Source organism: Amyelois transitella, chromosome 9, assembly GCF_032362555.1.
Source record: "Amyelois transitella isolate CPQ chromosome 9, ilAmyTran1.1, whole genome shotgun sequence".
Taxonomy (NCBI): domain Eukaryota; kingdom Metazoa; phylum Arthropoda; class Insecta; order Lepidoptera; family Pyralidae; genus Amyelois; species Amyelois transitella.
Window position 1 is genome coordinate 3,499,806 of NC_083512.1, and position 102,804 is coordinate 3,602,609.

General features: G+C 34.9%; 5 protein-coding genes across 9 annotated transcripts; 2 read left to right on the top strand and 3 right to left on the bottom strand.

Moving 5' to 3' along the window:
- Nucleotides 1-390: 390 nt before the first annotated feature.
- On the bottom strand, nt 391-6,256 carry LOC106134741 (origin recognition complex subunit 2). The gene is made up of 8 exons (XM_013334866.2): nt 6,038-6,256; nt 5,768-5,941; nt 4,924-5,124; nt 4,037-4,125; nt 3,596-3,754; nt 2,489-3,023; nt 1,605-1,838; nt 391-727 (listed from the first exon to the last, which is right to left on the bottom strand). The coding sequence occupies exons 1-8, from the start codon at nt 6,081-6,083 to the stop codon at nt 528-530; spliced, it is 1,638 nt and encodes a 545-aa protein (XP_013190320.2). The 5' UTR covers nt 6,084-6,256; the 3' UTR covers nt 391-527.
- A 1,067-nt stretch (nt 6,257-7,323) lies between these two features.
- LOC106134743 (protein roadkill) lies at nt 7,324-58,476 on the bottom strand. Of its 5 annotated transcripts, XM_060945850.1 has the most exons (9): nt 58,322-58,476; nt 45,363-45,396; nt 34,042-34,077; nt 26,304-26,472; nt 20,149-20,486; nt 16,225-16,466; nt 13,785-13,963; nt 11,236-11,378; nt 7,324-10,297 (listed from the first exon to the last, which is right to left on the bottom strand). In XM_060945850.1, the coding sequence occupies exons 4-9, from the start codon at nt 26,376-26,378 to the stop codon at nt 10,144-10,146; spliced, it is 1,131 nt and encodes a 376-aa protein (XP_060801833.1). In that variant the 5' UTR covers nt 26,379-26,472; nt 34,042-34,077; nt 45,363-45,396; nt 58,322-58,476; the 3' UTR covers nt 7,324-10,143. The 5 variants fall into 5 exon arrangements, with proteins under 5 accessions (XP_060801833.1, XP_013190326.1, XP_013190323.1 ...); XM_013334872.2 differs by lacking the exon at nt 34,042-34,077; XM_013334869.2 differs by lacking the exons at nt 45,363-45,396; nt 58,322-58,476 and adding an exon at nt 41,864-42,098.
- Nucleotides 58,477-59,206: 730 nt separating this feature from the next.
- Nucleotides 59,207-61,807, top strand: LOC106134740 (huntingtin-interacting protein K). Its single transcript, XM_013334865.2, has 3 exons — nt 59,207-59,541; nt 60,410-60,517; nt 60,942-61,807. The coding sequence occupies exons 1-3, from the start codon at nt 59,383-59,385 to the stop codon at nt 61,035-61,037; spliced, it is 363 nt and encodes a 120-aa protein (XP_013190319.1). The 5' UTR covers nt 59,207-59,382; the 3' UTR covers nt 61,038-61,807.
- On the bottom strand, nt 61,467-74,281 carry LOC106134739 (uncharacterized). The gene is made up of 7 exons (XM_013334863.2): nt 74,085-74,281; nt 65,070-65,180; nt 64,635-64,749; nt 63,993-64,115; nt 63,118-63,210; nt 62,670-62,739; nt 61,467-62,229 (listed from the first exon to the last, which is right to left on the bottom strand). Exons 1-7 carry the CDS (start codon nt 74,167-74,169, stop codon nt 62,131-62,133), a joined length of 696 nt encoding a protein of 231 aa, XP_013190317.1. The 5' UTR covers nt 74,170-74,281; the 3' UTR covers nt 61,467-62,130.
- A 22,389-nt stretch (nt 74,282-96,670) lies between these two features.
- LOC106134636 (bombyxin A-2 homolog) lies at nt 96,671-99,556 on the top strand. The gene is made up of 3 exons (XM_060945952.1): nt 96,671-96,740; nt 98,476-98,644; nt 99,161-99,556. The coding sequence occupies exons 1-3, from the start codon at nt 96,711-96,713 to the stop codon at nt 99,352-99,354; spliced, it is 393 nt and encodes a 130-aa protein (XP_060801935.1). The 5' UTR covers nt 96,671-96,710; the 3' UTR covers nt 99,355-99,556.
- The last annotated feature ends 3,248 nt before the right edge of the window (nt 99,557-102,804 follow it).

Genomic DNA, 102,804 nt, shown 5'->3' on the forward strand with positions numbered 1-102,804 from the left:
CACCGATCTCATGCAGAGATCTGCTATTACATCGTAATCTCACTAATGATAACTCATGACATTAAACATCAATGTTTATAACGAATTCCAAAGGGCGTATAAAATAATCCGATTTATTAGATCAAATGTTTGACGTCTGATGAGTTCAGAGAGTATTTTTCTACAATCTTTTTAAAACTAAATGAGCAATTTATGCACTTAAAATATCAATGAAATGTTTGGTTGATGCGTAATGGTGAACGTGCCAGATATGTTGAGAAGAATTTTAGTTAATAATTTTATTATATTATGTAAGTCATTAAGTTTAAGTAATTTACAACTTGGCCTGTTGATATATATTATATAATCCTATTAAGACTTTATTTCTGGGATTGTAAAATAAAAGCTAAATATAATTTTTAGTTTTATTTCTGTTGAACCTCAAAATAAACACGACACAAACCTCATAGATTGTTGTATATTGGCTTTCAATTAAAAAACGGTATTGATCATCGGAAAATAATTTAACAACTTCACAACAATGGCCATCAGCTATTTTGTTGTTCCAAAAATTGTTGTAACAGAGTATTATCTATGGGTATAATCAGATTTTCACTGCCGTCGTAAGTGCGCTTCATTTTGACTAGCTTGTGGTCCAGGAACTCTGTAAGTTGAGCTCGAAGTGCCAAGTCTGATGACACGAGGAACTGCTCTCGGCATTTGGAGTAAAGATCCTTGAAAGGTAGCCCTGAAATAAAAGGATATTATAGGTAGTAAAAGGAGTACAGTTCGTATTTTTAGGTATCTAAGAAAAGGTCAAGTAACAACATACATAGTCAAGCTTCTTTTTCAGAGTGATAGACTTTCCTGCTTTCATTCAAGCTCTCGATTCGATATGACCAATCTAACTAAGTATTCTCTTTTCAATTCCTGCCACTATCTTCCTCTAATTAACAGTCCCTTATCTCATGGTTCTGTATCCTGTCATTCAATGTCACAAGGATCACTCTGCTTATTATCCGTCTCAGAATGACTGTCTAATTTATTTTAACCCTTAACTATTTTAAATGAGACCATAGTATCGTAGCGGTTACGAGTTTCTCAAGAAACCCTAACTTCCCGGCGTGGACATATGGGCGGCCCTTACGCTCATTCTTTTCTTGTTCATACCCAACTTTCACTTCCACACATTAATGTTGCTACCAACAAACCTTGCATGCGCCACCAGATGACTCTTTTTGGACAACTATAGTCATCCTGGCAACTAATGATACAGATCTATTTGGCAGAATGTGGATGTTTCCAATACCTAAAGTTTTTCAAACACAAGCTGTTGCCCGCGACTTCGTTCACCGTAAAAGTTAACTGACAATATTTCATGCCCTCTTTTAACCCCTTCCCCTTTTCGTTCTTCCTCCGGGTCAAGTCTTTGTACCAAAGGGTTAATATAAAATTTAAAAAATGAGTGGTTTCGAAAACAAGAATAGTGTTTAAAGCTTAATCCGATAAGATATGATCTGTTTGTTAAATTAGAATTAGAGAAATAGGCGAATAACTTTCCAACCACTTGTCATACTAAAAAAGTGTATGCAAAGCGTTAGGTAAGAATACAAAAGAAATTTTACCTTGATAATGGGCTTGCTTCTGATTCTCTAGCTGATAATTTATGATGATGTTGAATATCCCTTTAGCATTGGTCGTCAGCGACTGGAACACGCTGCGCAATGATGACAGCTGTAGGGCTCCGCTTCTATGCGACATGAGAGAGTTTTCATATGAAGTCTCTTCGTTGTAAGGCAAAAAGGTAGTCACGTCCCACCAGGTAAATTTGAATTTACTCAGTTTTGAATGGTCCCATACTGAAAGGAAATTTTTAATAGTGGGCTTAGCTTACGGCCAATAAATATGAGACTATTATTGTGCCGTGTGGTTCCCGGCACATTAATAGAATAAGAACCTCCGGCCTAGGGCTAGGCCATCGGTTACCCGTGGATGTCGTAAAAAGCGGCTAAGAGAATGGCTAATAAACTTGGTATTCTTCTTGTACGCAATGAGCTAGCAACCTGTCACTATTTGAATTTTAATTCCATCACTTAACCATACAGCCGAACGTGGCCTTTCAGTATTTTCAAGACGATTGGCACTATCTACCCCGCAAGGGATACAGACGTGATTATACGTACGTATGCTGGGAAAACAAAGTAAAATGCCTGTAACATACACAACATTTAGATTATCATTCATGTGAAACTGGTGAGATGAATATGTAGTTAAATTTAAATCAACACAACTAATTGTCCGTGGCTTTTTGAAGACATACATAGATGTTGTCACATGGAAGACAACTAATGTAAGCATCTTTTAACAACACAACACCTCGGTTTTTATATAAGTACAGTCGGGGTCAAAGAAATATGATAGCTTTATGCTTTTGGTTGATATGGAGAGTCAGTCATATAATATCTGAAAATGTACAAATGGCCTAAGTCTATAACTAGGTACTACTTACGTAAAGGCGCGTTGATATGATCAATAGTGGCAATCGTATGCACATTACTGATCTGTGAAATGCTGGATATAATATTTTGTGCCTTAGCATTCCGTAACATAGCACCATCAATGTTGTGTATAATCAAAAATAATTCAGTTTCATTCTCTTTAAGTTGAGTCTCGATCAAATTAACAATATCTCCAATATTGGAGGGTACTCGAGTATTTTCTAACAGATCAATGATTATAGTTTCTAGAATATTCTTTATAGTGAGACTCGGGAAAAATCCATTGACAACTATACAAGGACAGTCTTGTAATTTTTGCATTTGAAATTGATGAAGTATTGAGCGCTTAGAGCCAATTCCATATAGAATTATATTGAAGTTTTCACTCAAAATGTAAAGCCATCGATCGAAGAGGTCTTCATATGATTGGTTTAGTTCAAGGATTTTTTGCTTATGTTCTGCAGAAATTTTTGTTTCCTCTTCATTCAAATCATCTGTTAGATTGAGGTTCTTTATCCTGGCTAGTGTGTGATCAGATGTTGTTATCTGAAAAATTAAATAACCAAGAATTGTTAGTTTTTGAGTTAAGTCCTTAAAAACATACAAAAATACTATGAAAAATACCAATCTTTCCTCTTTATTTCAGATAGAGAATTTAATTGTTTTTTTTATTTCTGTATTTGTAACTAATAAACTTAAAATATTTAAAATAAATATGAGATTTTGAGACAAAATCGTTCATCTTCTACTTTATACTGAAAATTACCACGGGGGTGTACCTCAGCGCAAAGTCAATAAATTACTACTTCATTAGTGTGTGGATCTATTAATGTAGGGTTACGATCACTCTACTTAGATGATGATTGCGAGCAAACACAAGTTTATATATTCAGATGTCGATTAATTACGCGGCTCACTAGTTACAAAACGACGATATGTGTATTCTACGCGGTACAGGAGACGACTGGAGTGGACGGGAACTCGCTACCAGTCGCTCTACAATTTTGTCTGTCAGCCCAATACTATCACTATACCAGGAATAATACAATGACTAATGTTTTAAAATATATATTAGTTATAAGGTATAAATATATTTAACAAATAACTAATATTTTCACCTTTTTACTTGAATGCATCATGAAGTAGTTATCTGGAGTGACAAAATACTCTGAATCCTTAGTCTTCGCTCTGCCGCCTCTAGTTTTAACCACTTGTTTTTTGACTGACTCTTGAGGCTCTTCCTCCTCTGAAACACTTTGTTCCGACGCATTGGAATCCTGGAAAATTATATGTAATATTTATAAGTGCGGTACTATGCTGTCGAATCGAAAAGAAACTTGCTTATAATAAATATTTATTTAATAAAACAAGCTTTAATTATTGACGGACGAGAAAGTACAGCCGAAATAACATAGGAAGATGGAATTTTAACATATCTTAACAGGAAATGAAGGGAGCACTAACAGATGATATGTAAGAGTTTAATAATATTTGTTTTTTTTTTTCAGAATTTTAGAAATGTTGTAGGGTGTTTGTTTTGTCTTTTTGGGAGACCGTACCTCATGATCACTTTCATCCGGCACAAAATCACTGCTGCTCCCAGAAAAATCACTTTCGCTGCTCTCACTTTCAACCTCTCGAATTATTCCTGAAAAATTAAAGCATCTTATTGCACATTCAACTGATTTTAAACTTTAGCGTTGTATTAAACTATTTATAATCATTGATCATAGATTATTTTTATATAATTCAAAGCATCTGAGATAAAATAAAGGTATGTTACGTGCACATTGAATACCTGTATTATTTTTAAATTCTTTGATTTCCTAAAAGGTCTAGTATACTCTTTTTGACTCAGTCCAAACTAAATAATCAAATGTGAGTGATATTTCATTATTGGGTGTTTTCAATATTTGTAAGATTGTCTGCATGCATCTTCAAATATTGTAATTTTTGATGAATTGTATAAGTCTTTTCCCTCCACAATCTACAGATATAAATTTAGTCCTCTTTCCTTTCAATTGTATTCTAAGGTTTTTAGAACTAATTTTTGACTGATGAAATCTTAATATTATCAAGATGTGGATAGATTTGGCAAAGTTCCAAAATGTCCCAGGACAATACTTCATCTATTGTAGTTTTCTTATATATTTAATACATGTGGTTCCTGGAACCAATAGAACGAGGAATAAGACCACTGCATCTCTTTCTCATTGATTTTGTAAAAGGCGAGTGAAGGATAGGCTTATAAACTTGGTAACCTGTCACTATTTGGATCCTAACTTTATTATTAAGCCAACAGCTGAATGTGGCCTATCAGTCTTTTCAAGAGTGTTGTCTCTGTTTACCCCGAAAGGAAAATAGATGTAATAATATGTTTGTATGTTAAACTTGTAATTTTTAAACTTAAATCTTGTTATTTCTATTTCAATGGAATAGAACTTACTCTTTTTCATGATATCCTTTACAATCTTTGGAGTAGCTTCGCTCACTTTCAGCAAATTACGTTTTGGAGTCTTCAATGGAGAATCTACCTTTGGTGAGTTACTTATGGCAGACTTTACTTTATTATGTAAATCGTGTTTTGTGTGACGAGACTTAAATTTAAACATGTCTTGGCCTTCCACATCATCATTGCTGAATAATGCTGAAAATAAATAAGTTAAAAAAGTGGGTTTTACTTTTGGGTGAAGATTCAAACAAAAGATTATATAAATAAAAAATTAAAAAACTCCAACACCAATTTAAGTTCCCTTTAAGTAAGAAATAATTAAAGAAACTTAATCTTAAGGTACCTTAGCATGTACAAAGTGATAATTTTTTGGATTGTTTTTAATTCTCTTTCAGTGAACTCACATTTATACACACAGAAACACACAGACACACTTATAACACATCTCTTTTTGTACCAAGGGGCTATGCTAAGAATACTCTCTAAACTAAATCATCAATTTTCTCATATTCTCTGTCACATAGAAATGGCGAAGGAAGACCGAATGCAGAAAATTTACTCGAGTAAAGCATTTATTTAAGTATATTCACCACGTTTGGTCTTCACCACATTCAAGTCCCATAATTTAAATGGCTCAGCTAATTTTGATCAAATATGTCTAATGCTCACACGTAAATCACCTTTAAATGTAATAAATTGCCACAGACAGACAGCCACACAGATTGGTCAAACTTATAACACTTCTTTTTTACCGTCGGGGGTTAATAATTGAATTGATGGCCTTTACTTTATCTGCGGTGAAACTGTGGCGGGCCTCTAATCGTAAATAAAAACTAACCTGTAGGTTTTTGTAAATCCTGCTCTTCGTCGAAACTCTCATCTTCGGAACTTTCTTCTGCTGCTGGAAGCTTACGTTTCGTAGGCGATACTTCAAGAAAATCTCCGTACTTTTTGGGTTTGCTTCTGTTTCTAATGCCTCGTCTAGACGGTGATTCGGTATCATCAGGTTTAACTATGACAAAAGTATAGATTATTATTTACTACGTAATATACACAGGCAACTTCGATATAATTTTAGTAATTTAGTATTTAAATGAAATTTGCCTACCTTCTTTGGTATCGGCGGGAAAACGAAGCCGAAAGCCACTAGCCATGGCACGAATTTTACACGCTATCTATAAAAAGTTATTATTAAATACTGAATTGATTTATAGAAATTCTTCGAATCTGCAATTTACGCCCCTTTATTTCTTTATCTCTTCATTCAATCACAGGATTCAATTGTAAATTTAATTCAACTCAAAACAAAACAACTTTCTTGACATTTGATAATTTGACATTTATTTCATTTTGACAGTGAGTGACGTTGCAGTTTTTTTAGGCTTTCCAAATATTTCTTATGGTCATGAATACAAGTTACTTACGTACCTATGATTTTCCTGTAAATATTTTGTTTTGTTATTTCTTTATTTTATTAATTAGCTGTAGCCTGTGACTTCGTTTACCGTAAAAGGTCATTGGCAAATCTTCATCCCTTCTTTAAATCTTTTCTATTTCGCAATATAAAGTAGCCAATGTTCTTCATCAGGGTCAACTCTATCAATCAACACAAAAATATCGGTTTAGATATTTAGTGTATCAGACAGAATTACTTTCGCATTTATATATAAGGGTTATACCACAAATTTCACTAATACATTACTACCATACTAAGTAAAATCTAGTATGGTACCCTGGTAAAACAACGAAAGCTTCCACACATCAATTACCCGTACTTACTTACACACACTTCTTGGGAAGGGCCCAGGCTCGACCCCACCACTATGACGTCATATAATTCCATTAGATTCGCAAATATCTGGCTTCCATGACCTATTAAACAAGAAACCTAATCGTAGAGACCATGGTAGGCACACTGCCCGGAATTCTAGGTAATTTCACAAAGTTAAGCCTCATCTTGCTTCTATGAAAAGTACTTTGAACCCATATTGATACTCGTAGTAGTATTGATGCATGGTTGCAGTAGATGAAGATGAGAACACAATAGCCACCGATCTTCAACTAATAACGCGCAGTGGGGAACACAACTATGATATGTTAAGGCATTATGCATGTAAATTAACTTTAGCCACCGATTTTCAACTAATAACGCGCAGTGGGGAACACAACTATGATATGTTAAGGCATTATGCATGTAAATTAACTTCCTTGTATTTCTACCCCACCAACTTCTTTGTCCAAAACAATTTAAAGAATACATGACTTTTAGGTATAATCATCGTTTCGCATAAAGTTTTCTTATAAAAAGTTATGCGAAACGATGATTATGCCGAAAAAGTTATTTTTAGGCATCTATTAAAAGGAAATATAAAGAAAAGAAATTACTTTACATCATTTCATTTATTTGCTCAACTTACTGACAATTTTGAAAATCACAGTTATTTTGACAATTGTTTTGTAACTATATTACACAAAACAGTTGTCTGCTATGTAAATGGGAAGTGGGTATAAAATGGTATTAAATATTATATTATTATTATTGGCCACAGTACATTTATTCAATATAGTGGGTATTTTTACAAACCCTTTATAAGAACAGTACTTCATCATTCGCATCAATTGAAGAAAAATCAAATAGATCAATAGAAATCAATAAGTAAAAACATAAAATAAAGAAGTGAAAAATAATAAATCTAATGAAATAAAATTAAATGATAGATGTACTTCACCAAAACAATTTTACTCATGACTTTAATCTATTCAGTTTAGGTGGAAGCAACATAAATTGACAAACATCGAATGCTTTGTCTAAACTATAAAGATGAATGTCATCAGTCTAATTAAGATGGTGAAGTGGTTAAATTTAGAATTAAATATGATTTCCAAGTGAGCAATAATGAAGAGCGACTTATACGTCTTTGTGACGTCACACGCAATAATATACAATCGATGAAGCAAACTAACGACAACAATATATTTAAATTTCAAATTATTCAGGTTATCTACATATGAAAACAAAACAAAAGCACGTGTGTTTTTAAACCTATGGAAATTTGAAGGAAAAAATCACAATATGCCATTGGAATAACATCCTACAGGGCTCTTAGTCTTATAATGTTTGAGGTCGTAACATAAAGTTTGCAGTCATACAAAAATTTGTTGGTATTCAGACCCCAAACATTACAAAGTCTATATGCTCGGATACCATACAAAGTTGAATGGCGTCATATGTGATACCACTTATGAATTATTACTTACTTAGAAATATTTTAATGGTGGGATCGTAGCTCATCTATATACAATACCAACAATTTCATTTTACTTATTACAATCACTCGAGTCACCTACAACTTCTAAATATGACATGCTTTGGACACACTGTTAACATTTTGAAAAATCGGCATCGCGGTTTAACTTTTTTCCGTTTTCATTTTGTGAAGCATACATTCTGCGATTCTGTTATTAATTTGGATAAAATAATTATTGTCAACAGTGTTTCCGAAACCGTGCCACAATACTTTACACAGATTTATTGCATTCGCTTACCGTAACTACTTCGAAATGTTCAAAAGTGCTACCTTTATAAACTTCTAATAAGTAACCGATCAATTTCTATGGAACGTGAAACACCAAGATTATTTCAATGAAAATTTTGCACGAGGCATACATAGACTTCAAATAATTACAATTTCTTTATACATTACATTGTATGGCATTATAATTTACGAGTTACGCCATTACTTTAGCCAATAAGTGACAATCATACAATTTAATGACACGGTTATCATGTCGCACATGAGCTTTTTAATACATAGTAATAATTTACAATAACATAACTTGCAAGAGATGTTTACAGAAACGACATACATAAAATTATTCAAAGCCTACATTCGAACTACATCAACGCGCAAAAAGCGTCCATAACTCTTCAATAACACTATTTAAAAGCGGCACACTAAACCGCAAGAGAAATTAAAAAAACATTAGGATCGAATATCGTGTTGAGATCAATCATAGTAAACGAAAGGGTGGATCTTCGCGACCCACAAATAAAATAAGCCATCCACCGGCCACTCTCACTCCGAATCTCACTGTATATGGTACACTGTGTAAATTCTAACAATAATATTACAGTTTGCAGCCTTGTCGTACAATAAAAATAACGGGTGATACAAATGACGATCCGGGGGGATTTGGTCAAACTACCGTATCCATAGATACAGATTATCCGCGCTTTATTTACAAACCGGTGGATTTCTACAAATGTGTTTTTGTCATTGAGCGGTTTCATTAGGTATTGACTAGGCATGTTTACAGTCATATCTGTACAAAATCATCTAGAAAAAAAATCAATTAAACTTTTGCAACAAAAGACAACCCGAGGTTTTAATACAACTGTAAGATTAGCCTTCTAAGTTTGTACAATTCATTCCTTATCCCTTCAACCGGATCGGATTCATCGGACAAAAATATTTGTTAGGTACTCTATACACGAGTTCGCGTTATAACATAGCACCGTAACAAGTCACTTGTAACTGTTTAAACGCATCCAAGCCTACCAATCTCATATAAGATAGGCCGTCTGATATGTCAAAAAAATGTCAAGTATTCAAGTTACGGTGGTCAAAATATTTTGTCCGATTCGTTATTTGGGCCTACACGAACCGAGCGCCGTACAGTGGAAGTTCACATGTACGGCGGTTCGATACAAAACGTGCACGTTGAAAATTTTCGGGATGATTGTTCACATTTTGTTACTTCAGAAACTCCAAAACGCGAATAATCATTGTCAGGCTTATCTTGAATTGACAAAAGAAACTAGTGGTAAAACTTTCAAATAAGTTACAGCTGTTCGGGATAACAATCAGCTCTGATACACAAAAGAAACTGGTGATAACAAAAAATATTTCACAGTTGGCGAAGGTTGTTACTGACAAATCACTTGTATCCATATTGGGTGCCATACATCATTCTGGCATAATCACAGTCTGGCATAACTTTTTTGGCATAAAAAAAAAATTATAACAAATGTAAAACACTGATTATACAAAAAGTAATGTTATGCTTGCCAATGATTATTGCAAAATCATAGTTTCAAACGACAATTATGCCAAAAACCATTATGCGGCTGGATGATTTTGTCCCCAAACTTATATGCAACTTACGTTTCAAAGCGAACATGTTGTATGTCTCTCGTGGGGTAGCCCCGGCCGCCTAGGCCTGCTTGGCGCGCTTGCGCGGCGGCCCGATGGGCGGGATCTGCTGCTGCTGCGTGGCGAGTGCGCGGAAAGCTTCGGCTATGAGGTGGGGGTGCGACTGGATCATGTTCTTCCAGCCCGCCGTGTCCATCACGTCGGTCGCGTGACTCCTGTTCATCGAGCGGATTGTTGAGATACGGGGGATGAAGAGGGGGAAATGTGTGGGAAAAAAAATTATGATAAGGGACGGGAGAAATCGGTGGAAATTGACTTTCTGTGCCTACTCCATATACAAAGTGGGGCAAGGAAGCAAAGTACCTATATACAAAATTCTTTTAAAGAGTAGTGGTAAACCAATGAGAAAGGTATAGACGTACAAGAAAAATTTTAGTCTTAGGAAGTTGAAATTCTGTATCTTATGTTCCTTGACGAATTTAAAAGACTTCTATGTTTGTTTCCGTAGATAGAAACGGCAAAAATGAAGAGTGTTCGAGCGTACAAATTTGTCACATTTAAACTTTATATGTAAGAAAATTCAAATTTTCTTACATATAAAGTTTAAATATACTATCAATAGTAGTAGTTAAATATACTATCAGTAATAGCATATATATACTGTCAATAGTATTAAGTACAGATTAAAAGACTTCAATGTGCAAGCCTCATTTTAGTACAAACAAATAAAAAAAGCGAGAGAAACGACGCACCCAGTCCATACTAATATTATGAAAAGAAAAGATTGTTTTGTTTGTAATTAATAACCTCATACACTATTGGACCAAAGTATCTTGATCAAATTAAGGACGTCTCGGTAAAGGGTCAAGTCAAAAGTACCCGAAACCGCCGAGCTTAAATAAAGAGAGTTATGAATGTGGATGAAGCGAAGGAAGTATGCAGAGATAAGTATGAAGGAAGTATCGTGGCAAGTGGAAAGAGGTAGTCTCTGCCTACCCCTCCGGGAAAGAGGCGTGATTTTATGTATGTATGTATGTATATACTATTGGACCAATGACTAAATTTGGCACAGATATAGAACATTCTTTTTTTTTTAAACTTTTTTTTCTTAAATTCCCACGGGATGGGAGCTATGAAGAAATACGATACTAACGTGTTAATAAAATCGATGGTCTGCGCCTTGAGCTGGTCGGCGCTGTGTAGGTCGGCCAGTATCAGCGTGTCGGCCGCCGTCTCCACCGAGAGGCTGAGGCAGAGCGCCTCCTCGCACATCACTTTTAATCTGTCCAGCGCGTACTGAAATACAAAAATATTTACATTAATTAAATTCCTTACGACTAGGGTCAGTTCAAAGGTACCCGAAATCAATGGACCTGTGTGAAAAATTATGATGAAATGAAATATATAACGATCGTGTCGAGGAAAGATTTAAGTCTCTGCGTTTCACTCTGGGAAGTCCCCTTTGCGAGCAATACTCATACAAATATTTTTTTCTGAACCTTGGAACACATAGTGTTTTCCTTGGTCTACTACGGTTGACTTTTCGTACCCCTGGTTCACGTTCCGCTACATTGATATTAACCAATAATGAAAAATAACTTAAAATTTTATCAACTTTCATTTCTATACAAAAATGGAGCATGGGAAATTAATTTCCCAGTATACCTACTTATTATACCTACTTTATTATATTTAAAATTCAATTCCTTAATTTTATTACACAAATACGGAATCATATATTGTATTATCATGGTAATTGGTCATAAATGAAGGCCGGTTATGATATCATAACCAATAAAACTATTTCGAAATTCATAACATTTAATCGACATCATTGTGACCCAAATAAAAGGGCCATGGTAAATAGTCCAATTAAATAACACTTTGTTCATTAATATCATACATAAAAGCTACTGAATTCAGACAAAACCAAAATAGAATGAAGAATAATATAAACATTGCGCGGTACATGACTAATTGACTGACTTATCTGACTAATTGACTGACTTATCATAGCAAAGCCCAAACCACTGCTATTGAAATTTTGCATGTACATTCCTTATATGGGATGCACTTAGGTACTGTGGGATTTCTTGAAATTCCCGCGAGAACGGAAACTAACAGGATTTTTTAGTTTTACGAGGGAGTCGAGGACATACTCTAGTTTCTAATATAATTCAAGTTTGGTTCCTTAGATAAAGGGCACTAATCACAGTTCTAGTATTTTGAGCTAGTGATACTCGTATTATATTATTAAGTTACTAGTTTCTGTTCGCGTGTATATTATAGCTTTTACGTTATTCTATTGTTTTAACATAACATAACTATAAAATGTGCTTGGGCCCATAGGGACCCGGTCATTTGGGAGGCGTTCATGGGGCCGAAGCCATATTATTATTATGTAGCTTTTTGCGGGAACATTCTTCCACATTTATTATTATAACGCTTACAAGTACACAATAGATGCAGAATGTATCTGTGCAAGTCTCAAGCGAAGGTTAATCTATATTGTGTTACAGTTTTCCTCCAAGTATCAAGTATTTATTACATTGTGCAAGAACGCGGCTAGTTCATTAGAGCGACGATCTACAAACACAGTTAAGTACAGTAGGTCATCGAATTGTTAATTTTAATCATATTTATCGAGTCCTTAATTAATTTAGAACAAAACTAGGCAAACGCATGTTTAAATAAAAAAAAATATATATTAAACTGATGGTAATTGCGGTTGCTCGCGTTTGATATATGTGTGTATGCCTGACCAAGTTCTAATCCCATTCCTGTAAATTCTTAAAAAAAATCCAGCATGTATATTGTATATATTGATAAATTTATATGCACCTAAGCAAGGAGGCAGTAATTTAAGATTTGTGAAGAAGCATCAGCGAGCTCACGTTTCACAAAAATATTGCAATAATCAAACATAACATTTGTATTCACATAAGTACTTCTAGGTCATATAAAAAATACTTCTTTATCTGAAGTTACTTCCTTTTATTTTTACAAAACCTTGGAATTTTTAAACGCAATAAACAAATATCAATCAAATATTTATCTAATCATCCACAGCTGATAAGAGAAATACATGATTGAACAAAATTTTAATGTAGCTTCCTGTTTAAGAATAGGCATATATGTCTCGGTATACATGTTATCTTTTCTCATGGATTTCTTATGAGCCGACAGAGGAATAGACACTACAATGAGCACAAAGTAACGATGAAATTCTGAAGAAGCATATTTGAGTAGCGAAAGGACAACATCGGTACTACAAGAGATATTCTTTGTTTGTTGTTATTTTTCGTTGTGACGGATTCTGTCAAATTCAGATCAGAATGAAATACGTTATGGCTCAGGTGGACCTATATACTGCTCTCGAATTAGGCGGTCAGTTCATAGTGCTATTAATTATTTTAACCGCAACATCCCAGCCCCCCGCAGCATGGCACGCGCGACTTAACTATCGCTGTTTCGCTTTTTATTATGACGTGAACTGGGACAGCGATAGTGTCTCTGTTGCGATTTAGATATCATATGTCAATTTTTGTATAATGTTTTCGGTCAGCTAATCACGTATCATTTTATGATATTTCAGCGTAGATAAAAAAAAGGATTCAGATGATCGATGACGGGCAAGTGTGAGTATGGACAGGTTTGACAAAAAAGCTGTGTGAAATAGGTGTATAAAAATAAGAGGTTCACCTTATCAGCGGCTGCTAATAAGTCGTCCGCCATTTTATCGAGGTTTGGCGCCCGCCCCGTGTATATGAACCGCAGCATTTCTCTTAACACTTCGTGGTCCACATCTGTGATGTCTACTCTATTTCTTTTCCTCTCTTCCATCTCGTGTTCAAACATGGCCGCAAATACAGGACTCCGCGCTGGAATAATAAGAAAAAAATATATATTAAAAATAGAATTATAAACAAAATTTAATATCAAGGACATCTTCGCACAAAGAGACGTGAGTTGGTCTCAAAATTTATGTCAACCAGTAGTATCTAATATAAACTAGTTATATACATAATACTATTACTACATAGTTGCAATACAGGATGCTTTAAAGATGGAAACATTATTTATAGTATCATAAAATATGATCATATTATCATTCTAATCAATGTCATCTCTGGTGTTACAAAGCATATATACTTGGATGTTTATCTATATAAGTATTTATTATAAAATATAGTATCGTTGACTTAGTATCTACTAAGTTACGTACTAACTTCGAGGCTAAGTATTTAATTTATTATCGAGGTATTTATTTAATTTATTATCTTAAATAAATTAGTTTATATTATTGCTATATTTTACTTCTCTACTCATTACGGAATAAGCTGCACGTTCTACCCGTATATTTTGTATGTGTTTATAAACTTATAAACTAATAACTTATGAAATAATTTTGATTTATTTTTAAACCTGTTCACTTTTGCTTCAAAATAATGCTGACAGAATCTTTGTCGTTCATCAGATAATAAATATTGTAAGATACGTAATAGATAGTGTTTGATAAAATGAAGCATTTAATTTTCAATAAATTGTTCATAATCGTAACTAGTTAAACCAGAACACGTATAATAAGGTAACGCCTCTCAGTTATTCAGCATAAACACATTGTTAGCATTTATAGGTCGAGAACAAAACGTTTATTACAAGGCTTAATATTATTGTTAACAATAAAATGGGCCGCGTATAACGATATCAACAATTATTCATTATATGTATATGCTACTCATAAAATATTAATTTGCCTGCAACGGTATTAACTTTATACCTACTGGGTGTAATTTTATATTAAAAGAAGCCTTTGTCCGCGCATTGGTGAATGAGCACTAATTTTATATTTACACTAGCTTCTGCGCGGGGCTTTGCTCCCATAAAAAAGTAGCCTATATTTTTCCTAAAGATCTATTCTATCTGTATACCAAACTTCATCAAATCGGTTCAGTAGTTTTGAGTTTATTCGTTACAAAAATACAAATTTCTTGTTTACTACTGGCTAGCCCGGAGTCTGAAGCGTTGCCATTACAAATGTACCTGAGAATAAACTCAGTTGATAAAGATTTTACAAATAAAACCATTATTAACTATTACATTTGTCTTGTAAAGACAAATTGATAGTGTTGTTTTCTACTGCAGATGTAATTGTTTCTGTCACTAGCATGAAATTATACAATAGCTGTTGCTTTGGCGTTAAGCCAACTTTATTTATGTCGTTACCTATGTAACTATCAACTACCTGTTAAGAATAAGGAACGGATAATCGGATGCACATTGTTTTTTTGTAAGAATTTATTGAAAAATATAGGTGCAGCTTCAAACAAGGAGAATAAACCGTCCGTACCTAATGGGATAATTTTATAAATCATTTTTTGTTTGCTGCCATTGTTTCTTAATGGCAGGATCGGACTTACTGACTTACAGCTGAAATTTTTTTAAAATTAAAAACAGGTTCATTGAAAAGCCTTTTTCAAAGTTAATTTTACTAAGGCCCACATATCCGTTTTTAAACTCAACCCCCGTAGTTCCGCACGCAACGACACCGTTTTTATCGCGCAAAATACTATCTGCTGTTTCGCTTCTTATTATGACTCTAATAGGGACAGCGATAGTTTTCCGCGCGTTAAAAACGGAGTAGCGCATGTCATCTCACGCTACGGGGCAGCACTATAGTCTATTCGCTCTGATAATGTCGCATTTGACAGGCGGCGCCTTTAGAAGAAGCAAATAGACTATTTATACCTGTACAACACTGGAAGATGTCTCTGTTTGATAATCTTATAGAGATGGCGTCATATTACAACAAATATAATTTGCGAGTCTTCACGCTGTTACGCTAATAAAATTGGGAGACCAGAGTGCATGGATGGATGGCCCGAAGAGTATTAAAGGTATCATACTGCGTAAGGAAGCGTGCACCTTAGAATAATTCGTTAAATATAAAATTTGCCAGTATAAAATAACTTTCTATGGCAGTTTGTAAATACGCCTATCCTGATCTTATAAAACGAATCTCTTGATTTACCATAGACTAGGTACATTGAAACATTTCACCCATGCGCGAAACAAACCATTACTTAAACACAGCAATCCGATTATCTGTTCACAAAGCGTCAATAGAAATTGAAATATCTACCTGCTAATATAGCTTTATGCGCCTGGAATTCCCTGCCTCCGACTGCTAACGTTACGTCCGAAAACCTTTCGTTGTCGAATAGGGCTCCTAAGTCGTCGGAGAGCCGGCACTCTGGTACTTTGAACTGCATTACATTACTCTGCCCACTAATATTGATGCTATCCGCAACCACCGACACTTCGCAGAATATCGTTAATTTGTCTTCAGGCAGGAGGCCGTTCGCTTCGTCTAATAGGAAATCTCTGGAAAGGAGAGGAGTTTTAATGAGTATTTTTGTATGTTAGGTCGACGAATGTTGATAGATTCCCTGTCTGTAAAAATTGATTTCTTCATATGCTATTGAGTCATTGGACAGGGAACCTGTTGAAGTTGAAGGCGGACTTGTCCTTTTATAAGTACAATAAAAAGAAAAGAAAGATTCGTTCGCGTTATTTAAAAAATAATTAAAAAGTAGTTCGCATTATATCAACCGTTACACGCAAACCGACAAGTTCGCATTCAACTTTATCTAAGTTCGTGATTATAAAAAATGACATGGCTTTATTTGATAATAAAAATACCAGTAAGTCTATCAGAATCATTGTAGTGTATTGTCATACTAAAAAATATTATGTATAACCAACCATTCTGAATTTATTTTAGCGAAATCATCTCTAAATTACACGAATTTGCCGTGTGGTTCTCGGCACTTAAGAATCCCATAGGTATCTTTCTCACTCCTATCTCATACATGTTGTAAAAAGGGTTAAGGGAAAGGCTAATAAACTTGGGATTGTTCTTATAGACGATGGGCTAGCAGCCTGTCCACTATTTGAATCTCAATTCCATCATTAAGCCATACAGCTGAACGTGGCCTTTCACCGCAAGGAAATAAACGTGATTGTTTGTATGTATTACACGAGCCTTTGCCAGAGCAGTCAGGGACCACACCATTATCCTCTCGGCACGTCCCATGAGACAGGTAGTGATAAGGTACTATTAATATTTCATGAGCGTCATAATAAAGCAAGTTTTTTAAATATATCTCATAAGACATCAAAGGCCAGACGGAATGGAAATCAGGCGAATTTTTACACTATTATAAAATGCGAAAATCGGTGATTATATGATGAAACGATCTTTTTTCTGCCTTCACAGTTTTGTTGTTTATGAAATCAGCTATTTCAAGTTCAACAAGACAACTGTGGATGTATTGAAAATAGCGTCAAAGGGAACAAAAAATATGAATTATTCCGACATCGCACCCCAAACATCACGTTACGGGGGATTGCGATTGTGACACCCTCTCGACGTCCCCTAATGACGTCATCAGTGATGAAAGCACAGGGCTTATTGTTCTGTAATTTCCTATTCATTTATAATCGCTCATACATTTGAAAGGCTTAAGTATAGTTAAATATTCAAGAAAATTTAAACGCACAGTCCTCAAATTTATTTCGCATATTGCCTAGTTATATCTATCAATGCAGTAAGAGATTATTCCTTAAATTCTTGCGGGAACGAAATTAACAGAATTGTTTGTTTTAAACGTCAATTTTCAAACTAAATTTTCAATATTTCGTGTATGAATTACATAAGTTCGCTAGCTACGAGGTGGGAAAAAATGGTCCATACTAAACACAATGTTCACACACGATATCAGTGACTCCTTGGATGTTTTCATAGTTCAGTTTGAGATAAGCAAGTTTACAATTAATAAGTGATCATATCATTCTAAATTCGCATCACGCATTTGCCTTTTTAATTTAGTTAGCTCATCCTGACTAGTTAAACAAAATATTACTTGTAGATGTAGTCTAAATTGCATTCAAACGAGAATGCATTGACATATATATTGCAAGTCATTCAGTCGGCACATTATTTTAAGTTATGGTGCTTATGAAAATGAAAAAAATGAAAAATGTTTTATTCAGTACAAAAAATACAGAGTTTTCTACAACAGTTGCACTGACCGTCACACTAGGATTCCCTGTGTCGTGGCGACCAGTGTCTTCCCCTTAAATTTATTAAACAATTTTAATTTGTGTTTTTTGTGGATGAGAGCGTACGTTAAATAGTAATTGTAAAGTATTCTTACATATAATTGTAATAAATAAGCGGCATGACTCGACTCACGTGTTGCTTTACTTTGTAGATGTTATTACAAATAGTCGTTTCAATTAAATGAAAATGTAAAGTATTGTGAAGGTGTATGAACGTTTTGATTTCCAAAAATATTCTGTCGTTTGTTTTTGTTTATTTGTTTTTCCAGCGCTTAAGTGCCAATGGAAGTACGCGATGGGATGCGTCCATCAGCACAGTATAATTCATACGGTAATAAAATCTTTAATTTTGATATAAAATTTACTATCTATAGAAATTAAAGTTTTACAAATATCTTATTTTCCAATATCCTACCCACACAGCGGAAAGATAACTATCAGTATATTGTTATTTTTGAACGTAACTTTGTACAAAGGTATTTTAATATTTTTAATGTTCAATTCAGTTGGTAGGTTATTTGATAACTCAAAGCTAATTCAAGTGATAAATTACGTTGGTTCATATTGTTGATTAAGAAGACTCTCTCGTCATAGCGCATTAATTTATTTATTCTCACAAAGTCGTATTTCAGCTGACTGGGATGTCAGTAACTTACTTGTTTAGGAATTACGATATTTTATTTTAATTTCTATTATTTTTCGAATAAAGGCACCGACAACCTTGCTTCTAATATATTTTGCCACCGAAATAAAACACGGAACTACTAACACACCACGAGGTCGTTATCCGAGGTGACTATTAGAACAAGTTTCTGATCGAAGAAAAGTATTTTCGCGTCATTAAAACGAGGTGAAAGGGGAAGATTGATTTCTATCCATTCAAATGAGACATTTAAATTTAACTTTTATATTAATCCCACGAAATCTAGAGATTTAACTTCTATTAACATAGGAAAGGTACTTTGTAAGTCGCTCATCTTAATTTACTTTACTTTCTTTATTTACTGATATATTTTACAAATTTATAGGTAGAGTTAAATAACTTTAATTATTATATGAAGGTTAAATTATACTCAAAATAAGGAAGTCACCATGAATGTTTCGTTATTGATTTGATAAGATAAGGACTGAAACTTAGACCGATAGCGAAATTAGTTATTATTACATGGGACAAAACTCTAGAAAAGATTAATTAAAACAAGAGTAAAAGCATGGTATGTAGCATTCAACGATTGAAGTGGTCAACGATTGAAGTATTAACAAAACAGTAAGATCAAATATTTATAGTTTTATTAATGATAAATTCAGGGAGTAATAATATCAGGTAAAGTCGAAAATTCAACAATACTTATAGTACTACAAAATGTTAATATCGTTATATCTTTATTCCCTCGGAAGAAATTCAGTGGACACGCACCAATATTAAACTATATTTCCCTCAAACAGGGGTTGTCCCTTTGAAATGTGGGTTCATTGAATGTGGGTGAATAAGGCCGAAAGTTATAACATTGTGTTAACGATACAGCTTATGACACAAAATCCCTGTGCACTACACGACATTAACAATTTTACTACATAATAAAGTGCATGATATAAAGCGAACTGGCAAACTCCATCCAGGCGTATTTACAAGTAACTGTTTATAGGAATCTACAGAACAGTTAGTAATATAAACGCTAACCATATTAAGCTATCAATAAGGTTATAGATACGTAGCAGTTGGGTGTTAAAAACAAAATGAAGACTGAACATATTTGGTTTTAACGTCCAATTTTATATTATCGCCATTGCGAATTTTATATTCGTGCCATTTATGTCGCAGTTTTATTAAAGTATTATTCCTTATTCAGTTGAACTATTGAGACAATAAAATTATAGTCGTCAATTGAAATGTAAGTTAATATTGAGTATGTAGTTTTGCAAGACATTTCTGAACACTCACCTTCTAATGAACTTTTTGAAACCCCAATCCTTTCCTTGTACGAATCTGTACGCCCGCTGTGACTCCATCGCCTTCGTTTCTTCTCTTTTCGCGTTCAATATTGAAAATTTGAACTTCGCTCTGACTTCTGATTTATTACACGACACTAATAATAGATATAATGATAAATAGTCTTTGCTCTCTTCATCGAGTCCTTTAGGATTAACACGAAGACACCATTTTAACTTATCACTAGCACCGGCTGAGAAAGTCGATGATTTTAACACTTCACCCATCTCTTCTCTACAAAAACTAAAATTGTTTATTGTCCACATGTAACTGAATTTCACCACCTTGACCTGTAACAATGGAAAAAAATAGTAAGTAAAATAAACATTTACGCATTTATGAAATCCAGATGAGAGGATAAAAAACATTCAACATAAAATTAAATACGAAGTAAATACGTACACATATCGCTGGAAATACGCAGTTTCCCGACAAACTGGGACGCAATCGACCCAATATCTATTTTTATAACAATGATATTTGCTCCATGGATCCATTTGCACTTAGATCATAATGTCAAAGGGCGTCTATAAATACATACTTTGCGTAGGTTTCTTTAATCTAGGAAATGTAAAAAAGTCTACTAAGCTTTATTACATTTTTCTTTTACTTCATTACTGCTATGCTCTTAAAAGGGAAATAAATTCGCAGTTAATCTTTTGAAGGGTCAGGTCAAAAGTACCCGAAACCGCCGAGCTTGCATGAAGAGAGTTATGAATGTGGATGAAGCGAAGGAAATATGCAGTGATCGTGGCAAGTGGAAAGAGGTAGTCTCTGCCTACCCCTCCGGGAAAGAGGCGTGATTTTATGTATGTATGTATGTAAACTTTTGAATCTAATGCGCACATAAAATACCTAACGCTACTTTCACAGAGGGCTAGGCTATCTTTCGTCTCCACATTCATTAACTTTCTTGACATTAAAACAAATTGAACAGTCGTTAGTTAGGCAATGGGAGCCATGGCCAAAGCATAAATAATAGAAAGGCATAAATGTGTCGAATGTGAGCTTTCGCAAGGTGTCCTCGGCGGCTTGCACGACTCCCAAAAACAATAAATCTTCCAAACGGATCCGAAACTATTCGGGATACGGCCCTTTGTTCATATGTATATGTGTAATTGCAGCGTTGCAGACGCTATGCCCAAAACATATAGTTTACAGAAGGCAGTCAAACAAATTTACCTTTTTATACAAGATCCACTTGTTCTTTTTATTGCAACTTTGCAACAAATCCTCCATGTAAGATGTTTTCGTCTTGTTAAATTGATTTCAGTTTAATCCTGTGGGATTTTAATTTTCAATTCGGAATCTAGTAAATTTAATTTGTTTGATCGAAAATGTGAAAACCATATCACAATCGTAAAATAATAAGGCACAACTTCCTGTTAAGACTTCCTGCCATATTTATATTGATTCATCTCAAGATTATTACTTCGACTAATTACCATGAACTTACTACGATATAACCGTTTATACTTGTTATTAACATATATTCTACACGTTCCTTAATTTATAAGCTAGGGAAACAAACGGTCGCATTGGGCACGCGTTAACGACTTATTTATGGCAAATAAAAATTTTGTAAACAGCCTTTGTAATTCAAGGTTAAAATGCCTTCTATTCTGTATAGTAATTTTTATGACGCCATTATACATGCAAATACTTTGATTCATGACATGACAATTAGTAATCGTTTAATTCTCTAGAGCATTGTTAATAAAAATCAACTGTTTCAAATACATAGTATTTCTGGAAAAATTATGACATGAGAAGACGATTATCTAAAATCATTTTTTTTTAATTTTTGTTTTCATGTTACAGGGAGATGCGCAGTGTGAATATGAAGGTAAAGAGTATTTAAAATTTTGCGACTTTACTGTTCAAAAAATATTTTAATACTTTTTAATGGTATCCTATCCATAGACATTATATCCTATACATTATCCTTTAACGACTTCCTGGTCGGGAAAATATAAAGTCAAAGTATTTAATTTGTTCACAAGGCACTTGTTGCGAGTATCATTTTATGCACGAATATTAAGAAGAGTCCTGACTCAATTAATATGTGATGTGACCTTTTTGAAATAAGAAATGTCTGTCTCGAAATATTTTAACAAACAAGCCCAGGCTTTGTTGCTTAGTTAGTCACAATCATATTTTAGTTGCAGACTTCTTTAATGTGAGCTTAGTTAAAATGTGTGCTCAAAAGATGGGTATGAAGAAAGTGAATCGAGATTATTAATGAAAATGCTTTAATATTTTACTATACATATGCTTTAATATTTTACGATACATACATACTTTTTGTAATAGTTATGTCAGTCAGTCTATATCCCTTGCGGGGTAGACAGAGACAACTGCCATGAATAGTCTGAAAGGACACGCTCAGCTGTATAGCTTTATGATGGAATTCAATTTCAAATAGTGACAGCTTGTTAGCCCATCGCCTTCATGAAGAATTCCAAGGTTATAAACCCATCCCTTAGTCGTGTTTTAAGACAACTATGGGAGAGATATTTTTGTTAGTGCGATTAAAGTGAAATTCGTGGACTTAAAAAGGGCATCTTTTCTGTAAAGGGAACAATGCTAACTAAAATAATAATGCATTGAGTTGAGCCGGGCATTTGAAACCTTCGCAAAATTTATTAAACAATAGATGTATTTACAGTACGATATTATTCCTGGAACTCTTTGAAACTGTATCAATTGCGAACTTTTTAAACTTATTAAGTTTAATCAAAATTTTTGGGCCAAAGCTAATGAAGCAATTTATTGAAGGACCATTATTCATATTTCATCAGCCTTAACTATATGATGCTCACTCATAAAAGTCAACAAAATATATGTGATAAAACTCATTTCAAACTCGATTTGCTAAATCGACAGATTTTGGAACAGCCTACACGAAATAAAAGTAAATCTTTAGGACCTGAATAGATTCAATTGTGTAAAAAACTTTAAGCTTTACCCTCCTTTTTTTTTCATTTCGTGAAATTTGATTATCCGGTTCGTCCCCATCAATGGAGAGATATTTTTTTATACAAATTAAGAACAGGCAAGAGCATCGACAGTCTCTTGATAGTATTATATCTCAGGTTACCATCAATCTTGGGGGGCCACTGTCCAAGGTGGACGCTTGGACCCGCCGAAGGTCAGGAGTAGCGTCGGCGTCGCGGGCGCAGCCTGGGCGCTGGTCGTTGCCCCCGACCGTTGCTTGGCTTGCGGTGCTGGGGTCTTCGCCCGGTCGCCGACCCACTCCAAGGCCGCCCGCATCATCCCCGGTTCGCGGACTCAGATAACGACCATTCGCAGATTCCGACGCGTCCTAACATCCATATACGGATACCAGTCGAGATTTATAGCTAGAACTTGGCCGTGGAACGATATCGCTTGATAGTCGTTAGGTTAATAATTTCATTGGGATACAATTATGAGACGGAAATTTTCAATTACATTGTATGAACAAACAAGATGTTGTAATCAAGACTGTATTCAATTTACGCAGGAATATGAGCGTTGGTATCGTTATCAAAATATCAACAGTGATAAATAGCTTTTATCCAAGGCTGTGCAAATTTTGACATTTAATCTAGACATATCACTAGCAGCATGCATTTATTTTACATGAAGATGAAGACTTGCTTTTATTCGTAGCTGCAGCATTGAATTGTTATATCCAGTTTTTCCAGTTGCAATAATAACGAAAAATTTCTTAGTGCTCTAACTTTTACCTGTCTCAAAAGTTAAGATCGCTTCGTTATTTTAAGCTCCAACATTCTTTCCTTCATTCAGGACTCCACTCACTATTAACAACTAGTATTAATTGTTAACTTACAAGAACATGCCTATCAAAGCATTAATTGAACGCGATAACACGCAAGTTTATTGTTGACGCGTTTCTAAGTAATGAAGAGCTGTTATCGGCGCACGTGTGAAAGAGGGGAGAGGGGGAGGGGGTCCACCACACACGTGCCTACACCGGAGGTTGCATTTCAGGGTTACGAGGCACCGCCCGTTGTTATTGCATTTCTGAAGTTGGAAATGCGTAGTTGGAAATTGTCACACATTTAAATGCTTAACATTCTTTTCCGCCTCATCTAGCTCTTGTGAAAATTCAGTTGTGGAGCCACTTACAAGGAATCATTTGAGGAAATAAACGATATTTATTATTATTATAATCGAAGGAAGTATGCAGAGATCGTGGCAAGCGGAAAGAGGTAGGTAGTCTCTGCCTACCCTTTATGTTTGTATTATTATAATCATCCATAGCGTTGAACTCTTCCTACACAGATGGTGGTCGACTTTATTAAAATACAACTGATAACATAGAACACACAAACATAAATGTCTGAAAATGATTTTGCCACAAAATTTTCCACAAAAGTTCAAAGAATTTTAGTGGATTCACACGTAACGGTGCATGCAAGATCATCAGCTCCCCGTGATACTTGAGCAAAGGCCTTAATAAGTGAGTATACGTGCCGTAACGACGCTGAGTTACCGTTACTGTTCGCAAACTAAATAGATTTTCGGCAAAAAGTATCAAAAAAGGTAATACCGGGTCGCCGGCTAAGTCGTCCAACGGTCGCTCCAATTGTTCTGACCGGTGACCACGGGCCGACCATCGGGAAAATAACGTTATCGACACGATTAACGCTACTTTCCTGTCAATCTTGTATATAATAATACCACAACTATGACGGATGTGTATTTCTCAAATCATATTATTGAGTGTAAAAGTTACAAGATAAGTAAGCGAACGTGCGCGATATGGAGTGACAATCACGAAACTATATTTTCTTTTCCATCTAGGTATCAATCGGTTGCTTAAAAACTCATTGATCACGTCGGGACTAATAGAAGATATAATTGCACGCACGCCGATTAGAATTCAATAAACAAGTATGTATTGTACCTACATGGTCGTTTGTATCTTATAGCATCGCTAGATGACCGCATAGCTGGCTTCGAGTTTCCACGTGACGGACGAGTATTCGCTATATCACAAATTAGTTAGCGCTTAGATAAATAGTTCCGATACAAATACAAACCACAATTTAATTTCAACACGCAGAATTACCCATTCTAAATGAAGCGTTTTATTCTGCCTTAAGCTTAACTAATTTTATTGTTATCTTGTTCCAAATCTAGGGTCTGTGTAGACTTTGAAGTTTTCCAACAACAGCTACTATTCTGTGCTCTCGGATCTCGAGTATTTTGTATCTCCGTCCGTCAGTCCAGCCGCACTGGTAAACTCGACCATCCGACGCTAATGTATGTAGCATGTGCCTATTTGCTCACACGTCTACGAACACTTCCTTGTTCATTCGTTTATTATGCTAACAAAGTGGGCTAGCTGTTCAAGTTCGCCGATAACAGTCTTATCGCCCGTAGTTTTACATCAGATGATTCGTTTTTACGACATTCGGCCGTGGAACGCAACTTTACGACTACTCTCGCCCACTGGTCCAATGGGAATATGTTTAGCAAACGTCTTCGTTAAAATAGATGATTTGGATGAAACAAAGAATCAGAATACTAGAGGAGAAATAAAGTAGGCTTTTCGGAAGCGGGAAATAAAACTAAATGAACAGAAAACACATTTGGCCTAAGATAATTGGCGTAAAAAATAACAAAGATTTTTGGAAATGTTCACGAGTGCAAGGCCTCTAGAACAGTTACTAAAGAATATTGTCAAATGTATCAGACTATGATAAATATAGCGAATTCTTAGCTTGCGACTTTTAAATTTCGTACAACGCGGCTCCCTGCTATCCCCGCCGGCGGCGTTCGAGAAAACATTGATAACCAGTGGCGATATAACATTTGAGAGTGACAAGATTCAATTTCAACTATAATTCGGTGACAAAATACCGTCATTAGGTAAGAAGCTATTGGTTACAGAGACCTGTGCAAAGCACCAGTTAGTTCTCCGAGACGGTATTGTCCCCGTCGTCCAGCGGGCTGGGCACGCGACTCACCATCCCGACGCCCTCGGTATGACAACCAATGACAATGTAACATTTAAGCGTGACAAGACCTCGCCGTCAACTAGTGGAATAAGGCGACAGGTAGCGCCACTAGGTAAGCAGCCATTGCTAACAGACCTGTGTAAAGCACCAGTTCTCGGCGACGGGCGTGTTCCCGTCGTGCAGCGGGCTGGGCACGCGGCTCACCGCCATCCCGCCGGCGCCGTTGGAGGACACGCGCGCCGACTGAGGAGCGGGCGCGCCGCCGCCCGACCCCCCACTGCCGCACTCGCTGCCCGACCCGAGCCTGCAAATGTAGAAAAAGATGAGATAAATATCAGGACTAATCAACATTGGGATGATATTAATGCTATGATGATATTGCTTGATGATTTAATTCGTCATACAATAGCCAACGATCCCGAGCTCCTAAACATAACAGCTCCGGGGTGCAATTAGAACACTCAAAAATGGAAAAGGAGAGCGTGACAATTTTTATCAATTGATATTATAGGGTATATATAATTCAAATTCAAATTTTTATTCAATTTGTAAAACATCGTGAAGAATATGTAGTACTTATACATTAACATACATATCGCGCGTCATCCGTTAGGGATAAAGAGAGATAACAGTCTGAAATGGACAGAGAGACCACTGTGCTATCCTATGCTAGGCTATTTGATAAAATTATTGGTAAAATTAACATAAAATAGCATGCAATCACCTAATGAAGAACCATGGCAAACCATGAACTTTGTATGTATGATTCATTTATACATGGCTTATACACGAAACCTATTAAGTGTTACGAGTTTGAGCTTTTGCACGTGTAATTATTTCGAATGAAGCAATCTCTTAAGATATATTTGAGACAAATTCATATCTATTACTACGGTTATGATCTAAAGTTTCATTCTATTCATATTATTTATAGAGCGCGGAAACATTTTTTGCACACAACTAGAACGTGCATATAACGTAACAAGTTAATGACAAACGAACAAGCGAGTGACCTACTGGCCGAAAGGCAACACTTTGTAACTTCTCATGGAATTGAATGCAAGGCGAAAATGTAGCAACGTCGTAATACGCCAATCAACGATCGCAGTTTCGCTTCCCAAATCTGGGACGCGAACACAATACCTACATACTAACACATTTACTAACGCAGAGTACGTGCGCACCGAACGGATCATGAACAATGATTGCTGAGGCGAAGAGTTGCGAAGAGGCATCATTTGGATTTTGGGTTTCGGTGCCGCCAAAATGACGAGAGTATAATGTGGGACATGTACAATGCGAGATATGGCTGTCCTGCGAGACTTTCACGAGCTGATGTTCGATTACCAAATACGCGTTAGAATCTGTGTCAGTTTCATCACCGCACTGCATCCGCTCACGGCGAGCGTGCGGTCGCTTTGTGTGAAGGTACTGCGAAGGGTATCGCACGCCTGTTGTGCGGTTTGTACTGGACACCGATTTAATGCGTATCCTGTAATCCTATATGAAGAAGCCAACCAAATTTTATGCACAAAAAGTGCCGGATGCGAAAAGAAAGTTGAAAGCTCGAAGTGAAAACGAATAATAACGATGCTTCGGATTATAAGAACCCAGTGAAATAATACTTTTTTTTAGTAACGATGCAGTGATTAGATTGAAACTTTAGGTATCGCTTTACAAAACTTGGTAGTTATAGTAACAGAAAAACGGGTTCATTCTTAAGCCGTTATAATAACAGTAGCTAATAATTATTGTACTTATTAAAATCAGTCATATAAAATTTCTTGAGATATTGTTAAAATAACACAAACATACATACATAGAGTCACGTTTATATCCCTTACGGGCTAGACAGACCCAACTGTCTTGAAAATACTTGATTGACCACGCTCAGCTATTTGGCTTGATGATAGAATAGAGATTAAAATAGTGACAGGTTGCTAGCCCATCGCTTATCGTTAAAATAACTAAACTAAATATTTCATCTGCGCCGTTAAAACAGCTTATCGCTTTGTAGCAACGGGATCTTAGCTACTAGCAAACATCATTATTGTGGTAAACATGTCATATTTTATGAACAGAATGTACTCGTATATCGATAAAAATAAATGGCCTTAGCCTGCCCTACAATTTCTCTCATTACTCCAGTTTTATCAAGAACGCGTTAATTTATAACAAATGAATAAATGTCCAAGATAATAACAAACTTCTTCCTCTAGACTAGACTCTGGCGAATTGCCATTGAGTGTACTCTACCTATATAACGTCTTCTTGACCAGGGTACGCATAGAACATATAAACTATAGTCTTAGTATCACAAGTGAACACTCCTTAACGATAATTCAATTGTGATCAATTAATCTTTGTGAGCTTCAAACAATATATTATAAACCCATATAAAATTATGTCAAACCAAAAGTGTCACAACACTAAATAAAAGTAGGCTAAATGAATTAATCGGTGCGACCCAGAAACCGACAGTGACCAGAGAAGCGACATTGCAGCGATGGCACTTTGAATAAAGTGTTAAATAGAATATGTAAGAAGAATATTCTTCAAACAGACATGCATGCGGACACACAATTTGACAGCTTTCTGTTGATTGACTACGCTACAACTTTTACATTTTTGACAAGAGAAAGCAAATGATTGATCTCAAATAGGTAGAAAATTATTATGATCTATGCAACTGTTGGCTAAAGTGGAAATAGTATAGTGCAGTGCATTGCAGAACTCAACTAACAAGATAAGTTATCATGATGATTTTATTTATTCAAGTTGTATTTAAAATTATGTTCTCTCTATTCAGTGGTCGATAATATTCAGGAAACCAATAACTTTCATATCTGGGCAACTTTATTAAGGTTTCGTTGAGTCGAGTGCAGATAAGATATTGCTCGTCCGAGGTCAATCAACAATTTGCCACAGTGGTAAATGGAGCGGCCCGACCTACATTCTATCTGTAAAACGCTCCTATGATGATTAACAATAGATGACTCAAACTAATAACCAACACCACGCACCTTTTAACAGAAATATATAAAAAATATTTTATGGTAAAGTTTCAGCAACAGATGTCATGAATACGCGAGACGAAACTAATAGGATGGAATGGGTAGAAAATGGTTATAGGATTGCCACTTGCGGCGGACCACCCAGGCGTAAGACCACCGTTGATGATAAAAAAACTACCACCATTGTAAACGATAGCGTTCTTGCGGGTGACTCGTTAGTTTAACTGTCCACAAATGTGTGACCAAATCATGAAATCAAAATGAAACTGATGCGATATCAAACAACGGGATAATCGTTAGTTATGTTGGAATGAAAATTGCACTGTAAATATTTTAATTTGAAATTTTAACCGTAAACGATTATTATAAATAACATGTGATTATATGTCATCGAAGCAATTGATTTTGCTTGATTTTAGAATGAATCGCTAGAGTTTAACTTGCGTTAGTTCGATCTTCTTGAAACAAATTTCGTTAATTTTAACCGCTAACTGTCTGTGCTCATGGAAAAGTCAACAACCCGTGAAAGCTTGAGCAATCTACGTTATACATATCAACGGTCTCCCGTGGTCTTATTATAGATGTCATTCGACCTGCTCGCATCCTCTCTATATTTAAAATCATCTCAGCGTCACCACATCGTCGGAATCGGGACATTATTTATAAGGAATTCGTACCTAAGTGTTGCTATTTTATTCCCAATATTTAGCAAATAGCATCTAATTATACACATATTGAACGTTATAGGCAAAATGTAAATAAAATTTTATTACTTAAATACAACTTTTGAAAATTTCCGTAACAGTCATGTCATCAACGAGCAAATTGCGACACACGATTAAAAACAATAATTTGTTATGGCATGTACTTATCTAATTTATTCAAATTTCAGTTTGATTGAATAATAATTTGAATTCCATTAATAAGCGATACGATAAGTATGCCTTAAATGTATTTTCAATTCATAATAACAACGACAATAACAAAACAGAAATGGCTGACAATAGACTATGCGAAGCCATAAATTTGCAATCAATAAAAATGGTAGACACTATAAGACAATGGAATCAGAATAAGGACGTGTGGATGTGAAACAATGAGGTGTCCTGACGGGTATGCGAGTCTAATTTTTTGAATCGGTGCAGTGAGGTTCGATGCATCGCGCCAAGGGGGGGAGTTACCAAGTGAGCATTGCCCTCTTAACTGCGAGTGCATGGGATGAGTCAGACGCCTGAGGACGAACCGACATTATAGGGTCCTCGACTGGGCTGAGCTGAAGGACGCACTGTTCACCTCGGCTATGTTGCCCTTCGATATCGGTCGGCTATTACATGACAACACAAATAAGACACTTAAAACGATTGAAATAAAACGTTGATGCACATTTGAACGATTTCGTTCCAAAACAAAATACTAAATATGATAAGATATTTACACAGAACTTTTGAATGTATACAATTCGTGTTCGTGCCCACAAAACCTGCGCCATAATTATCAACTTGTATTGAGTAACTTGAGTAATACGAAAATAAGTAGGACCAAAGATACTGTTTTAGCTTGAAATGGCAATTAGGTACATACTGAAGAGCATTAAGGACAGCGTAGAGTTAAAAGTACAATGCCACTGAAGAAGTTAAAGTGGCTGCGAGGTCGTATTCGTATCGTCTTCACATCCATTATGAACTGGTAAATGACGGCCGCGGACATTTTAATAATAGACGTACAAGTACATACTGTATCATATCCGTTGACCCAGTACTCTGTACAAAGGCGAGGTTAGTTCTCAACTACTGCACTGTTAGATGTTCCACATAGGCTTCATGTCACAGAATAGCGAAGTACCAACCAAAACTTTGGATGGTTAATAGACTGCAAAGGGCCTCGCGTTGAGGTTAACTAAATTTTGAGGTCACGGTTGAAATATTAACGATTTTGAATGTAGCACTGAAAATGTTTACTGTATTTCATAGCCAGAAACCAAACAATGAAACATTTGTAAATTACACATTTACAACTATCACAAATTTCGAAAAGATATTTTTCATGTAAAACTAAAAAGTCACGAGTAAATGAGAATGATAATGTATCTTAATAACATAACTATACAGCTTATTCAACAAGTAGTTAAAATCATCTCAAAGAAGATCGATTCCGTACGTGCACTTGAGGTCCATTATCCTAATACTTCTACTGAGTGGTCAATACATAAACATAAATGTCATTGGAACACCTAGTAGATAATAACATGACGGAGCTGAATACAAGCTTACTATACTACAATAAGCTTACTAGTTTATTAACATGTTAACACTTACAATGCAACAAACGATGCAGTTCTATTAGTACCTGAGGCTATGATTTATTACTTTGTCTTTATGAATGAATACGTGAATTTAAAACGAAAAATTAATGACATTAAAGAAAGTTGTTTAAATATTAGTATATTATTCTGCTTTAATTTTCAGAGTGGTAAAATACGACCCGTTATTTTTAAAAGACTTATAGAATTTCACCATATCTTTGATGAATTGAATAGGCGTTATGCGGTGTCAAGTTTTTAGAATTGATATGAAAGTGAGTCAGGTATTAATTCTAAACAGACTGCATTCTAGCCTAGAGCAGAACAATCAAGAATACTACATAATGAAATGAGAGTAAGAGTTGCGGCTAATAATGATTTTGCAAATATTGATGTATTCTGTCGACTCATTATGTAGTATTTTTGTGAATTTAAAGAAACTTAATAAATTAAAAGCGTAATTGTAATAATACATGTTATTTAAATAGATGGCAACCGCGCATATTATAGGTGTGTGATGTATGTGACGTCTGGAATAATCAAACACACGACATGTTCAAGGCTGTAACAGCCGTCATCGTTTCATAGTTCGCTGTTATGTATAACAATAACATCTCAATGTCAAAGTCAGAAATTGCAAAATTGAATTATATAAGTTCTTACTTCCCTTATAAAAGTTATAAATCACCTTCAAAATTAATAACTATCAAGTAGCTATTGAAAAAATACGGAATATAACGACAATATTTTAGTGGCATACGTTGACGGTTTGTATGATATATATAGTACGATAAAATTGATCTGCAAAAAACATCAATGCTGTTCTTCAAAGTGATAAGAAATAAGACATGTTTAAGATTATAAATAAAATACTTAATGCATGTAGTGGTGACATTTACTGTACTCAATATTTCCAACCATTACGTAAGTAAAAGTGTGACAAATCTACAATAGCAACAAAAAAGGGATGTAGGTGGTTGTAATAAAGACGCTCATCATTGCGCAATAACAAACAAACGTGAGCAAAATAAACGTTTACTGTATATTATTGACAAGAAGACATGTAGTACCGATGATGGTATTGGCAGCAAACACGCTAAACGTGCTAAAGACCGTAAGTATAAGTAATACTACCTAAATACACATTAGCATTATATAGAGTTACATAAATAAACAGCGCGCACTACGGCAAACGCGGAACCAAGCGCCACCTCTATTCGTCCGAGATGCTCGGGGACACGCAAGGTGACCGCGAAACGCGACTCATATATGATGTTATAGCTGTGGCTCGCGAATAACCTTCATTTACAATATATGATACTATTAGTACAGATGTCGAAATTAAAGAAGATAAAACAATATTGTCGGCTACACACAACACGTATATTGTTTCACTAATTTGCGTTCTACCAGCAAGTGTAATTTAAATTGTCTGACAAAATAATCATAAGAACAAATTAGCGACTTATTTATCACCATCGTTTCAGTCTCAGGAAATAACATCATATTACACCTTGAGTACAGTTACAAGGAAATAATATTTACCTAATGTTAAGCAAATTCTAATGAAGGATATTATATATTTTTAAGTCAGGAAATAATAATCCAAGTAAAAACATTAATGATGTAAATGTCGATCAATTGTGATATTAATATTAATAAATTGTTATCGCTATGGCATTGAAAGATAAATATTCAATGATAATCGTAAATGCAAAAAATGTGATTTACTGAAGTATTGTAATATGAGCATAGAAATTTTGATGACATCTCATCCCAGATTTAAAAACTGAGCCCTCAGCTTTATATAGACGAGCTAAATAAACATTTATTGAATAACTACAAATACCCATTGTAAATTGTATAACAACGAGGAAATCTAAAAAACAAGCAGACAAACATTCGAATGATAAAGTGTTAAGTCAGTGACGACTTTGGAAAAACAGGTATTCAAAATTGAAATTATGTACATATATGTAATTTTTTGAAGAAAATGTGCAAACTTCCTCTTTTAGAGAAAGTCCAGGATGACGGGGTTCGTCTGTGAACATACCAAGACGTAAACAAACCCAAACGATTTTATTAATAATCTCCAATAAGGAAATCCAAATCGTAGGTCAGGATCGTCAAACTTTACTACATACAAAGTTATTTTATATTAACGTCATCACTCAATGCCCTTCCTTCATTTCCTGGTAGGTTTGTGATATTGCAGATCTTGGCGCAAATTTCGTTGGATTTGCGATAGTTGTTCTCTCGTTTCAACCTGCAGTGTTGAGGTCGATAAAACGAGATGGTAATATAAAACGCGTCTAACCTCTACTGTCGCTTGGTAGAACGTTTGGCCTCGCGAGGAATCGAGCGATGGATCGACAGACGGAATAATGTGAGACTACGTCGTTACGTCACGACCTTCATAGGCCGGAGAGGTGTGACGTACTCACGCACGCCTACCTGTTAGCACGTGGCCTAATAAACTGAATATTTAATTATGCCACTAACATTCCCATAAATTTTCTGCAAAATTAATATAAAAGATAAATAACAAAGGGTTACGTACTTTAACCAAGAAGCCCGCGTGGTTTGCTGATTATACCTAGAAAGGAAATGAAATCGTTGATAATTATATCAAATAAATTAAAAGACTCAGTAAACGATAGGAAGGTCTATTAGGATCAAGGCTTGCAGCACAAAAGATTATCATGGGCAACGCGGAGCGAGGATAAGCAACAAGGCGGAAGCAAACGAGCGAGGCCGAGGACGGACGACCAATTCACAAACTGAACATATTAACAGCGGCTGAAGCAGAAACCGTACGCGAGTATTGTTTGTTCTACGTTACTTGATTGTGTACAGGACAGCAAAGGTTTGGTTACTATTTTGTGATAAATTTTTGCTTTGTTGCTTGCGATACATAACAATGTTTAGTTTAGAGCTTTGAGGTTTAGTACCCCAATACCTACACTAAACCACCGAGAAAACATAAACTGTTACAGAAATCTAATCTTTTACATACGTCGTAAGATTGAGATCAAAGCGAACTAGATTGTGGTTCACGTGCAAACAAACGCAGAATCAGCTGTGGGTGAGATTATTTTGAAATTATAACAACGGCACTTTACATGTTTAAAATACAAAGAGCGACGCGAGCATGAGTTTACACGACATGCTTATGCAATATTCCGCGACTCATACGTGACGAAGTGATGGTGAAGCGACAGGGCGAGCGTAAGGAACCGAAACCGACTCAGTCATACTCAAACTTAACACGCAACGATCATTTGGCAACAGGGCTATTGGAATGGAAAGCAAAAGACATCACCGGCTATGTAACGTCGCGCGGAGACGTTAATCTAACTAGGACAAATTGATTTATAACTCAAACAAGAAACTGTGCCACCTCGGCCCTAGTGCACCGTTCTACATTATTTTGCCATGAATATGCAAACAGAATCAAGTTAATGCAAATGCACAATTGTGACTTATATACGGTACTGTTGTAGTTCAATAAAAACACGTGTTTCCTTATTTTCAATTTATAAACATTACTTCTTGTTAGAAGTGATATATTTTAATGATATTCTTGGTATTGAAAAAGGCCGACATCACTTGGCCTCAAATTGTCCTACGTATTACTAGATGACTAAAATGATTGGCAAGACCTTGACTTCGGCCTAATATAAATTGTGTGACCCCACTTCCTGGAATAGTTGCGAGGGTCGTCTCTTCAGTTTCAATTAGACTCAATTTTGCCTAGTAATGATATGGCCTTTGAAAATCAATTAGAATGAATAGAGATCTACACCCAAGGTTTTTCAGCGAACTGAATCCCTGATTACTTTTAAAGATACGACCATTTATCGGGATGGCATAAAAACATTAAATGACCTGATTCATAATGTTAAACAGCGAAAACTAAATAAAATTTGTCGTTATGTCAGTGAATTGCGGCCGTATTAAACTATTTAGTTTGGTAGCCCTGACCCATCATGGATTGATGTGGGTGTAGTTTGGTGTGCACGAGAGTCGCGTGTACTGGTGTGCGTGTGTCAAACTTGAGCTGGTGTAGCAGTCAGCTCAGCAGGCAACGCATCGAGAACGCGACCCGGTTCAACGCTCGAGAAAGCATCGACAAAACTCGGTTGAGGCCGCGCACACAACCAGGCGGACGTACACTTTCAGTCTTCGTATGCGAACTATGTGTAAGTATTAAGAAACAACAATAGAAAAAAAACGATACAAAACAAAGCTGCGAAAACGCACTATCGAATTATAAGATTTCGAAGCAAAGATATTAGGTAAATGTGAGTTACGGTAATTCCGTGTGTCTTGCATAGTTAACGCAGAACCAAAGCTTTTATTGATTGTAATAATGGAACAAGTTACTGTATTAGAGTGTTTTATTTGTAAAATGCTGAATTAAGATAGAATTTGAATTGATTATTTGTAACAAATTTATTCAAATAGATAAGTAAGTATTATTAAAATTCTTTCGTTATTCATTCCACCCATTAGTTGTATATTGCTCTCATGGCTAATGTTCAATATGAGATCTACAGCTTTGGACTGTTTTAAATAATTTTGTTCAGTTACGTTGTAAACCTTGAATTTGACGCCCCCGTTCTACTTTCCTACATCTTAACAACGCGTAAATCACATCTTTCAGGGATTCCTCAATTTTAGTTATGCTACGCTGTAAAATTATTAATTATTAAAATAGTATTTTTAAGTATGAAATTTATAATTCCGAATGTTATTTTGTATTGATATAATTAATTATAAATGGTGTAGACTTGATAAAATGCTTTTTACTTTCTTCATTGCCAACCTTTATCGAATCACATAAAATGCAAATTATTATATAATATTATCATGATCTGTACCTGAAGAATAATCATCATTTCATCCATATAATTTACAGTTTTAATTTTTTATTATTGATTTACAATATTAAAAAATGTTGCTATACTATTGCTATGTAAATTAGAATTCTTACTAAAATTTACAAAGCAATAGTATAGCAACAAAGAATACGCTCCCGCGCACGTTTGCAGCCTCTTATAAGTCTGTTTCGGGTCAAGCCGCTTCGTAAGGAGCACAAGGTAAAAGATGGTGCATTGAAAATGGCCTTAAGCCCAATAGCGATCCGCGTTGCTTCCTATTGGCGTCGAGGTGACAACGCCGGTGGAGGAGCGAAGGTGACGTTGCAAAGGTCGATCACCACATTACTAGATCTTGAGAATTAACAATAATTTTGATGATGATGAAGAGTCAGAAAATACTTTAGAAACTATTTAAGAGAATACTAATGTGATTGATTTCGGAGATGAAAATGATAAATTTAAAGGCGTTTAAAATAATTTGTCAAGTTTGCCTTAAAGGCGGTGTAATGTTTGGTCTCGGAACCAACCATTCTTGAGAATAGATGAACTGGTACTTGTTCTTCTTTATTTTTAAACTACATAACTCAAAACAACCGATTTTTAAGAGACAATAAAGAAACCCTTGAAAGTAACTTTTGAATGCGAAAGATTCGACCTCAAACGCGGACAACTTTTCTTTCATTCGAAGGTGGGGACAGCCATTCTAATACTAGCTTAATACTTTATAGAACTTAGAAATATTATATATATAGTTAAATAATGGTTAAAAATATTAACACAATATTTTATAGTTTATGCGTGTACATTTAGTTGATTGTAACAAAACTTTAACGGGAATATAAATGATGAGTTCACTGTCGTAGTACCTAGCGGTATTAGTCAAAAACCAGCAGCGTTTAAGATTATCAGGCTGAAACCGGCGTTGTCAATATTATCTCTTTGTTTTGTCATTATATACGCACGAAACTAAACAAAAAAACTCTCTGCATATTATAATGTACAGTGTAGCAAGGTGCCGAATTTGCACTTAGCAATTTGAACGAAACCAAACAAGGTGAAAACCGGTGACCCCAAATCATTTAAACAAAAGTAAGGAAGGTGATACAAATACTCGAGTTTACGGGTCAACCGAGACAGGGGCTGCCACCAGTGTGGGAGGGAGAGGGGTGCGAAGGGCGAAGGGACCGTACGGGGGAGGACCCTGACACAGATCTGAACTCATCAGTGTAGCGGTGTGGAGGCCTCGAGATTCGGCAGTTATATTATCATCGATTCATCGCCATACCTTGTAACGCGCAAAATGGGTCAACGCGCTCCACAAAGCGAAGTACTTGCGATGTCCCCGTTCCAAATTGCTCCCTCGACAAATTAGTTCTTAACGCGTACCATACTTTTAAATTGGCTAAAGATAATACTATCAACAGCATGATTTGCAAGTGGCGCAAAAAGAATTCGCTACCACACGCCGATACCAACACGCCAAATGGAACTAGGTTCTCTGTGGTCTAGTAAGCATTTAGTCAACCTTGTAAATTTATAACCTAGTTATTTTTATTTACTTCATCTGACTGTAATGAGTCTTCTTTATATAGGTAGCGCAAGCAGATTGGAAAAGATAAATGGAGAAGAAAAGTGACCTGGTCACGTCACAGTTTTACGGGCCACTTTCAGTATTGCAATAACAGTTGGCTATCAGTTGACCAATGTTGTTATGACTACTGGAGCTGTCTTACTCCATCGGAAATCATTGCTTGTCTTAGAAATTAAAATAATTGGAACAGAGAAATGCTGTATTACATTTGTGAATCATTGAAACTGCAACTGCGCTCATTGTGAAATCGTTTCCTCTCAGCAGCATTGAAAGAAGGACATGGGCGTGCATTTAGTTAACGGATAGGATAAATTAAAGTAGTAGTCTAGTAAGTAGTATTACAAATAAAAATATTACATAAGATACTTAAATAAAACTAATAGGGGAACGACTCCTTGACCTTATTTTTCTCAAAGTGACAATGGAACATATATAAACGAAAGGCTTTAAGAAGAGCCATGACATTTCATAAATACGTCTTACATTGGAACGTGGCTAGTGGCGTTAGCGAAAAGAAAAATCAGTCATTTAAAGGCGTATGCTGGTGAAACTTTAATCGAGATCATCACACAAAAGAGAAGGCGCATCGAGCCGAAGAAACTGCACAACATCGCACTTTCTATCACCAAAGAGGCGATAATCGAACATTACTTTTTAATGTAGTTATGTATATACGTACCTACTTATATATCTTTATTGAAATTAACCGATTGTTTTTCCTGTATTATATGTTTTTGATATTCTAGTTATGTACTTACTGATGACCAAAAATCTTAAATTACCAAACCAATTTAAACTAACTACTAAATAACTGTACCTAACAAAAACAAGCAGTAACCTTGGCCTTGTGAAATGTACAGAGCGATAATAAAACGGAAATATTGTAATTCATAATGAACGAATCTGAACCAACTGTTATTACGTAACTCATCTCAGGCTCTCTCAAACGTATGACGATTTTGTTATACGTCAAGTTACAATGCAATAAAAAAGGCGCATTAATTGTGGGTATTAGAATCTGGATGATGGCCAGAGCAAAACAAACGCGATAATCTTTACAAAGTCTAAACTGTTACAATTTACGTTTCATTATTTAAACGCAGCACCATTTCGTTTCGGGTAACGGACAGTTCTGTTTTAACTGGGCGTTATCGTAACCAAAATACGACGTCGGTGCCGCCAAAACCCACTTTAGTTATCGCATTCCGCTGTCAGCAAACAGGAGCACGGCACTGAGAGCCAGGGCTGTAGCTGATCGTGTAAGTGCTGCGTCTTCGACATAGTCCCAGATCAAACCTTTATTTACAAAGTGGTGTTCTTAAACATTTTGTTAATTTTTATCGATGATATAGCTTTAAAACATTCCTGCTGAACTTCAATTGGATAAATAATCAAATGTTTGTATACAAACTGGCAGCCCTGTTAAGATCAGGCCGGCACGGCGCCCGGCCGCAATCTTTCGCTTAGTGAACGCTCACCGGCCCTCGACTAAATTGATACATTCTTGCGAAATAACCTCGCCCAACTTATTTCAAATACATTCGAAACAAATAGACACATAATTAAGGCTTGTTTAAGTAACTTTGATGATATGAGATGTTCCACAGATGATTTTTTTTTAAAGCTCGCAACACACATGCTCAAGTAAACGAGGGTTCTGCCGAAGATGGATATTTATGTAAGGAACAAAAAATTTTTGGTCTCATCGTTTTCGGTCAAATCAAAGAGAGAAATGGTTTAGGCAGAAGTTACAATAATAATTGATTGTTTAGTGACTAGATACATACATACATACATATGATCACGTCTATATCCCTAGCGGCGTAGACAGAGCCACCAGTCTTGAAAAGACTAATAGGCCACGCTCAGCTGTTTGGGTTAGTGATAGAATTGAGATTCAAATAGTGACAGGTTGCTAGGTTGTGACTAAATTTAAATACTAAATCGATTCGGTGAAGATAGTAGAAGTTCTGTACAATGGAAAAATGGCTGGCAAACACACGTGGTAATTCGAACGGAGGCGTGGTGGAAGCTATTAATTTTCTTCGGTTAGTTTCAGTTAAATCACCAGCGAAACCAAATCAATTAATATTGAAAAGCTTAACGTTTTCACAATTACTGTAATTAGTTTAAGAATACTTTCAGTAATTACGTAGGCACCTAGTTTACTTAAATTTTTAATTAAAGAATGCTTCTTAAAAAATTTCAGCAGGAAAAGAAAGACAATATTTAGTGCAAACAAAATGCAGGAAATTGCAATATGCTTGAAGTTTGTCTTAATAACGTTTTCTCAATCAAGTTGAGGGTGATTCAGTATGCTTTTCACATCTTAAATGACTACCTTAAGTAAATTACAATAAATATATGTATCCCCATTTCGAGGTGAAAACTATAAGTAAGAAAATATAGAGGGTCGTGAGACGGAGGTGTCTTGCTCTTCCGTACATTCTCCGAGGAGGTTGTCGACCCCTGCAAGGCGCATCGCAGCAAATCCTTATTTCTACCCACATAGATATATACCCTTGTATATGCGCTTAAGACGGTCCTTGCTTGAGGGGAGAAGTGAATGTGCCAACTGCTTGTGAATTACGAGAAACAGATATTCCTATTTACGTTCATATCTTTGACTCAGTACAGTTAATTTTGGTATAATAGTAACATGATGTATGTATTAATGCAAGGTAATATAAAATCCATAAGTCAATTAATCTATTTATCAATCAATACATCCAAATTTTAATCAGACGATGAAAAGAATTCTGTAACATCTAAGTTACCATATGTCCATTTAACAATACTCATACCATTATTTCTTTCTTGAACTCGGGATATGGGATACAAAATTATAAACGTATACTCAATATAGATGTGAATTTTAAAGTAACTGCCATAAAAAGAAGTCAAGGAAAAAAAGGATTCATTGGGACCTCAAAGCTTTTCGGTTTTAGAATATTTGCTTTGCTACCTGCTTAGAGAGCGGAATGGGTCGTTGTCCATTTTATTTACAGCGTTGTTAGCAAAATTGTATTTCGTAAATGGGAAATATTATTACGAAAAACTAAAAAAGGATAACCGATTTTTAGCTTTAATTAAAAGATCGAGTTGGAAGCGATTGTAAACATTAATGTAAATGATAAAATGCTGTATTCAACACAAAATATTAACACGATGTTAGTTGAGAAACCATATAGCTGTTACATACAGATAAATGTGAAGATGATAAAGAGTATACATCGATAAGATGCAATGAACGCACAACACCTAAATTCTTAAGCTGTTAAGATTTCATTTCAAATTTTAACCAAGGGTCTCAGGTAGAGAGACCCAAAATGACAACAAATATAAAAGCAAATGTAGGGTGCGATTTGTTTGGGGTAAGCATAACGAACGAGGGTGCGAGCTGAGAGAGGAAACATGGAAACAACATTTGGTATATTTAGGGGATAATCGTATGCTATGGAGAACATACCGTTATGTAGGTGTTTAGATATAGTATTAAAGATTGCAGCATTGACTAAATGCAATAGTTACGAAAAATCATTAGGTAGTTTGTTATTACGATTGTAGTAAAAGCGACTCGATTTCTAAGTTGCTCCCTCTACTGCCTGCCGTTTAACGTTCAGCTTACACAACAAGGAAAGTTAAATGCGTGCGGGGCAAGCAACTTTCGCCCATTGTAACAGCAACGAAATCAACACACCATGATAAAGACACAAATATTAGATCATTTAACTGAATTACGAGCAGTAAATCCCTCAAAACCAAATTAAATGGTTATTTAACTGATATAAAATTACCTGGCCTTAAGTGTTCTAAATCAAATAACAACCCAACCGACGGAAAGTCCTTCGATGAACATGATAAAATAAACTAGTTCCGTGTTGACTCCAACTACCAAAATAGCTCACCTGGCTAAGGCCATTATTCGTTCGTATAATCCAATTTTCCAAAACAGTTGCACTAGGAACACACAAGTCACAAAAAAATCGAATTATAAAGTTATAATGTCCACTAAACAACACCGGTTTGGGAAAGTGTATCACGTTTGACAGTTTCACTTCACCGCATGGCTGATAAGTTTCATGGAGAGTCGCGACAGACGTCCGTTACGCTCGACGTTTGACGGGCGACTGACTGGAGTGGTGTAGTGAAGTATCGGTTGGGGGGTCGAATCGTAGTTGGTGCGATTGCGAGCACTCCTCTCGTGGCGGAGAGCGGTGCCGAGGCGCGGGGTCAGCGAGGGCGGAGCGCCCGACTACCGGCGCCCGCAGGACAGCTGCGCGGACCCTTTCTCTCCTGTCTCCATTGTAGTGAAAGCTTCAGCTTGCCACCGTTTTAATATATGTATATTTAACATAAAAATACAAAAGCTACGCTTCACATAACAAATTCGAATTAGACTTTTGAATAAGCGATGCTCTTATTTATCTCCACAATCTTCCTTGTTCAATTTGGTGATAGCCCAAATATTATATTTATAAATAATAATAAATGAAAAGTTTAAAAAAATGTTATAATCACTGATATCTACCAAAAAGTATACCTAAGTACGATTTGTTTCAGAAAATTAATTAATTGTAATGTAGTCAAGTCATGAGAGTTAGTAATCTAAAATATTCAGGTTCAGTGCTCGAGGGAGAAGTTGTTGCCCCTGTGCAAAGCCTTGGAGCGACCCTGTACGAAGCTCCTGCTGCTATAAAAACGTGTAACGGATTGCAAACTTTACACAAAAGCTGTCTGAATTTGTATTCTTGAATTCCATAGGTCACTTTGGTCTACTTTATGTCGTAGAAAGTATTATTGATATAACTACAATAATAGATGACAATAGTTCGATGGCAATTAGACAAAATAAAACAGCAGTTTTACTGCTACAAAGACCCGTCAACTTGAAAAAATAAAAACTGAGGTTGGTCTTCTAAAAACAATTTTCGTTTTCGATTACCTATCCTTGTCACAAGACTGGAACTGATATAGTGGTTCGCAATTGAGATTGTACTATTTTAAACTTTAAGAAGGTAATTAAAATAAAGTTACTCCTCGACAACAACAGCAAATAAAAAGTATCCATCCACTTATGTGACAACACAAATATTTTTTCAATTTCAAACCTCAACTAGAGCGGTGTCGTATTTATCAAACAAAAACATCATACAAATGCAACAACTGCATGATTCAGCGGGAGCAGTAACCACACTGCACACATTGTCGTTCGTTACAGCAATAACGCGACCATTGGCTGACACCGCATCGGAATGACTCGAGGGTACATCAAAGTCATCCAGTCTTTCCCCCAATGACGTCTCGCGCACCCGTCGACCTTGGCTCGCCTCCTCAGGGTTAACCTCCCAAGGGGAAAAGGGCACTTTGGCCTCGGATTCCACAAACACAACAGCCCATCTTACCTGAGCAGTGTTCCTTTGTTCGAAATATTATATTATGTATTTGATTTCGAACAAATGAATCATGTGCCCAATTTATTTTCTGAATTGTCAAATTTACGAAGAAAGTTTAGTAAATAAGGGAAATAGATAAATTATTGCCCCTGGCAAATGTAGACAACAAATTTAAATTTACAAATTGACCACTTGGATTGGATAAACTATATTCAACCGGCAAAATTATAAATTTGCACAAAAAGTTCTACTGAAATATTCAAATCACATTCAAGGTATTTGTTAAGGCAATAAAATAAAAATCATTTATACATTCTGCTGTATCATAAAACATTGTAATACATAATGTAATTATAGATCAAACGTCAGCATCACAGGTTTCGGAAAAAAATCCTCCCTAAAAAGCAAAGAAGGAACTAATAAACATGACTCATGAGTGTATGCACGTATAATTTTTTTAGAAACTGCAGCAAGTGCCACAGATCCGCTCGCGCACTTTCCTCGATTAACTTTCTCATTTACAATGCGAGTTCGGGTTGACCTTTCCTTTCTATAGCGCTCACTTGGAAAAGGGTCAATTGACAATTCAAATTCATGCTATATGGTATGTTTGTCTCGTACATAATATTAATACAGAATTGAGAACCAAATGAGGTTATAACAACAGACGAATCAAGGCGTACTTTTTTCAAAAGACACCTAAAGAATCATTCATAGTTCTTTCATGACTATTTGACTGTCTCCTAAAGAAATTTATTTCTTTCGTTCTTGTATTAAAGGATAGAGAATAAGCATAAGAAATAAAATTTCATCAAAAGCTCACACTAGCTAGGATTATTTCGATACCTCTATATAATAAACATTGAAATCAATGTACGTGAAAAACGAAGAAGATATCACTGTCTATCTATTTGGATTTCGACTGCTCTATCTGGAAAAGTATTTTTTTACTGTAATTAAAATCCATAAGACGACCTGCCCTTAAAAATACCTTTGAAATATTAGATAAATAGAAACCATGATTAAATTAAATGGGCGTTATTTCATACGTTTATCTTGTATAGCACTTGCTTGTTTATTTAGATAGTGACGATGGTGAATTTATTACGCCATTAATTCTTAGCAAACCTAGCTATTGTACCAACATTACTCTTGGTGTACGAAGTGAGAAAGCTCGCTATCTCAGCTGGTGAAAACCCTACAGCGACATCGCCGTTTTCACAGATAGCAACATGGCAAGCGTAAAAGCGAGAAACTTATTACTAAACACAACTAGAAATCCAATTATAATTTTCTAACATCTTTCACAACCAGCCTATGGAAATCTGTAAGATTTTCTTAAACTAGCCAATATTTTCTATTCCATTTTTTTTCTTCTTCTACGCGGATTTGAGACGAAACAGTGAAAGTGCATCTGAGCTATTGCGCCTGCACATCGCAATCAGAGCATTTTTCAGTCGTGAGGAGAGAGGGAGAAACGTAAGAAAGCGCCAGTGAACAGGCGAAGGTATAGTAAAATTTGAAAGCGCTACACAACACAATAGCGCGTTGTCGAAATTGGAAAGTTGAGTGGCGCGCGTCCATTGCATAACAGCTCTTACGGGTTGCGGCGTGACGCTGACGAAAGGTACAAAATGACGTCACCGGCACGAAAGTGCATCGGCCGGCGCCCCTCCCGGCGCCTGTTGCACGTGCAGCAGTGCAACCACTGCGCTTCCTGTACCGGAGGACTTTCTATTGGGAAACCGTCGCGCTCAGCACTCGACTCTCCTATTGGGAAACTCGACTCTCACGCAGTAAGCCAGTCGGCACGAAACGAGATGCATTTGATTGAGCAATGACGCAGCCGCAGTCAACCCTACGCTGCGCTTACACAACTCGCAAGATGTTCCGATGTCGATTTGGTGTATCTGATGGCCGGTGCCTACCTGTATTAAGTAGCCGTGGCGTGGGAATATTGAATATTGAGACTTTTTACTGTATAATGTAATTGGAGGCATGAAATACTTACACTTTTGTAATGCTCGCCAAACTTTGGTAGAACTCTGGAACAAGAAAACAAATAAATTTCATTAAAAAAAAAAACGAAGAATATAAACATGAGAGGATCTTTTTAAGATTAATGGTTATTTGCGATTACAAACAAAACACTTGATATCAATAATATTAAAATAAATGTTATTGTGCTCATTCAGAGTTTGAAATCAATATAAGCCACCTTGACACTATTTGCTTTTACAGACCAACGGATGCGTGTGTCAGTTTTAAATGTGTTACAATGATAAAAATACAGGGAAATGGATTATTTGATAATACATTTATGAAGTTAACGTTAATTAATAATCTCGTTAATAGTACTAGGTGATGTTTGAGGTCATGAATCGTTAGTCAATGTAACTAGACTCGTTATTGCAATGACCGTATTATAACAATATACTTCATAGCCCAGCATTTACCATACAAATGTCACGCTGATTGACCAATAAGTGAGAGAGTTAAAAAATTGAGGTCTCAACGCGGGACGCTCCTCAAAGGAGTTCATGGTTGAATGGAATATGTTCAGTATTTAAATAAATTAAAATATTTCAAATGTAACCTTTATAACCGTTAACACAAGGTTAAAAATACCATGGCTCGACCGTAGAAGTTCCTAATTGCAAGATTGAGAACGCTTACCGAATAACTGACGATTTAATCTTTACCAACTCATTTATACGGTTCAATTTTGGTTACAATCTACGACATTCAAGATGTAGGTTGAGAGAATGCAAATATCTATATGGACCCGTATATCACAAAAATTCATTTACTAATTAATATAATAACGGACGTAATCGTAATTTTCAACAATTAAATATTTGGATAACCCAAGAAAATTTATGAGTCACTTATTTTCAGTACGAAACTAAAATGATAAATGTTGCGTAATAAATAGGTATGAAATTTATTTATTAAAGAAGCATCACTAATTTGAAATCACAAAACTTTTCTTATTGTTATTTACATAATCACGACAACAAATGAAGTGAAAACTATAGCTCTTACAGAATAACGTTATATAATCGTAATGAAATGGATGTTTTGCTGTAGTACATACATCATATGACATTACCGCATAAATTACCTATATGAAATTTCTTATTGAATCAATAAGTAATAACAGATTATTAGGAAAACAGTGGTCAAAATAATGAAACTACTTTTAAAAAATATACTTTTATATTTCACATAAGATGATATGACACTGATTCCTACAAAAATAAATTCAACTATATTTTAAGGATATTAGGTAACAACTCATTAAATTTATAACGCTAACATATAGAAATATAATTCACAAAATTTTAGAACGTTATTAGTCTGAATTTTTCTCCTCCTCCCAATTTCTTTAGATACCTACCTACTGACTTTTACATCATTATATTTTTCTTTGGCTGTTAAACTTTCGCACCGGTTTCTAATAATTCGTTTTTTGGTGAAATGAAAACCATATCAGGCCATCAACAATCTTGAGGTACCTAGCTGTGACTGAGAAATGAGCAAGATCGGACTTCTTCAAGATTTCGATCACACACGCGTCAATTTCGAATGCGTATCGCATTTAATGACGCTTGGCGATTTGTTTTACTCAGTCAAGATGGATATGCCTGTATAAATAAATATCCTGAACATTGGAAACCTGTAAAACTAGCCGTTTGCGAGTTATGAATAATCTAACATCTGACTAAGCCACATTCTCGTACAAAGTACTGGCTGCTAAATTGCAAGAGATCTCGACGAGAAATACGTTCACCGTCCTAGATGCTCGGTACTTTCGTTTTGAAATCGGCGCGTACAATTGGCCGTATCGAGTCAGAAGCGAACTGGCTGCAGCCGAAGAGTGGCGGAACGCATTCCAGTTCACCATTTCTAAACAGAACCACCCACTCCCATTTCAGCGGCCAATGCGGTTGGTGCATGCAGCTATTGAAACGTTTTCGTAATAACATTTATAGGTGGTGACTTGGTCAAACAAACCGTGGTAACATCTTTTTCGTCCCAGATGTGAAATATATCACCAAAAAACATAATGGCCAGCGTTAAGTAAATTTATGGCACTAAAAAGTTAGCATTGGTATCACAGTCTCAGAGCAGCACAGTTGACGTCAGACTCAAAGCATGATAATATTTTGGCTAAACACCTCGCTTTATAGAAAAAAACCCATTTTCATGAGCTTTATTGCGTCACCACTCACCTTGGAAAATAGTAGCAATTAAACAAAGAAATATCTAATATAATTTAAATTTTAAATTATTCTTCTCAAATGCGAAATTATTTAGATATTTATCGATAATAAAAGTACATTGATACAAGAGCCTACTAGGAAGGACATTATAATCATCTTCTAATATTATTTGTGTTCAGTAAATAAAAAAAATTTAAAAATCATTAATTTATTGAGACTTAAAATAATGACGTATACGAGGAAATGATAAGCAATTAATTAAACGCGTTGCACAAACGAAAACAGAGCTCTAAACGAGATTTCAGATAAAGCAACCATCGCTTTTTGCTGTGAAATTTAGAGATCGGAACTTTTTACTGAAGTTTCTAGCCAAACAGTAACAGACTTAGGTAACTGAAACAAAAAAATAGTAACAGCAGTGAACTCTTCAATAAAAAAGTTCAACGGAGATGCATTGGGCAAAATTTCACCAGATACTTTAGAGAGTTTCGTGTGAAATCGACGAGCAAGAAATCAAGAGCAAGAGCTTAAGCTTTCAAATGTATCGAAATTTCAATCAGGGTTTTTAACCGCTTTTCATTTTATGAATTGTAACTAATACTTTACAACTGCAAAATATACACTTAATATAACAACACAATATTATTAAATGTGATTTTAATAAGTCAAACTAAATTAGGAAGAAACATACTCGTAGGATACTTACGCCTGATGTTAAATACTACTACTAACTAAACCGTGACTTTGCTATCAAACGATAATGAGTGTTAGGAAAAACCAAATAAATAATACCTAATACTATAACCAATGAAAAGTTAAACTGTAGAAAATTGTCTTTTGAAAACTGTTTTAGAGACTATGAGACAAATGAAGAGAGCTACCTTTAAACACTGAGGTGAAACTAAAAGGCTTAAAAAAGGTCATTTTGATCATTTTACGGTTCATAAATTTTTTCTACGGCGATACTCGAAGATCTATTTCTTTAATATCTCAAAAACTATAGTAGTTCTCACTTCTTTGTTGAATTTTTATTGTATTAATACGAGATCTACGAAGGCAGAGAGAAGAGAAGAGAAAATGCTAGTTGGTTATACCGACAACTATCTCGGTCTAGTTTCTAATTATAAATGCGAATGTTAGCATAATATCTTTAACTAATACGGAAGACTATCTCTCCATTAAAGGCAATATCTCTAAACGAGCCTGAGAATAGGCCGCTTTCCAATAACTATTTAGGTTTCAAACCGACTGCAATATCGTACACGAAACATCAAGAATTTTGCAATGTGTATTACAGACCCCACTGCATGGTGAGTGTGACATAATTTCACTAGATCTGAGTTGCTGGCATCAAAAGAACGCTGGTTTTGAAATATACATACGGGCGCAAAGTTTATAAACATACAAATGTTTAAAATGCAATTAGAAATTAAAAATTAGAAACGAGACAGGCCACGGGGCAGGTACGCTTTTTCATGCTGTACTGAACATTTTTTTCTAAAATACAAGATGTACCGTAATATCCACATTATTTATTTTTTCTGACATATTGCACTATTCTATATTTTTATTTTATTTTAATTTATTCTTTTGATAAAAAAAATACTGTGAGTAGAAACACTTCTTTGCTCTTATAATTTGTGCGACTTCTTTAACCAAATAATTAGAAGTGTAACAAGATGTTCCTCGTTTTCCTGAAATGCCATCGGATAGAAAATGTTCGAGTTTTCCAATCTCATGTGCCGTATGTAACCACTCGTAGTATGTCAGGAGTCGAGCTAGGTATTTCACAAGTTTCTCTGCACGCCCACCATTTACTACCACTAGGTACACGCTCCCATTAGATTAGTTACGATATCATTTTTATTTCAACTTAACAATGAATGAGATATGAAAATTTTAAATTAAAATGATAAAGGGCATCAGATTCTAATGCAAACAGATGTTAATGCACTTATTTTATGTAGTCACGAATGTTTTAACCTCCTTTTGAACGGAGGTCTTTGGTTCCAGATGTATAAATATTATTTTGTGTACAAATATTATTACTATGTAGTACTTTTCTGTGTTAATTCGTCATATTGTTATTATGTATCTGTAAATGTATGTATTTTTGTGAATATTTCTGTCACCGTTTTCATTGTATCTACACTCCAGAGTTTGCTGGAAGAGATGTGTTAAGCAATAAGCAGAACCTATGTACTTACAAAGGTTTCTCAAGTTAATATCCCTTTATGTTTTCTTTGGTTTTTTAAATTGTAGGTATTTTCATTTACGTAAAAAATTTTTTTTACAGTATTGTAGAGTTTCACTGTTACCATTTTTTTTTTCCAAATTAATTACATTCAAATCGCAGTTAACAAAGTGGCATTCCATTTATGCAGCCGTCGTGCGCCAGATTTCATAAGCGATCTCTTTACTCCCTGATCTAGGTTAGGTGGCCGGCATCGGATCGTCAGCGGTAGCGTATTGAGCGCGTCCGATGTTAACCTACATACATCCGTGGCACACTTACAGTACCCAGATGGGGTCGAGAGCACCCGTAATTCGTGACCCAGCCCCCTCCCTTCCGAATCAAAATAAAGAAAAGCAGAATATACACTGCAAAGCGCTTGAAACGAGTTGGATAAGCAATATTTTAAAAAAATACAGTATTCTTTGGTGGTCAAAACACTAATGGTTTATGCGCTTTCTTTTTTTAAACCTAACAAGCAATTTTGAACGAAACCTTTTCTCATGCAAATAAACAATAGCGCTTGCATACACGCCAACCAAAGGAGTAATTTAAAGGAGTAGTGTGGCAATCGAGAATCTATTAACAGAGTAAGAATTTAAGTTGTAATAATATGTATTACGACGGAGATGTGCCATCTTAATAATTACAACCAAACTATATCGATGTCCTTAAGCGATACTATTTAGGAAATAGTTGTTTTACTATGAATACTTCTTGTCATCGTAACGAATAAAATAATAGATAATATAATTATAATTATCATCACATCCCGTTTACATGAGCATAAATTATAATGCACTACTGCACATGCGCAATGTCGCTGCAAAGCCGATTCTAATTATCAGGAACGTCCATCTGTAATAGAATTAATTTGTGCTGCCGACCTCAGTTTTCGTATCTAGGCCCGTTGCCGTCAAACTTTGTTAGATAAGTGTAGTTAGCTTTCAGAGGGAAAGAGAGTTATAATCAAATAACTACAATCTGTATCCATTTGGTTGCTTTCAAATATTCAATTAGTTTAGTTGGTAGATACAATTTGACACATCCAGCAAAATAAGCTAATGCATATAATAATGTAATATGAATGTATGTTGTAGTAAGTACAAAAAAGTTAAAATTTAAGAAAAATAAACATAAATAGAACAAGGATTTATAAGAGCTCAACTGCCATCCTTGCTAAAAATTTCAACAGAATTTCAAAGGCTCCAGCAATAAAATACAGCTGCGAAAGGATGCCTTTGTCGGTTCCACAGACAATGCTACCCGTAGTTCGGTCCTCAAAGGGTCAAGCTAGGAGGTTCAACACAAGTGCCATATGCAGTGCTGCGCTAGGGTCGACGCCCGGCCCGTGTCGCTAGCTAACACTACCACTAATCGATAACCTGATTTGCACACCACTTGTCATGATTCATTTATTCTACAACCGAATTAAAAACTTAAATTACTATTCCTATCTCGACTCATTTTCATGGCACCTGGTGTTATTGACACCACGATCAGTCCTAACGGGTTAATAGCGTTGCGTAATATAGTAAAAAAGGATTAACTGTAACTTTACACAGATGTGAATGCAGACGTTACTCATTGTAGATGGTGAAGCCCTATCTTTACGGTCAGTGACCATTCGGTTTTTTGGGACGAAACAACTTTTAAACCCTGACAATATTTCGGTTAAAGGAACTGAAAGTAAGTAAGTTAATAATTTATTGTTCACTAAAGAAGTACATTACAAATGGTGTAGTAGTAGTACAGTAAAAAGGTGGGCTCATCCCTAAGTGGGATCTCTTCTAGCCAACCTGAAAATAAGGGGATCGCATACAAAATTGAGGCAAGGGTGAACAACGGTTTAGTAGTTGACTTACTAGGCACGTCCGTGGAGAAAACAAAGGTTCAAGAGAAGATAATGTTGCAGCAGCAGTAAACTTTGAACGAGCGATAGAAATAACTGGGTTCCCCACTACATCAATAGTATGCGAACAAATAAAAAAAAATTGTGGAAGAAAGTAAATCTTAGTTAAATTACATTAGTTTATACATTTACATTGTTTATGTTTATCGACAAGAAGTATAGACAACACAAATTCTATAGATAGAAACCGTAGATTCGGCCTAGCCTGTGGATGACAGCCGGAACTCATTGAAAGTGGTGGGTATTATCACTTGCCTAGAAAGTGCTCTCAATGTTCATTGCATAATGTTCGCAGATCTTGTATACTCCAAAGCAGCAATGCTATAATATACGAGATTATAAATAACGCTTGCACCCAAAATTTTCTAAATAACCATTGTTCCGTTTCAGACGAAGGAAAAACATCTTTCTTTTTGTGCGATTGGCACATTTATTAGTGTGAAAACAATTATTCTCGGGAAACGCTACCTTTCCTTGCATTGATATCTCGAAACGATATGCCAAAAAAAATGCAAATGCCAAAGATATTGATTACTTTAAACAAATAAAAATGTGCATCATTCAACAATTATTTTACATACAGTAGAGTTGGTCTTTTTCACAAGATGCGCCAAGAAAATTTCCACGCGTGCCTGAATAGATTCTTCGTCGATAGTTAATTTGAGGGTTATTTACTGCAAATGCTCCAATTACAGCTCTGTTAGTAATCTGACGGGACAATGCAGCCCAGGCGACTGGCGTGCAAAGGGTCGACGCCCTCGGGAGTGACCCGGCCTGTCCCGATGTTCGAGCAATTGCAATCGGTGCAATCACATGTCACTTTTGGAATGTTTCAACGAAACATTTGAATACACGAACAATCTTCTTTCTTTCTGCGTGGATTATTCAGGTTCATTTTGGGGGGGAGGGTTAAGATATGTGTGCTCCATTGGAATGGCTCTTTTAGAATTACATATAAACATACATACAACAGTATTGAAAGACTGAAAAGTCACACCCAGCTGTATGTTAATTGATGAATTCAAATAGAACTACATAGATAGTTTTTCAAGACTGTGACAAAGTTTGTGCACTTTGTCACAGTCTTGAAGTTTGTTAATATCTGTGATATATACAGAGTGGAATTTAGATTGGTGCTGAATCACTGAATAGCATCATTGAAAGACTACATTTCCATGCGTTTGTGTAGAGGCACATCATTTACATGTGTGATATTCTAAAACTAAGAACAACAAAAGAAAGTACGTATATGTTATAAAAATATACAAAGATAGGATAAAGGGAGGAACCTTAATATTAAATCGCAGGAACAAAGGAGTGTTCAGTTCAACTCACTTAACACACATACAATCATTAATACATACGACTATATTCCTTGTTGGGTAGACAGAGCTGACTGTTTTAAAAAAGATTACCATTATTTTGATGACAAGGATTAAAGGCATTATAAATATTAGGTGAAAATATCTAATATGTTTTCTACATAAATACAATAGAGGAGAAATAATAAGATACGCCCTTAAAGCACTCTTTTGTCTCCTGGTTTTAGTCCCGGTTTCATCCTCGCCACTCTGAGGAGCCCGGGGTATGTCTTTTGACCATGGATCCAGGATGCATTGGGTGAGTCAAGTCGTGCTAAAAGCACTGACCACAATAAACCTTATTTCCTAACATCACGTATCATCATGCATATCCAACATATTTCATTGTAACTCAAAAGTGTCAACGTATCATCATTTTGTGGCCGAATCAATATTCTTGACCTGAATTCTAGTTAGGTAATGCAGTAATAGAATTATGTATTGTGTGGTAATTAATGAATTACTGACAATGACTGACAAACATTACTAACGAAGCAAGGCATTGGCATGGCATCCATGTCATTCAATTTTTGATCACTTTTTGGAATTTTTGTTTTATGATTTAAGTGCGACTATTCTGTTAGACATTAATACATTATCAGCAAACATAAACAGCATGTTGCCAATAAGTATAAAAAAAATTCTACCTGCTTTTGGGTATTTTGATCTTTGAAGTTAAAAAAGGAAATATTTGCGCGTTCTGGTTCGTAATATTTTATACCTAAAAGACCATGTTGTATTAACCTGTGCGAAATCCAAATAACATTTCCTAGGTAGGTACCTATATAAAGTTTTCCGCGTTGATATCAATTGAACGCGAGTATTAGATACTAGAACGAAGTACCAAACTAGATCGAGGTAAAATGATGACAAATATGATAACAGAATGATAACAAATTTATCAGAGTATGCGAAACCGTTCGTTGTCCAAGTTACTATGTTCAAATATGAGCTAAATCATCCAGTTAACTCTAAATATCTGACTCATAATGGGATCATGTTAATAGAACAAACCGCTGAATAACAAGATAAAGTTAAATTTTAAATCTACAATTTACAAAAAAAACTACTTTATTTAAAAAAATGTATTTCTAAGTTGGACATATTAGATTGATTTATATTATTATTATCAAATTGAAGCGTTTACAAAAAAATATTGACTCTTCTAAGTATAAAAATATGTCAATTGCCATTGCCAATCAGAAATTGGCTTAGATTTTATAGAATTCCTAAACCAAAAGGGCATAAGTAACTAAGAAGTGTGCAGGGACTGTGGCAATTGTAATTGTAATTATGTTGTCTCTGCCTATTATGTTATTATATGATATACTTTTATTTTTGTTGAATTTTTTTCTATTATGGCGTTCATTGAATAAGTACTTTTTACTTTAAACAAAGGGACATCAGCAGAACACGGGCTCTGAAGAATAGTTGCTGAGAATAAAACCGGGAACACTGAGAAATTTTAAAAAGAATGAAAGGAATTATTTAAATTAAGTTTTAGGTGGAATATTTTTGTGATGGTAGAGTAGCTAAGCAAAACTCGATAGGTTTTCAACTAATGAAATGTATAAGGTCATACCAATCCTACGTCTATTATACTCTAACATACAGTCAGCTAGCTATTAGTTCGTCATTTAGGTCAATAAAGTATATGCGACATCCTTGCTCACTGAATATCGTATTCAGGGCGGAGTCATCGCTGGGCGGAGCTGACCTAGAAACTGAAAAGATTTTCATTTATCATGCGCCCTTACCGTGAAAATTAAAGGACCTAACAGATACAATATTTTTGCATTTATCCTTTAATGCGCCACATTAACATTTCTTACCTTTGATTTATATCTATATTATTAACCGGTCGTTAAAATCAGAATCAGCATTCGTTTGTCTTTATGTGATTGTAATTTTATGGAAGAGTGGAATCTTCTGACTAAAGCTTTAAGAAAACTCCAATCGTGTCCCCAATATCTCTCTCATCTCTGCGTGTCTGGTTGCACCCTTCACAGAAGTGTTTCGTGGCCCGGGGTCCGCCTTTTCTCTCTCCACTTGGTCCGGTTCTCGGCGTCCACGGATTTCAGTCCATTGGCTCGCATATTATCTTTCATATCGTGTCCTCAATTATGAGCTTTAATTTATCAAATATTTGTATTTACTTGTACGTTCGTCTAGCCTAGACCTTGCCCTTCCAACGATTCCATTTAACCTTTTCTTGTATCTTTCGGGGATACAGTGGCGAAAGATCAGGTCAAGAGAACCCTACACCGACAAGCTTCTATATGGATTAAGCTAAAGAACCATTCAGGGCTCATGGCAAGTGGTAAGATGTAATCTCTGCCTACGCTTCCGGGGAAGAGGCATGATTTTATGTTTTTTCTCATAACTATAAAGTCAAAACTAAGTGAAGGGACAGCGGGACAGAAAGCTTTAGTTTGTTTGAATGCAAAGAAAAGATGAGTGGCCCACGTCTAAGTTACAAGTCTAGACCAAACATTCTTGTATTTATGTCGGAAAATATGTAGGTATGTTGTCCTAAAATGGCAGTGGACTGCGTAGGTGCTACAGTTGACTTTATTTAACGCTACCCAAACTTAATTCATTAACCAAGCACTGCTCGCTTAGGTCATCTCTGTACCCTCGATTTTTGTAAAGGCCTTCATTTCAGGCGAAACTTATTCAAGGACTGCCAGATCCCGGAAATATCCTTGTAAACAGGAGAGCAGCCCTTATTTCTATGAGCACAAGGTCGAATTCGCTTACGGTAGGCACATATATCAAACAATCAATCCAAGGATTCGGTTCAAGGTTAAATAGAAGGTCGACATAAAAATGTTTTGATATTGAAAATCAGGTTAACTTTAGTGAGTGCATACAATGCGAGTGTAGTGGGGGCATCGCTAAGGTGCCGGAGTAAAAGCGTGATGCGCATTGAGATACAGGTTCAAAACCTACTTTTGCCATGTACCAATTACTATTTTAATACTAAATGTATATTAATTTGGGTTCTAACCTATGCTAGTGCCGTGTGGTACCCGGCACCAATACAAAAAAGAATAGGACCACTACTTTTCTTTCTCATGGATGTCGTAAAAGGCGACTAAAGGATAGGCTTACAAACTTGGGATTCTTTTCTAGGCGATGGGCTAGCAACCTTTCACTCTTTGAATCTCAATTCTATCATTAAGCCAAATAGCTGAACATGGCCATTCAGTCTTTTCAAGACTGTTGGCTCTGTCTACCCCGCAAGGGATATAGACGTGACCATATGTATGTATGTCTAACCTATGCTCTTATAATGAGGGAAAACATGAGGAAACCTGTACATTCAAGCAACTGAATGTTTAACCATGATTCAATATATGTTAAGTTCCTATACAAAGTTTCTATGGTTTAAATAACTTTGTGTAAAAACCTGAGTCACCCAATTCAGGATCATGGTCAAAGGCACACCCTGAGCTCTTCTTCAGAGGTGAGGATTTAACCGCGACTAACGCCACGGACTGTTGTACACATAAACTTGCTGGACATAAGCCTCTGAATGCTACTTATAGCTAATAAAAACGATAGGAATCCAAAATTAAAATTCAAATATTTATTCATAATTATAGGGTATTTATGAAATCACTTAATATTTTTCGGTTTCAAAACATTGGTTGACGTTGAATAAATAACTCAAAACTAAGCTTACTGCCGCTTCTAAGGGTCAATGCAGAATGAGTGGTAAGAAACTGCACTGCAGCATATTCTTCAATAACATCAACTTAATACTTATTCAAACTTAGAATGGAAATGAGAATGCAAGAGTACATTGTTATGATGCATACATATAGTCACCTATTTATGCCTCGTGGGGTAGACAAGGCCAACAATCTTGAAAAGACTGACAAGCCATGTTCGGCTGTTTGGCTTAATGATAGCATAGAGATTCAATACCGACAGGTTGCTATCCCATCGCCTAAGACATTGTTATGATTGGTTTATATGAAATTAAAAAAAAATAATCTCTTTCGGCACTCACTCCTACTAACATAAAATCACACCTCATCATGGCGGGGTAGGTAGCGACTACATGTTTCCACTAGTCACGATCCCTGCACACTTATTTCTCTTCATCCACATTCATACTCTAAACAGATATGTATACATCATACATAATTTGAAGGCATAGAGTTTTTCATATAAAATCAGTGATTACTAAATACCCAATCTAAAAGTAAAAACTAGTTCATACCGGTAAAAAATTATTTATAATCAAGTTTAGTAAATTTAAACTAGAAACAGAAAAGATCTGATGATAATGGAGAAATTAAAAAAAGGCATTATCCTAAGGTTAAAGTCATAGTGTAACTCGCAATGCCTGAAATTATATTTATAAGGAATGTGCTATATGGTTCCTGGTAGATAGATAGAATACCCTTTATTGCACTAAAATTATAAGAATAAATTTTGTGAAGGTAATGTACAAAACGCACTTTAGATACTTAGAGGTGGTACTTTAAAATAAGACCATTTCATATCTTTCTTGTGAATGTTATAAAAGGACTCATGTAGCCAATTGTTCATGCTTATCCATTTAGCCGAGTTAAACAGAGTAAAAAATAATAGCTGCTTCTCTACTATGTAAATTTTAAAAGTTAATAAGGGACAGTTAATGCTTGTCAATCATGTGATTCTTATTTAGGCAATGGACTAGCAACCTGTCACACTTATCTCTAAATCTCACTTATATCACTAAACCTTGCAGCTAATTATAGGCTTCTTATCTTCGACTATTGGCTCTACCTACCCCGTAAGGGATAAAGATGTGATATGTATGTATGAATGTCATTTTCAATAAAATAGTAAGGGGTCTATGAACCTCATACTTTTGAGAGGCTTGCCTGAGTGTATGGATTCATTAAATAAGCCTGTAGAAGTTCAAAATAGTGCACTATTACATTAGTCGTCAAATAAGATGAATTGAATACTACCTACTCATTGAGCAAGAGCACATTATATTATTAATACCGCCCGTCAGAGAGGTCATGTCTGTTGAAGTTTGAAGTGTATTGTACTACTGGCTATGAATTTCCTTGACGTCATACAAGGAAATACGTGTGAAATGAAAACATTGTTAAAATACATGCACATTGTCGCTTATGCCAATCAGTTGACAAAAGGTACTAAAAATTTCACGTCAAGGGCGAAAAATATAAATGTTCATCAATCTGATCTGATGTAAAGGCATATTAAACTCACCGAGTAGTGATCTTCGTGGCTAACCACAATTTTACTGCACACTATTCATATTAAAATATTAATCTAAATATCAACTACATTTAGTAATAATTCCAATTATAAAAAATAAAAACAAAAGGAGAAACAGCGCACCCACACTTTTCTAACCAAACCAAAGACACCATACCAAAGATAAAAAAACATTTTTTTTTATTAATTTCAACTATAGACAATTTCTTGTACTTTTTTAGTAGGTAGATGTTTAAAAATATTAGGTACGAAAAGGTCCATGCATTTAATGTGCTACCACTCTTAAACTCTTAGAAGACACTTGCAGCGGCCATCGACTTTATCCGACGCCGGTCTGACTGACTCGGACGGACTGTACTTTTTATTTCTTCCTAAATTATCCTCTATTATATTATTTTCGCTAGCGTGAAAAGTAACATAAGGTAATCTTTTTAAATCAATGACTATTCTCTGTACGCCAAAATTGAATGAAGATTAATTATTTTCGCTAGCGTGAAAAGTAACATAAGGTAATCTTTTTAAATCAGTGACTATTCTCTGTATGCCAAAATTGAATGAAGATTAGTTAGTGATGGTGCCGTGAAAAGCAGATGCATCAACACTAGTTTAATCTAAAAGTATTGATACCTTACAAGGAAAATGCAGAAATGTCATTTTCTGAGTATGGGGACAGATTAAGCCGTTACATTCAAATATTAGCCATTTCCGTGGTTATTACTAGGGTTCTTTGGGCAGCATTGGTGCAACACGGGCTTTTCTGAGTCGGAAGCCTAAGCTTAAACGCCCTTAATTTATAAAAATGTTTAGAATCTGTTTGTCAGTGTCATTAATGTGTTCAGAATTATTTACAATTTTGTTGTCTATGACATTGACAAGACAATGCATGCATTGACTTTGACAGCTACAAAAAGAAAAAAGGTGCAAAATTTGGGATGATGCTCTTTTGATTTGGAATCCTGGAATCTTACTTTGGTTCTTGTAGTTCTCTGAATAATACGTGTAAATCAATGTTTAATACAGAACTCTACTAAAACAATAAACCGTTTATAACGATGGCTGATGAAGAAATCAACGGAGACACAGACGACATTCAGCATGATAAAGATAAGACTCAAAAGAAGACTGCGAAACATGATAGTGGAGTAGCAGATTTAGAAAAAGTCACTGATTATGCTGAGGAAAAGGAGATTTCTTCTCAGGACATATCTGGGGTAAGATATTAGGAATATTGTAACTACGTTCATTCATAACCTCAAAATTTAGGGTAAATGCAAGCATTAGGTAGGTACCTACCTATGTACTGTGCGATACCTATGTACTATGCGATTTATACTGGTGTTTACTTGGTGTAGTGTTATTTGGTGTGTACCTCCATACCCGTTCCTTTCGCGCCCCACTGGGCTTCTATTGCTGCTACCCGCGACGTTACACGTTCAGTCTCTAAACAATATAAATTACATGTTGTTATTTTTCGTCCATGGATGTTGAAGACTTTTATTATTATCCGGTCCATTTGGCTTGCGTTTTTTTATCTACCTTCAGGGCAATACTACTGATAATTTTAACTACTGATAAATAATGAAGTCATAACCATAAACCTGTCAAATTCATTTTGAGTTCAAAGATGGTTTCTAATATTGCTTTGTCTGGCACTCATAAGTATAAACACTTGGTTTCATGAACATAAGTTCTCCTGTAACATAAGTTCTCCTGTGTTTTAGATTATCAGACATAAGGTAAAACACAGGAGAACAGGTGTCACATTGCGGGGCCCAAGGGTATTTTGCCAGTGGGTGAGGTCTTCCAAAGGTTTATAAAAGTTATTCTTCTTTCTAAGAAATTACTTGATGTTATTTTTGTAAAACATATGTTTATTTTTTTATTTGATCCAAATATTTCATTCTTGTTTATCCTCTTCTTTCTATTATTATTGTAAATATTTTTATCTCTCTAACCTATAACTTTTATTTATTTAAATTGTATGTAAATAGTACATGTTAAAAAGGAATCTCATAATAAAGTTTTTTTTAAATTGTTTATTTCTGTTTGAATAACAACTTTACATATTTTGTATTTCAGGCTCTCTCCTTAATTGGTGACAGAAGAAACAAAGAAGCGGCAGAGCGTTTGGAAAAAGAAAAGGAATTACAAAAAGTATCAGTCAAAAAGGATGACATAGAATTAATAGTAAGTGCTGTTCTTACACATTTATCACGTTTTTATCCCTTTTGAGGAAGACAGAGCCAACAGTTATGAAACAACCGAAATGATCTCACCATACTTATTTTGCTTTATCCACATTAATCATCAATCTTTTCATAAAACTCCATTGGTTTGTGGTACTCTTGACCTGACTTATGCTTGTTGTTTATAAAACATTAACTTTTGCGCAGGGCATTGCTTCCGTGGGAAATTGCAGACAAAAATAGCCTATATTATTACCAAAGGCATATTCTATATCTGTGCCAAATTTCGTGAAAATAAGTTCTGTAGCTTTTGAGTTTATTACAAACATAAAAAATACTAAATTAAAAACTTTTCTCATTAATATTAGTATGGATAATCTTCAATTGTTTTAGTTTTTGTTTACCACTGACTCTTATATTTCCAGGTGAAAGAAATGGAAATCTCCAGAACGTTAGCGGAGAGAACATTAAGAGAACACAGAGGCGATGTTGTGGCTGCTCTGACCACTTTAACCAATTGAACTATTTAACAAAATGTTACACTGTAAAAAAAATGCAATAGACTTTTCTATGCCATAATGTTGTTTTCGATGAACTAATTTTAAAGGACATATTAAGGAACAGTTATTTGTACTGTGTGTCAGTACAATAAGACCAATCTCTTTTTGTTGATGTTGTAGGAAGCGACTAAAAAATAAAAAGCCCTAACTTGCATCAAAGGAATTACAAAGATGAGGAGGTTCCAGCAGGCAGTAGACTCAAAGTTTTGCTTAACAATCGTAATGTGCCAGCAACATAGCTCCAGTGTCAATTCATAGAAAATGTATGTACCATTATAATCTTTACAATCCAGATGAAACATGTTCTGGTCGGTCACATCACAGCTCTGATGTGTGGGGACAGACCCGTTGGTGTGAGGTGTTCTACATGTAAAAAATGACAACAGAGAATTCATTGAAAGTCGTAAGATTTACTTAAAGGCTCGATTTATGACATCACAGTTATTTCAATTGGAAATTCTATTTTCAATAGCTACACATAAATGTATATATACACGGAAAATTAAAATAGCCTACTTAATGTAAATTTGTAACACATTTGTGTTTTTAACATACTCGAGTCAATACTATAAATTAAGACCTTAATTGTGACCTTAATGTGCAGTCGGAATTTCACCACACTTATTTGAAACATCATAATCGAAGAATATCATTATGATTTGTACAAAAATACTTTATGTATTCAATATTTTCACATTACATTTATATTATTCTAAACTTTCTAATTTACTTACTACAAAATTTTAACTCACAAAAATATTTTGTATCCTTATTGTCTAATACTGTATAATTAAAGGCAAGTTGAATTGGTCCAGCCATTTAAGAGATCAGGGGCTCACGAATACTCCCTTTGTAACTTTGTGGTGATCGCAAGAGAGGGGAAGATAAGACATGCCATATAAATGTTCCTGAATAAGGGAGCAGTATTATTCACCACAATTTTTTTACACTTACTAATGTGCGCACCCCGGTCTCCTCCCTCTCGAGAGAGGTAAGGATGTAACCGTGATTAATGCCGGGAGGGAGAATTATGTCAGTTTATTAATATTAATTGTTATATATGTAACGCTGGATTCTCTCTACTTGTCGGTTGTAGAGTTTCGTCTTTGACTTCTTCTGTATAAGGCGGTGGCGGCACACTGCAATCGTGCACCTGAAAGTATATTTTCCTTTTATTTTTTGACGACTAAAAAAAATTTATTTCACCTGAGGCGTCCGCGTGAAAATTGTTGGCAGTGTTATTTTGACAAATGTTAACGATGTTTTATCTTAACTTCTTGCGTGAAAGAGAAACAAACACATAATTTTGAACTTTCTTAAACTATGAGTATGAAGTATGATTTAATATGTTCACACATTATTGAGCAGGTGTACCCTGATGTGCGGAGTTCGATTCGATTGAATTAAACGTAGGTAAATATTTCTAGAAAATATACAAAGTCTCATAAGAATCAAGATGAAAATGATTAATAATGATCCCAGAATGGATGATTTTTATTCATTTTCATCATTTCGGTGTTCAAGTATTTAATTTCTATTCTATTTTTACGGGTATTTTGATAAATATACTGATAAATGAAAAATAATACGTACAAAACCATCATTCAGGTATGATATGGCTGGATATGTGGACGAATCCGTCGTCGCCGGTGTTCTCGAATATCTGCAAAAATATAATACTATATAAACTGACTACTCTATGTAGTAAGTGGGTACATGGATCTATAAGAGATCAGATTTAATTTCCTTTGAATTTAAAGATGTTTCTAAACTCGACACACAGAATAGCCATTAACAGAGAAACAAATCCATTCAATAAGGATGTCAGATATTTTTTCACATATCAATGTTCTTCGATGGGTATGCCTTTTAAAGTGTCCAAACGTTAATCTGATATTGGTACTAGGAGGTTCGCATTGATTTGGCCAAATGATAGTTTTTATTTTCGTATTCAAAACTGAACTCACAAAATTGACAATATATTAAAACATAACTGTTATAACATAATTAAAATAGCTATAATAAAACAATGAATCTGTACCTCGGTGGAGCATTCCGGAGCCTCTCATCGACGTAAAGTTGTAAACTCCCTATGGAAAGCCGGCTGTCATAGTTTGCTCCGCGGCCCATTGGTCTGTAAGTAATACAACTATTAAGATACTCTAACAAGAACAATAAAAGTGTGCAGGTCATTAAACATTGCCATAAATTAGCAGGAGAGCGACGAAACTTTCTATAATTAAAATGTTTAGTTTCACGTTATTTAGCATACAAATCAGCATAAATTAAGACAATAGAAATGTCATGACAATAGAAATGATTGTATCGTCGTCTTGGCATGGCACGTAATTTTTTTGCAGTTTTGTTTCTGACAAATAAATCTCAGAATTGAATCGAAATATAAATTTATAACTAAATAGGTTATTTAAATATATAAGGGACCAATAACAGATTGAGTTAGCCGCGAAGTAAGTTCGAGACTTGTGTTATGATATACTAATTCAACGATAGGTACCTACTTATCTTATACGATAAATATCCAAGACCCAGGCCAATTAGAGAAAGTTCGTTTCTAATCAAGTTCGTTCTGGCCAGAACTTGGCCAGAACTCCGGTGTCAATAAAAAGGGAAATTATGTATTTCTCATTTCTGTAATCTTATATTATTCCGAATTGTGTCCGAATGGTTTAACATAATGATCATCAAATACGGGTAATTTATCATGGGTTATGCAATAAAACAACATATTTTTTGTTAAAAGTTAGCTAACGCAAATTTCTCAATATAGGATCTATTATATATACTAGTGCCAAAATAAACTGGAAATAAATATGCTGTCGATAAATACTTAATGGTTATGTTGTTTAAAAAAGGCAAAAGATTTTGTGAATCTGGTGTTTTTTAGTTATAACACACCTTATATCGGTCGTAGCGCATAACTTGAAGAGCAAAACAAATGTTGCTATAATTCCTAAAATTAATGCTGTCCCCATGATAGCTTGCGTCGTGGTCACCAAGAGAATTTGGTCTAAGGAGTCTCTGAAACAAAATAATGTTATTTTATATGTACAATATCCATGCCATTTCTAAATAAGTAAGATCTTGTGGATGTTAAAGAAACGGAATTTAAGACAAAATTGCTAAAAAGTGTATTTTTAAAGTCTAAGCATAGAATTTGAAATAATATTAAATTGAGAAACGCCATATTTTACTTGATAAGAATTAAACAGCGATGCCTTGCAAAGTACGTATTTCTGTGCAGTTGTAAAGCTATCAAATAAATTTCAGGATTCGTCCTCGTAAAATTTTCTCGTCTTATATTTTATATAAATATAAATCACTACATAGTATAAAATAAAGTCGCTATTTTAGTCTGTTTGTCTGTATGCTTAAATTTTTAAAATTACGCAACGGATTTTGATGCGGTTTTTTGTAACAGGTAGAGTGATTCAAAAGGAAGGTTTTTATGTATAATAACATTTATAATTTTGCACCCGTGCGAAGCCGGGGCTGGTCGCTAGTAATATATATAAATAAAAAAATAAAAGAGATAATTACCGACAAATCCAGTTGCCAGCGGGGTCTGTGCAGGGTTGGCAGATTCCGTACCAACAGTGCAGGCTCGTGTTGCCATTGTGGCTGCAGCACGGGCCGAAACACTTCTCGCCCAGCCCTGGAATTATACATGTGAGGTCTTGTTTAGTTCCAAATATTAACAAAACTGTAATCATTAAGTACGGTTGGCAAATAATGCACACGTTTGTAAATCTCTGAATGTTGTCAAGAATAGTAACTAAGAAATATTGTTGCATTATACTATTTATAAATAGTACAAGTATTAGTCACTCGGTGTCCACGGATCATTGTAACATGATTTGAAATGTCCGTGATAAAATAACGGTACGTTATATCTGTAATATTTATAAACTTACCGATAGCAGGACTAGGCTTATGTTGCTGTTTTATGCTCTATGATCGAAAGGCTTTATTTACCTGGGCATTTGACACAGGAATTCTGAAAGCGGTTAGGCAGGAATCCATCAGCGCAGTAACACTTGCTGTTTAGGCACACGTACTCTTCTCCCACGCATTTTGGGCTACACTCTGAAATACATACGACAAGTAATATAAATGAGGCAGCACCGAAGTTAGATTTGTGATAGGGGAAGCTAAGTCACTATCTAGGGTGTATTTGATCCACACTAATAATAAAAAGAAAAGATTTTTATATATGTTTGTAACGAATAAACTTAAAAACTACTGTTTTTCACGAAATTTGGCAGATATGTATATGTAGGTACATATAGAATAAATCTTCGGGTGTATAGACGTAGACATTTTTATGGAATTAATGTTACACCATAATAAAAATATAATTTTCTATTATATATAAAAACAAACTTTTGCCATAAGAACTGGGTTTGCCCACCCTAGAATCATGTTTTCTACTGGGACAATGCTATTTGAAATTGTACCACATTATACGTAGGTATAAGTTTAAACATTGGTGTCGCGGAGAAATCGCATTAGAAGGGTCATCAATATCTAACCATTTTACATCAAGAAGCTTCTTGATGAAAAGTGGTTGATGATGAAACCCGACCTAAAGCTAATTCTAGAAAGATAAAGCAATGGAAGCAAATGATTTCTTCTTCTTTTCACGCGTAGAGAAATACGCAGTTTGATTTTATTTTGATTTTATTTCAACCTTCGTAGTTCGGAGCTGTTAGGAGTTAATTACATGTGTAAGTTAATGTTTACAAAGGATTTAATATTCTCTTGAATAGGTACATACATGAAGTTAAAATTTCAAATTAGCGTTTTTCCCGCGTTTATTAGCAATCCTACACGAAATACTCTTTATGCAGTAAATTTTTTATCTATATCTATACTTATAATAAATCTGTAGAGAGGTCAATTCTGTACATGGAATATATTTTCAAAATAACTGTCAGGGGGTGATTAGTGATCGATACTGATGCCAAAAATGCAATCAGTAAAATTTTTGTCTGTCTGTCTGTCTGTCTGTATGTTCTTTATAGAAACAAAAACTACTTGACGGATTTAAACGAAACTTGGTACAGTTATTCTTCATACTCCTGAGCAGGTTATAGTATACTTTTCATTACGCTACAATCACTAGGAGCAGAGCAGTGAAAGGAAATGTTGGGAAAACGGGAGAAGTTACTTGATTTTTTAAGCTTCCGTCGCGTGTGCAGCCTTAATGGTTAAAGATAAAGCGAAACCATGTATAACGGAAATATTCTACATAAAATTATTATAAAAATATCCCAAGACAGCATAAGTCTATCTTTTATGGTTGACTCACAATAACACGTCTAATTCCTAATAGCTTAGCAGTTCGGAGATTTCTGATTATATTTCTTTACTCTGATGTTTATAATACCAATAACACTCACACTCATTCATAATTCTTAAAAGTTAATATAAGTACCTATTCAATAAAAAAAGAATCATCGAAATCGGTATAGAAACACCAAACTTATACATGAAATGCAATACGCTAGCAAGCAATCGCGCGTAAATACTGAATCATGCTATAAGGATTATTTTTGCGTAACGGTTACCGCGCTCGACGCGGCTAGCGGCGGCAGGGTAGAAAAGGGGCGGGAGGCGAGCGCAAGCTTCATGACCAAGGCAGCCAGGGGGAGACTTCACGCAGTTCTCTCCTCCAGCCTCCCCCTGAGGACGAAGCTCTGGATCTACCAAACGTACGTCAGATCCCGCCTCACGTACGCGGCCCCGGCGTGGTACGCATTTTGCTCTAAGACCAAAAGGAGAAGACTCAGAGCCCAAGAGAACCAAAGTCTCAGAGCAGTCGTTGGAGCCCCGCGCTACGTGAGGAACTCGACGATCCTCAGGGACCTGAAGTGGGAGAACCTAGATATTCGAGAGGGCGGGCGCGTCATCACACAGCCACCTGCGCGGCATCTCGCCGCTCCACGCCCGCCCTCCGGGCCGTCGGGTGAAACTCTCCCCTCGCTGCCTTGCGGCAGACGTCGTCGACCAGTGACAACGCCGCCGCCGATGGGAACTCCCAGTGTATGAAGTCGTGAAGACCCAGGCCGTCACGGCCGCCCCATCGACCTGCCTACAGTCGTAGGCAGCGATGATGCCATTGAAGAGGGCCAAAAGCCCTCACCAATCTACTCCGACTTCCCTAAGGGAGTGTAGGGACGCAATGTAAGTGTGACTGTTATGTGTCAGCGATTTTGTATGAGAGCGACGAATGAATGGCGTGTGGTCAGTTACTGCGCACTGGTCCTCACGCGTATACGTATTGTTTAGTTATTGAAAATTAATTCATTAATAAAAGTTAAATTTAATTATATAGAACAATTTATTATTGAAGATCAGTGGCGGTGCTCCCAGTAGATTAGGACCCTCACACTATAACAAAATAGGCACTCAAGAATATTTTAAATTAAACAAATTATTTAATTTTTACATATTTAGTAGGAGCCTATAATTGGTGACCCCGATTTTCCTAGTGTTTCATTTTAAAAAAAATAGTGTGAGAGTTCTTAAGTGTCTACTGGAATAGATATAAGTGCATAGTGTTATTTGCGATAAATAGAGACATTAGTGATTAACAGTTGACAATTTAGTGAAGAGTTTTGGACTAATTAATAATGAACAAGGACTTAAGTGCTGGACCCCCGCTACAAGGATCGTCAAAAATGGCACAAGGTACGTCTAATACGGATTTAGCTGCTATCGCTCTTCAAGCCCGATTACCGGATTTTTGGGCTGAAATGCCACGTTTATGGTTCGCGCAGATTGAGAGTATCCTTTTGCCTCAAAAGCAAAGTGATGGAGCCAATTTTGATGTAGTGGTAGCAAAGTTGAATCGAGATGCATTGCAACAAGTTAGTGATATTGTGTTGTCGCCACCTGAAACTAATAAATTTAAGGCCATTAAAGAACGTTTATTACAAGTTTATGAAGAAAGTGCGGAACGTCAATTTCAAAAGTTAGTTGGCGAGATGGAATTGGGAATGCAAAAACCTTCTCAATTATTGCGGCGTATGCGTGAATTAGGACAAAAAGCGCAAGTTTCCGACCATACATTGCATAATTTATGGATTGCTCGTCTGCCATCATCCGTGAGAGCTGTACTCACAGTAAGTCAGGATCAAACATTGGATAATTTAGCGAAGATTGCTGACAAAATAATGGAAAGTGTACGCAGTTCTGATATCGCAGAAATCAACAATACATCTTCAGGGAGTACCCAGTTTCCTGTTAATGATCTTTTGACTCAGATGCATAAATTACACCTGGAAGTAGCATCCTTGCGTGAAGAGGTGAGTCAACATCGCCGATCATCATATCGAGGACGACAAAATTTTAGAAACAGATCGAGGTCAAAGTCCAGGACTCCTAATGATCCTAATTGGTTATGCAAATGGCATTATCGTTTTAGGAATAGAGCGAGGAAATGTGAGCAACCCTGTGCATGGAAAACTCCATCGGAAAAAAATACGGAAAACTAATGGAGGTGCAATCGACGGCGGGAAATATTGTACCTACGAATAATCACCGCCTATGTGTTTATGATAGGGAAAATGGACTAAAATTTTTAGTGGATACTGGTGCGAATATTTCTGTTATTCCGGCAACCTGTAAACAAAAACGTGAAACATGTACGGACTATAAGTTATTTGCGGCTAATAATAGTGAAATTAAGACATTTGGTATAAAACACTTGACATTAAATTTAAATCTTCGACGCCCTTATCATTGGACTTTTGTAATTGCTGATGTTAATCAGGCAATATTAGGTGCCGATTTTTTGACTCATCATAACTTGATTGTCGATTTAAATGCAAAGAAATTAATTGATAAGGAAACTAGGTTACTAACGTTTGGCAACATAGTTAACAATAACACACCATCAATAGGGACTGTAAATGGTGATCATCCATTCCTAGAATTATTAAATGAATTTCCTGAAATTACTAAACCGATTTCTTTTAATAATCTAGATAGTAAATGTACTAAAAATAATGTTTTCCACTATATAGAGACTACAGGGAAGCCTATTCATGCTCGTGCGAGACCATTGCCGCCCGACAGGTATCATAAGGTGAAAGAAGAATTTAAATTAATGCAGGAACTAGGTATATGCAGACCGTCGAAAAGTGAATGGGCCAGTCCTCTGCATGTTGTGGCAAAGAAGAATGGAGAAATTCGCCCAGTGGGAGACTACCGACGTCTTAATGCGATCACGAAGCCAGATCGCTACCCCGTTCCTCGTCTGCACGACTTCACATATATGTTAGCAGGTAAGAAATATTTTTCAAAAATTGATATTAATAAAGCATATTTTTTTATAAAGGTAGCTCCACAGGATATTGAGAAAACTGCAATTATCACGCCTATAGGTTTGTTTGAATTTTTAAGATTGCCTTTTGGTTTACGTAATGGTAGTCAAACTTTTCAAAGATTTATGTGTAATAATGTATTAAAAGATTTAGATTTTGTATTTGCATTTATTGATGACGTCATGATTTCAAGTTTTACTAAAGAAGACCATGAAAACCATTTACGTCAAGTATTTCAGCGTTTTACGGATTTTGGTATAACTATAAATATAAATAAATGTGAATTTGGCAAGCAGGTAATTGAGTTCTTAGGATATGAAGTTTCCACAGATGGCATTAAACCACTTGAAAATAAGGTTAAGGCCATACTGGAATATCCGAAACCGGAAACAGTTGAACAATTAAGACGATTTTTAGGAATGGTAAATTTTTATAGAGCCAATATACCCAACGCTACAAAATATCAATCGATTTTGAACGAATTTTTAAAAAACTCTAAGAAAAAAGATAAAACAAAAATCAATTGGTCAGATAAATCAGTTCAGGCATTTGAACAATGTAAATTAAGCCTTAAAGAAGCTGTAATGTTGTCTCATCCAGTACCGAATGTACCATTGTCAATTATGTCAGACGCGTCGGATAAATTTGCGGGTGCGGTATTGCAGCAATTGGTAAATGGCAAGTGGTTACCGTTAGGATATTTTTCTAAGAAGTTTACTACAGCTCAACAAAAATATTCTACATACGATAGAGAACTGACGGCTATTTACATGGCTATAAAACATTTTAGATATCAATTTGAAGGTAGGGAATTAATAATATTTACAGATCATAAACCATTAACATTTGCATTTAATAAAGCCGAAACTAGTTGCGAAACACCAAAGCGTACTAGGCAATTATTATTTATTAGTGAATTCACAACGGATATTAGATATATCGAAGGCAAGAATAACAATATAGCGGATGCCTTATCGCGTGTTGAAACAATACACAATCCTACTTATATTGATTACGCGGAGTTAGCCGTAACTCAGAAATGTGATATGGAATTAAAACAATTGTTGAATGAACAAAGTGATAACATTTCTTTGAAAAAAATGTTTATTCCAAGTTGTCAACAAGAAATCTGTTGTGAAACTTCATCCAACAGTTGTAGACCATATTTACCACAAAAATTCAGAAAAGTAGCTTTTGAATCAATTCATAATATAAGTCATCCAGGAATAAGGTCGACAAGGAAATTAGTGTCGCAAAGATTTTTTTGGCCGGGATTGAATAAAGATGTAGGTATATGGGCCAAAACATGTATTGACTGTCAAAAATCAAAAATAAATAGGCACACTAAATCTGAATTTCAACAATTTCCTATTACTGAGCGTTTGCAACATGTACATATCGACATCGTAGGAAGTTTAAGTCCTTGTCAGCATGGACATAAGTATGTTATTACCATGATAGATCGTTTTACACGTTGGCCAGAAGCAGTTCCAGTTTCTGAAATAACAGCAGAAATAGTTGCAAAAGTTTTTTATGAAACGTGGATATGTCGATTTGGTACATTTTATAAGTTAACTACGGACCAAGGTAGACAATTTGAGAGTAATTTATTTTGTGAATTGTTAAAATTAATGGGTATTAAACGATCTCGTAGTAGTCCTTACCATCCTCAATGTAATGGGATGATAGAACGTTGGCATAGAAGTATGAAACAGTCATTAATGGCACGTCTTAGTGAAAATAAATCATGGTGTAATGAATTACCTACAGTTCTTTTAGGATTACGTTCAGTATGTAGAAGCGATAATGGTGTGAGTCCCGCAGAATATATGTATGGTCAAGCAATTCGTTTACCTGGTGATTTTTATGATATCACAGATAAACGAATTAGTGATGAGAATACGTTTTTACAACAATTAAGAGATAATATTAGGAATTTGAGACCAGTTTCGAGACAGTTAAGAGACTCACGTACATTATTTGTTCATGAAGAATTAAATACCTGTAATTATGTTTTTATTAGAAATGACGCGGTACGGAAGCCATTGGTTCCACCGTATGATGGTCCTTACCGGGTCATTGATAGAAAAGGTAAGGTATTTACAGTCCAATTAGAAAATAGAGTAGTTAATATATCAGTGGATAGATTAAAACCAGCATTTTTATTAAGTGATCAATCAGATACGGTGGATGGAAACTATGATGCCAACGTTAGCAATAAAATAATTATTCAGGATAAAAAGGAAAGTAAAGAAAGCGATATTGTGATGAATCAAAAAATTACTAGTAGAGGTCGTGTGGTTAAATTGCCAGTAAGATTTAATTGTTAATAATAAAAAAAAAATTTTTTCGCTTACCTAAAAGTTTCAATTAGTCTAAGAATAGTAATTTTATAAAGCAGATTAGATTAAGTTATTGCATTAATTTTATTTTTTATGAAATTAGATTAAAATGTAATTAGTAATATAAGTCAAGTAATGTATAATTATTCATGTAGCCGACTGTACTTTTAGTATTAAAATATTGATACAGTATTATATGTTTAAATGTACTTTGAAATATTTTAATGACGAAGACTGAATTGTTGTAACAACATAAATGATAAAGCTGATGCTTAGTTAAAGGTAATATGGAATTTTCAAACTAGCAAAAGCAAATATCCTAGTTACAAATTCTGTATTGCAAAAATTGGTATTTTTCAGTATCATACAAATTAGTTGTTTAAAGTTTATAATTTTTTGATTATTCATAATGAGTCAATATAATAAGGAACAAGTAAATGTCGCCTCAAACAATGTTGTTCAAGAAAATATGAACAAAATGCAAGTGACACTGGTTATTGTTGCGTGTTAATGGGAACTCTGGTTGGATTAATTATTGTGAAATATTGCCATCAGAGGACAAAGAAGTGGCTTAATAAGCAAATCGTTGTGCGGTGACTAAGATTACGTCCGTATCACAGACGGTCTTTCAACAGCCACAGGCAGCCAGCCGAGTGCAATTTGACGCCTTAGATTCATAGAAATGCTATTATGTGTTGCGTTGTATTCAATGGTCATTGTGTTAACATTACATACCAATAGTTACTCATATTAAATTTGTGAATGATAGAACATTTGTATGGCATTTAAAATTTTTTTGTATGTAAAAATTTGGGGGGTGTAGTGTAGGGACGCAATGTAAGTGTGACTGTTATGTGTCAGCGATTTTGTATGAGAGCGACGAATGAATGGCGTGTGGTCAGTTACTGCGCACTGGTCCTCACGCGTATACGTATTGTTTAGTTATTGAAAATTAATTCATTAATAAAAGTTAAATTTAATTATATAGAACAATTTATTATTGAAGATCAGTGGCGGTGCTCCCAGTAGATTAGGACCCTCACACTATAACAAAATAGGCACTCAAGAATATTTTAAATTAAACAAATTATTTAATTTTTACATATTTAGTAGGAGCCTATAGGAGTATGGGAAGACCCGACGGCGGCAAGATAGTATTGCACAGGCGTTTCAACTTTATTTTCATTTCTTTTTCTTTTGTAAATTGTAGGTACATATTTCTGGTTATAATTCTATTACAATATTTTTTTTTAGTTTAAATAGGCACTTAGATTTAACTATACTAATATTATAAAACAGAAGAGTTTGTTTGTTTGAATTTGCTTATCTCAAGAACTACTGGTTCGATTTGAAAGATTATTTTTGGGTTGAATAGACCATTTATCGAGGAAGGCATTAGGCTATACTAGCTGTGCCCGCGACTCCGTTCGCGTGGAATAGTTATTTTGGGCATCATTGCAGCCGTCAAGGGTGAATAATTTTCGCCGTGTTTTTTTCACATTTTTCATTATTTCTTCGCTCCTTACAGTTGCAGCGTGATACGTTATATAGCCTTCCTCGAAAATTGGTCTATTCAATACAAAAAGATTATTTCAATTCGAACCAGCACTTCCTGAGATTAGCGCGTTCAAACAAACAAACTCTTCAGCTTTATAATATTAGTATAGATTTTGACTACAGTTTTGTCTATCAGTCTATGTATTATAATTATTAATAGCTTTTTATATCGATTTAAAAATGACGAAGTTCCATACAAACTTGCACCCCCTATTTCATCCCCTTGGGATAGAATTTCAGGATAAAAAGTAGCCTAAATTCTAATTCAGGTTACTAACTATATCTGTGCCGAATTTCGTTCAGATCCGTTCGGTAGATTTTGCGTGATGCGCGTACAAACATACAGACAGACAGACGGACAGACAGACAGACAGACAGACAAAAATTCTAAAAAAATTGTTTTGGCTTCTATTGACCATAAAAAGACCCCTTATATTTTTTTTTCTTAAATATCTTCAATGTACAGACAAAGTTCAGTTACAGTTTTATTATATGTTTGGATTTGGATTGGATAACGTCTAGCTGCAACTATTAGGAGCGAAGAAATAATGGAAAATGTGAAAAAAATCGGGGAAGGAGCATCCTTGAGGGCTTCAATGATGCCCAAAATAACTATTCCACGCGGACGAAGTCGCAGGCACAGCTAGTATTGAAATAAGTGTGGTTGTACCATCGAAATGGGGTGAACAAAATTTCGTCAGATGATGAAAATAAGCGTTAATATCACAACGCACTCATCGTAAAAGTAACAATTGAAATACCTTCATCTTCACTAAATTGAGTATAAACACACACAAATAATCCTCCAAAGAGCAACAGCCAATAAGTCATCCTGATAAAAACCATGGATCACATTGTTTTAATAATGCACAAGTAAACAGTTTTCACAGAACATGACCGCGCTGAAAGGGCGACGAACAGGTTTTCCATAATACGAGGCAGGTGATAAGTTATCAGTAGATTTGTTGAGCTGTGATACAATTTTATCGCCATTTCACGTCACACAGCGGTGTGCAACTAATTCATTGTACTTGTCGACCGTCGTATTATTTAAATTTGATATTGGTACCTACGTATTTTAGTTACGAGATCATTGGGTGAAATAAAAAAAAAATATGTTTCCATTTTTGAATAACTTTTCTTGTAGATAAGTACCTGTACGGCTAGTATAATCAATAGGTTGTGTTCTTGTCAAATGTTGTATACCGAAATCTGATGAGATTTCTTTTTGATTTATAAAGCAATCAATTCTACTGGTTTTGTTCAAAATGCAGTGTTTCTATGAAACTTGCAATAATAATACTTGAATGGCAGGAGATCACTACATTGAACATAAAGAAATATGATCCTCAATCAAATTCTACTACCTACTTAATTTTGGACTCGGAAAGGCATCGTTTTGTATCCTAAACGCAAATTTTCAGAATCAGGAAATATAAAGGATAAAAGGATTCTCTTTCATAAACCTTGTAAATTACGATAGTTTCTTAGCTAAATATATTTTGTTTTTCATTTTATCTCATTATCTCCAGTCATCTAATTGATTACGTATTGTTCTGATAATTTCTGAAAGACGCAATTGTAACACATCAAGCCAAACTAAAAATAAAAGGTTTATAACGAATAATCTCAAAAACTACTAGATTGATTTAAAAAAAATGTGGCACTGATATAGTTTTCTATAATGGGAGTAACATAGGCTACTTTTGTTTCTGGAATTTCCCACGAGAGCGAAGCCTCGCTCAAACCTAGTAGTAAATAAAGATAATGACTGAATCACGTCAGGTCTTGTGTTGAGAGTAAGCAAGTTGATAGATTTTATGTCGTAGTTGGTACCTACTTAATTTTTTAAAGGGAAACCAACTTTATTGTCATTGATAATTTAGTACAAGCCAACAAAGAGCGGTCAGGTAAAAAGCAAGCAAAGGAAACTCTCACATTGTTGCAAATATAAATATTCGTCGAGGTAGCTGGTTTTCAACCTTATTCTTTTCTTGTTAAATTCTTTTGGGATATTGCTAGTTTTATTTCTTAACAAGGTAACTTTAAAATTTTTACAAAGAGAAGTTGAATTTTAAAGAACTGTTAAAGTTTCTCAGAGTTAAATTTTGTGAGTTATGCAGTTCGTCCAACTTTATAAACTTTTGACGAGTCGACGAACTCACTAGTCTACAAATTAAACTCATTTTATTGTGGTTATTACTCCTGTCCATCTAGCTGAATCTTCAACTTCCGAGGCATTTTTTATATTATTCTTTAAAAATTTGTAACTATAGAGCTACTCATTTAGCTACGATACTAGCTTGGAGCTTCTTATCTTGTATTAGGTAGGTACCTCTACAAAGAAACGCTTTAATGCGCGTAATAATTGTTAGTATAACGCAACGCTTGATTGCATTGGGTGTCAGATATCGACGCAGCAGTTCCTGGTGCCACAAGTTTTTAAAATATATGTCATGTAATGAATAACAAACACATTATCTAACTATTTTGTTAAAATGTAGGGTACCTAGTACATATCTAATCTGTGTTACAAAATAATAATGCAAAATAAGGGTTTCAATTATGTTGAATTTGTTTTAATAAGGCTAATGCGAAAACATTGAAGATGTTGATGTTGACCCTTGCTTATTAAATTAATCTTGAACCAAGGGTTCAATGGTCGGGGCTTGGAGCGAACAGCTTTAATAAAAATATACTTTCAAAATACATTTGAAAGGGATAGTAGGTACGCGCACATTTGGTAAAATTGACCTTTCGAAGGAAATACTGAGTTGTTGTGTTGTTTAAGCTTAAGGGGTATGGAAGAGCTGGTAAAATAATATCAGATTTCTATTGATATAATCAAGCCTACCTACTTCATACGTTCATTTGAAAATTCAAATGAACGTATGAAGTAGGTACTGAAACAAAAATATTTTTGTGAGGTCAGAGAGTGAGTAATGACAAAAAAAAGGACTAAAACTTATAGTAAGTATTCTATGTCTAAATTTTTAGAAATTACATTAGGCTGCTTTCTTTCCATAATCTCAAGGGAGCATTAAAAAGGCTCTTGTTTATGGAACTAACCTTACTGTAAAAGTGTAGACCATCACCTTGAAACAACGCCTAATCATGTATCTAGTCCAATCTTATCTGTTACGCTAATCAGTAGGTTACATATTTAATACATAATGAAGGTAAATAAATTATGGATGTGACAATAAATTATACGGCACATGCATCATCATCCTAGCGTTTGTACCGGTTATGTTATGCCCTCGACCCAGGGTCCAGGGTTTTCATGGTCTGCGTCAGAAAAGTGGTCACGGTAAGGGTTGCGAACTATCAGAAATCAGTATAATCATTCCTAATCTTATTTTTTTTCCGAGATTTCTTGAATAAGCTTTTTTATATTTTTTCGCTGTCGCCTTTTGTGTAGCAAACAAAACCACTGCGCAATAATTCATTGCGAACCACTTGAGAACACATAAAGCAGTGAATTCCAACAGATGAAGTGAAAAATCTTGGGATATTAATAATTATCTTGGGAGTCGCGAGATTTTAATCCTTTTTGGAAATTTTCTGAGAGAATCTTGGAAAGTTGGCAAACCTAGACTAATGGTTTACCTACATTTGACCACGAAAGTCGAATGAAAATAGCTGCTGCTTAACCGATATGACCAATGTTAACTGACATGGTAGGTACCTGAAAATTATACGATTTACTGTATCCCTGAACTTAACAGCATAAGCAATGGACAGAAATGGCAAATGTCTCTGTCCGTATTTCCTGACTAAAGTCCTTTATTTATGCAGTTTTCACCAATACGTAGTAAGTACTTCAATAATTCTGTGCCAATAATAGATTTACGTGGTTATAACATTTTATTTTGTGTAAGTAGATAATTAATATTTTTGTAGAATAAAGGAATACACGTTAAGACGACTAGATTAGCTTATTGAGATTTCTATAACGCGTCGTGTAGTTTGTAACGTAGGTACTCCTTCTACTACTAACAATAAAGCATTTACTTACTTTCTTAAATCTGTTAGTATAACTCCAACCACTGGGAGTCTCGGAAATCCACATGAGAGGGAGAAGGCAATATGCACTCTTGAGCCGTAGTCCATGAACCAACAATGACGCAGTTCCTTTCAACTTTTATGCTTCCAACTTGTGTGTTTGAAATGTAAAGTTGACTACTTCTTATAAGGCTGTTTGGCAACTAAGCTGTTCCTATAATAGAAACCGTAAAGTGTTGAACTGGGCAACCGCAACGGTTGTAGTCCGGCCGTATATTCGCATTAGCTTGACATTTCCATTTGCGGTTTCCTCCTATTATGATTGTTTCGAAAATAACCACAATCGGCCCAGTTTAATTACGTTTGAATCAGGCGCGAAATTTATCCTAATCAGCGCCTATGAGAGGATTATGAGCAAAATACCCGCCTAGTGTAAATGGTAGTAACATTTCTCAGTATTTAATGGGATTGTTTGAGTTATTATATAGTTGTTAATTTTGTTTGTTAAAGAGATTATGTTATTAAGTACACATGCGGTAAAACGACAATACTTTTGTCAAAAGGTTGCCCAAAACATGCCGAATGGTTCCTGGCACTTTAGAAAAGGACATCGTAAAAGGCGACTAAGGGAATGGCTTATAATAATAGGATTCTTCTTATAGGCGATGGGCTAGCAATCGCTGTCATTTTTTTAATCTCAATTCCATTATAAAGCCGTACTCGGTCTTTTAGTATTTTAAAGACTGTTGGCTTTGTCTTCCCTGCAAGGGATATAGACGTGATTATATGTATGTTTTTATATATAATATATATGAATAAAAACGATAGATCTGGGCCCAGTACCTACCTGTTTATGACTCTGAGACTGGGAACATGCAAAGGTCAGAGCGACGGACCTAAAGTCTTATGTTCGACTCTTTAGTTTGTTCATCGTAATAGTGAGATTATTTTTGTCGTTTGACCGCCCGGCGAACTACTAAGATTTTTGTAACCCAAACAAATAAATTCTATTAAACTAAGTTGTAACAACAATTACTGATTTCTAAACGTTTAAATTTTTACAGGCTAACATTATCGGGCATAACTATAGGTATACATAATGGCTTAACTTAGGTATATTCCGATTCTTCTACTGGTCACTCGATCGATCATAATAAAAGATTATTTCGTCGAATTTAGGCCGACGTTCGAGATAACTTTCCAATTTTTATGGTGCAATAATTAATGACACTGTCCGTAACTAAACACTCGACATGGAGTGATAAGATAACGTGTACGCTGGGAATCGATCCGAGTACCTTTACCTTTCAGTTTGTATGTTACATGTTATCAAAGTATTGAAAATCCGTATAGCTACCGGCATCGATTAGACTATAGGATGGTCCTTTTGATCTTTATTCATAGTCCATTCCTTGTCGATATTGGAAAAAAGCGAATGAGGAAAAAATATACCTATCTTTCTAGAGATGTGCCGTGTGATTCCCAGCACTTTAGAATAGGACAACTCCATATCTTGTAGGTAGGTACTTACGTATCTTCGCTCTCCTGGCTTTTAGTCCCTGTTGCATCCTCACTACTCTGAAGAGGAAGCCTGGCCATGCCTTTTGAGCATGGATCCTGGATTGGGTGAGTCAGGTTTTTATACGATTCGACTCTCAAACCCGTATTGGATCGGTCATGGTTACACATCCAGTTACGTGAATGTGCAGTGTTTCCCCTCGATGTTTTCCTTCACCGTAAGAGCATCGGTTACTATTCAAACTAATGTACACTACTTCGAAAATAGTCATTGGTAAGTAGAAGGCCGTGGTGGGATTTGAACCTACCTTATGCGCATCAAGCATTTTAACTGGGCACCTTACCGATTCGACACACAGAAGTTGTCATAGGTACGTAATTATTATGTCGTAAAAGGTGACTAAGGGAATGGCTAATAAACTTGTGATTTTTCTTGTAGGCAGTGGGTAAGAAACCTGTCACTATTTTAATTTCAATTCCATTTTCAGGCTTTTTTAAGACTGTTGACTATGTCTATCCCGTGAGATATATAAACTTACCTATGTATAGATCATAATTGCATTAATATATATTGCCGTTATTTTAATGAAGAAAGCAATATAGACGTAGGCGGAGGGCGACTTTGTATTTTTATAACACAAAAATGTATAAAATTGATATTTTATTGTAGTACTACATTCACTTTCATTTATACACTTCCAAATTTCACTTCTGTGATCGTAGGTATATTTTACTCATTTTTATTCAATAAAAAATCATAGCAATTATGTTGTCAAAACGATCCTTGTCTAATAGCTACGAGTGCGAATAAATTGCATAATCCAAGTTTTATGATAAATAAGGGCCAAGATTCCGAGCGCCATCAGCAACTTTCTTTTTCATACCACCGACTTGACACTTTTGTCTAAAGAAAAGTTTTATCAAATTCTATTAGAGACCTCATTTATATTCAGGGGAAATGTTAGACTTGGATGACATTTCTTGGAAGAATAATAATTGTATTGAAATAACTTTTTCCTTGGGATTCGTCCACGTGCACTGCTGTGTAAGCTTTGATTCATGTAGTTCTTACTATGTTTATTCTGATAATAGAGGTAGTGCATAAGTTTCTACTAGATACATACTGATAATATTAATGCGACAGTCTCTCTGGGTGATAACTAAGCTAGCTTAGATTTTTCTGGATCTTCCGAAGGAGGCTCAACCAGGATTACTGTAATCCACCTGTGTCCACGATCACTCAGCTAGGACCATGGTTACACATTCAGTTTCCTGTGTTCTATTCAGATGTGGAATCAGTATCATTCATCTGCTCAACTTTCTCTTCGAGATGGTATAAATGAGGAAATAAATATCTTAAAAACAAATTCGCTACCTACATCATTAGCAGTAAGTAGTTGCCTAGTCTAGCGAGGAGCGAGGAGTTTTACTAATCTTCTCAAGAGAGACTAACGGTTTACACGTCAGTAGAATGTTAACAAAGCCAAATTCTATTGCCAAGGCTTAAACGCCATAGCAATAAAAAACGAGAAGGTAATCTTTGGCTTGGCGTTTACTATCTTAACTAAGTATTTGAAAATTGGTACTGGTAGAAACATGCAGGAATTACAGATTTATTGGTGTTGCTAAAAAAAAATATCTTAAAATATATTGCAATTAAAAATGAATACCTAACTGTGTTCGATACCTAATCGTTAAGATAAATAACTTTTTGTAATTACGAATAGGTAAGTTATATTTATCTACCAAAAGCAGGTAATGTTGAAACAACGAAAAATTACATAAAAATCTATTGCGTCGGTGGGGCGTTTGCCCCTGTTGCGTCCTTCTGAGGGAGGAGATAGTGGGTACAACAGGTGTTCAAACGAGCCGATTTATGACCTAAAACACCATATGAGCAAACCAACATAGATCATGATCACAAACGACGTACGAACATCAGATAGATCACTTCTAAATATTCTTTCCATCAAAAAACTTTGTGCACATTACTTTCTGGTCAAATTTACTGTTCTGCGGAAAAAAACGCTCAAAGGATACAGCAAGTCCTCACGTTTAGGTCGGATAATGAAAGATTACGGCAAATACGATACAAAACAAAAAGTGTCTAACACGTATTCACCCCCTTCAACTTTGTTAGGATACGCCATCCCTTTGACATTTCACATCTAGGTACTTTCAATTCTCGGCAGGTAAGTAAGTACTTTCAATTCTGTTGGTAAGAGAGTTCACCGGTTGGAAGTCATAATATTCAAAAGCCAGGTAAAGATGAATGCAACTTTATATAATATTATAGCTAAGTATAAATGCACAAGTGCTGCTCTCATACTAAATTTGCACTTGCATAAGGAGTTATTCAGTAACCAAGTCCCAGAGACGTATATTTTTTTTTGCTGAATTTTGGATACTCTTAGTTTACGTAGAAAACTCTTTGATTTCTGAGTCAATAAACAACTGCGTGTTGATATTTGACTTGTAAAGTGTAGGGGAACACTAAGATAAAATTTGTTTAATTCCTACAGGAAAGGATAGAAACGAGATATTTAATTTCACGCAGTCGCCTGTAGAGGTAATTTACACGCAGTCAAACATACAAAAGGTCTTGTTTGTAATTGAAAGGTCTAATTCTAGAGTATACGGAAAGCGTGGCATCCCTTTTTTAATTTCCTGTTACAGATACCAAACCCCTGAAATTGATTTTATTTACAGAGTTGTAACAAATATTTTCTTTTCAAGTGAACTCGATTTTAAATGAATTTGGCTAAGGCTGGCCAGACAGATAAATAGATATCAACAGTCAAGTAACTATTAGGACTGAAGATTTTAAGTAAATTGGGATTGAAGATACATACCTAAAGTTATTTAAGGTGTTTTTGATATCCATGGACATGGACAAATCTATCTACTTCAGATAAGAACATCTAATAACGCAAATAACCTTTTCTGTCGTACCTAACTCCCAAATCTGTTCGCTTCGATAAACACTTAAAATATCATTCGCGCACCGTAACATTGGCAGTGACGAGATAAATGTAAATGAGTTTAGTCGGATTTGCATAAATCCAGGTGGAATCTGCAAGTACAATAGGGTATGAGCCTTGGGCAGGGTCACCAGATTAAAAAAATGGAGTAAAATGTTAAAACCGATAAAAATATCTTCGACAAGTCGTGTCGTACTTAATCCATTGCATAGTATGCTAATAACCATTTGCAATGTATCTTGATAAAAAAAATTTAAGCTCGAAAGACTTGTTTGCCATAAATTTGTTAAACAATTTGCTCCTGAGGTTTGTCCCAGGCTTTGTTCATTAATTAATTATTTTCTTCTTTTATTTAGGTACAATGTTGATCAACGCATGAAAAGGTGAGAGTTTATTTCGACTAATCGGATATAAATATCCCTATCCCTTTCCAGATAAATATAATAATCAGAAATATCCCAAAAATTCAGAACGAGTGGGAACTTTAGCCTACAGCCGTGACTAAACTTTATTGACACAGATGCTGCACATCTGAGGTATGACCAGTAGTTTTGTAGCAGTATCAAAGAGCATATAAATTTGGCCTCGAATCAGTAGCTTAATCTATTTCTAACTTGCCAATAAAATTTAGATCTTAATGTGTATTAATAATAATAACATATATATTTTTCATTTTATTAAAACAGGTAACTACTAACATATTTTTTTCTGGTTATAATTATTACTCAGTAGTCAGAAGTATCCAATCAAGTAGTAATTAGTTATCAAGAAGTACAACTTGTCTTAAGTCAGATTGCCCACTCGAGCTTGCCGTACAACGTCTTGTTAGGGTCCCGTGGTCAATAAAAAATTAGAACAATAAATAAATCAATACCATAATGCCTTGTATATACCAGTCTCAACTGAACGAAAAAGTTAAACTCTAAAAAAGTGTAATAGTTATCATGGCTTCTGAATTTTGCGTCTCAGGCTCTCCCACAGCAATAAGTAAGATTATGTGAAAAATAAAAGCTAGCTTTTAAAGCTTTATTCAATTCTGCAAAAGCAAAGCACCTAATCCTGAATCAGTTATCTGGCAATATTCAACATACACTCAAAATTCTGGTCGGAACAATACATATAATAATTCGTTCAAAACACGTACTGGGATAACGAACATTATAGCCGAACCTCTTCTATTACTCGTAACGTAACAATCTCTTCATCACTTTCCATTGCGAGTCACGTCCTACTTCAAATGAGAGAAAATCTAATCTTTTTTCTGCCCCTCTGAAGTGATTGGACCGGAGTATAAAGTATATCTGCAATGGACGGTTCTCTCTCTACAATACCATTTGACTGCTAGTTTAAGGTACGTTTCTAATGCCGCGTAAGGATATTTTTATCGGATGTCTTTTTTCATTAGTCAAATAAGATTTTCTTTAAGGCCATACACAGAGTTGCGCTTTGGTATAATAACTGGAAGACAAATATATTTGTTAGTGATTCTACATAAGGAGCGAGTTACTATGCGTTTTAAAGAACCTTACCGTAAGACGTGAGGGATACAGTTTTGTAAGAAATTGGATGATTTCTCTTTTCACTGACTATTTTTATGATGTTGTAATGAATAAACGTAAACTTTCGAGTAAGATTTTAGTTATCGATTTCTTTGTAATTTTAATTCCTAGAAATAGCGGTAGGTATATTTTCGTAACTTAATTAAAAAAAAAGAAATTGAATTCACTGTAACTGGGTACATCAATCTTGACATTTTTGTATATTCATTAAACAAAATATGTGTAAAGCGAGAGCTGTGAGGTTTCGTAGCGTAGCTACACAACGTAGCAAACACAGTCATGGAATTGCGGGCTTATGCTACTAGATTAGAACTCGTTTGCATAATCGGACGCGACTCTTACCAAATCATGGGCTCTAACGATACTCCACCTTGTGCAATTATACGTTTTCAACAGTGCCAATTACTGGGGATTGGATTGTACCTTTTTAAGTGCTATCGTCAATGTATTTTAAATGTGTAACTTTTTTCTTTTGAAACTATGCGAAATTTTTATTCAAAGGCTACTAAGTTCATATTTAAATCACTATTTGAAGGATCTGATAAGTTTGAATAAGCTGAAGGTGGCCTTCCGGTCTGTCTATCCGTAAGGGATATAGACCTGATTATATCATTAGCGTGCAAAAAATATAACGAAATTATATACTTTAAAAATGCAGGGAAGTTTAATTTCGCATGTATGTGGTTCCCGGCACCAATAGAAAAAAAGAATAGGACCAATCCATCTCTTTCCCATGAATGTCGTAAGTTATGTTATATTATATCGCAGTTACTTTCCGTTCTACGCTCTTTGGTAAATACATATTAATGATAGATACAAGAGACGTTTTAAACCCCAGAATGTGATTAAAACGAGTCGGGAATAGACGGGATATTGGCAAAGTTTAACTGTAAATAGTTGCCGGTAACAATTTCCGTGTCGCCAGGAAACTTCCTTTAAAGTATTTTAACGCATACCCGCGGGTGTATGTGTTTTGCGGGTAGACGTAACTTCTTATCGAGTGGGTGTCAGATCAATGGAATTTTCGAGAATGTCTTAGGTACTAAACCGTTAAGCCGCATATTTACACGAAGAACATAGCTAATGATAATGCACTGAAATGAAAATTAAATGGGATACTAAGTTTACGATACTATAATTTTAAAATTGGTGGATCAGATTACATATAGCATATAGATGTAGCTTCTGCCTACCCCTCCAAGATACAAAGAATGATTTCAAACTAAAAACAAATCTTGTAAACTTATAAAAATAATAAAAAGTTGGTAAATGTAACCCTAGACATCGCTTATAAGGTGTTGCCGGAATTTCACTCCTACACGACCGTTTTTGATGCTATTTGACATTGAGATTGACAAGACGTTTAGCAGTTACAAAAGGTATTTTTTCTGAAAATGTCACTAGATCGAAGCCCCGAGCAATAGCTTGTGATGAGTACTTTCTTAATATATTGATGAAAACAATACTACAATGATAATAAATAATTTCACATTTTCATTTTTCATTCTTATAATAATTTCACATTTCCGCTACGAATGAAGCTTCCATAAAGCTTTCCAGCAACAAATTCACGCCCTATTTCTACCTCCGTTTGATTTTGTTGTTCCCTTTAGATGAATATTTTCATCTCCGTGTCGTCCATTAGAGTTATCAGCGATATTAAAAGGTTCCCGTGATCGGTGTTAGCTGAAAACATATCCATTAAATCCTTGGATTACTTCCACGTTTTCAAACGCTAAATGCTTGTATGATTTGTAACATTGAATTTCGCTCGAAAAATTATAGGAAGGAGATACTTATGTAGGAAGGAAAAGTATTAAAAATTAAAAAGTGGAAAACCTATTAATACATGTTGCTGTAGAAGGATGCTTGAAGTATTATTTGACAGCCTCTGTGGCGCAGCGGTAGTGCGCCACATGCGACACTGGAGGATATTAAATTTTCTCAATAATTGGGGGCAATGTTATACACTGCCCCCAATTATTGAGAAAATTTAATTTTACAGTGCCAAGACGAATACCCCGTAAGCCAATCCAATCTTTCGCACCCCCCCATTGCAGAACCAAGTTAGGACGAAATTCGACAGTGCCCAGAATTTGCAGGTTGTATAATAGGATCAGTGGACTAGCTGATATACATAATATATCGTTAAAACAATTTTAAGTTGCTTGAATGACTAATATTTATGTATTGTACTCTTATTTTATGTACTTATAGGTTAATATTGCTGCCTTATTATTTTAGTTCTTTGCCGTTCAAAACATTGAAGTTGTTACTATTTGCAATAAATAAACTTTATACTAACAAAAAGGTAGATAGATACTTACTTAAATTTATCAGTAATAATTAAAATTAAACACGGATTGTTCCCCATAGCATGCTGGGTGTGCCTGTAACTGGTCGAGCAATTAGAACGAACCTTATTGTATGTATAATCTCTGTATTTACTGTTGTATCGATTGTTGGTGAACTGAATAAATAAATAAAATAAAAAATAAATAAATATTATATAAAATAAAGTATCGTCGAATTAGCATCTGGTATCGCAAGTTTCGAACTTATTTTGAGGCTAACTAAATCTGTGTTGTTAAAAAAACAGATTTACTGATAAACATTAGGACCAGTAAGACTCTTCGGTATTTCTTGTTTTTTTTTATTATTTCCTTCATTGTCCAACTTGTTCTCATTCTCACTTTCTTCAGACACGTCTCATAGAAGAAACAATGATGTCATTTCTGTATGCTCAGTCGGACGAAGACACTAGATAGGAGATCACTAAGGCGATGGACCAACAATGGGAACGCCTGAAGTACAGGAGTTCTTTAGTGATGTACTTGTGAAGACAAGCGCACTGAGAAAGCAGTAGTTACAAAAGTAATGATGCGTACCACCTGCAGTACGAATACCAAAACTATTCTTAATAGTCTAAAGTAAGGAATGCAAAATAAAGTCAAACAGCATTTCCTGCATTTTGTACATATTTATTTTTCCAGCTTTTGTCCCAAACATCTAGGCAAATTTAGTAGATGACTTATTAATAGTTTATCGTTTTTTAATTACAGTGTGTTAGAATGTTCTAGGGTCAGACAAATAGAGAGGTTGTCATAGTTTTCTCTGATTAAAACTTTGTGTAGAATAGCCCAATAATAATAAATTTCTCAATAAATTGCCCTAATTATATTAATAACTTTTACGGTTTTCCGTCTAATGGGAATAACTTGTTGCAAAGAGACTGCACAAACATGGTTATAGTCCAAGATCCCAGAGCCGTAAGACACAACTTATTTTCTAAAGAATAGATCTTTCGATTCTCAGTAGTCTTTCATGTACTTTTAATACTTGCATGTTTGTGAGACTTGCCCGGTGACACCTGCGCAGGTACCAGGCGAGAAAGGTAACTAAAAATCACAGTTACTTAACTTAAATTTATATGACTGATTTTTATATATATTTTATAGAATATTACTCTGAAGTCATATCAGAGAAGTCAGACGCTTTCCATGCGCCAGAACTTTTGTCAGACGCTTTAAAGCTCTATCAAAAAAAAATTAACTTAATTTATTTTTAAATGTCTGACTTTTATATATGTTATTCAGATAACTATTACAAAGTTGTATTAAATCAGTCAGACAGTTTGTAATGACCAAACACCCCTTAAACACAGGAATTACTCAGCCTCGAGTATGAGCGCGATAGCACAATGCGCATGCGCGTCAGAGTAAATATCTAATATTTGAAAAGTACTTACTGTTTTCAATTTCATATTTTTGCATATCTATTCAAATACGATGAAATTTATAATTAAAATAATAATTAAACATTTTTAAAATAATATAATATATTGCATATAAATAGGGGAAAATGATTTTTTTTGTAGCAATAGCCTTTCAAAAAGAATGATATTTATTTTATTTTAAAAAATATATCTATTATAATAATTTCAATAGGAAAATAATTAATTATGATTAATCAATTGAATTATTATTTTATTGTCTCTTAATCATCTTCATCATCAAAATAATCATTTGAATTTTCATCATTTATTAAATCTCTATACTGTCCACTCAAGTCATCGTCCTCATCATCAGTTAGATTGTCGTTGCTGGCAGCATTTTCTGTAAAAATAAAATCATAAACAATTAAAAAATAGAATGACAAATATAATAAATTGTAAGCCAAAAGTCAAAGTACGGTACCTGGTTCATGAAGTGATTCGCTAACGAATCCGGGTAATTGGTCACCATCAAACCAATGAAAACGGTACTGGTTATTACTACGTTAGAAGTAACGTCCATCCATTATTTTCCGGAGTAAAAATAGTTGGTTGTTTTTGATTTGCATTATTCCATATGCTGGTAATGTAATTAGCTCGAATAAATTGTTGAAATAACTCAGTTTTGCATGGTGGTAAATTGCTTGCGTCGAAATTTCTTAAATTTTTTGGGTTGAAGTCTTCGTTAATGTCAGAAGCAGTGTAATTATTTAAAAACAGCTGAAGCCGGGCAGCATTAACGTCAAGTATACCAGCAACATTATAAGTTTCGCAGATAAATTTTTGTACTTGGTTAAAAATATCTTGTTGCAAGTTTTCATCGGTAAACGATTCTGCATCTCCGAGGATCAGGACGATGACTTGAGTGGACAGTATAGAGATTTAATAAATGATGAAAATTCAAATGATTATTTTGATGATGAAGATAATTAAGAGACAATAAAATAATAATTCAATTGATTAATCATAATTAATAAATTTCCTATTGAAATTATTATAATAGATATATTTTTTAAAATAAAATAAAAATCATTCTTTTTGAAAGGCTATTGCTACAAAAAAAATCATTTTCCCCTATTTATATGCAATATATTATATTATTTTAAAAATGATTAATTATTATTTTAATTATAAATTTCATCGTATTTGAATAGATATGCAAAAATATGAAATTGAAAACAGTAAGTACTTTTCAAATATTAGATATTTACTCTGACGCGCATGCGCATTGTGCTATCGCGCTCATACTCGAGGCTGAGTAATTCCTGTGTTTAAGGGGTGTTTGGTCATTACAAACTGTCTGACTGATTTAATACAACTTTGTAATAGTTATCTGAATAACTTATATAAAAGTAAGACATTTAAAAATAAATTAAGTTAATTTTTTTTTGATAGAGCTTAAAAGCGTCTGACATAAGTTCTGGCGCATGGAAAGCGTCTGACTTCTCTGATATGACTTCAGAGTAATATTCTATAAAATATATATAAAAATCAGTCATATAAATTTAAGTTAAGTAACTGTGATTTTTAGTTACCTTTCTCGCCTGGTACCTGCGCAGGTGTCACCGGGCAAGTCTCACAAACATGCAGGTATTAAAAGTACATTAAAGACTACTGAGAATCGAAAGATCTATTCTTTAGAAAATAAGTTGTGTCTTACGGCTCTGGGATCTTACTATCGTATCGTATTGTTAGACCAATATTTAGACAACTAATGTTTGGACAGCCAAGGTTTAGGGATAATTTCTCAGGCCATCATTCGCCATGTTATCTTACGGACTCTTAGTAAAAATATTGGTTCATTACGTACCTACCTATTGTAATAATTTATGTGAGATTTTCCTCAGCAAGTCCATGCGAAATTTGTACTACATATATATAATACCTATTAAACAATGTGAAAGTCTGATTTTAATAAAATCAAACTCTTCTCTCCTTTTGCCTGGAAAATTTATAAATTTGTTAAACGATTCGATGGAATTTCTTACCGCTAGACGAAAATTAAAAGGTATTTTTTTAATTTTATTAAACCAGACCATCTGTAGAACAAAATCGGTTAAGTCGTTTTTAAGCTAATCATAATTTTGTGAAAAATTTAAGTGGACGCGAGTTCTGATTTCACAGCGAACGCCAAATGATATCTGCCTCAATTTTTTAAATAAACTGGATATCAATTAATGTTTAGATTACTATTACTTATGGTTGGGAGACAAAGCAACCTACATGATTAAGGGCGCAAACAAATAAGCCCAGGTGTGACCCAGATCCTTCAGGACTATATATATAGGAATCAGGAAAGGTGGATGTCTTTATTACACGTTTTGTTTACAGAACTCTGACCTTAAGTAAACTTTCACGTGTTGTAATTTTACGCAGTGTTTGCGCGAGAAGGACATTAATACATACCTACATACAAAGCACGCCTCTTTCTTTTCACTTGGACAAAAATAATAATAAATAAACATTGGTCAAATCACATAGACTTTTGCTTCAATCACATTTGTCAATGTCTCTCTACTCCTGAGCTGACCTTACACTAGATAGAAAGTCCCCAATTTGATCAAGCTACAGTTCTGCTTATAGACTCCCTTAAAAATATAATGTTTTCCACATAACGAAAGAGGCGTGATTTTATGTATGTATGTATAACGAAAGCAGTGTTTTAAAAAAAATCTCCGTTCGTCAATTTTGTGATAGTTTATATAATTCGTCTTCGACATCAGACTAGACTATGATAGTAGTCTTCGACATCAGAATAAACTATTGTAGGGTAGAAAAAAATCATTGGAAGGTGGCCGAAGGACTGTATTATGCAAATCAAATCGAAATGAGCACGCTTTTTTAAATCTGATACCACGACTGGCTTTGAACACCACCTTATGATATCTGCTTCATACCTACGCCACATTTGCTACATAACCCCAAGATCCTTTTATGTACTTATATAAATGAGATTTTTTTACATAGAACTAGTTTTGTTGGGGATTGTTATTTAAATAATCGAGGGACGCGCTCCACTGAATTGCAGGTTTTTGGATAAAAAGGGAAATTGCTTTTTCAAACAACTGACAAAGAAATAGCTACCTACGTATGTAAATATTGTCTGTAGGAATATGAGTTCTCTATATATAACCGGAAACTACACTTACTCAGACCTGTTATAGACTAATAGTTAATTGTTTAGTATCCTATTACCGTGCCAATTTATATAGCCATAACATTTCACGATATCAAACTAAAACGAATAACATCACATTTTATCTCTAAATGAGTAGACGCAGCCTACGTGTATTATAATTCAATAGAGACTGCAGTGTGTGTTGTCTTTATTGATATCGATAATACAAAGTAGGAATTCTAGCTTTATCATAATTAAATACGTTTGTGTAAACCGCATTCATCTCTATTTAAAAGTTTTGGGGCATTGCTTGAAGTAAATTTATAAAAGACCACTACTTCCTTTTTCCACAACCGATTTTGACGAAACAAAGTTTTGACAAATTGTTGTAAAACCGTTAAAATCCGTAGACTAATTTCGAAGTAATAACGTAATAGACAGAAAGCCAAAAATTAAAAGAGTGTTTTCTTGGTTTCACTCGATGTTTACTGTCTGTCTGATTATATGAATGTTTTGATAAATATAACTAATTGGCTTAAATAAAAATCAATTACATTAATTAATAGTTTCGTTTCTGTTCCGAATAAAGGGAAAACTTTATACTCTCCGTGGACTGACTTTATTAAAGTACCCCCGTAGAATTCTAAACAGGATTGATATTGCGTGTGGCGGTAGATTTCAATATTGTGTCCCCCTTTTAGCCGGCTGCAGGAATGGGAAGAAATAAATTTATTATTTTTCGACCATGTGTGTGTATGTACATGTACATATCGAAAAGGTTATGTGAATGATTTTTTTATTCAGGTTTAGTAATTACTACGCCCGCGTGGAATTAAATATTCCGGTAAATTCCGTTGCCCCTGGAATTTTGAGGAATCCTCTCTTAGTGCATCCCTATGCCACATAGGATCCTGTATTCAACATTTTAAATCTCTAGGCAAACTTAAGTAGCGGTTTTTTAGTGCGTTAAAATGTCATACAACAATTTTCCTGCTTCATTCTTTTACTAGTTGTTACCCACGACTTCTTTCATTCTCATCTCTGCTTGATCTCGGTTGCCTATCCACAGAAGTGATTGGTGGCCCGGGGCCCGCCTTCCGACTTTTCCCTCCACTTCGGCCTGCCCCTTCTACCTGGACCCGGCGGTAGCGATATGACCAGAAATTTGTTCCCCTAAGTGTCTACAATTTTCCGCAAGGATGGCTTTTGTCTCCTATGTCACGGACATGAAGGCTTCCGTAGACATGGGAGTTCCTCACGCGGCCCTTCCGTGATACTCCACACATCCATCGCAGCAGGTTCATTTCCGAGACACGCAGGTTTTGCTTGTGCCGTACACACACACACATATACATAATCCATACAAAGTTTCACATTCGTAATAAAAAATCTATTAACATCATCATTAAAAAATAATCCCATTTCGTCGCACCCCCACGTCGTCGTATCGCTTATGTATTAGGAACTTAAAATAAATAAGCCATTTTACGTAAACAGTATTTATGCGTTCAACGTAACGTTACTTCCATAGGTAATTGGAAAATGCTACGCACAAAATTACCCTGAAATAAAGTATGATCCCGCTTAAGTAAGATCAATTCGAACATAGTATTTTAGTATTTTATTTTTTGTATTTTTACAAATTTGTTTTGACATGTATAGCACAGTTGGCGGACTTACTGCTAGTAGCATAATTTACTCCTCTCCGTTACAACCACGGTTAGCACTCTCAGAAATGGACCAAGGAAATAGGATATAGCTAGAAACTAGAAAGTTCAATGTTTGTATAACATACAAAGTATTCATATCATATCTCAACCTACACCGGGTTAAAATATTAAAATATTTCAAACATAGTTACCATACAAGGTACCACATTTATGTTATTGTTCGGTAAAATATTCAAGTTGTATAAAAGCAAAACAAAAACTAATATTACGTTTTGTAAGGCCGCTTACCTGCTGGTAAATATTCACGTCTCGTTTCGGCACAAAACAAGCTCCCACAGAATAAACAGGAGCAAATAACAATTTATCCCTTGTTGGAAAACACTAATATAATATCATAAATAATATATTGTTGGATAACTCTAACTTCATTTCATTTCTAGTCAAATTTTGTTTTATAATTTTTTAACAATAATCACAAAGTTATTTATAAATTCTCTCTCATAGGTTCATACTTGCAACGCTTAATCCAGATTGCGCTCGGTCCTAGTTTTGGTTAGAAAAGAAAAGAAATTTGTTTGAAAAAAAGATTACCATCCGATATCGACTATCTTTCCTTGCGAATATGATACAATAGTTGTTGGTTCATTTTTTTTTGTAGGTACTTTCCTCCAACGATATTTATAATTCCTAACCAGTCCTTATTATAATATAGCAGACGTTTATTGTGCATATTACTCACTATAGTCCCACATACAATCTTTGTTTCAAAGTATACACTATTTGTATAACTTTATCTTCTAATCACCTATCTAAGCCCCCAGTAACAGCCCGAAGCTTCAAACTCGCTGAGTAACGAAATATTTAAAAATCATTTATAAATTGACCTAACCTTAATTATGTTGTTATTGTCATCTATCGACAGACAGCCCTATGGCGCCGCCTGATAAGCTGATAAGCCCACGTAAACAAGGGACGCGCGCGGCTCGACCCATTTGACACAATCCAACTATTTATATATAAATAATCAGTTAACTTATTTCCCCTACGACCCGTGATAATAGTTGAGTCATTTGCGAAAGAGTTTGTAGTAAATAGTTGTTGCCATGGCCGATTATCGGGACAAACACGTGCCGTGTACATAAAAACAAACAGTTTTGTAACCGGTGTTATAAATAAAATAAACGGACAACTGCGAATTTGTATTTATTAGTAGTAGTTACGAAATTAGTGAGGCTTCTGTTGGTTGAGTTTCACTTCAAATTTTCTTCTTAATGAACTACTAACTAACTTTATTACCTACTAGCAAATTTCTATCTATTCAACACATTTTTCTCATATTTATTCGTTTGCAAATTACGAACGAACGATTCGGATTATATATAGGATAGCATAGTCTACGGATGTTTTGTCTCACTATGCTAGCATACGAAGAAAGTCGCTTTGCCTAGGCAAAGGTCTTTCATCAATCGTCTTCACTCACATGTTTTTCGTGGTTGCTCAGCCGCCGCTGTTGTCCCGGTCACATCCTCAACCCTCTGAAGAGGAGCCTGAACCATGGATTGGGTGAGTCAGGTTACTACACGAGGCTATTTCGCATCGGCTACGTTCGAAATCAAATTTCGCAGTTATGAGAACAGGATTACAAACCTTACTTTTCAACATGCAGTTAGCCTAGCGTCTGAAATATACGAATATTTAAGTACCTATATTATCTCGCAGTGCTGTTAGTGGGCATGACACAGCGAAATAGCGTGCACAGCAGAACCGTTGGTCGGAAATAAAGTACATAGACATGTCGTTATTATAGAGAAGTATACAGAATACACTAAGTCTTGGAAACCTATTGGTATTTTGATAGATATTATACTTATTATATACGGTCAATTGTGGCAAAAACTTGGCATTGGTTGGAAATAATACAAGTAATTCGTATCGTATGTTTTCACCGATATTTAAACTTGAACCCCTTTAAGGGAACCTTTCTGTAAGGGAACTTCGATTGTTTCAAATATTAGTAAGATATTTGGAACTAAGTTCTTGTAACTTATAATTAATCTACTTACTAAATTAAATCACTGAAATTTCCAGGAATTATTCAATAATCGGTAGATTTCGTGTTCTACTTTAAGAAGCTTAGAAAATAGTGTGATTTATGCGATGTCAGCAGTCATCCTCCGCCTTGGACGATTAACTTGAGTGGTTCCGAGTACACACGACTGCACACACTACGTTACATTAAGGACTATCTGAACGCAGACGTCGATCTATCTAGACACCGTAAATGTATTTACATTCATATACATCGCGAGACAAACACGTGGCAAAATGGTGAATAATTGACTTATCGAAACTCTTTCATTACCCGTGATCATCAATAACTGAAGTATTATCGTAAGATACAAATACTCAAAGATCGTGCTGTATTGAGCTGTATCGGTGAAATCCTTGGCTGATATAAGGCACAATGGGATAAACCCTTATTCCGCTCTGTTGGACTAAAGTCTAAGTCCTGCTGTAAACGGCAGAAAACACTTGAGACTATTGATCTTGCGGTATCTAGCTAAATTTATGTCCGTGTATCAGTGGATAAATCGCTGGGTTTAATTTGATTGATACCTCTGATTGCGCACGAGGGACCACCTGAACTGTGGATTGAAACTATCGTGAACATGTTTATACGTGACGCTGATGAAACGGTTTAAATCAGTAGATACGTTACGCTGTTTAATTCTTGAATTAAACAAACCCCTGAAGCTACGTGAGCATATGGCTACATAAATGTAGCCTATTTTAATCATTGTATTAGAATTTCTCAATGAAATTTCATAAAATCGCGAATAAAATGTTTTAGAATAAGATATTGAACATTATGTCCCTTTAATTCCTCGGCAGTTGCTTTAAAAGCTGCAAAAGTTGTCAGTTGTCTGTACTCATCTGCTTAATCGTTAAAGTTACAAATACCGTTTCTATGAACTGTAAAATTTAGAATTTTATTACTTTTATCGCAAATTAATTTTATACAAAGTTTCAACTGCTCAGTTAGAGAATTACCTATTAGTAGCTTTTAACCGGGGTAAGATAATTGTGATGCTCACTGTACATTGACCAAACGATCCTTTATCAGTCAGGACGATATTTAAATAAAAATATGTTGGTAATAAACGGATTTTGTTAATGTCTGTGACCTCCCAAGTCTATTTTAAGATTTTAGAGTTCCGTTCCGTATCGCTATCACTGTTGCTATGTGCACTTGATACTATAGAAAATATAGACCTCTAAATGAAATGTTTACTCCTTAATTACATACTTTATAAATATATGTTGACGCCTTTGCTTGGTGGTAAAGTGTAATAATATTGATGTGTGCATTTATACTTACTTTATCGGTTAAATTTGTTTTAAACATTCCTTTAGTTAGGGATGGAGTATGCAATAGTTGATATTTTAGTTTACTTTAACATGTCAAAACTTACGCATATGGACCTCCCTAAATTGGTGGAGATTTTGTACTAAAAATCCTTTTTTGTTTTCAAACTGAAAATTTGGGTGTCATGATTTATTATCTTTAATGGGAAATTATGGGACCCTTACGGAATTTCTCATGACAATCATTAATCAGACAGAAATCGATTGCACTTAACACTTACGAGTACTTTGCTGCGAACTAGAGGTATCTACCTGCCTATAAACTTTTTGTGACAATTTATCTCACTGATGGCAAAAACATCTCATCGAAATCAAAACATACGACGGGGTGAGAATTTTTATGCAAAAACGTTAAGAAAATTGTGTACGGCTGTTAATTTTAATGGTTACAATGACTGGCCTCCCTAAAAGTAAAATTTTCCAGCCTTAAGGTCGATCCGCACATGACAGTAGCGGCACGTGCCATACCGTAACGTAGTGAAAAATGACATAGTTGCCTGCCGGCCGACATCAGCATCATTGACACGAGTACCTACGAATAGCGTCGTACAAAATGTATGCCATATCTTTTTTCACTGACACTGTTATGTGCGGATCAGCCTTTACATTACCTGGCATAACATTATGTTACTACGAGAAGGTATTGACCTTAAGTTAAGTAACCTTGACACAGTCCCATCACAAAGGCTGTATTATTTTTACAATTATGGAATCAGCGAATCTCATCAAGAATTTATATTTAGAAGTGGAAGTACTTACAACTGAAAATGTTGTTGTTCCAAACAAATTTCTCTCACCGCCCAAGCGACGGTCATTGTTAACAACATATAGTTTTAAATAGTTTATTTTTGTGTAAAATTTATTTCTGTATGGTTAAAAAGCAGATGCATGAGGGTGTTCAGGGTCTCTATCCCTTTCGTCTTTGGGTGTTCCATCTTACTACCTTCAGCTGTTAAGGTCGGAGATCGAAAAAAAACCAATAAGTTGTGGAGTAGCCACATATTCACTATGCAGTGCCGACACCTCACCTTAATTGTCACTTACACTGCGCTTGTTCATAGACCTGGTAACGGGCTGCAACTGTAACTAAAGGATGAAACAAACAAAATGAAATAACGACATTTCTAAAAGTTCCTTAGCTAAATCAATAATTATTGTTTAGAAGAAATCTGTTATCTCATGTTTTGTAAACGGTCTTATCGATATAAACAAGTTTTAAGTAACACCGTACTCTGGACCAGAGCGAGTCTATTTTTAGCCGCGCACTCTTATGCGGGGTCCATTCGTCAGGTAACGGCATCCGGAAGACCACGCAGTGGGCTCCGCCAACCAGACACCATGGCGACACGAGTGGAAACACTCTACGTTGTACGTTTTTATTTGTGTTCTTTTTTTTAATTTGAACGTTCCACGGTCCTGGATACGGGGCCTTTGAATTTAAGAAGCAACTTTCGCTTTTCAAATTGTGTTAACGTTTAAATTAAAAATGTGTTTGTGCAATTTTTTTGTTATTAGTGTTCCATTTTATGTTTTAGAAATGCATGCTGGTATCAAACTTTAAATTTTGAAGTGATTAATAAATCAATATACATATTATATTTCATTACAAGTTACGTTGGGTTGCTTAGAAAATTTTGAAATTTAAATTCTTTAATTTATATTTTAATTATTATGCATTATAGGCTCGGCAAAACTGCAACTACTTTCTTTAAAACGTGTAACGTTTAGTACCTAAGTCTGTTAATGTTAGAATTTGAATGTAGCCATAAAAAACAGTTTTCAATTTTAGGTTTTGATTTGAAATTTTACAAACAACTTTTTCCACTTTATGCAAGATATTTAGATTAACTAGATCAGAATTATAGATAAATATAAACCCATTTATACATTTCCTAAGTCTCAGTTAATCACTACGATTGCATAAGAGGCTTACCTTAATAATAACTTGTCTTAGATTGGCAAGTTTTTGCCTCTTTTTCTAATTCCATTTGCGTGATTAGAAATGTTCCGTATACAATATTAATCCTGTCCCGGTCGTATGTGTGTTACTTATAATATTTTGTTATTCATTTATATAATGTAATGCTAACATATTTGTTCAAATGAATTTTAAGAGAAGCCTTTTTTAAATCAAGCGTTATTTTTCTTACACCCTTAATTCATAATGCAGTTTTTATAGGAAGACAAAGAGACTTACTTTATTATTATTATATCATCGGAATAAAATAAATAACAACCACAACGTCTTAACTTCTTATTTTGTTCTAGGTGTTAAACCTTGTTTTTATATTGAATAAAAATTATTTACCGTTTGGTAACGTGTCAACAATAAATTGTAATAGAAAAAATCATCAACTGATAATTTAAGAAAAAAAGAGTATCGGGTTTATTCCATAAAGGTTGTTCACAGCCCACCAAACAAAAAGATTCTCCGTAGGACTTAATTTTTTCCTGAAACTTGTTGAGCAATGATGTTAGCATCAAACCAATGTGAGTTGGGGCTGACGTAACCTCTTCCATATGGGAACAAATAATTCACCTGAGATTGCTTGATTGACACAATCTCATAACACCTGTCTTACCCTCTTTGATATGCCTAGATATAACGTATCTTTTGACTGATGTGAATGTAAGCAGCTGCTCCACGTAAGGAGAAAATTATTTAAACATATTTATGAGCACACCCCCGGAAGGGCAGGCAGAGACTACTTACTCTTCATCTTTCTATTCGACAGGATCACTGCAAGGACACTGTTTTATCCACTTCATCAATCTTTAACTTGAAAATGACTGTTTCGCTCTTTATTGTGACGTAAAACGGGACAGCGATAGATTTTTTTTTTAAATGGCGTCACTCGTGCCATGCTACCGGGGCTGTTTTAATCAACTTACAAAATTACTGTTTTCAAAGATTAATTGTTCGCTTGTACATTGTTTTCGTGGCACTGTATGCTAGGCAAAGACATACAAACATATTTCTTATTTATTACAAGTCAGCTTTTTCCATTTTATTATATATGTATAACGCCTAATAGAACAACTGAGAACATCCAAAATGAATGATACAAGTTGTATTAATATATATTTTTTAATATTTTTCTAGGTTTACATTATTCTTCTTCTATGTAGAAACAACGTGTTCGCCGTGGAGCCAGTCAATTACAAGATCAACGACACTATACTAATCTGTAGTCGCTGGTTGGGTAGGACTCTCGCGAATGTCTGCGACAATGATTACAAAATTGTCAAAAGGGATACTTCAATATTAATGGGTAAGAAGCCTTCAAACAAAAAATTAAAAATTCTTGGCCACTTTATATAAAGTTACTTAATTTTTAATATTTTTAATATACTAATAAAGTTGATTTTACTTTAAAGAAAATTATAAAGTGAAATCACGCCTCTTTTCCAAAGGGGTAAGTAGAGATAGAGACCAAATATTTTCATTTGCAACATCCTACAACTACGTTACACCCACATCAATCTTAAACTTCATCCACGTTTATCATTGTCTTCATGCAAGATCGTCGGTTCAACTGATATTTAGAATCAAACAATAGATTGGAAGTAATAAAATAGGTGCTTATCTATTGTTTGTTTAAAGAGTTACAAACTTTTACCCGCAGCTTCGTCCGCGCGAATTTAGTGCCACCTACAAAAGGTGAAAGGCTTCTTTTGGTTTTAAATATTAGTTGGTTCCACTTGGAGCCTGGGCCGATAAAATTTAGGTTTTGATCGAAGAAAAGATCTAAAAATGTATAAAACTAAATATGTTTTTATTGTTACAGAAAAAATGGCACCAAAAAGCGTTCAAGAGCAGAAAACTAAGCAGCGTTTGCTCGAAAAAGAGCGCTGGCGCCGATTCCGCCGTCAGATTGTGTCCGAGTGCTGTGACAATCCATGCACAGTCGGCGAAATCCTCTCGTACTGTCCCAACGACTCCAAAGTCGTCAGAGAAAACCCACAATTATTCGAAAATTAAGACGTGCCCGACTTACACGGAGTATTATTATTTTTAGTTACAATATGGACTCTTAGTAACTGTTAAAGAAAATTATTGAAAACATCTATACCTACCTGATACCCGAGGATACCTGAATGTAGACAATATTTTCAAGATGTGTAGGTACATATACATGGTGTACATTGTTTATATTTTAAGACGACGCAGAAAAAATGCAAAGACTGTGTGGGCCCCAATTTTTATCTAGTTATTTCAAAAAATAGAATGTCGTTAAAGACATATTTATCACTACATCTTTGCTTGAGAAAACCATTCTGTTGTTCGTTTTGAACTTGATTATTGTATACTTTTCACTCAAGTGTATTTGTGAAATGTTTATACCTACATATTGTTTACCTGTATTTTTGTAACTTAAGTAGCCAAAAATGTTCCTTACTAGGGCACTTAGTGCCGTTCAAGTCTATTATTAAATTTATATTATATTTAGCTTTGCACGGGTTTAAATAATTGAAAAATAAATTTTTCAATTGTCATTGGAGATTAATGTATTATTATTCCTTACATAAAAACTGTATACCCACTTTTCTTTCGTAAACAAAATGATCTTACAAAGACTCATACAATTATTGGAATATTATGGATAAATAATAAAATGCTCCTTACTGAACCGAACATTTTTTAATTTCCCGTGATTAAATTTTTAAGCAAATATGGATTATTATTATAATTTAGAAACTTAAAGAGATAATTTGTTTGTTTGTTACCCCGCTTCTTCTGCACTGACGCCTTGGAAGCGGCAGTAAACTTAGTTTTTAAGCAATTTATTTGACGTCAACCAATGTTGTTAAACCATACGTTTTGACAATTATTAAGCGATATATAGTATCCTATAGTAATTAATAAAAAAATTTGAATTTTTTTGATTTTTTTTTGAGTTCTACGTAGTAAATTTAGACCTCAGTATGTATATAATCATTTGTTTGAAAGACCATTGAGTAGTAGAGACCATTCTGTCCTAAATTTACGCTATACAGGAAAGTGGGGAGGAAATAGAAAAGGCTATCCCAAAGCGGATTACGGGAATGCCTTTTTGATGGATTGTTTTCTTGGACACGTCACATTCACAGCCAAAATATATCTGGGTTTTATTGCGGTCGTTATCCAACTAAATAACCTAATAAATTCTTGGCGTCAATTCCTGTTAAATCCTGTAAGGATCTCTGGTGAGGAGCCTAGGGTACACTTTTGACTTTATGATTAAGAATTGGGTGAGCAAGGTTTTTACACGCAGTGACTTCCGTCTGAAACTTTTGCAAATTTTGAAGGGGAAAGTTAGCCATAGGTAAAAATCTGAACAATATGATTTTGTCTACTTCATTAGTGTTCTTTTACGACTATCTACGAGTAAGAGATGAAGTTGCCCGGCATATAAAGTGCCGAGAAACACACGACTCTACTTAATAACTGAATAAAGGTAATATTCTTTTTAGATATTTCTACTTAAATCGTATTTAGACTTTACCACTTTTGTAGAAATTATGGCTGACATGAAACGGGACGGCGATAGTTTTTCGCGCGATAAAAACGGCGTCGCGCGAGCCATGCTACGGGAAACGGTCCGTTTCACGCTCTACCAAAACGACCGAAATTTTTAGTCGAAATTTGACATTTAGTTATGATGAGGTAGATAAGCATGCAGGTAACTTCATGGGCATCAGTTCAAAATGATTAATGGAAATTTAAATATTTTGGAACAAAATAGAGACATTTAGACAAAGCTAGGATTCCATTAACTTGTGAGAAATAGATTCCAAAGACATCCATTACAAGCAAAACAACAACAAGTACCTACACAATTATAACACAAATACGTACTTACTTGTGTTCACTTAATTATATTTGCTTGTGGGAAACTGCTGCCTGAATTGGGGCAATAAACAAACTGAATTAGTATTACAGGTTTCCACTCCATTTGAATTGTAAGCGTTCATTCGCGACATTTTTGGTGTACATACCTATTTAATATATTAGTATAAAATTTTATACAAATCTATTCATTTGTTTTATTATTATTACTTACTTAGTGGGGTGCACGGGACAATTATTTTAAGTTTCATCCTAATCGACCTGGTGGCTTTTAAATCCATCACTCGAAAATGTCCTTAGATATTTAGTTAGTATTTATGCTTATTTGCTTCCTAACATTTTTTGTTGTCTACATTCGTAAAACATATCTAAGCCAAAAATAATTCATCGAAACAAAAACACTAATGTATACACCTACGCTATCATGGCTTAGGTAGGATTACTTATACATATTAATTATTGCTTCATATTTTCATGTCATAAGGTCTAGCATGTCTATTGATTATTTTAATGTATTGACGCTATATTTGATTATTTGTTTACTTAAAAATAAAAATAATACTTTCCATTCTTGAATATTTCATATTAATAGTAGAACGGTTGAAACTTGAATATAAAATTGTTTATGATGAAAGTTGGAACTAGTGGTGCGCTGAAAGTTTCCTACCATCAATCAACATTTTATTAAAGAATATTTTGTCAGCTGCATCATTAATTTTGTTTGCGATCGGTGAACGTTATCAATAATACATTTTATATGGAGTCATGGATTCGATTAGGTATCTTTGGAACCATCTCTTACAATCTTAAGGATAATTCATTGTAAAAATGTTTCAAATCTATGCATTCCCTATACACTAAACTGACCGTGCTTACTTTTGTTCCTTTCATTTCAACGCCTTTGTCCCAGTTACATCTTGCTTGAGGACATTCGATTCGAGATCCTATATTATAACTATGCTGTTTGAACCAAATGGTTGTTAATAGGGTCACGATTCGAAATCCGTGGAAATCTCGTATTATTTCATTTGTTTATTTTCCGCTTTCCTTATGAGCATGGTTAGCACTTGAATTAATGAGGCAGTGTAATTTGAACTAATGTACCTCTGAACGGACATCGAAGTCTCAACAATTTAAACATGAAATAAAGGTAGTTTAAATAATATGATAAAAATTAAAGATAACTGTAAAACGAAATAGCAACATTTGTGTAAATCACAGACGTTTATGAAAAAAGTACTTACGCCAAATATGATGTTAAAGCGGATATTAAAGAAATTATCTTATCTTTCATCTTCGGCGGCTTCTTCCAATATAATACACATAAATGAAAATTGGTTCGGTAAAAGAAAATATAACAAATATTTGCTAACATTTTATTTACTTTTTAAGCATACATTAACATTATTAACTCGTGTTTAGGCTTCAACAAGGGTTAGGCAGAACCGGAAAATTTGTTTACATATTCTGTTTCCAAGCAAGTAGGTACAATAATACATGAGTTATGAAATAAAAGTGATTTTAACATTATGACGGCATGGCTACAGTGCGATATAAAAATACTTGTAATATGTTCTATAAAAAGAAACGTTATGTAAAAAT

What these genes read in the sequence shown, in the direction of transcription:
- LOC106134741 (XM_013334866.2), bottom strand. Translation starts at nt 6,083, where the DNA reads ATGGCTAGTGGCTTTCGGCTTCGTTTTCCCGCCGATACCAAAGAAG. An exon ending in TCCCGCCGATACCAAAGAAG is followed by an intron (nt 5,942 to 6,037) that starts GTAGGCAAATTT and finishes CTTTTGTCATAG; the next exon opens with TTAAACCTGATGATACCGAA. An exon ending in TGATGCATTCAAGTAAAAAG is followed by an intron (nt 3,024 to 3,595) that starts GTGAAAATATTA and finishes TTAATTTTTCAG; the next exon opens with ATAACAACATCTGATCACAC.
- LOC106134743 (XM_013334869.2), bottom strand. An exon ending in AGAACTGGTGCTTTACACAG is followed by an intron (nt 20,487 to 26,303) that starts GTCTGTTAGCAA and finishes CCATTGTTACAG; the next exon opens with GTCAAGGTGGTGAAATTCAG. An exon ending in ACCATCGATTTTATTAACAC is followed by an intron (nt 10,298 to 11,235) that starts GTTAGTATCGTA and finishes CTCGATGAACAG; the next exon opens with GAGTCACGCGACCGACGTGA.
- LOC106134740 (XM_013334865.2), top strand. Translation starts at nt 59,383, where the DNA reads ATGGCTGATGAAGAAATCAACGGAGACACAGACGACATTCAGCATGAT. An exon ending in CTTCTCAGGACATATCTGGG is followed by an intron (nt 59,542 to 60,409) that starts GTAAGATATTAG and finishes TTTGTATTTCAG; the next exon opens with GCTCTCTCCTTAATTGGTGA. An exon ending in AGGATGACATAGAATTAATA is followed by an intron (nt 60,518 to 60,941) that starts GTAAGTGCTGTT and finishes TTATATTTCCAG; the next exon opens with GTGAAAGAAATGGAAATCTC.
- LOC106134739 (XM_013334863.2), bottom strand. Translation starts at nt 74,169, where the DNA reads ATGGTTTTTATCAGGATGACTTATTGGCTGTTGCTCTTTGGAGGATTA. An exon ending in GCTGGCAACTGGATTTGTCG is followed by an intron (nt 64,116 to 64,634) that starts GTAATTATCTCT and finishes ATTTTGTTTCAG; the next exon opens with AGACTCCTTAGACCAAATTC. An exon ending in CATACCTGAATGATGGTTTT is followed by an intron (nt 62,230 to 62,669) that starts GTACGTATTATT and finishes ATATACTTTCAG; the next exon opens with GTGCACGATTGCAGTGTGCC.
- LOC106134636 (XM_060945952.1), top strand. Translation starts at nt 96,711, where the DNA reads ATGGCGACACGAGTGGAAACACTCTACGTT. An exon ending in GAGTGGAAACACTCTACGTT is followed by an intron (nt 96,741 to 98,475) that starts GTACGTTTTTAT and finishes ATATTTTTCTAG; the next exon opens with GTTTACATTATTCTTCTTCT. An exon ending in GGATACTTCAATATTAATGG is followed by an intron (nt 98,645 to 99,160) that starts GTAAGAAGCCTT and finishes TTATTGTTACAG; the next exon opens with AAAAAATGGCACCAAAAAGC.